This window comes from Salvelinus namaycush, chromosome 22 (assembly GCF_016432855.1).
Source record: "Salvelinus namaycush isolate Seneca chromosome 22, SaNama_1.0, whole genome shotgun sequence".
NCBI classification, from domain to species: domain Eukaryota; kingdom Metazoa; phylum Chordata; class Actinopteri; order Salmoniformes; family Salmonidae; genus Salvelinus; species Salvelinus namaycush.
Genome location: NC_052328.1, coordinates 16,344,677 through 16,488,855, shown reverse-complemented (window position 1 = coordinate 16,488,855; position 144,179 = coordinate 16,344,677). Strand labels below are relative to the sequence as shown.

The following is a 144,179-nucleotide window of genomic DNA, read 5'->3' as shown; positions in this document are numbered from 1 at the left end:
CCTCTCTCTGTTTCCCAATCCATTGCACTATACACACACAATCACACTGAAGGAGCAAGGCTCTGATACTGAACCTTGCCAACAATCATGCTGGCTGTGATCATGATGAATGTTTTATGGCATTACTAGAACTGGTTGTGGTAGTGGCCCTGCTTGCACTTGGCCTTTTCTGTAAACAGTTGCTAGCCCACCCATGATGACCAATATGTCATTGGGGCTGCTGCTGTTAGGTGTTCTGAAAGAGGTTTTGAATGAAGCTACAGATGCATATTATATGATAGGATAGTGGTAAGTGGGATACTGGTGATGAAAGTTCGGGGAAAGATTAGGGGTAGTTTCCCTACCATCTGCCATAGAGCTATACATAGAGTTGAAGTCGGAAGTTTACATAGACCTTAGCCAAATACATTTAAACTCAGTTTTTCACAATTCCTGACATTTAATCCTCATAAAAATTCCCTGTTTTAGGACAGTTAGGATCACCACTTTATTTTAAGAATGTGAAATGTCAGAATAAGAGTAGAGAGAATGATTTATTTCAGCTTTTATTTCTTTCATCACATTCCCAGTGGGTCAGAAGTTTACATACGCTCAATTAGTATTTGGTAGCATTGCCTTTAAATTGTTTAATTTGGGTCAAACGTTTCCGGGAGCCTTCCACAAGCTTCCCACAATAAGTTGGGTGAATTTTGGCCCATTCCTCCTGACAGAGCTGGTGTAACTGAGTCAGGTTTGTAGGCCTCCTTGCTCGCACACGTTTTTTTCAGTTCTGCCCACAAATTTTCTATAGGGTTGATGTCAGGGCTTTGTGATGGCCACTCCAATACCTTGACTTTGTTGTCCTTAAGCCATTTTGCCACAACTTTGCGAGTGTGCTTGGGGTCATTGTCCATTTGGAAGACCCATTTGCGATCAAGCTTTAACTTCCTGACTGATGTCTTGAGATGTTGCTTCAATATATCCACATAATTTTCCTACCTCATGAAACCATCTATTTTGTAAAGTGCACCAGTCCCTCCTGCAGCAAAGCATCCCCACAACATGATGCTGCCACCCCGTGCTTCACAGTTGGGATGGTGGTCTTCGGGCTTGCAAGCCGCCCCCTTTTTCCTCCAAACACAACGATGGTCATTATGGCCAAACAGTTCTATTTTTGTTTCATCAGACAAGAGAACATTTCTCCAAAAAGTACAATCTTTGTCCCCATGTGCAGTTGCAAACTGTAGTCTGGCTTTTTTATGGCTGTTTTGGAGTAGTGGCTTCTTCCTTGCGGCCTTTCAGGTTATGTCAAAATATGGACTTGTTTTACTGTGGATATAGATACTTTTGTACCTGTTTCCGCCAGCATCTTCACACGGTCCTTTCCTGTTGTTCTGGAATTGATTTGCAATGTTTTACACGAAGGTACGTTCATCTCTAGGAGACAGAACGCGTCTCCTTCCTGAGCGGTATGACGGCTACGTGGTCCCATGGTGTTTATACTTGCGTACTATTGTTTGTACAGATGAACGTGGTACCTTCAGGCGTTTGGAAATTGCTCCCAAGGATGAACCAGACTTGTGGAGATCTAAAAAAAAAAATCTGAGGTCTTGGCTGATTTCTTTTGATTTTCCCATGATGTCAAGCAAAGAGGCACTGAGTTTGAAGGTAGGCCTTGAAATACATCCACAGGTACACCTCCAATTGACTCAAGTGATGTCAATTAGCCTATCAGAAGCTTCTAAAGCCATGACATCATTTTCTGGAATTTTCCAAGCTGTTTAAAGGCACAGTCAACTTAGTGTATGTAAACTTCTGACCCACTGGAATTGTGATACAGTTAATTATAAGTGAAATAATCTGTCTGTAAACAATTGTTGTAAACATGACTTGTGTCATGCACAAAGTGGATGTCCTAAACAACTTGCCAAAACAATACTTTGTTAACAAGAAATTTGTGGAGTGGTTGAAAAACGAGTTTTAATGACTCCAACCTAAGTGTATGTAAACTTCCGACTTCAACTGTACATACGTGAATAATGTGTACCACAATGTACTTCTCTTAAAATAAACAAATTCAACCCACACAACTTTGACAATCGTATAACCAATTGCTTCTTACAAACAGAGTAAGTAATTGTAAATCTACAAACGTTTCTCTCCCTTAGTTTTTATCCCACCATAAATTATTTTATCTGTGATTCTTATAAGCGGAAACCACTGTATTTGTAGGAGGATAATGCTAAAGGAGAGTGCTATTTCTGTTGCAAAAGTTACTGTTTCTCAGACTGTTATGTCTCATGCCCATTATTGGGAGTGATGTAACCTTCTTTTTTGGATAGAGTGGAAAATCTGACTAAAGCTGCAGCACCATGGGGTGCAGCGTCTAAGTGTATTCATTTTGCTTTTGCCATCTGATCCGAGGACACACTGCTCTGCCAGGACTGATACTGGGGAAGGCTATGCCCATTTAGTAACCGCAGCACAACCAGTGGCTTACTCTTCATATTGTGCTCAACCAGTCGCACTTTGACCAGTATTAGCATACTCGCTGGTTCTGGTAACAATTTACATAAACTTGCTATTATACTTGTGTAATAACCATGTTAGTACCAGCAATTTAGTTATTGAAATCTGATTGCGTAGTAATGGAGTTCACATGCACCGAATACAACGTGTATAGACTTAACGAAATGCTTGCTTACAAGCCCTTCCCAACAAATCAAAAAATTATAATACAAGGAAAATGAGTAGCACAAGAGGAATAAAATACACAAGAATGGAGCTATATACAGGAAGTACCAGTACCAGATCAATGTGCAGAGGTAGGAAGTATCTGAGGTAGATATGTACATGAAGGCAGGGTAAAGTGACTAGGCATCAGGATAGATAATAAGAGTAAAATAAAGAACAGAGTAGTAGCAGCAAATGATGAGTGTAAAAGTGTGTGTTTGTGTGTGTGTGTATATGTGTGTTTGTGTTGTGTTGGTATGCATGTGTGTGCGTGTGTGTGTGTGTGCTGTGTATGTGTGTTTGTGAATGTGTGTGGGAGTATCAATGTAGTGTGTGTATGAGTGTTGGTACTGTATATAGTGTGTATATATAGTCTTGTGAGTGTGCATAGAGTCAGTGCAAGATAGGGTCGGTGCAGATAGGTAAATAATGATGGTTATCCGGACTATTTAGCACTCTTATGGCTATTTAGCATTCTTATGGCTTGGGGGTAGAAGCTGTCTCGGAGCCTGTTGGTCATGAGAGCCAATGGTCTGGTACCATTTGGTGGACGGTAGCAGAGTAAACAGTCTATGGCTTGGGTGGCTGGAGTCTTTGACAATTCTTTGGGACTTCCTCTGACACGGCCTGATATAGAGGTCCTGGATGGCAGGGAGCTAGGCCCCAGTGATGTACTGGGCCGTCGCACCACCCTCTTTAGCGCTTTACTACCTCTGAGGGAGAGGTTGTTGTCATGGCACCACACTGCCAAGTCTCTGACCTCCTCCCTGTAGGCTGTCTCATCACCGTCGGTGATCTACCAGTCTATCTATCTACTGTCAGCTAACTTGATGATGTGGTTGGAGTCGTGCGTGGCCATGTAGTCGTGGGTGAACAGGGAGTACAGGAGGAGACTAAGCACACACCATTGAGAGGCTCCGTGCTGAGGGTCAGCATGGCGGAGGCGTTGTTGCCTACACTGACCACTTTGGGCCATCCCGTGAGGAAGTCCAGGATCCAGTTACAGAGGGAGGTGTTCAGTCCCAGGGTCCCCAGTGTTGAACGCTGAGCTGTAGTCTATGAACAGCATTCTCACATAGTTATTTCCCCTCTTGTCCAGGAGGGAGTGGGCAGTGTGATGTGCAATTGAGATTGCGTCATCTGTGGATCTGTTGGGGCGGTATGTCAAATGGAGTGGGTCTAGTGTGTCTGTATCTTGACTGTTCCTTATTTCACTAACAAAGAACGCTCAACCCCATAACCATTACAAAGTGATTAACCGCATGTTAATACAATGTTGTTACGTTAGTAATTACAACATTACTACACAGGTACAGAGCTACTGTTACTGCTGTGCTCTTTTACTACCTTGTTTGATGTATGCAAAGCTTTCAAGTGAGCTCATAATTAAAAATGAGAAACACAACAAACACATTGTGATGAAAACATTGGAATTAATTGGAAAACTAGCTGTGAAGCCTGTGAAATAACATGCAAGTAGCTAAGGCAAAAAAATAGAGCATCTAATTTCCCAACAAGCCCACCCATTGATTTTCGAATACTCAAAATGTTGAATGTGCATACTATTTTCCGGTCTTTAACATGGAATTTGCATTTTAACATTATATTCATGCTATTCTGCGGTACTGTCTTTGCAATATTGCTGTAGAACTGGCCATTGAGGACCGGATTTTTCAAGATGAGCCATTGTTGGAACCCGAGAGGCCACAGTGCTGCGTGTACAAGCTGTTTCCCAGGCTGAAGCTCAGCAACACAGCTTGAGAAGCAGAAGTCCCCTTCAGTCGCTTTCTTTTTAGCCCCCTTTTACCTTTATTTAACAATCGCTCCTTCTCCACTCCAACCAGCCACCCCCAAACACTCAGTGAATAAAGTTAGTCCAACATGCGGCCCTTAAACCCACCCCAAGTTTGCTGCCTGGCAGCCACACTCACAGAATTGTTTGTTAATAGTCCAATTAGATAATTGCCATCTTTCACTCCTTTTCCTCTCTGTTTCCCATAAAGGAATGAATGGTGTTCAGGGAGGGGGGCAGCTTGAAGAGGGCTTCTGGCCCCACAAGGTGACGAGAAGGGCCGGAGAATGTTCCTTGCACAAGGCCATTGGTTTGAATTGAGTCATTGTAGCCTAATCAATGGTCTTATTGGATTACTGGCAACTGCTGTTCCCTGAGATATTGTTGCTCTGACAATGAAAATAGCTAAAAGTTGGTGGGTGGGTAGCAGGGTGGAAGGAGAGTGCTGGAGAGGGGGGCCGTTCCAGGGGTGTTAGTGTAGGCACTAATGACAAGTTTTGTCCCATTTTTGTGTTTTTCAGATCGTGCAGGTTAAGATTGTATTAGTGCAACAGACTGCTTCTGTGGTGCATATATATGAATGGTGGGGACGCAGCGTTAATGACAAGGACCTGTGGGCTACTCTTCGTGCTGTTGTTTGTCGTGCTGAGTGACGTGGGTCAACACAGGAAACTTTAACACAGTTCCTGTGAAGCAGAGCGGGGTGAATTTTGTGAATCAGCTGTCGTGGCCAGTACAAATTCCAATTGGGGTGGATTCACTTTTTTCTGTATCCTCTGTCTCTCTGCCTCTCCTTTATTCTCTCTATCTCAGTCTCTCTCGTTCTCTTCGTTCTCTCTTGTTCTCTCTCTCTCTCATCTCGCTCTCACTTTCTCTCTCTATCTCTCTCTCTCTCTATCCCTCTCTCCCTCCCTCTCGCCTGGGATAGCACTATAGCGGTGAGAGCTGTATGTTGCAGAGGGACGATCATTGGCGAAAGACACAGTAAATGCGATTTAAAGTTAGCCATCGTGGCCAGACAACCAACATCGAAGAACGCTGAAAATGGCTGGCCATGTTTCGGGGATCGAAGAATGATGTGCCTGGGAACTTTTCTGGAAGTGTCGTACCCCTGTGATTGTGTCTGTGTGCTCAGGAAGGCTTTTTTGCAAAGTGAGACCAATCATTTCTCTTGATTCCCTGGCTGAGAGCTGGCTGACAGAGAGGGACGGAGCGAGCAAACCCCTCCATTAGGACCTGATATATTTCCCAAACAATTTAGTGTATTCATGAGGCTACGCAAATGTGGAGGCAGCAAAATGACCGTAATCAATTGAAACAGTGAGCGTGCGTCGGTCCATGGCTCTGATTATTTGGAGATCATCTATCAGCCTGATGTGTATGTAACAAGGCTGTTGAGTTTCAGTGATAAGTCCATGATCATTGGGCAAGTGAGTTGGACAACGATAATAGGGCACCTTGGCAGGTGAGGCAAGCGTTCCCCGAACATTAGATAGGTGACTCTCTGGTCTAAAAGGTGCTGTTTTAAAACAAAGCCACACTGTTGAGACAACACAACGTGCAACACTCTCTGTAATCACTGTTTTTTTCACCTGACAAAGGAAAAAAAGAAAGAAACATTGAAGACGATAAGTTAGTATGGAGGTCAGATACAACCAAGAGCCTGAACCAGGGATGGGGCTGAAGAACGGCATAAAGGATGGGAAAGACGGCAAGGATTCCCAGGGAAACCTTTCCAAAACCTTCCTAAAGGATCAGCAGGAGTCCTTTTCGCCATCTGGGACGGTGGAAAGCTGTGAGAAAAACCGGGGGAGCACGGGGGACCCGGACTACTGCCGGAGAATACTTGTCCGAGGTGAGAGGATGTCCACTCATATTTACTTCTGTTGCAGTGTATGGACTCTGTTTGCTCATTGCTTTACTTTATATGTATCCACAGGATGATATAAGATCATTTGCTATGTGAGATATGCTGGATTGCCAGACGGATGTTTTGGATATGGGATTCTGGTATTGGCTTTGTGTAGACTCAAGAAGCATAGAAATAGCTTTTGGTTTCACAGACATACTGCTAAATTGTTCCCAACCAAATGCTCTGTTTTTATACTGTATGTACAATATATTTGAGGTATTGGATCGCTAAAATTTGTCAATCATTAGAATCATTCAATATATTAATTTGACTTTATATATTTGACACAAAGCAGCAAATTTCTCCCGAGTGCTATTTGGTTTATTTGTTGTTTTTATCACTCGTTCATCTTCAGAAAAAGGAAATGAGGCACTATCAGTTAGCAATGCGCTATAGTCCCTTTAGCAGCTTCCGGGGCGTTCTCGGGTGAGAGTGCAACATTATGCCAAAGAAGAAAAAAATCAAAAACACACACCCCCACTCACTCTTATCTGTCTCATGGTAGTTTTAGTCATTGTAAAAGTATTTTGGGCTTTTTTCTTAAACCATTTTGAATTTAAAGTAAATTACAAACATACATTTTTTTTGCACTTTTATAAAAATGTACTATCTGCACATTTTTATGAATTTTAAATGTTATGCATTTTATCCCTGTGATATACTCCTATCAAAATGGTTTGCATTCACAACAATTGTGTTTATTCTGACATTGAATTATACAGCACACTTCTAGAATCATAGAGCACATTTATTTAAGATATTAAGTACTGTACATTTGGTTTTAAAATGAAGGATGAATTTCATGCTACTTTATATAATCTCTCTCCATGAAAATACTATTTCATTTGAAAGCAATATTCACAGAAGTTTCAAAGCATAAGATACCCAGGTTTTCACTATCTTATTCTGATACAGATGATGAATGAGTAATAATAATGTACGTAAAAATGCATTTGCTTACATCATCTTGTTCTAAATAATATAAGGTATTTCATATGCAGTTAATACAAAGAAATTAGTTAATTGTTATGTTGTTTTAGTGCTCTTTCTGAGTGGCGTCTGGCCTCAGGGCTAAATTGTAGCAGAATAAGCGCACAACATTTATTTAATCTGTTTAACACAGTTGGTCAAACATTGAGACTGTTTGAAAACATGAATATATCCTTGCTAATTGTTATGGAAATAATTTAGCAACGAAATGACAACTAAATTCAAACATAAATGTTTATACTTTCAGGTTATATTTTGCTGCTTTTAGATGATGGGAGAAATAATCACAATTTAAAAAGTAATAATTTATTGTAGTTCATTGAGTAAATTCTTAAGAAAAAACATTTTCCTTATTATCTTTCCTCATTTCTCTCTTTTTATTAAGTCATTAAAAGCTCATACAGTTATACAATTAATATCACGTTATCTAAAGGTATATCCTTTAATTATTTTCCGTTTACATGACAATAGTACAACTTTTTAAATTACACATTACATTTTGATTGTAGAAAACTATAGGGAAAACAACTATTTTGAGGTTAGTTTACTATTTAGGAGAGAGTACTGATTGAGATGCTAAAATATGATAATCTAGACTAGAGTATTGATGCAATTAAATGGGTTGACCAAAGGAAATGATCACAATGAAATAAAATAATGTATCATTGTATTTTGTATTTGTTTTATACGTTTGATCAACTTTCTTCTGTAAACGGTGCTTTTTCAAATGAATTAATTGTTTTTTTTGACTGCTTTTAATGTGGTTGAGGTTATCCCCTAGTATGTTTGGAAAGTACACTAGTTGGTTGGGAAAATATCAGTGTATTAATTTAAGTTATGCATATTACTGTGGTTGATGTTGTGCATTTGATGCATTCATATAAATAATGTACCATATTCATGTGCATACCTGGATGGTTAATTTTTCAATTTTGCAAACATGAAATCATCCTCGATATCTCCATATAGCTTTATGCTATGCACTGCAACAAGACCTAAGTCTTTCATTGACGGTAATCGGTCATTTCATGGACAACAGAAGGCCTACACACATTACTAAAAATGATGAATGGTCATTCTGATGTTGTGATAATGATGAGCCAAAAGTGTTTCTACATTTTGAATACAGTTATCATTGACAAATCTTCAATGGTCACTTGTTCTTTTTTGTAGATGCAAAAGGGTCTATCCGAGAGATCATTCTGCCAAAGGGACTGGATTTGGACCGTCCCAAACGAACCCGGACCTCTTTCACTGCAGAGCAACTCTATCGTCTGGAGATGGAGTTCCAGAGGTGCCAGTATGTGGTTGGGAGGGAACGAACAGAACTGGCCCGCCAGCTAAATCTATCTGAAACGCAGGTAAATTCAAGCAACACAATACATGTACCTATTTCACTCTGGCCATGAGTAAATACATACCAAATCCACATTCTGTGTTATCATAGATATGTTATGGGTCATTCCACGAATAGAGTGCCTTTTGGGTAGTGTAATTTTGTAGAAAATAACATATTTTTTTTCACCCCATTTTAACATTCTGTCATAAAGAGCACTTGTTCAACTTCATAAAAAATAGGTTTTCCAATGTCAAGAGGTTAAGTAAAATAAAAAAGACTATAAAAGTGGCAATTAAAGTAATAGGGCTGACCGTAACAGGGTTGACCGTAACAAAATTGACGATTTCATCTTAAATCAGCCATAACTCCCCTTGAGACAGGGGAAATGGAAGCTTGTTGTGTACAACAGGGAGGGGCAATTGAATGCAAGCTTTCCAAAAAATTGAGCTAGCCTATCGATCTAGTGTAACAGGCGTGACATGGTATGCTCGTTGCACTCATTTTTCTACCACAAAACCCCAGAAAATGGCCAAAAGGAGTAGAACCAGCTCACCTGCTTTTACAATATTATTTGACTATAAGATGTTCAATGTTAGATGTTTAATATTAATCACTAAATCACAATGAATAAATAATAATCTTCAGAAGTTACTTTTTCAAAGCAACAAAAGAACTAGGGCTTTACAATGATGGTGAAAACTTGGTGAAATCTTGGGGTTAAGGGGCCTAGTGGTTAGAGCGTTGGACTAGTAACCGAAAGGTTGCCAAATCGAATCCCCGAGCTGACAAGTTAAAAATCTGTCGTTCTGCTCCTGAACAAGGCAGTTAACCCACTGTTCCTAGGCCTTCATTGAAAATAAGAATTTGTTCTTAACTGACTTGCCTAGCTAAATAAAATACAAATAAATTAAGTGGGTTACAATCTTCCTAGAAGTCTGACAAACATGAAAACACTACTATTGGAGTATTTAGTGGTTTATCAAAATGTACACAGATAATCTCACAAGGACATAAAGGGCACTCTATTCGTGGAACGACCCTTATGTATTTCAAAATCTTCTCTCAAATGTGAAAAATAGAGTGTATGATTACACACACTTATCTCACTTACGCAATGCTTTCTATATTGTCATCAGACTTCTGTAAGCATATCCCATTCCAATACAATCTTTATAAGTTTTACTATAACCCTGGCATTTTCTATTTAGCTGACTGATTAGTTAAAGATAATTTAGAAAAAGGAAGACTGCTTCACTGATCATATAGCTCTAGCATAGTATTGTTAAGTTATGATCCTATACATAACTCAAATCAAATCTCTTTCATTGTATTTAGCCTAGTGAACTATGCATCTCATATCACTGCTATCCCAACAAATTCTATAACCTTGTTAGCCTAAATTGTTGCATTAAGGAGGCTCATTTTCAGTGCAGAAACAGTATGTTTCTAGTCCACAGGCCTTAAAAAAATAAAAAAGTGCTTTCACCTCATGCTTAGCAGTGGGGTCAGGGAAAGGTCACACTGCGCCCACTGTGGGTGAACTGTATTTGCACTTGTCTGCTCGTTCTCGACGAGATACCAAGCTTAGTCACCCTCCAATGTATAATTTTCACTTCAGGGAAATCTTGCTCTCTGCTTCAGAGCTTAGTCCCAAATATTTGTAGCACAATTTTATTTCTTAGTTTAGTTGCAAGCTGGCTAATGGCATAGTCAGCCACATTTACCTTATATGTTTATTACGTACCTCATGAATGTTTCAGTGGGCCTAAACAAGCTTGACTTTGGACAGAGGTCAGACTGGAGCATTATGCAAAGTTATCTTCTGAGTCACAGCATAGACACGTGTTTCTGTCATGCATTTCTGATCATTACAAGAAATATTAATATTGACCTCGGGGAATTTCTACTTTAGTGTGTGAGTATATATATATACATATACATATATATACATATATATATATATATATATATATATATATATATATATATATATATATATATATATATATATATATATATACACACATACATACATACATTTTACAATGATAAATAAATGTTTTCCTGACCAATACATTTGATGCTTTTATTTTGTATTCAGCTACAGTATTCATGTAGTTTACCATGTCAGCACACAATGAATTCAGAATTCTTTGGTGGTTTTTAGAATAGAATAATGGTGCTTTAGACTTCACACAGCCCTTAGGTCCCCATTCATAGGGAGGACAATAGGCTTGAATTTCTTAATGTATTTTCACATGCAACATTAAATGTTGCACGCCGCCATGCTCCTTGATTGCATTAAATCTTCAAATGTCTCCTTCATTCGTTGATGAAGTGGTCTCTAATGATGGCATCATGAAATTAACATTTTGTTCCAATGCACTCTTGGGGTGTTACATTAAGAAACGACTGCCATATGCTGAAGTGTACACCCCTAATCATCTTTGTTTGGCTTGCTGGCTTCAGAGCCCCTTGTTGGACCTTGTTGAAAATGTATCCTCTCAGATAAAAGATGTTCACCAATAATTTAGGATATTCTTATAACATGAGGGAATATGGTAATAATGTAATTCCTTACTTCCAGAGTGTAAAATAGATTTGCGATTGACCAACTAACCTTGAGAATTACTGAGTTGTTTATCTACAACAAGTAGATGGAGGAAAACATGCTATTCAGATGTGATTGAAGTAGCTGCAGTTTGAGGTACTGTAGCTGGAGGCTCATTGATTGAGACACATTCACTCTAATTATGGTCCGTATGAAAGCAATCAGGTTTAATTGCCACAGACTTGATAGAGGTGGGGAAATACATGAAGAAAACTGCAAAAAAAAATACAAACTCCTATTATCCTTTTTGGAAAAGGAATAGAATATATAAAATAGAAATATATGAAATGCAAATGGGAAAAGAGAGGTCTATTTTCATTATTGAATGACCATCAAACATGTGCAATCCAAATGCAGTAACATTACTTCTTCAGCGTCAAAATGGCCTCTTCACAAACACGTTATTTCTTTATCCACATGAATAGGAATACAATAGCCATGTTTATCTGTACACTCTGCACACTTTACTTTGTTATACTCATGTCCTTCTAACAGTATACTTCAGCCACACATACATATATACTCATTACTATATGACCCTGCTTTTGTTACTTTCATGTCTTTGAGTTCATTAATTATTTAAAATGTTCATAAAATGTCTAAGGTCATGGAAATACATTTTATTAATTTCTAGCTACTTTACCTTACAGTCTGCATTTCACTAGAAGAAAAATATGTTATAAAGTAATTTATGGCTCCCATTACAGAAAGTTTTGTTCAAGTTTAGACCACAAACAGTACTGTATTGTATATGTGTGACTCTGATAACATCCATTAATGTGACATTGATATGTAAATATTTACAAGGCATTAGGTTTTGATTTAATCCGTATTTCTGTAAATTAGCTACTAAATCTGTCAAGAGGTAGAAGCCGGGCCCCCTGGTCTAAATCCCTGATCGTGCTACCAATGTTATTACTATCACAATTCAATTCATGTGGACATCAAGTGACCTATACTGAGATCACAAGGGAATTAGTAATTATTTACCACAATCCAAATTATTCAGTAATTTTCTGCAAACATTGGTGTTGCAATAAATGCCTACAGATATTAGAAAATAATACATATTAACCAAAGTATGTTAATTTGGCTTTTGCAAATAGACCCTGTTGCTGAAGGTTTCTACTACTTATTTTCTGGCTGATTTTGGAGCGTTTTTTTGTCCTCCCCTCAAGGTTAAAGTTTGGTTCCAGAACCGACGCACAAAGCAGAAGAAGGACCAGGGCAAAGATTCAGAGCTGCGCTCGGTGGTGTCAGAGACGGCGGCCACCTGCAGTGTATTGAGACTTCTGGAGCAGGGCCGGCTCCTCACGCCACCAGGCCTGCCGGGGCTCCTGCAGCACTGTGGCAACGGCACCCTGGGTGCCGCCCTGCGAGGACCCTCCATGGGCATGGTCAGCAACGGAAGCAGCAGCAGCAGCAGTGGTGCCAGCTCAGGGACAGCCGGCGGCAGTCCCCCTCTACCTATAGTGACGAGCTCAGGGACGGTGGCAGGCCTCCAGAACTCCCCATCAGCTCACGGCCTGTTCAGCTTCCCCATGCCCTCTCTGCTTGGCAGCGTGGCCACCCGCATGTCCTCCAACCCGCTCTCCATGGCCGGCTCCCTGGCCGGGAACCTGCAGGAACTGTCTGCCCGCTATCTGAGCTCTTCTGCTTTTGAACCTTACTCACGGACCAATGGGAAGGAGAGTGTGGACAAAAACGTTTTGGAATGATGTTTCTCAAAGGATTTTGATTTGCTTTGTTGTTCTCCTTGTTTTTTATTGTCTTGGTTTAGTTTGTTTGTTTCACCCTCTTCTGTCCTGTTTGTGTTGTGGTTGTTGTTCGTGTAAATCCAACTGAACATCTGATGCCTCTCAGAGGGAGGAAAACAAAAACATACACATGTATACATTTTCATTCTTACTTATGCACTAAATTAAAATTGAATCTCCAAGTTCTAAATTTCAATACAAATGATCAGAGGAACAAATATCCATGAGATTACTAAGGAGCAGAATTTTATTTTTTTGCCACATTTTCTCACATTTATTTATCTGCAATAGTAATCCCCAAAAAAAGCACAGAAAATGAGTCTGTTAATGTTTGGGTAACACATCACAAATGTTTAGCTACTGGAGGTAATTGACACAATACATACAAAGCTTTTGAGTGGTTGGCCAAGGGTGTAACATCATGGTACCGTTTTTGATTTTGTGTTTTCTTATTTGCTTGTTTTGGGTAGACTTGTGTCACAGTGTGTAGACTTAGAGTTATCAAGCACTACAGCTTGTGCAATTCAGGTGACAGACTGTCAGTTCAGGACGGCCTGGTGAACTTGGAGTTAATTCGGCCCTTTGTCAAATATAACATTTCTGTTTACGGAAATATCGCAGGTCTCTTTTTCCATTTGCAGATACTCATGAGGAACACAGGTATTTAACATGCAAATTTCATTTACATATGCAGTTTTCCAATATTAAGCTACAATAACAGTCTTTTATACCAGTTTGTATTTGTTTTTATTTTTGGCCCAAAACAAACTAAAGAAAAATGTTGTCATACCGTATGATAGTTAAATGGTTCTGTGTTAGTTGTTTTCTAAATGGTTCTGTGAGGGTTTTCCCAATATTATTTTTAACACAGTCTAAATTTGTGACTTTCATGTCTTAAAGATGCAGTATTCCACTTTTTCGTCTGTGATTTCAATAATATTAGAGTGGTAGTCCAGATGTACGTGTACAGATAAGAGTTGGAGTAAAGCTTGGAAATGTGAGGTGGGGAAAAGAGCTGATGGAGGAAAGAGTTCTGGGAAAGCTTTTGAACTTCAGAAAGCTGCTTGCATAGTTGGATATACAGAATTGAGCTTGATGCAACATGATTGAAAACAGTGCAGAAGGCTTTGAAATCTTTAAGACAATAACTTTTCTCATCTGAAATGTTTTAAGATCAGTCACCATGGCGGAAGGTTTGGAGGGAAATGAGCATGAGGTGACTGAGTGAAATTACTGTAGTGTAAAAGAAAAGAAAGAAAATGAGAATTGTACCTAAAATTGTTATTTTATTGTAAATTATTCACGTCTGTAATTAATAGATGATTAGTATATCTGCAAAATAATGAATGAATGAATGTAAAAGAGGGAGGTGATAAATCAATCAAAGCTCTTTGGTGCTGTTGTTGTGAAATATCTTGAACTTTGTGAAATGTGTGGTACGAGTGTGGATATATATTATATATATATATGGCTACCAAAAAAGCCATGTGTGTTTTTTCAATTTCTTTCATGGATTCGTCTTGATGATAATCCAGTTATGATAAAAAGGCCATGTTGTACCTTCATTGACAATGGGTTTGAATAGCAGTTTATTTCATATTTTGTTGGTATTCAAATGAGGTGTTATGCCCTATGCAGAGACCTTCTTATGTATTATTTTGGGTTGCAATGCTACTTATTGTAGCCTATTCAGCGTATGGTGAACTCATACAGCACTATAAAGGAAATGCTGACACAAGGGGAAGAACATTTTAGTTATTGAATTAGTCGCCCTAAGCTGGTAACCAGGAGTGTGTTCAACAGTAGCATACGTGTTTTGGGGGAGGGTTTTTGTTTGCTACCTTAACCCTAATCCAAACCCTAACCACTCACTCATGGGAAAATCTACAGTATAGTGAGCTGCAGATGGAATCGCTATAAACAAATCGTGTGAGACAGTTTAATAAATAATGATAGGAGCATAGAAGAATAAATGTTATATGTTGATACATTTTTACCCTTTAATTAATAGAAAAAATAGTGCACTTTGAAAAGTGCAACTCTCTCAAAATGTTGTATTCACAGTGTGTTCTTGAATATTACCACTAAAGTCAAAGGACTTTGAAAAGATGTTCGTAAGTTAACTGGATAAAGATCATTATAACATAGAGGAGAGGAAGTGAGAGTACATCGTCTTAGGGCTCACGAGTGGCGCAGCGGTCTAAGGCCCTGCATCTCAGTGCAAGAGGCGTCACTACAATCCCTGGTTTGAATCCAGGCTGTACCACATCCGGCCGTGATTGGGAGTCCCATAGGGCGGCACACAATTGGCCAAGCGTTGTCCGGGGTAGGCCGTCATTGTAAATAAGAATTTGTTCTTAACTGGCTTGCCTAGTTAAATAAATGTTAAACAAAAAATAAATAAAAAAGATGCATAAATATAACCAATAATTTGCCCAATTGCAAATCACAAATTCAAAAATGTGATTGAGGGAATGAAGGAGGCTAGGGTGAAGTGATATAAAAAATATGGTCTGACCCACTTCAACAAACTTTCGGAACTAGATGGGGTTAGTTGAAAGATTACAATTGTTAAAAGTGTTATAGAACTGTCAAAATGGACACTGAAAAAACGTTGTCTGGAAGCAAAGCAATGCAGCGAAAAGGGCCTTTGCAGTCTCTGTCTTCAAGAACCCTTGGAGGACTTTTCATTAGTACTGTTTTCTATGGAATAGGGAAAAAACACTCCGGCCTCTGAAAAGAATTGAGTTGAACCATTCAAAATACAAAAAAATGTCACACAAGGGGGAATTGTCTCTTTAAAAAGCAGTTGCAGTGGTCTTAAGTTACATTTTAAGACGCAGTTCCATTCTGTCCATCCCTCTCTCTCCTGTGGGTGAATGAAGGGATGCTTCAGTGGCATTGGAAACTGAGGGTCTTTTGTCTATCAGCAGTATGAACGCAGGCAGAGAATCTTACCTTCCCCACTGTGTCTTGGGAATCTCCCTGGAGAAAAGAAAAGAAAAAACATCTCTTAAAAAAGGAGTTGCAGTGGTCAAAACCATGAAAGTCTGGGGACGAATGTGATTATTGTTGTTATCAAGGTAGTATAGGATTTCCAAACAAATAAGCACATAGCCCACCATGTGGCTAAATGGCATAATACCCCTGGAATGGCTACTGCTCTACCATACTACATGTGTACCAAATTGTACGACCATGTGTCAAACTGCTTTCTGTTTGTTTGAGTCAATGATTATTGCATAAAAATATGATTTTTTCAAATGTATTAGTGTTAGCTTATATCAGCCAAGTTCATTAAGTTGTACCTGGTACATTGGCTGTCAATTATTGTCACATATTTAAAAATTCTATAGCCCTCTTTTGCCACAGCAACAATTTAAATATGGACCAGTACAAAGAGCTTGCACACAAAGTACATGGCAAATAAAAAAATTAAAAGGGGAGTAATCCAATATGGCTGAAGTTCTGGTTCCAAGTTGGACATTTATTTCCCTGTGTGCGGATGGAATTTGATAAAAAGGATTCATCTTTTTTTACTTTGATACCTAACTTTGAACTGGTAAAATTAGCATTTTAGTCATGTGTTACTGTGAAATATATGCTGCAAGGAAACCTGATGATACGAGAACAGTCTGTGTCCATTTCAATATTTGAACTCAGAGTGCTGATGCTGCACCTCCTATTACATTTGGGGTACCATGGGAACACAAAACCCTGTTCAGATTTAACATGCCATATACATTTATAAAAATGTTCAGGGCATGTTTGCCTTGGGTCTTAAGTCAAATTTGAAGATGCAGTTCCATTCCATCAATCCCTCTCCCTGCTGTGGGTGAATGAAGGGATGCTTCAGTGGCATTGGAAACTGAGGGTCTTTTGTCTATCAGCAGTATGAACGCAGGCAGAGAATCTTACCTTTCCCACTGTGTCTTGGGAATCTCCCTGGAGAAAAGAACGGTCACATTTATGCCCCCACCCCTACAACCACCCATTATCTCTCTTCTCCTGCAGTCCAATTAGACAGAAGGTCGGGAGAAGTGGGGGGGTCAGGGAGCCGGTGGAGTTGTTGGGGGGAGTGTCATAGCTTGAGACCACCAACACATTTCTCCCATCACATGACCTGTCTTTAAGCTAAGGCCTTGGGAGGAAAGAAAAGCTGCACCCAGTCTGTTTTTGTTATTTTTGTTCACCTCTTTCCTCTTTCTGTTTGTACATATGTATGGGGATTAGAAAGTAAACAGTTCTCATCAAAGCGTCAACTCTCTCATGCCACATAAGACCAGCGAGAACTAGTGACCTCAGTTCCTGAAGTGTGACAAATCTAGAGGATTTCCTAGTCCTTCCCAGAATGTTAAGTGACCCGCCTACCTTGGACAGGCTGGTAACCTCACTGAATAATTAATCCAATTATGCAATCAAAGGATTGAGAAGAGAAAAAAACCCTTAGTGACTAATCTCCTACATGTCTATACTATGAGACTACTTTGAGTAGTGGGCCATTCCAACATTACCGACATTACATTTGCATGCAAAATCACAACTTTAATGTTTCACAGAATGGACAGACAAAATATAAATGACATTTTTTATGCGTGTCTCTAAAAAGCAGACTTCTAAGTATTGGCATGTTGGAGAAATAAAGTAAATAAGAGGCGTCATGGATGTTATATGAAATTGACAAGCTTTTTGCAGAGACTGAACATATTACCAAAAGTCTGTGCGTTTGTAAGTCTTAGGTCAAAACATGCTGTGTTGTGTTTGCTGAACGCAAATATTATCATTTTCAAAATATTGTCATTTCCATTATTACTTTGGAGAGGAACAATTACTATTATGAATGTTACACTTTGCTATTGACGTTATCGAGTCTGATTTCTTGATCAAAATCTATCATAACACATTTGTTGACACCTGGAAAGTTTTTAAAAAGTGAACAGAAGCCGTAATACCTTAGAACTCCATAATTACAGTTAGCTTGAATAGCATACTGTATAGGCTAAAGCCAGGCACCACACCCAAAATAGAGTATTTCTTTCTCTTTATATATATCAAAATAACCATTTCCAGTTGAATATAGACACAAATATGACATTATTTGTATGACACACTTTCTGAAATATTGTATTAAAATATGCAAATGAAGCAAACAAGCCCTGTGAGTCCTTTCCAAAACAACACTGGTAAAATAAAGTATGCATACCAAAATATAGCCTATAGGATAATTAGGAACGTGGTTTCATTTTGAAAAGGCCAAGATTTTTTCTCTGGTTGACGTTCTGTTGGAATTGCCCTAGTAGTACCTTCACAGTTCGTTTATTCGTAAAATCATCTCAAATTTGGACATTAGAGGACCTGCAGTCCAGGTGACCAGCGCACATGGGATTCCATACATGCCTTCAGAAAGTATTCATAACCGCATGACTTATTTAAAAAAGCCTGAATTCAAAACGCTTAAAAAAAAATTGCACCCATCTACACACAATAATGACAAAGTGAAAACATGTTTTTAGAAATGTTTGCAAATGTCATGAAAATAAAAGCAATTACAGCTGTAAGTCTTTATGGTTAAGTCTCAAAGAGCTTTGCACACCTGGATTGTAAAATATTTGCACATTATTATTTTCAAAGCTCTGTCAAGTTGGTTGTTGATCATTGCTAGAGAGACATTTTCAAGTCTTGCCGTTAATTTCCAAGCTGATTTAAGTCAAAACTGTAACTCCAGTGTATATTTGGCCTTCCGTTTTAGGTTATTGTCCTGCTGAAAGGAGAATTAATCTCCCAGTGTCTGATGGAAAGCAGACTGAACCAGGTTTTTCTCTGGGATTTTGACTGTGCTTAGCTCCATTCCATTCATTTTTTATCCTGAAAAACTCCCCAGTCCTTAACAATTACAAGCATGATGCAGCTACCACTATGCTTGAAAATATGGAGAGATGTATTTGTTTTAGGACTTTGTATTAAGGACAACTTTTTAATTTCTTTGCCAAATTATTTGCCTTGTTGCAAACAGGATGCATGTTTTGGAGGCTGGCTTCCTTCTTTTCACTCTGTCAATTTTATTTTATTTAACCTTTATTTTATCAGGGAGTCATACTATTTTACAGATAAGCCCTGAATTACATAAATTACAGTAAATACACACATCAAAATATGAACACAAAAAGCAAGCATTCAATCAGTAATCCTCAATCAGCTTTCTGAATTGCCTTAGATGCATCAAAACATCAAATGTAAGAACATTTTGAAGATCTTTCCACAAATAAGGTGCAAGAAAACTAAACGCTGATTTACCTAACTCAGTAGAGACCAAATTCATTTCCAGAGTTTGCCATCCCTCGTATGTCTAAAGTTAAATAAAGATGTTCGACTTTTTGTAAAAGGGCTTTATAAATGAAAACATAGCAATGTATCAACCTACGTGACATAATATATTGTTTTAACCTTTATTTAACTAGGCAAGTCAGTTTTAAGAACAAATTCTTATTTACACTGACGGCCTACCCAAAGGCAAAAGGCCTCCTGCGGGGATGGGGGCTGGGATTAAAAATAAAAAATGTAATATAGGACAAAACACACATCACGACAAGAGAGACAACACAACACTACATAAAGAGACCTAAGACAACAAAATAGCAAGGGAGCAACACATGACAACACAGCATGGTAGCAACACAACATGGTAGAAGCACAAAACATGGTACAAACATTATTGGGCACAGACAACAGCACAAAGGGCAAGAAGGTAGAGGCAACAATACATCATGCAAAGCAGCCACAACGGTCAGTAAGAGTGTCCATGATTGAGTCTTTGAATGAAGAGATTGAGATAAAACTGTCCAGTTTGAGTGTTTGTTGCAGCTCGTTCCAGTCGTTAGCTGCAGCGAACTGAAAAGACGAGCAACCCAGGGATGTTTGTGCTTTCGGGACCTTTAACAGAATGTGACTGGCAGAACGGCTGTTATATGTGGAGGATGAGGGCTGCAGTAGATATCTCAGATAGGGGATGAGTGAGGTCTAAGAGGGTTTTATAAATAAGCATCAACCAGTGGGTCTTGCAACGGGTATACAGAAATGACCAGTTTACAGAGGAGTATAGAGTGCAGTGATGTGTCCTATAAGGAGCATTGGTGGCAAATCTGATGGCTGAATGGTAAAGAACATCTAGCCACTCGAGAGCACCTTTACCTGCCGATCTATAAATGATGTCTCCGTAATCTAGCATGGGTAGGATGGTCATCTGAATCAGGGTTAGTTTGGCAGCTGGGGTGAAAGAGGAGCGATTACAATAGAAGAAACTAAGTCTAGATTTAACTTTAGCCTGCAGCTTTGATATGTGCTGAGAGAAGGACAGTGTACCGTCTAGCCATACTCCCAAGTACTTGTATGAGGTGAATACCTCAAGCTCTAAACCCTCAGAGGTAGTAATCACACCTGTGAGGAGAGGGGCATTCTTCTTATCAAACCACAGGACTTTTGTTTTGGAGATGTTCAGAACAAGGTTAAGGGTAGAGAAAGCTTGTTGGACACTAAGAAAGCCTTGTTGTAGAGCATTTAACACAAAATCCGGGGAGGGGCCAGCTGAGTATAAGACTGTATAATCTGCATATAAATGGATGAGAGAGCCTCCTACTGCCTGAGTTATGTTGTTGATGTACATTGAGAAGAGCGTGAGGCCTAGGATTGAGCCTTGAGGTACTCCCTTGGTGACAGGCAGTGGCTGAGACAGCAGATTTTCTGACTTTATACACTGCACTCATTGAGAGAGGTAGTTAGCAAACCAGGCCAAAGACCCCTCAGAGACACCAATACTCCTTAGCCTGCCCACAAGAATGGAATGGTCTACAGTATCAAAAGCTTAAACCAAGTCAATAAAAATAGCAGCACAACATTGCTTAGAATCAAGGGCAATGGTGACATAATTGAGGAGCTTTAAGGTTGAAGTGATATATCCATAACCTGAGCAGAAACCAGATTGCATACCAGAGAGAATACTATCGACATCAAGAAAGCCAGTCAGTTGATTATTGACAAGTTTTTCCAACACTTTTGATAAACAGGGCAAAATAGAAATAAGCCTACATTATAACAGTTAGGATCAGCTTGATCATCATCAAAGAGGGCCAATAAACTGTCTGGTAGAGAATGCAATGATGAGTACTAACATTTTAACCCGTAATATAGTGCAGTGCGCTATGATAAACAGCATCTAACGTCTTTAATGAAGTTGCAGCTGCGTTCATATAGATGATGTCGCCATAGTCTAGGACCGATAGGAACATCGACTGAATAATCTGCTTTCGACTATTTAGCGAGAGGTAGGACTTATTTCTATAGAAGAAGTCCATTTTTATTCTCAGCTTCTTAATAAACTCATCAATATGCTTTTTTAAAGACATATTTTCATCTATCCAAATGCACCATCCACAGTACATATGATTAAATCATCAGAGTTATTTTTATCCGCTCTAGAGAACAACATACAGTGTAATTCGTTTTACTGGCATTCAATGCTAATTTCAGGTCAGTAAAGTTTCTGTAATACAATGAAGACAGACTGTAGTTCAGATAGAGCCTGGTCAACTGTGGGGGCAATGGCATACACAACACTATCATCGGCATACAAGTGCAGGTAAAATGTTTTTACGGACAAGTTGATACTGTTAATGTAATCAGTAAAAAGTACAGGACCCAGAATCAACCCCTGTGAGACACCTTTCGTAATATACAGGAAACCTGATTTAAAACCATCCATCAAGTAATTTTTAAACCAGTTACATGCAGTCTGGTCTAGGCCAATTGAGGAAAGCTGTGAGTGATCAACAGTATCGAAAGCCTTTGACAGGTCAATGAAGAGGGCAGTGCAATGTTGCCTTTTATCCATACAGTTAACCACTTAATTTATGACTAGGGATGCAACAGATATAGTGCTATGACCTGGTCTAAAATCCGACTGATGGGTTAGGTTAGTGTTATGGTTAGTTTAATATTGTGGAGTAACTAGTAACACAGCCATTAACTAGTAACACAGCAATTAAACACTGTAACTCTTTTATAGTCACCAATGGCCTCATGGTGAAATCCCTGAGTGGTTTCCATCCTCTCTGGCAACTGAGTTAGGAAAGATGCCTGTATCTTTCTAGTGACTGGCTGTTTGATACACCATCCGTAATTAATAATTTCACCATGCTCAAAGGGATATTGAATGTCTGCTTTTTATTTGTTTTACCCATCTATATCCCTGGTCTTTGTGGCTGTCTGTGTTTGAAATTCACTGCTCAACTGAGGGACCCACTTTACAGATAATTGTATGTGTGGGGTACAGATAAATAAATTGTGTTAAACACTATTATTGCACACAGTCCATGCAATTTATTATGTGACTTGTTAAGCACATTTTCACTCCTGAACTTATTTAGGCTTGCCATAACAAAGGGGTAAATACTTACTGACTCAAGACATTTCAGCTTTTCATTTTAAATGATTTAGTAAAAATGTCTAAAAACATAATTCCACATTGACATTATGGGGTATTGTGTGTAGGCCAGTGACATTTGTTGTGTGTAGATGGGTGAGAACCATTTAATTCAGGCTGCAACACATCAAAATGTGGAAAATGTCAAGGGGTGTGAATACTTTGAAGGCACTGTATATGAAGGCCTCCACTCATAAGCAAGCTAGAACCACTGGGGCGGGCTATCAGCTGATCATACTAAATCCAATCAAATCAGAGTGTAACGGAATTCCTCCGGAGGAGTAGTGATTCGACCAAAATGCAGCGTGGTTATGTGACATAATGATTTATTAAACAAGACGAAGACGAAACGAAATACACTTGATAAACTACAAAACAAATAAACGATGTAGACAGACCTGGACACGAACTTACATATAACGTGAAGAACGCATGAACAGGAAACAGACTACATACAAAACGAACGAACGAACGATACCGAAACAGTCCCGTGTGGCGTAACATACAGACACTGACACAGGAGACAACCACCCACAACAATCAATGTGAAAACACCTACCTTAATATGGCTCTCAATTAGAGGAAATGAAAACCACCTGCCTCTAATTGAGAGCCATATCAGGTCACCCTTTAACCAACATAGAAACACATAACATAGACTACCCACCCAAACTCACGCCCTGACCGTCAAACACATACAAAATAACAGAAAACCGGTCAGGAACGTGACATAACCCCCCCCTCAAGGTGCGTACTCCGAACGCACCACCAAAAGTCTAGGGGAGGGTCTGGGTGGGCGTCTGACCACGGTGGTGGCTCAGGCTCTGGGCGAGGTCCCCACCCCACCATAGTCAATCCCAGCTTACGTCTCCCCCTTAGAATGACCACCCTCATCTTACACCCACTTAATTTAACTGGTAACTTTAAGATAAGGGGCAGCACCGGGACAAGGGGCAGCCCCGGGATAAGGTAGCTCAGGACAGAGATATAGCTCAGGACAGAGAGGTAGGTCAGGATAGAGAGGTAGCTCAGGATAGAGAGGTAGCTCCGGACTGAAGGGCAGCTCCGGACAGAGAGACAGCTCTGGACTGAGGGGCAGTTCTGGATAAATGACCGCTCTGGGCTGAGGGGCAGCTCATGACTGGCTGACGGCTCTGGACGCTCATGGCTAGCTGACGGCTCTGGACGCTCATGGCTGGCTGACGGCTCTGGACGCTCATGGCTGGCTGACGGCTCTGGACGCTCATGGCTGGCTGACGGCTCTGGACGCTCATGGCTGGCTGACGGCTCTGGACGCTCATGGCTGGCTGACGGCTCTGGACGCTCATGGCTGGCTGACGGCTCTGGACGCTCATGGCTAGCTGACGGCTCTGGACGCTCATGGCTGGTTGGCGGCTCTGGCAGATCCTGTCTGGTTGGCGGCTCTGGCAGATCCTGTCTGGTTGGCGGCTCTGGCAGATCCTGTCTGGTTGGCGGCTCTGGCAGATCCTGTCTGGTTGGCGGCTCTGGCAGATCCTGACTGACGAATGGCTCTAGCGGCTCCTGACTGACTAACGGCTCTGACGGCTCGGGACAGACGGGCGGCTCTAATGGCTCGGGACAGACGGATGGCTCAGACGGCACTGGGCAGACGGATGGCTCAGATGGGGAGACGGATGGCTCAGATGGCGCTGGGGAGACGGATGGCTCAGATGGCGCTGGGGAGACGGATGGCTTAGATGGCGCTGGGGAGACGGATGGCTCTGGCCGGATGAGGCGCACTGTAGGCCTGGTGCGTGGTGCCGGAACTGGAGGCACCGGGCTAAGGACACGCACCTTCAGGCTAGTGCGGGGAGCAGGGACAGGGCACACTGACCTCTCGAAGCGCACTATAGGCCTGGTGCGTGGTACCGGCACTGGTGGTACCGGGCTAAGGGCACGCACCTCAGGGCGAGTGCGGGGAGAAGGAACAGTGCGTACAGGGCTCTGGAGACGCACAGGTGGCTTAGTGCGTGGTGCCGGAACTGGAGGCACTGGGCTGGAGACACGCACCATAGGGAGAGTGCGTGGAGAAGGAACAGGGCTCTGGAGACGCACAGGAAGCCTGTTGCGTGGTGTAGGCACTGGTGGTACTGGGCTGGGGCGGGGAGGTGGCGCCGGAAATACCGGACCGTGCAGGCGTACTGGCTCCCTTGAGCATTGAGCCTGCCCAACCTTACCTGGCTGAATGCTCCCCGTCGCCCGACCAGTGCGGGGAGGTGGAATAACCCGCACCGGGCTATGTAGGCGAACCGGGGACACCATGCGTAAGGCTGGTGCCATGTAAGCCGGCCCGGGGAGACGTACTGGTGGCCAGATATGTAGGGCCGGCTTCATGACATCCGGCTCAACGCTCAATCTAGCCCTACCAGTGCGGGGAGGTGGAATAACCCGCACCGGGCTATGCACACGTACAGGAGACACCGTGCGCTCTACTGCGTAACACGGTGTCTGCCCGTACTCCCGCTCTCCACGGTTAGCCTGAGAAGTGGGCGCAGGTCTCCTACCTGCCCTTGACCCACTACCTCTTTGCCCCCCCCCCCCCCCCCCCAAGAAATTTTTGGGGTTTCTTCACGGGCTTCCGTGCTAGCCGCGTACCTTCATAACTCCGGTCTTGAGCTTGATTCTCCGGCTTCCAGCCACGTCTCCTTGCTGCCTCCTCATACCACCGCTCCTGGGCTCTCGCTGCTTCCATCTCCTCACGAGCGCGGCGATATTCCCCAATATGAGCCCAGTGTCCTTTTCCCTCCAATACTTCTTCCCATGTCCAGGATTCCTGTTTCGTAGGCCACTGCTCGAACTCACGCTGCTTGGTTCTGGTTCGGTGGGTGGTTCTGTAACGGTTCTCTAGTTCTTCCTCCTCCTCGGACGAGGAGAGGCGAGACGGATCAGATGACCAATACGCAGCGTGGTAACTTGACATGATATTTATTGAACAAGACAAAAAACGAACTAACTTGAATAACTAACAAAATAACAAAACGGAGTAGACAGACCTGGACACGAACTTACATATAACGTGAAGAACGCATGAACAGGAAACAGACTACATACAAAACGAACGAACGAACGATACCGAAACAGTCCCGTGTGGCGTAACATACAGACACTGACACAGGAGACAACCACCCACAACAATCAATGTGAAAACACCTACCTTAATATGGCTCTCAATTAGAGGAAATGAAAACCACCTGCCTCTAATTGAGAGCCATATCAGGTCACCCTTTAACCAACATAGAAACACATAACATAGACTACCCACCCAAACTCACGCCCTGACCGTCAAACACATACAAAATAACAGAAAACCGGTCAGGAACGTGACACAGAGTTTATTTGTCATGTGCACAGGATACAGCAGGTGTAAACAGTAAAGTGAAATGCTTGCTTTGAGCTCTTCCTCAACGTTGCAGTAATACTAAGTCATATAAAAGAAATACACATGAGAAATACAAAAAATATACACTATATACAAGGTCAACATCAGTACCAATTAACGAAAGGGATACTGGTGAAAGTTGTGTAATCAGGGTTAAAGTTAAAGTGATTGAGCAGCAGGGTAAATATAATAAATAGTAGCAGCAGCGAATAAGGTAATTGTGTGTAGATGTAAGAATACTTTTGGGGTGTTTATATTTGTCCTGTGTTTCTTGCATATCACAACTCTATCTGAGACACCTGCAGGGAGTAGGGTCACAGCCAAGGTCACTATTGTCCAGCACTCCTAGAGCAATTGGGGTTAAGTGCCTTGCTCAAGGGCACAGCAACATATTTTTCACCATGTCAGCTCTGAGATTCGAACCAGCGACCTTTCGGTTACTGGCCCAACGCTTCAACCTCGAGGCTACCTGCCGTGTGGTTGTATGTGTGTAGTGTGTGAGTGAATGTGTGTGTGTATGAGCTTCAGTGTGTGGGTGTGCATGCGTGTGTGTGTGTGTGTATGTGTGGGGGGGTGCGAGAGTGTCATTGTATGTGCCTGTGGATGTGTGGGTAGAATCTATGAGTGTGTATAGCATACAGGAGGCTGCTGAGGGGAGGAAGGCTGAAAGTAATGGCTGGAACGGAGCAAATGGAATGGCATCAAACACATGGAAACCATTAAGATGCCACCAACCTCCTGTGGTATAGCGCATATAAATGAATCAGCTAGTTAGATATGCTGTTGAAACAAGCTACCTAGTCTTTACTTGTTTTAAACTTGTTCTGCTGCTGACATCTGCCTCTTACTAATGAACAGTTGAACTGTCAATGCCCCCCTTCCCTTTCCCTGACCGTGAGCCGACACATGAAACTCCCAAATTAACCTACTATTCAATTTTAGCAACGCTGGTGGTTTTGACATGCACACTAGGTGTTATATCTCATGGGTTTCATAACCACGTCTTTATAGCAATTCAATAATGATGAGACGGGAGACAGGAATTCACTTCAACTATTTATCTAGAACCTGATCATCTCAACACACATAATCCCCTTGATGCTCTGCGGCACAACCCCAATACAAACTCCTCCCCTCCTACACTCAGCAAAAAAAAGAAACGTCCTCTCTCTGTCAACTGCATTTATTTTTAGCAAACTTACCATGTGTAAATATTTGTATGAACATAACAAGATTCAACAACTGAGACATAAACACAAGTTCCACAGACATGTGACTAACAGAAATTGAATAATGTGTCCCTCAACAAAGGGGGGGTCAAAATCAAAAGTAGCAGTCAGTATCTGGTGTGGCCACCAGCTGCATTAAGTACTGCAGTGCATCTCCTCCTCATGGACTGCACCAGATTTGCCAGTTCTTGCTGTGAGATGTTACCCCACTCTTCCACCAAGGCACCTCCAAGTTCCCTGACATTTCTGGGGGGAATGGCCCTAGCCCTCACCCTCCGATCCAACAGGTCCCAGACGTGCTCAATGGGATTGAGATCCGGGCTCTTCGCCGACCATGGCAGAACACTGACATTCCTGTCTTGCAGGTAATCACGCACAGAATGAGCAGTATGTCTGGTGGCATTGTCATGCTGGAGGGTCATGTCAGGATGAGCCTGCAGGAAGGGTACTACATGAGGGAGGAGGATGTCTTCCCTGTAACGCGCAGCGTTGAGATTGCCAGCAATGACAGCAAGCTCAGTCCAATGATGCTGTGACACACCGCTCCAGACCATGATAGACCCGTCACCTCCAAATCAATCCCGCTCCAGAGTACAGGCCTCCGTGTAACGCTCATTCCTTCGACGATAAACGCGAATCCGACCATCACCCCTGGTGAGACAAATCCTCAACTCGTCAGAGAAGAGCACTTTTTGCCAGTCCTGTCTGATCCAGCGACCGTGGGTTTGTGCCCATAGGCGACGTTGTTGCCGGTGATGTCTGGTGAGGAACTGCCTTACAACAGGCCTACAAGCCCTCAGTCCAACCTCAGTCTGAGCACTGATGGAGGGATTGTGCGTTCCCTGGTGTAACTCGGGCATTTGTTGTTGCCATCCTGTACCTGTCCAGCAGGTGTGATGTTCAGATGTACCGATCCTGTGCAGGTGTTGTTACACATGGTCTGCCACTGCGAGGACGATCAGCTGTTCGTCCTGTCTCCCTGTAGCACTGTCTTAGGCGTCTCACAGTACGGACATTGCAATTTATTGCCCTGGCCACATCTCCAGTCCCTCATGCCTCCTTGCAGCATGCCTAAGGCACGTTCACGCAGATGAGCAGGGACCCTGGGCATTTTTCTTTTGGTGTTTTTCAGAGTCAGTAAAAAGGCCTCTTTAGTGTCCTAAGTTTTCATAACTGTGACCTTAATTGCCTACCGTCTGTAAGCTGTTAGTGTCTTAACGACTGCTCCACAGGTGCATGTTCATCAATTGTTTATGGTTCATAGAACAAGCATGGGAAACAGTGTTTAAACCATTTACAATGAAGATCTGTGAAGTTATTTGGATTTTTACGAACTATCTTTGAAAGACAGGGTCCTGAAAAATAATAGTTTTTTTTGTTGCTGAATTTACATTAACTGTTGGGAGGGTCTGTCTACAAGTCTAACCATCTAGGTGCCCACCTATCTCTCGTAGGCGGTCAACGTGACTCTCAACAATGCCTTTATACTGTGGCGTTGACACAGGTGTAGGCATGCGAGTTTCCTGTGTCACAGTCTCGCCACACACCTGTGTTGGTGCGGCTGAGCTGGTGTCCTAAGAAGGTGACTGTGAGCCCCTAGATGATGACCGCTGGGTCAGGGCATCACCCAGCAACAGCTCCAGACCACTCACAACTGGTGGTCTATTGTGCCTTTACTCAACAGTAACTGATCTGTGTGCCTTTTCCAGATGACGTCCTCTGCAGTTTGGACAGTGTAGGACACAGGACCAGTCTGAGCAATGACTGTAGCAGGAACCCACATTGGTCTTTTGAGGTAGTTCCTAGCTAAGACAGTTTATCCAGGATTGAAAGCTCTGTCCTTTGCTCTCAGTTCACAATGTTTGACTTAACTCTCCTGTTGACATCGCACTGTCTCCTTTGCATTCAGATGTTTGAGTAGGTCGAAGCTTGTGCATAGCTCTCTCTTCATGAGTAGCGATGCAGGCAAAGCCTTGGTTGTAGTGTGAGGTATGATCCTGTAGGATAGCAGGAAGCTGTTCAAGCATTGGTGCAGTGTCCCTTGACCCTGAGACGCTTTTAAGGCATGTTTCATGGTCTGTAGAAACCTCTCCACCAGCCTGTTGATAGAAAGAGGATATGGTGCGGACCTGATGTGTTGTACGCCATTCACCTGTAGGAAAGTGACCATTTCTTGGGACACTAGCTGCATTCCGTTGTAGCTAACGAGTTGGAGTGGCGATCCAAACCGACTAAACACTTCTCCAAGCTTCTCTGCAGTAGTACACTTCCTGATGGCAACCTCTGGCCACTTGCTATGAGAATCCACAAGTTCGACAAACCCCTACTTTGTATTCTGCCTGCAGCAAGTGACGGAATCCCAGTATGCTGTCCAAAAATGCTCGTCAGTGGACGATGATCTGTAAGAAGGGGGAACTTACTCCCGTACAGATACTGGTGAAACTTACGTACTCCAGAAACCGAAGCCTAGGTCTTCTCGTTCTATGTGTGCGTAGTTACTTTCTGCTTTGTTTAATGTCCTCGATGTGAAAGTAATAATCTTTTCTTCACCGGAAGGTATGATATGGGACACGACTGCTCCCACACCATATGGACTAGCATCAGAAAAAGCTAGTTGGATGGGCAATGATGGGTTAAAGTGTGTACGTGCCTCAGATTTGAGAAATGTTTCCTTGGTTTTCACGAATGCTTCCTTGCATTGTTCTGTCTATTTCCATGTTTTGTCCTGACAAAGCAACTCATGCAGTAGCTTCAGCTTCGTTGCTAAGCTCGGGATAAAGCGTCCGTAGTAATTCAGTAACCCAGGAAAGAACGTAGTTGGCTGATGTTCTGAAGAGCTGGGACCATCTAAGATAGCCTTGACCTTGGACAGAGCCTTGTGAAGGCCTGTGGCGTCGATGACGTGTCCGAGGTATTCAACCAATGATTGGAAGGATGCACATTTGTCATTACGAACTCGAGTGCATAGTTCTTCAATCTCTTTAAGGTTGCATCCAGGTGCTACTGGGACCTAAAATCGGCCCTTGCATTTCTAACACACCGGCCCATTATTTTCTTCCAGGCCCCCACACTGGCCCATTATATTCCTCCAGGCCCCCACATTGGCCCCCATTATTAGCCAGATAATGATACCTTTGCGAAAAAAAGAAAGTTAGACAGGTGCACTGGGCTAAAAATCAAATGGCCCTCTTCATCTTTTCCAGTAACGAGGATGTCATCCAGGTAGCAATGTACTCCTGGTAATCCATTCAAGATCTGGTCCATCGCCCTCTGGAACAGGGCTGGCACACTTGGGATTCCAAACGGTAGACGACAGTACCTGAAGAGACATTTGTGTGTCACGATGGTCAGGAGCTCCTTTGACTTTTCATCCACGTGCATCTGCAAGTGGGCTTGCAGAGGTTGTTTTTGTGGAACTTTTGACCACTAGGCTAAGCCCGCGAAAAGGTTGTTGATGTGTGGTAGCGGATACTGCTCATGCTGAGCCTCTTTAGCAGCTAGTTTCATGGACACACTGACTTCAATGGCCCTTGCCAAGGTCAGATTACTTTCTGTCAATAGTCTCTTGTGTAGCTTCACTCTGTAGCCTACATTCTAGTCTGTCTCTAATGGTGTCATTTAGTAGCCCCTGGATGCAACCTTAGAACAGTGCTCTGATAGTTTCTTTAATGCAGCAGCAGCAAACATTGACACTGATTCTCCCTCTTCCTGATTCATTCTGTGGAACTTAAACATTTCAGCAATAACTAGTGGTTTTGGTGAAAAGTGTCCTTTAAGTACACTACATGATCAAAAGTATGTGGACACCTGCTTGTCAAAAGTCTCATTCCAAATTCATGGGCATTAATATAGAGTTGGTCCCCCCTTTGCTGCTATATCAGCCTCTACTCTTCTGGTAAGGCTTTCCACTAGATGTTGGAACATTACTGCAGCTATTTGCTTCCATTCAGCCACAAGAGCATTAGTGAGGTCGGGCACTGATGTTGGGCGATTAGGCCTAACTCGCAGTCGGCATTCCAATTCATCCAAAAGGTGTTCGATGGGGTTGAGGTCAGGGCTCTGTGCAAGCCAGTTAAGTTCTTCCACACCAATCTTGACAAACCATTTCTGTATGGACCTCGCTTTGTGCGCGGGGGCATTGTCATGCTGAAACAGGAAAGGGCCTTCCCCAAACTGTTGCTACAAAGTTGAAAGCACAGAATCGTCTAGAATGTCATTATGTGCCATAGCGTTAAGATTTTCCTTCACTGAAACTAAGGAGCCTAGCCCATACCATTATTCCTCCTCAACCAAACTTTACAGTTGGCACTATGCATTTGGGCAGGTAGCGTTCTCCTGGCATCCGCCAAATCCAGATTTGTCCGTCGGACTGCCAGATTGTGAAGCGTGATTCATCACTCCAGAGAACGTATTTCCACTGCTCCAGAGTCCAATGGCAACGAGCTTTACACCAATCCAGCCGACACTTGGCATTGCGCATGGTTATCTTAGGCTTGTGTGCAGCTGCTCGGCCATGGAAACCCATTTCATGAAGCTCCCGAAGAACAGTTATTGTGCTGAAGTTGCTTCCAGAGGTAGTTTGGAACTCGGTAGTGAGTGTTGGAATCGAGGACAGATTTTTACACGCTACGTGCTTCAGCACTCGGCGGTCCCATTCTGTGAGCTTGTGTGGGCTACCACTTCACGGCTTAGCCGCTGTTGCTCCTAGACATTTCCACCACAATGACTGCACTTACAGTTGACCGGGCAGGGCAGCTCTAGCAGAAACTGACTTGTTTGAAAGGTGGCATCCTATGACGGTGACACGGTGTGTTCATCTAGGTCACAACAATAGACAAACACAGTCTGCTTAAATGAATAACACACAAACGATTATACGTTTTCCTGTCTTTATTGAACACACCGTGTAAACATTCACAGTGCAGGGTGGAAAAGTATGTGAACCCTTGGATTTAATAACTGGTTGACCCTCCTTTGGTAGTAATAACCTCAACCAAACATTTTCTGTAGTTGCGGATTAGACCTGTGGTCAGGAAGAATTTTGGACCATTCCTCTTTACACGATTGTTTCAGTTCAGCAATATTCTTGGGATTTCTGGTGTGAACTGCTCTCTTGAGGTCATGCCACAGCATCTCATTCAGGTTGAGTTCAGGACTCCGACTGGGCCACTAACATTCTCCTGCAAAATGTTTTGATAAACTTGGGAATTCATATTTCCTTTGATGATAGCAAGCTGTCCAGGCCCTGAGGCAGCAAAGCAGCCCCAAACCATGATGCTCCCTCCACCATACTTTGTTGGGATGAGTTGGGATGAGGATTTGATGTTGGCGTGCTGTGCCTTTTTTTCTCTACACATAGTGTTGTGTGTTCCTTCCAAAGAACTCAACTGTAGTTTCATCTGTCCACAGAATATTTTGCCAGTAGCACTGTGGAACATCCAGGTGCACTTTTACAAACTTCAGATGTGCAGAAATGTTTTTTTTGGACAGCAGTGGCTTCTTCCGTGGTGTCCTCCCATGAACACCATTCTTGTTTAGTGTATTACGTATCATAGACTCATCAACAGAGATGTTAGCATGTTCCAGAGATTTCTGTAAGTCTTTTGCTGACACTCTAGGATTCTTCTTAACCTCAAAGAGCATTCTGTGCTGTGCTCTTGCAGTCATCTTGTAGGATGGCCACTCCTAGGGAGAGTAGCAACAGTGCTGAACTTTCTCCATTTATAGACAATTTGTCTTACCGTGGACTGATGAACATCAAGGCTTTTAGAGATACTTTTGTAACCCTTTCCAGCTTTATGCAAGTCAACAATTCTTAATCTAAGGTCTTCTGAGATCTCTTTTGTTCGAGGCATGGTTCACATCAGGCAATGCTTCTTGTGAATAGCAAACTCAAATTTTGTGAGTGTTTTTTATAGGGCAAGGCAGCTCTAACCAACATCTCCAATCTCATCTCATTGATTGGACTCCAGGTTAGCTGACTCCTGACTGCAATTAGCTTTTTGAGAAGTCATTAGGCTAGGGGTTCACATACTTTCCCCAACCTACACTGTGAATGTTTAAATGATGTATTCAATATAGACAAGAAAAATACAATAATGTGTGTGTTATTAGTTTAAGCACACTATCTTTGTCTATTGTTGTGACTTAGATGAAGATCAGATCAAATTTGATGACCAATTTATGCAGAAATCCAGGTAATTCCAAAGGGTTCACAACCTTTTTCTTGCCACTTTATTTTTGTATATATATTGTATTTCCACAATATCCCTATACATCTTATTACCTGGCCTGTCTGGGTGTAGCAGGCTGTGTAGTAAATTAAATGTCTTTGGCGCCATTACACTAAAACATGTAGGCACAATTTTGGCCTTATCAATGTCATTTGCAAGAAAAAAATATTAAATGTGTTCTGTACATGAGTTCAACAGCTCAATACTTTCATCACTGTCCAATGTTTCCAACAATTCCAGACATTTTTCATTCATCAATAGGCTAATGACTCACTTCAATATTGTCCTCAACATGGCTATGTTCTGTTCTGCCACAGCAATATTTTCCTCAGTCACATGATCTTCATTCACTTCACTCACTAACGTTTAATCCTCAAATGCGCTAATTAAGCAGTTTTTAATTACAAAGTTAGTCTTCACAGTTCAATAAATGTCCTTTCCTTTACGAACTGTATATTCCTCCCTTTTTAATCACGTTGTTTTCACAGACTAAACCACAGAAAATAACAGTTTTAAACTTTTTGAAACGGACTTCTTCCAGACAGAATAGTTACTGTAGGTTCAGACTTACTTGTAGCCAAACTTTTGTTATGTCTAGTGGGTTTCATAACCACGTCTTTAGAACAATTCAATAATGATGAGACGGGAGACAGGAATTCAGTTCAAACATTTATCTAGAAATGATCATCTCAACACACATAACCCCCATGATTCTCTGCGGCATAATCCCAATACATAACACTAGCGTCGCTAACAATCAGTCCGTGCAAAGCCAGGTGTTAGAGAAAATTTAATTTCAATTTACTCGGTTGTCTGGGTGGTTAGTCTTTATACCGTTGGGAATTTGAGATTAAATATCTTAAATAATGTATTAATAAACAAACTTTCCAAACATGGGTCTGCTGCCTGACAAATCTCTTGTTCACTGCTTCACCTCATGTCAAAGAAAAAGTCCTGCACATGCACCATATGTGCCCAAGTAAGCGATAGCTTGCGGAGGACTTTTATTTCGACATGAGGTAAGCGGAGAGGAAGTGGGTCAGTAGACCCACGTTTGGAAAGTTACAGCAACTGACAACCCAACACCTTAGCCATTAGGCCTCCTGATGAGGTCGCTAGGTGATGGGTTAAGGTTGTTTCAATATAACTAACACCTCACAAGCTTAGTTCAACTGTTTACCCTATCAGAACCCATAATATAAGCTTGTTTTTACTCTGATGTTTGTAAACAATGTAATGGTAAACAAACACTGTATAGCTTCAGAACGGTTTGCTGTTTTTACAATCCCGGATTGCCCCGTTAAGTGGCCTTACTTGAAACAATAACAATTGAATTGCAGTATTTACCATTATATGTACAGACAGTATGTTATTCTTATATAAAGGCATTCTGTAGGCATGATGACTCAACCTCAAGTAATGTGTTTCAAAGGGCTTTTACATTTTTCGAGGATGTGGGAAACAATCTAATTTCGTGTAGGTCAATTGGCCTTGAGATATAAGATTATAGAAATCTTTGTGTAGTTATATCAATACATTTGAGTCAAATTAAATAATACAAATGTAGCCACTAACAGCCTGATAAAACAATAGGCCTTTATTATTTTATCCATTTGTTGGTGGATCTAACATATCAACGAACACCAAATGTTGTTGGACCTAACATATCAACGAACACCAAATGTTGGTGGACCTAACATATCAACGAACACCAAATGTTGTTGGACATAACATATCAACGAACACCAAATGTTGGTGGACCTAACATATCAACTAACACCAAATGTTGGTGGACCTAACATATCAACTAACACCAAATGTTGGTGGATCTAACATATCAACTAACACCAAATGTTGGTGGATCTAACATATCAACTAGCACCAAATGTTGGTGGATCTAACACATCAACTAGCACCAAATGTTGGTGGACCTAACATATCAACTAACACCAAATGTTGGTGGATCTAACACATCAACTAGCACCAAATGTTGGTGGACCTAACATATCAACTAACACCAAATGTTGGTTGATTTAACATATCAACTAACACCAAATGTACAATGGCCTCACCTTTACAGTAACACAATATTCCAAGTAGCTTAGGTAGGTAGTAACAAGGTGTTTGTGCGAAATTATATCCTTTGAACTCATTTGAAAATACTCAGGAAAAAAGCTGATATTTTTTAAATGAGGGCAGTGCTCCTGTGGGCGGGAGCCCTTCAGTAGCATTAATTTGCTATTTTTTGCATGCAGTCTGAAACATTTGGATAGGCTCTCCATGGACTACGGGAATGGGTTGTGTCGTCAGCTTCACCGCTGCAGCGCTTACCCACTTCAATCTGTAGTGCTTTTTCTGCCATCAGAGAGCTGGTGTGTATGTGTGTGTGTCAGTTGGGTAGGGGGCACCAGTTCAAAACCATCTTCAAACATTCGCTTACAACCTATTGTGCTGGACGTGCTGCTTCAAGTGAGACAGGATCAGTGCCGTTTTTTTCCCTGTCACTCAAAATAAGTGATAATGCACTCACCAGGACATTGTGTGAGTGTGAGGCACATGTGATTTCAGCAATCTGGAGCCAGTAGGCTACTACTGTTTCTCAAATGAAGGTCACGATGCACAAGCAGATCACCGATTGTAACAGATCACTATCTCGTACAGTATACCAATGTGCTGTAGGGTAGCAATAAGCTATGTGGAATACAATGTAAGATTTCAGACAAAGCACCTGTCTTTTGCCAGAAATTCCATTCAACTAAATTATTAAGTGAGAAGTCACGATTTTCAGTTATGAGATTCCAGTGGGAATTGCATACTGCTATTCTCTCATAATTTGCTAATAGCGTACCTGAAACCACACAACTTCATGAGTTCAAAAGTTAAAATAAAAAACATTTTCTGCGATAATAGACGCTGAAATAGGTTTTACCGGACCACTGGCAGTGTGCGAAGTCATCCAATTTGAGCCTTTTGTAGCCCTGTTCAGGTATTCTAACTGAAGTAGCCTACTTTCAAGGACCTTTAAAACTGTAGGCCCTCAATATACAAGTACCACTATAACCAAAAGGCGGACATGCTGGGAGAATGTCCATCTCTAGATTAGGCTACCTGAAATGCAATCCCCACATGTGCTTTGAAAGACAACCTAGATAATCACATTTTCATTTGGCATTATGAAATCTATTAAGTGTGTGTGTGAAAATGTTCACCTATTTCCTCCAATTAATCGGTTGAGAGTCGTGTTAATATGATTACATAGCATAGGATCGGTCTTGTAGGCTATCCCATATTCACTGTACACTCAGAAAGATGATTGTGCTGAGGCGTGCGCATCTAATTGATAAACAGCGGCGTGCGCATCCAACTGAAGACCTTGTCTTCCTGTACACTCAAACATCCCGTCGTCACTAATTACCACAGCCACAAAGTCATAAACCCCGTCTATTTATACAATTCATCTTTATAACATCTGGATTTTAAACCTAACGACAATGATAACCCTTATACATAATCCTAACCTTCAATTAAGACCAATAAGCCATTTATTTAATTCATTTTTGCTATAGACAATTTTGACTTTGTGTTTGTAGTAACTAGTGGAAACCCAAACATCCGGATTCCAAAGTCATATGACTAGCCGCCAGCGCAGTGTCATTTAATAGCCTCACAGCTAGCAGCACACTGTAACGTAGCAGGTAACCAGTGAGTTTCGTTAATTTAACCATGGCAACATTGGTGGGAAACAGGACAATGGACATCAACGGACCTGCTGCGGCAAGGACACACACACAGGCTGTGACCAGAAACTACATCTCACAACCAAGGCTGAGTACGTACCTAGCCAGAACAAATGTTGATTTTTCCATAGCTTGGTAACATTAGCGAGAAAACAAAAACGCACAGTGTCTGTGAAATATCCAATATAAAACTTGACCGACTATCACTGTAGGCGACATAAGCAAAATGCGAAAAGGAGTGAAATGACTAGTTAGCAAGCTAACATTAGCTTATGGGCCCAATTGTTAGCATTAGCTCGTTAGCAAACCAGTACAGTACGCGGAGCTGTTTTGCAAAAGTCTAAATCATCTTTGCTTGGATGTTATATGCAATTCTGTAATCAGTGTTTAATAATAGTTACATGCATATGTATAAAGCTATGTACTCTGTTGGACTAAATCAAGCGTTATGCGAACTAGTTTAAGCAAGTTCAACTACCGTCAGATGACTGTTCCTGACTGAATAACCGTGAAACGGTAGCGAAATATATCGTGTCACGCATTCAACGGCTTTAGCTACTTTTTTTTTTTTTATACACTGCAGCCATCGGTTTTGCTACATTTCTTGGAAATTGTAACTATCTAGGTAGCTAGCTAATTGTATTGGGTTGTGGACTTGTGGTGTGGAAATGATTTATAGGAAGACATGAATAGTAACAGATGGGTTGATTATCCTACTCATGTGACGTAATCACGTGAGAGGCTGCAGGAGAGGATGTGTCATGCATTCATTCATTTTTCATCGATTCATTCCCTATCCTTGCTATAATTTACATACATATTTTTAAACATGTTTGACTGACATTGCAAAGAGTAAAACTAATAGCCAGTCGATGCCCCATTCTAAAATATGTGCAGTGCCTTTCATGTCCCCCTTATTTCGTGTAAAATGTGTATTCTAAAAAGATTCAAATACAATTTCAGGTGTCCTTTACCTTAACACAAAAATATGGACCTTGAAAGTGCATTTTATGAACTTTATTTGTTTTCATTGGATGTAAGTGTTTTTTATCCATGTCCAATGATGTTATTCATCAACTTCTACATGAAATAAAAGCCATCAAATAATACAACATTTAAAATCTCTCATCAATTTTTTTTTTTTCATGAATATTGTATTTAACATGTTCTGAGTCCCTGATATCACTTTCCACCCTTTTTAGTTTGTATTAATTCTCATTTTAAGAAAACAGCCGCTTTCCACAATGACATCACATTCAGGAAGTGTCATTGTTTGTTGAGAAAATGATGCTGTTGTTTGTTTCATGTTTCATGATGTAGTCTGTCTCACTCATACATGTCCACCCTCTTAGGCTAAATTATAGAGAAAATTTATCAAATTCATTATGCTATCTTAATCACCCACAGAGCTATGGATAATTTGGGCTCCATATTTCCACCTTGTTAGGTTCCACCATGTTAGGATTATGCAGTGACTGTATGTGATTATGCACCTAACAGGGATTTAACTGCCTGAGTGAGCCAATATGTTTTTCTGAAAGTCAAACATGTCCCTTTTTTTCTGATAGAATACCAAAAAAGAAAAAATATAGAATTTTTCCCTCCCAGAAGTTGAGGTCCAAAAGGCACCGGACTGTAGGAATGAAATTGGCTCCCAAGATGTAGCCTAGCCATCAGCAATTTGGAAAATTTGACTAACGTTAGTATTATCAACGTACTCAGATTAATAATAACAAATTATGACCAGCTTTATCAATTAAACTGGAGCTTGTAATGACTTTTGCTTGTCAGTACAAAATACCTGTCTGCATAGAATTTAGTGTTGCTAAATTTCTAACTAGCGTCCTTAGCTAATAGTCTCTTTTTGCAGCTCAGATTCATACATTTAAAGTAAAAACAATATATTTAAACACTGATGAAATGGGCCTTTGATGTATTCTTCAGCAGCGGCCAAAGTAATTAATACAGGTTTATATGAAAGGGAACATGTAGAGAAATCATATCCCCATGTTATTATTTCAAGGAACAGTTAATTGAGTCACCATCCATCTGTGATATGCCTCCATCTCGGAGGCCTTTTAACAGTGGTGTATTGGGAAGAGGGTGCCTTTCAGCCATCTTCTTCACCAGGGTGTGAAAATAGGCATGGCCAACATCCAGCTGTGGTGTGGAATCGGCTGTCTCTGATTCCAACTAAAGGCAGGACTTTAGAACCATATTGTAGTCTGAATTCAGCCTCTATCTGCTCTTGGTGACATGTGTGGAAGGACATTAGATGTAGGCATATAGGCTTATATTGTATGTTTTGAGTTTGAACATAAAATGGTAGCCCATAGGCCTGCCTGTCAACATAACAAAGGAGTATACCTTTGTACATCTCTGTAAAGGACAAGACGCAACATAATGAGCAAAACGAGTGACCTAAGCGAATGAGTGTTGTATGATTGTCGGTGCCCGGCGCGCTGGATCCAGTATCTTAGAAACGGCCACCCTCCTGGGCTTTTCACACGCAGTGTCTAGAATTTATGAGAATGGTGCGAGGAACAAAAAACATCCATTCAGCGGCAGTCCTGTGAGTGAAAACAGCTCGTTGATAAGAGGTTGAAGGAGAATGGCAAGAATTTTGCCAGCTAACAGGTGGTCCAAAAACAGACAAATAATGGCGCAGAATGACATCTCGGGAACGCACAACTCGTCAATCCTTGTCACAGATGGGCTATTGCAGCAGATGACCACACCGGATTCCATCAGCTGAAAACAAGAAGATGCGGCTCCAGTGGGCACGCGATCAGCAACACTGGATAATTGAGGAGTGGAAAAACATCGCCTTGAACATGACAGCGAGTTCAGTTTACTTGAGTGGCATGAGCAGTTCCCAGACCTCATTTCTATAGAGCATCTTTGGGATGAGATGGAACGGGCTGTTAGCAGCATGAATGTACCGGCGTCCAATCTGCAGCAACTGCATGATGCCATCGTGTCAGCATAGACCAACATCCCTGTGGAACTTTCTGACACTTTGTAGAATGTCACAAATAATTCAGGCTGTTCTGGAGGCAAAGGGGGGTCTGACCCGGTACTAGATGGGTGTACCTAATAAACTGGCTAGTGAGTGTACATGTAGGTTAGTTTATAATGGAAAGCGGCAATTGTTCATGATCCATTTTAAGTGGCACTTTTCAGGGTGGGAAATGAACACCTTGTGCCATTCTTGTGATGTTGCTATTCATTGTAAATGTCTGTAGGCCTATGTAGCCAAATTGTATCTATGATCGTATGCTATCCATTTGTGTTTTATATGTTCTATTTATATCTGTAAATTAACCAATGTTATCAAGCCACACCCGGCCAGGATTACAGACACCTGTGTGTCCTTTGACACTATATATACTAGTGACCCGCAGTGTTTGTTATACCCTGATGAAGACAGCTTGTCTGTCAAAACGTTGGTCATTCAAATATTGCGTGTGGCTCCTTTTCTTTTTCAAGGGAAATGAACACCTGCCAAATGCAGGTAGATTTTGGCATTGGCAGGTAAGAATGTCCTTTTCACCAGTCACGTTGGCAGGTGGTCAAACAGAATTCGGGAACAGTTAAAAAAATTTTTTTTTTTAATCCAAAGCCCAAATGTAGAAGTTGGTCGAATTGACCTGAAAGACCTATTAACTGTCCTTGTGCTTCTTGGCTATTTGCATCGTTTTGTTCACATGCTAGGTTGTTTTACAATATTAGTTAGAGTTTTCTACAACAGAGATTCCAGCCTCTGAAAGACACTGAGTGCCATTACCACGGAAAAGGCCCTCCCCTTAAAGGGGCAGCTGAAAATGTCTCACCTGATTGACTCATATTTTTGTGAGTACATTGTGCTTGATTGACCATGGAACACTCCAAAAACCTTTTATTCATGAACTTTTGGTCATTTCTTATCATTAAAAACGGAAATAATTTAATTGTGCTCATAAATGTACCTTTAAGCTGCAAGTAATAGCCCAGGCATGTATTTGCTTAAATCACTGAACAAAAGGCGCTTAGAAGACAGGCTTCCATTTGAGCCAGGTGTCTATTTCCTTAATGCACACAGCTTTTGCTCATTTTTATAGTTAATTGTTTAATTCCTGCATTCACTACCAGCATTTTAATGTCTTTATTTCCTGCACTGTGTGATCATTTACACACTGTCATGTTTCTTTTGTCTTAGTTTGCCTCTATTCAAAATAAAAAAATAAAGCTTTTTGACAGTTAACTAGAAGTTCTCAGTGGCCAATTTTTTTTTTACCAGTTATTACTGAATTATTTAATGTAAATAAACCTTGTAAACATTCATGGTAACCTCGTAAGCAATTCATTTAGACCCGATGTTTATTTAAAACTGGCGTTTATTTGCTGAAATGTGTGCTGTTGCCTGGCTATTAAAGGGACAGGCAGCTATTTGAGATTCAGCGTTTAATTTTATGGTATTTGTGCGCTCCTAAATATCAACTTATGTACTCCTTGTAAAAAATGTCAGCATTAGAGCTGTGAACTAATAATAATAAATAAGCTGTATCACAGCATTTTGTGGCAGGGCAGGTACTTGATTCTTGATGTTCAGTTTATCTGTTTTTGCTATTGTCTAAATTATATCTTTTAGCATATTGGTTAAAAGATTTGGGTCACAAAAATGAAATTGAATTGAGCAATATACAACATTTACTTTTTACTAGTAATATTTTTTATCTTAAACAAACATGCTCATCTGGTACTTGTGATTTTTGGTGTAATTATGGCAAAAATATTTTGGCTCGTCAAATCTACCAGCCACTCAGATTAGATTTTTTTCCATCTAACAACAGTGGCTGGTGGACCAAAAAGTTAATGTCCCACCCTGGGCATCTTATGATAATCACAAAGTTTTAGCCTTTGTGATGGTTTATAATTTCTTCATTGGAATCTTGCCCTCATTGGCTGTTGGGGAAATTACTGTTTCTTACTACCATTTTTCATCAGTTTTCCACTACCTGAAGCCTGCCTCACCCTTTGTTCATCCTAAACTTGTTTCTTGGAAAATTTGGTCTTGCTTCCCCTAGCCTTGATTAACTGAAATACATTGAAGAGGTGTATTTAAGACCACAAAGGAAAGTAGGCAGGGAGGGAGTCTTACTTGAGGAGAGGACTATGATCACGACAACGAACTAGGCCTTAGTTGATATTTCTGATCTAAATCAATGAAGAACCTTTCTTGAAGATGTATTTAAATATGTATGTTTCTTGTACAGACAGGTTTTCAGGACATACTTTAAGGTCTTACAACGTACACAATATTCCTGCTGTAGAAAATAGCTGGAAATACGTTTTCAATATGAGATTTTTTATTTTATTTTTTATTTAATTTTAATAAATTTTTTTATCCCCTTTCTCCCCAATTTTTCGTGGTATCCAATCGCTAGTAATTACTATCTTGTCTCATCGCTACAACTCCCGTACGGGCTCGGGAGAGACGAAGGTCGAAAGCCATGCGTCCTCCGAAGCACAACCCAACCAAGCCGCACTGCTTCTTAACACAGCGCGCCTCCAACCCGGAAGCCAGCCGCACCAATGTGTCGGAGTAAACACCGTGTACCTGGCCCCCTTGGTTAGCGCGCACTGCGCCCGGCCCGCCACAGGAGTCGCTGGAGCGCGATGAGACAAGGATATCCCTACCGGCCAAACCCTCCCTAACCCGGACGACGCTATGCCAATTGTGCGTCGCCCCACGGACCTCCCGGTCGCGGCCGGCTGCGACAGAGCCTGGGCGCGAACCCAGAGACTCTGGTGGCGCAGCTAGCACTGCGATGCAGTGCCCTAGACCACTGCGCCACCCGGGAGGCCTCAATATGAGATTTTGACTAAACGTCTTTAGCCTAAAGACTAAGAAGATTCCATGTGCTGGTCCGACACTATATTTAGGTTACAATAATAAGCTCTGATTTGATATTTACCTTTGCATAGGAAATACAGGTAACTAACAAAATAAAGTAAACACCAACATGCGTGTCTTAATAGCCAGAACAGCTTCAATGCATCTTGGCATAGATTTTACAAGTGTCTGGAACTCTATTGGAGGGATGACACACCATTCTTCCACGAGAAATTCCATAATTTGGTGTTTTGTTGATGGTGGTGGAAAATGCTCTCGCAGGCGCCAATCCAGAATCACCCGTAAGTGTTCAACCGGGTTGAGATCTGGTGACTGACACACTTTTTAAACACCCTATGCTCCTTTGAGACCCCTCTTTCAAACTCACGGAGATCTCTTCTTCCAGCCATGGTAGCCAAAATAATGGGCAACTGGGCATTTTTATACATTACCTTTTTAAAGCATGATGGGGTGTTAATTGCTTAATTAACTCAGAACCACACCTGTGTGGAAGAACCTGCTTTCAATATACTTTGTGTCCCTGATTTACTGAAGTGTTTCCTTTATTTTGGCAGTTACCTGTAGATGGTACCTCACATTGCCTCTTTGTCTATATCTCACTGATGTTCTTCACTGTCCCTCATATATTTACACCTCAAACATGTCCGATCATAGAGCTAGCCAGGTGGTATTTTTCCTTGAGTATCAGAGGAAAGCATGGACTAAAAGCCTCTTAGCAAACTGGAAGGAAATTACTTAATGGAGCGGAGGCCATCTGAAATCTAAGGCGAAGATGCTGCTTTGCGTTATAACCCTATTTCCCTCCCATCCTACTTTTCAAATGTCCCCTCTAATGTAGGCATGCCAGATTGAACCATTTTTCATTCTCATCAAACATCATACTGAACAGCCACCATTCAATGCGTGCTTATAGTCCGGGCAGCAATTTGAACAAATCATTTTTTAGAAAGCAGTTTAGCCTTCTCTCTGTTATTTTAGTGGTGCATGAGCTGGCACATGTTTTTCATAAGAAGGCGTCCTGTTTTTCTTCTTTAATTTTTTTTTGAAACTGGTATGAAAATAATGACAAACACCCTTTTCATAAATAATTTAAGATGGAACGCAAGATGTTCATTGCCTACTATCATGGTAATGAGTTGGCATCCTTGCAGTACCATGCGTGCCATAGATCCAACTTTATTGGGAGAGGTTGGTGGGTAGCCTATAACCTGTACTTTCAGAGACTTGGTTCAAAGAAACCATTTCCCTGGGGTAGCTATATGAATGCAACCTAGGCTATAGGATCACAATGTTCCAATGCTTTGCGGTACATCAGTGAATCAACAGGCGTCTGAGCGAGGCAATGAAAATATTCAATGAAATGGAGGAGAAATCAACAGAGGTGTACAGCAAGTCTTTGACTTTAATTGTATAAAGGTCCTTTGTTGAAATTGACTTGAGACAAAGGTAATTAACCCAGTGGATGGCTTCCCATTGTTTTAGTTGGGCACAGTCAGTGTTATAAAGACATTGCACAAGGCAGACTATTTCTTTGTAATGATGTAGTAGGCTAATGATAAGCAAATGCCTCCAGATGGTACGTAGAAATCATTTTCAATGTACAAAACCCATCCTAAACGTATTTCTTTGAACAATTCTATAGTGTTAATTATTTGTCTCTGCAAGTATTTAAGCAACTGGCTTGTCAGAGAAATATATACTTTCTGTGGACGTTTGTCTTAACATGAAAGAAAATGAACATGCCACATTTATTTTTGCATTTGTATGAGGAGAAATCCATCCGAGTTGAGACATTTCCTCAGCTTGGTGTTTTTCACATTTCTTCACATGCCTTCCTTAGACTGTAGTGAGCCTTTATGGAGAAGTGAGAGGCCAGTTTATTTTCCATGTCAAGAAATCTCCTCTGTTGCTCCATTGATCACTTCCTCCAAGATCAGAATAGTGATTTCCCCTTTTCAGATACAACATACAGTAAGTGGCTACCCTTTTAAATTACCCAGTGAATTTGTTAGAATTGAAAGTACTATAATCTACTTAGTAAATATTCAGTGCATTTCATGACTGAAATTGAATTGAATTCAACCTTCCTTTGCTCCTGCTGACAATGAGGGACCCAAACTGAGCCATCTCTAGACAGGTTAGGCTACCAAGAGAATGACGAAAGGCTTCTTGCCCCTGCAAATGGCTCTAAACTATTGCTGTGGCATCCTTATTGTTTCAATCTGGGCTCTGGGGTTAACCAGCTGCCTCTCTGTCCCCCATCAGTATGCTCCCCACCAGCAAAACTACCCCACAGATTAGTGTTCCCACCCTGCTAGCCAATTCTCCCCTGGTCTGAGCCTGATTACGTGCTTCCCAATCAATGCAGTCAGGTGGGGAGTCCTCTTTCCATATTGGGGCCATCTACCTGCAAGGTTAAAAGCATGCCCATTTGATGGGGTTGTCATCACTACGAGCAGCATTGTTAGAAGAGCTGTATGTTAGAAACAGTGGTGAGTAGAAGGTACTGGCAAATTGGACAGCATCCCAATTTTTTGTCAATGCCCCTGTAAATAACTTGTATCAATGTAACATATTCATACTAATTGATACCTGTCTTTTAATCATGTGCATGCTTACCTTTATGTAATATTTCAACAGACATGCATTTCTTCCCCCCTCTATACATGTGTCATTCTATTTGGTTTTAAATTTGGCTTCTCAGAAGTGACACTTTTTAAAAATATATATATATTGAGTTTCTGCCATTTCAACAAATTATTTACAAAGTCTGTAACATACCAATGCCTGTATGCAGGCTTTTATAGCCTTAACAGTGTTTTCAGGAAGCAGGCTGATTAGGCTATTCAATTCCATATTCATCAAAAATAATCCTATTCAGCTGTCCTTGTACCATAGAATATACACTATTGTTCAAAAGTTTGTGGTCACTTAGAAATGTCCTTGTTTTTGAAAGAAAAGCAACAAAAAAAGTGTCCATTTAAAATAACATCAAATTGATCAGAAATAAAGTGTAGACATTGTTAATGTTTTAAATGACTATTGTAGCTGGAAACTGCAGATTTTTAATGGAATATCTACATAGGCGTACAGAGGCCCATTATCAGAAACCATCACTCCAGTGTTCCAATGGCACGTTGTGTTAGCTAATCCAAAATGGTTTTCTAATTGATCATTAGAAAACCCTTTTGCAATTGTTAGCATAGCTGAAAACTGTTTTGATTTAAAGAAGCAATAAAACTGGTTCTCATTTAAAGAAGCAATAAAACTGGTATTCTTTAGACTAGTTGAGTATCTGGAGCATCAGCATTTGTGGGTTCGATGACAGGCTCAAAATGTCCAGAAACAATTAACTTTCTTCTGAAACTCGTCAGTCTATTCTTGTTCTGAGACATGAAGGCCATTCCATGCGAGAAATTGCCAAGAAACTGCAGATCTCTTACAATTCTGTGTAGTACTCCCTTCACAGAACAGCGCAAACTGTCTCTAACCAGAATAGAAAGAGGAGTGGGAGGCCCCAGTGCACAACTGAGCAAGAGGACAAGTACATTAGACTGTATAGTTTGAGAAACAGACATCTCACAAGTCCTCAAATGGCAGCTTCATTAAATAGTACCCGCAAAACACCAGTCTCAACATCAACAGTGAAGAGGCGACTCCGGGATGCTGGCCTTCTAGGCAGAGTTCCTCTGTCCAGTGTGTGTTCTTTTGCCCATCTTAATCTTTTCTTTTTATTGGCCAGTCTGAGATATGGCTTTTTCTTTGCAACTCTGCCTAGAAGGCCAGCATCCCGGAGTTGCCTCTTCACTGTTGACGTTGAGACTGGTGTTTTGCGGGTACTATTTAATGAAGCTGTCAGTTAAGGACATGTGAGGCATCTATTATTCAAAGTAGACACTCTAATGTACTTGTCCTATTGCGCAGTTGTTCACCGGGGCCTCCCACTCTGGTTAAAGCCAGTTTTCACTCTTCTGTGAAGGGAGAAGTACACAGCGTTGTACGAAATCTTCAGTTTCATGGTAATTTCTCGCATGGAATATCCTTAATTTCTCAGAACAAGAATAGACAGACGAGTTTCAGAAGAAAGTTAATTGTTTCTGGACATTTTGAGCCTGTAATCAAACCCACAAATGCTGATGATCCAGATACTCAAGTAGTCTAAAGAAGGCCAGTTTTATTGCTTCTTTAATCATGACTGCAGTTTTCAGCTGTGCTAACATAATTGCAAAAGGGTTTTCTAATGATCAATTAGCCTTTTTAAAATGATAAACTTGGATTAGCCAACACAACGTGCCATTGGAGCACTGGAGTGATGGTTGCTGATAATGGGCCTCTGTACGCCTATGTAGATATCCCATTAAAAATAATCCGTTTCCAGCTACATTAGTCATTTACAACATTAACAATGTCTACACTGTATTTCTGATCAATTTGATGTTATTTTAATGGACAAAAAATGTGCTTTTCTTTCAACAAGGACATTTTCTAAGTGACCCCAAACTTTTGAACGGTAGTGTATTTTTACAAATTGGTTTCCATTTGTGATCTCTCTTACACTGGTTTTAGAAGCAATTGAGGTTTTATCTGAAGGTTGCTTTAATTCAGTTTGGCATTGTCCGTCTTATTTTATTTGCGCTGTGGTAGAAATAGGCTTATTTTCTACCACCATCCTGACGGTTTGAATTGTTAAACAATTAGGCCAACATCTTGTCAAAATGGCACCATTAAAAACAGTTAGCCTAATGAGGATAGTTAAGTTATTTTGACATCAGTATGTTAATGCCTGTCTACAGTAGTAGGCTAATCTTTGGAACTGTCATATTTGAACACCACCATCATGATCCTTGTATAACTTATTCACCCCTACTATCCAGAGAACCAGCAGTATTCTGTTCTACCTGATAACTAATTGTATCCACCTGGTGTCACAGGCTTAAAGTAGCTGTTTCCAGATTTCTGTGAAATATGATCTAGAATGAATTACTATCGTTTTCCTTCTGAATTTATTTTTTATAAAGTACAGTTGAAGTGAGAAGTGTACATACACCTTAGCCAAATACATTTCAACTCAGTTTTTCACAATTCCTGACATTTAATCCTCGTAAAAATTCCCTGTTTTAGGTCAGTTAGGATCACCACTTTATTTTAAGAATGTGAAATGTCAGAATAATAGTAGAGAGAATTATTTATTTCAGCTTTTATTTCTTTCATCACATTCCCAGTGGGTCAGAAGTTTACATACACTCAATTAGTATTTGGTAGCATTGCCTTTAAATTGTTTAACTTGGGTCAAACATTTCGGGTAGCCTTCCACTAGCTCCCCACAATAAGTTGGGTGAATTTTGGCCCATTCCTCCTGACAGAGCTAGTGTAACTGAGTCAGGTTTGTAGGCCTCCTTGTTCGCACACGCTTTTTCAGTTCTGACCACACATTTTCTATGGGATTGAGGTCAGGGCTTTGTGATGGCCACTCCAATACCTTGACTTTGTTGTCCTTAAGCCATTTTGCCACAACTTTGGAAGTTTGCTTGGGGTCATTGTCCATTTGGAAGACCCATTTGCGACCAAGCTTTAACTTCCTGACTGATGTCTTGAGATGAGCTTCAATATATCCACATAATTTCCCTGCCTCATGATTCTATCTATTTTGTGAAGTGCACCAGTCCCTCCTGCAGCAAAGCACCCCCACAACATGATGCTGCCACCCCCGTGCTTCACGGTTGGGATGGTGTTCTTCGGCTTGCAAGCCTCCCCCTTTTTCCTCCGAACATAACGATGGTCATTATGGCCAAACAGTTCTATTCTTGTTTCATCAGACCAGAGGACATTTCTCCAAAAAGTACGATCTTTGTCACCAGGTGCAGTTGCAAACCATAGTCTGGCCTTTTTATGGCGGTTTTGAAGCAGTGGCTTCTTCTTTGCTGAGCAGCCTTTCAGGTTATGTCGATATAGGACTAGTTTTACTGTGAATATAGATATTTTTGTACCTGTTTCCTCCAGCATCGTCACAAGGTCCTTTGCTGTTGTTCTGGGATTGATTTGCACTTTTCGCACCAAAGTTCGTTCATTCTAGGAGACAGAACGCGTCTCCTTCCTGAGCGGTATGACGGCTGTGTGGTCCCATGGTGTTTATACTTGCGTACTATTGTTTGTACAGATGAACGTGGTACTTTCAGGCGTTTTGAAATTGCTCCCAAGGATGAACCAGACTTGTGGAGGTCTACAATTATTTTCTGAAGTCTTGGCTGATTTCTTTTGATTTTCCCACGATGTTATGCAACGATACACAGAGTTTGAAGGTAGGCCTTGAAATACATCCACAGGTACACCTCCAATTGACTCAAATGATGTCAATTAGCCTATCAGAAGCTTCTAAAGCCATGACATAATTTTCTGGAATTTTCCAAGCTGTTTAAAGGCACAGGCAACTTAGTGTATTAACTTCTGACCCACTGGAATTGTGATACAGTGAAATAATCTGTCTGTAAACAATTGTTTGAAAATTGACTTGTGTCATGCACAAAGTAGATGTCATAACGGACTTGCCAAAACTATAGTTTGTTAACAAGAAACTTGTGGAGTGTTTGAAAAACAAGTTTTAGTGACTCCAACCTAAGTGTATGTTAACTTCCGACTTCAACTGTGATAAAAAGCAGATTTTCTGTGTTTTTTTGAATGGTGTGGGCGTACCCAACAAGAAAATGGTGTGGGCATAGCTGTCAATAAAAGATATTAATGACAAGTAAATAGCTGGTTTGCTAGCTCAGCCAATGAAACATCCTGGCCAAAAACATGACGTCATCCTCTGAGGAAATAGCAAGGATTATTGAAATGGTCTGTTTGAGATGGGGTTTTTAAGTGTTTTTGTTGTTGTGTGTTTATACAAGATTTATGCTTTGGCCACAAATGCAAGTATAGAATGAGTCAATAACATTATTTGGGTATGAGGTAGCAGATTATGAGCTTTTAAAAGTGAGATTTTCACTGGACAGTTACTTAAGCAATAAGGCATGAGAACTCCGGGACTATCGGTGGATAACTCTGGGCTGTTCTTAGGCCCAAGGCGGGAGTTATCGCACAATAATTCCCGGGGTTGAGGGCCTTTATGGCTTTTATAAAATGGTTGCCAACGTGTATTAAAAAAATAAAATAAACACATTTTTTAAACTTATTTCATCCTTCCACCAGATGATGTAGTCTAGCCAAAAGACAATTAGTTCTGAAGTTGCAAACCAAACAGGCTGGTCTTTAATTCTATTTTCATGTTTTGACCCAGTCGTTCATTCTATTCATTCCACGTTGCTATGCTAAACAAATCATTGGCATGTAAGTAGCTAGCAGAGGTCCAATGATGACTAGAGACCACTTCAATAAATCATTATTTAATAAATAATGTCTAAATGGTCAACAACGAGCTGATTGTCGACTAAATAATATAGTTCTGGAGGATAGCTAGGCTAACGTTACTTCACCTTTGCTAGCCAACTAAACCTAACACACTCGCATCAAGCAGCTGAAAAAACAACAAACTATGCTTTTTAGTTTGTTTTACCTTTGTTTCTATTGCCAATTCTTCGCATTTATCCATTATAATGATCCTGGATAGCACAAAAAGGAACATCCCTACCCTAAACCTTTACCCAGTGCTTGCGTTAATGCAGATTTATGCAAAGAAAAGAAGAAAAAAAAGAAAAAGCATAAACGCACATCTAAAATGCTTCTTATTGTAATTTCTGCTAGCCTCAGACTAATTTTGTGCTTGAGTTGCACTTCTCCTCCACTCGGATCAGAATTCACAAAGGGGCTTTCTATCAGCAGACAGCGCTCTGACTGATGTGTAGCTCCTTTTCTCTAGTACTTTTCTCTGGTTATATGCATGATTAACTTGATGCAAAACATTAGGAAATGTAGCTGGCTACATTCTTTCTATGATAAACATAAGAAATATGATGGCCATAGTTTTTGTAAAGAAGACCTTGCTTTTTAATTGTAAGCACTGTGTATATATTTTTAAGGGTAACTGTAAATGCGCGCCCATGATCACTCTATTGAAGCAAAAAACAAGACTGACTTTCAATATACATTCAGGTCAAATGGTTTAAAATGCAGATTTCTGAACTGTAACGCAACCCTTGCCTTATCTACCATTACCTAACCCTTACTCAACCCTAACACCAATCGTTTTAAATTTCAACTTCAATGGGGTGACGTCAGAGTTGGGATATCCCATGGAACCTGTTTAGACTTTTAATTTTTTTGGGTGGAGTGGGTTTGTTGGATGTTTTAGTATGAGGAGGTTCCCTGGTTTCAGGCCCTGGGCCAATTAGCATTCCCATCTCCTGGCAGCCTGTGAGAAGCCCCCTGTCCATGCTTGTGGTCGGGTAGAATGTGTGATTGTGAGCCGCACATCACTGTTACCACTGCTTTGTACCATTTATTCAGCATTCAAATGATGATGCACCCCATCTCCATCCCAGCACCCCCCAGATCCCCCTCTTTCAGCAGGGGAATTGTGTTGGAATGCTCTGTGCCTCTTTTCTCTGGTACTTGAATGGACCCTTTAGTATTTCACACCAAGGTGTTCTTCAGGGTGCGAGGTCAGGCTACCAAAACAGCTTCTAGTGGCGGATTAGGACCAATTAACATCTTTGTACACAAAGGGCTCTGGCAGCTGAACAGGCCGGAGGGTGACCCACACTGCCGTTGCATGCCGAGCCAGGGGACCGCTGCACTTGAGCTCAAGTAGCAAAAGAGAGGTGGAGAAAGTTTTTCAAACCTAATGGGAAATGTTGCTACTTCACACCATATGAATGTATAGCCCATTGATTAATCGTTATCTTGTGTAATAAGTGGCCTACTATATATATTTTTTTGTAGTGTGCAACTGTCCCAGAGGATGTCTTTGAATTGTTTTTCATTATTACAAGTTCTGGTGGGCCTTGTCTAAACCATAATTGCAACAATGCGTTTTATTTGTTTTGTTGGAAGGACTTTTTGGGGGGTATTTTAGGAGGGCACCATCCACCAGATGCTGCAAGAATCATTTTCTTTCTCACAATAAATGTGTAGATGAAGTCTCTGAAAATAGGCCCATCTTGAAATTGCGCTTACGTTCACATTTGTTTTCATATATTTTCCATTAGAGCTTTGTGGACTTGTGAAAAGATTTTAAGAGGTTCATGTACAATTATACAGCTGCAATTTTCTTGCATCATAATTATAACCCTTCAGTAAATAGCCATATGAATCTCCTTTTTAGACATATGGACAATTTGTAGGGTAAGTGTAGCTATTAACTCCATAATAGGTCTAAACACGACCAGCCAATGTACATTCTGCAATTTGTCTGAGGGGGAAAAGGGGTGAACAAATTTCTTTTTTTTTTTTTTTTTTTTTACTAAAGGGGATATCCAAGATTTGTTCGAGGCGAAAGCATAATCCTGTCAGTCATGAGGTTAATCTTTTATTTAGTGCAGCCATGATTGCAAAGACTGAGCTTGTGGGCCAATAGAAGTGACATATTTTTGCTGGCCTGCACTACACTCATTGTTGGGATATTTGCAGTGCTTCTGCATATTTCTGCATTCATATTATTGTATTTTTAGTTTTGGGAACCATTTTGAGTGGAAACTCGAGGGCTTTAGGCTATGAGAGGAAGTTGAATTTGGCCAGATTTTAGATGCGAGGTCAATTACAAGGTTTAAATATAAGGTTTTCATTTGAGGATATGTCATCAGTGACCCCTAACCTAAATATGTACATTCTAATTAAAGATGGGCATATATTGTTTATCAACAGGGTAGAATGGAAACTCAAATGCTAGGCTATATTATGATGCACCATAGTTAATAATTTAGGCTAATATCTCGAGTCAAGATATCAAGGCTAGCCTAAATCATGATTATCGCCACCGCATGCTTATATTTAATTCATATAGGCCTACTTGCAGATTTAGTAGTGACACGTTATGAAATAGAGAGAACCAGGATTCATAGCTAATTAGGGGATCATTTCATTAAGTGTTGAGGCAATCTTGGGCTCGCACTGAGGCTTAACACAGTGTTAATTAATGCTAGACGACTCATTAGCCTACATTCAAGGCCTGTGCCATAGGGTAGAGGGAGGCAAAACAGGGAATCAATCAGTGACTTTGAAATTGCCTTTTTATGGGTAGGCTCTGTCTCTATCTATCTGGTTCAGATGAGGTGCTGCAGAATTGCATTGTGGAATTTAGAATCTTAAATAATCTATTTTTGACTCTACAAATGTCTTTACTCCTAGTGCAGGGGGTTGATAGTCAGAGCAGAGGCAGTTTATTTGGAGAATGAAGGGCAACTAGCACCCCTCTGTTGTGGTGGTTCTTTTTATCACACTTGAGCGCGCCATCTGTCTCTCACACTCTTTCTCGCCCCCCTCTCTCTTACGCTGGGTAATAGGGGTTGAAATGTGTGTGTGTGTGTGTGTGTGTGTGTGTGTGTGTGTGTGTGAGAAATGGCTATAGCGCATTGACAGGTTATTTGTTGGCCGCTGCCTAATTAGTGGCATAGTGGATGCACCCCGCCAGGCTTTAGTGCTCAGTGTTAGAACCAGTCTGCTCTAATTTCCTTGCAGCTTTGATATTGGCCAAGAGATTGACGGTCCACACAAAAAAAGAAACGAGGGCATGATGGAAGACCTGGTGGAAACAATGCGCCCCCCCCCTCCCATACGGCCCTTCTTCTCGCCTTCACATGCTACAGATGTGCGAGGAGAAGCAGGCAGAGGCGCACGTTTTTACATACACTGACAAATTGGCTCCAATGTCAGCAGAGCTAATGTTTTCCCAAAGAAAGTAAGAGGACAAAGTTTGGACCACAGTCATGCTCTTCTGTTTGTCTCTACTTGGGCCTTTAATGACAGCCTCCAGGCCCGCCTCCACCTATTCATCCACCTGTATATTTCCCATGACACTGACAGCTTGGGCTCCTCAATGCACAGTGTGGTGAGTTTGGCTAGTTAACCCTATCAGTCCCGAGACCCCAGCAAAAATCTGCTTTTCATTTATCTGACTTAAATTTATCTGCATGTCCAGCCCTTATATTTAGCCTCAGTGAAGTGTTTTACCATTTTATTTTCAGGACAACCAGGGCTACAAGTAGAACACAAACCAATTTGACATAAAAAGTTGCATTCATGAGTTTTATTGACAACTGTCATTATTATTATTATTATTATTGTCAGCTAAAGCAAAAACCTTAATTAAATGTATATGAATGCTGTAGGTACAGAAAGTCTTTGCTCAGTGGGAAAACCAACTAGTCAGTGACAACTGTTTGGAGTTTGACCACAACTGTTAGTTTATTACAGTAATATAGACACTATGTCCAAGGATTTCCTATTGTCTTCTAAGTAGAAGAACCGCTTACCTTCTAACCAGTCTTGTGTCGCTTGTGAGTGTCATATATGTGCGTGCTCGTGAGGGTGTCGGCTTTTAATAGTTTGTAGCTCAAACCATTCGGACTCTACAGACATTTTAGTAAAAAGGCCGTGATCCACCCTTGTCTCACAAACATCACTCTAGCTCAGCACCCGTTAATCACATTGACTAATGGTTGGTATCTACGGATGCAGATGAACACGCAATGTTTAAAAGTGGTTTAGAAGTCCAAAACGCACAGGCATTACGGTGAGGCTCATTGGGTTAAAAGTCCTTGTTCAGATTTAAAGATCCACCAAAACATTTTTTTTGTTTTCTTGGGTTTTTGTTAAAACATGCTTGATCGCCTAGTTTGCCTTGCCTTGTTTTGTGATCATTTTCATGGGATGTGCCGGTATGTGTGCGTTTTGGAAGCAGGAAATGTGCCCATGCACCTATGCTGTAGTAGAAAGTCAGTTTGGGAGGGCTTTGAGCACTGTGGTCGTGTAGAGCTCCTGGCCCTTAGGTGCCACATCCCTCCCTGAGGCGGTTAGTGTTCTAATATGTGTATTTACAATGTGGTTTAGGGTCTTGGAACCAAGTGAACTCAAAAGAGTGCTGAATCCTTGATCCACCTAAACTGATGTTTTGGAGATGGGTGAAAGTAATTTTAAGGAATTAATAATTAGGCTAATTGCTTATTGCACAGACAAAAGAGATGGTTGGAGCCACAAAACCTAACAAGCTTGCAAAAGTGGAGACACTGGGGTGAATGTGAGTACAGAGAATGAATTAATGAATGGATTGTGCTAAGTTATAATTCTACGAAATTCACTAATTTCCATAACAATCACCTTTGCATGTCTGTCCTATTGTTTAAGAAATTGTAGACTTTGGTCTAGGTAAATAACATTTTCCCCTTATGTTCAAAGTGCGTATATTTCATGTATTTTCCTTTCCATTTGCCTGGCCTTGACATTTGGCCATGAAATGCATGAAAGCCATTTAAACCCCTTTACGAAAGGTCACTTTGTAATTACTAACATAGGTATCCTTAAAAAACACTAGCCTACTTATTACCATATGATTGTTGGCTTTCATGCAAAAAAAGCCATGCCCCTTTCTTAACCTCCATCACTATTGCTTTTAACATTTTGGTTCAAAGGTGTCGCATCTCTTGTCTAACATTAAGCCCACTCTTGGGTCTGGTGGACATGTTTTTCATGTTTTTTACCCCCTATACTGAAGGTCATGGTTTTGATCTACTTGGAAGCAAAACAATTTTGCCTATATAGCTAGGTTTCCATTCAATTAGTGACAGATTTTCATGTGAATATTCAGAATCTGAATTTAAAAAATATTGCATTTTCCCACCAGTGGTGTGTTTCCACCAAACTGATTTGTTGCGGTTAAGAATCAGTGCGTGATAACACAATGTACTTTTTCGCTGAAGTTTTCTTGTACCCAATCAAAAGTTCAATGCGTTTCCACTGCATTTTCAACTTTACCCGATTTAGTTTTGTCACAAACTGTTGCGTTAAATAGCAAATGTACCTACTCTGGCATGTGCTCTAGCCATCAGCTTACAGATGCTGTGCTGGAAGGCTAGTCTACATGAGATTATTACGCATAAGAGCGAGAATATTTGTCAAACGACAGTCAAGCATCGACCATGTCACCAGAATAAGACCTTGACATTTATTTGAAAGGTGCATCAAGCTCATCACTGTCCGCTTTCACGCTGTGAAGTTCATCATAATTGATTTAATCTGTAGCCTAATAAACTGCATGGTTTCCCTAGTGGGTGGACCACACACCATATTATTGTGACTTCAAGTTTACTTCGATGTGATGGTTATTGTATCAATATTTGCGCATAAAGGAGTTTCATCTGACATTTCTTGCATAATTAATTTTAGACACAGAAAGATCCCACCATGTCAAACAAACAAATGATCTGTCGGCATATAAAGTTGTACCGAAACTTCCTGTTTCCATCACAGCTGTCGTGATTTCTCCATACGGTACAACTCGACTTGCATAAAAACTGTGGATTAAAATGTGGTTGGTGATGCAAAACAAATGGACTGTTCTTCTCTATTTCAGCTTATTCTACTGTGTCTGGAGTGAATGGCCCCCTGGTGATTCTGGATAATGTGAAGGTGACTGAAGACGTAACATTACTTCTCTATTAATCTCTCGTGGACAGACGCACGTAACATATCTGGTATCGTAACGTCTGTCAACAGGCTGTGGCATGTGACTGATAATGAGGAACTTTGTTCCGGTATGCAGATTGTTCGTCACTGATCATTTGGACCAATCACGATATCTCAATGCTCACATCATTTGAATTTCGGAAGGGGAGGGGACATTTGACCCATAGACTTGCCTGAAACTTGCAGAGAGTTTCCGTTAAGGGGGGGTGGAGACTTCGCAAATTGCGTTTATCTTCCTTTTAACGTCGCCACCCCCCAGAACTTAATCGAGCATCTGATGCAATTATGCCAGATTTTTGGGAGGGTTTCCGAGATTACTGCTCTATAATAATTTGTGTCCTGGCTTGTTTATTCTTATTCTCTGCAGGGTTAGCCTTATTGATGGCTGTGTATGTTTCCTGTTTTGAAAGACCGTAAGAAACATGTTTGTTAAATTATGTTTTTCCATCTTATGTGGCAGTTTCCCAGGTATGCTGAGATTGTGCATCTGACTTTACCTGATGGCACCAGGAGGAGTGGCCAGGTGCTGGAGGTGATTGGCACCAAGGCCGTCGTACAGGTGAGCCCCACCCCGCACACACACAAACGCGCGTACACACCACAAACAACTGAAAGTTCCTGTTTTAATGTCATTTTCAGGTGTTTGAGGGGACATCTGGTATTGATGCCAAGAAGACGGCCTGTGAGTTCACCGGTGACATCTTGCGCACACCTGTGTCTGAGGACATGCTGGGTAAGATGAGCCCTCCAACAAGCTGAGTGGCATCCCGTGGGTGCTAGGCAGGAGGAAGCATGAAATCCACTACTGAATAAGACTTAATTAGGCTGCTCTACATCTGTTTTCATCAATCTGTATAACTGTTTCCTCCTCCCCCTTTCTCACACAAAGAAGAACATACCCTGTAAGCTTTACTGTCTTAGTGTGCTTAATACAATTGTTCTGCTCCATTTTTACCTCACCTCTGTTAATTCCTCAATTTGAGTCCTGCATTGAGTCTTCCCCACACGTGACTTAGGGGAACAAAACATTGAAGAAAATCTAAGGCTTGTATGACCTTTTGTAAATATCAAACCACATCATTGGGACTCAAGGTCAGGTGTATTTGATTAGTAGAGAGTGAACCATTTGTTGCTAGAGTATTCTGAGTAATGGGCCTAAAATGAATGAAAATGTTAGATAAAGTATCTCCACTATTGGCTGAAACCTGAAATAACTGCTCATATTTATTAAGGAATCAGAGGCAGAGAGAATTATGTTGATGGCAATCCATGTACTATGAAATGAAACCAATAGAGAATGTCTTACGCTTTTTCATTTCAGGACGTGTTTTCAATGGCTCAGGCAAGCCAATTGACCGTGGCCCCACTGTGCTGGCTGAAGACTACCTGGATATCATGGGTAGGACGGAGCTATAGTTCAGTTCATTCACCAAGTGAAAAATATTCCTAGATAACATTGTCTGTGGTGAAATTAAATTGACCCTGACCTGATAAAAAAAAAATAGAACCATGGTACCTTGACGATAATCATAATATACTGAGCTCACAACGGATAAGCGTCCATCTCTACTCTGCTAGTGGATCTAGATGTGAAGCTATATTGTAGCTTGTATAGTGGGATTTCAGTCTTTAGTTGTATCTCACTGCCACAAGGCCAAACTCTGTCTCTTTTATTGACTGTTGATCCCATCCCCGAGTCCCTTTTCACGTGTAGCGTGCCATCGTGTAGGCATGGCATCTCAATGAATAGATGACCTGAAGAGGGTCATGAGTCTGCCATCTTAAAGGCAACAATGTGTTTGACCCTGACTTCCGTTCTGACCTTTTGTTCCATCTTCTGACCATGTATTGATGTGAAACCTTTTGGGGATTTCATACATCTCCCACACGTGTACTTCTTTCATTTTATTTTCTAAACCCTAGTTTACTTGTGTGCAACGACACATAGTTTAAATAGCTGAATTGAAACTATTATGAGGCCAACTCTACCATTTATATCCATTACAGTGCCCTCCACTAGTATTGGCACCCGTGGTTGGATCTCCAGCAGGACAATGAGCCAAAGCACACCTCAAAATCAACACAAAAATGGTTCACTGACCACAGAATCAAGGTTTTGCCATGGTCATCCCAGTCCTTTGACCTAAACCCCATAGAAAACCTGTGGGATGAGTTGAAGAGGAGAGCACATATTCTCGGGTCTTTCCCATAGTGATGGATGACTATGGGAACTTGGCCTGTGTGTCACCTCATATTTATACCCCAGTGAAACAGGAAGTCATGGCTTACCACACTTAAGTGTTCCTAATCACTCAGGTGTACTTAAATGTAAAATATGAATGGGAATATACTTCAGTTAGATTTTACTCATAAGAATTTCTTGGGTGTGCCAATAGTTGTGGCACACGTTTCGGAGATTTTTTTTTTTTTACATGTATTTATTTTAATCATTTTACTTCAATTAAAGATTCGATTTTTGTGAATATTTTGAATGAAAGACCAGGAAGATAAACAGCAAAGGCATTTTTCACAGCCCGTTTTGCTCATAATTATCAAGGGTGCCAATATTAATGGAGGGCACTGTATATTACTTCTACCTGGCCAATACCTGGGTTGGAAGTGGCTTACCCTCTGGTTTGTGTTTCTGAACCTCTGCTTGTGACCTGTCCCAGGCCAACCCATCAACCCTCAGTGCCGTATCTACCCTGAGGAGATGATCCAGACTGGTATTTCTGCCATCGATGGGATGAACAGCATTGCTCGAGGTCAGAAGATCCCCATCTTTTCTGCCGCTGGCCTCCCCCACAACGAGGTACGATGGAGACGCTAGCTCTGACAAGGCTAGGCCACACAAACAAATAAGCTATATGTGCCTTAAGCTGCATTTTGCCATTTTATAGCCTCAGTCAATAGCATTGGAGAGGACTTTCAAACACTAACAGAACAATGTGATCTGTAACATGAGGCAGTTCATTCTGTTGGACACCTCAGCAATTTGCATTATCGTAGCCAGGGGATTCTAATTTAGTGTCATCCGTTTTGGTTTGTAGTAATCTATTCTTCTGTGCTTTATTTTTTCTGTCAAACACCCCTTGTGGAGTGTGCCCGCACTTAAGTGTGCAAGTGAATGCATGTATGTGTGCGCGTGTGTTTAAATGAATAGTGCTAATGGGCTGAGAAGATTTTATTGTTTTGGCCCTGTGGTGCAGGAACTGGCAGAAACGGCGAAGTGGGTCAGGAGGACATCTCAGAAATCCACTTTGACATTTTACTGCCTGTGGAGGGCATTTTCTTATTTCACACAGAGCCTTGCCTCACCCTGTCTCCATCTCCACACACAGGACTCCAGAATGCCAAACACATTTAATAATTTTACTGCCTACATATTGGACTACTTGGAGTCAATTGAGAGCATAGGTCTTGTGGCTCAGCTGGTAGAGCATGGTGCTTGCAGTGCCAAGAGGTGTAGGTTTGATTCCTGCTGAGGCCACCCATACATAAAAATGTATGCACTGCTAAATGGCATACATGTCGTTTTCACACAATCATGTGCCTGTCACATTGGATAGTCTGTGTATCAGACACACTGTTAACTAGATGCTTGTTCTCCATTTAATTGTAGGCTTATATTAACAGGCTGTTTAGTCAATGGTATGAACACATTAAACCTACTAAAGAGAAACCTGAAGGGGGCATAACACCATATTCTAAGGCACTGCTTAAAATCTTTTGAATATGTCAGATTTAGTTTTAAGTAGATGTTATTGTGTCATGAAAGCGTGACTCAGAGCCATGCCTCTGTGTCAGTGTGTTAGTTATCGGCACATGGCAGCCATCTGGACTTCCGAATCTCAGTCTAAAAATAGAATTGACCAACCAAACCCCCCCAGAGTTCTTCTGGTGCCTTGAAGTATTTAATTAGGATTTGGACAAATGAGAGTTGAAATGATTTGCTAATCTGATTCATTGGAATAGTTATCTTATTGTGGTAAAGTGACAGTTAGCCTACTTTGAGTGAACTCAAATGAATAGGACATTTAGCAACTCGTAGAGGACAGTGGAAGTTGATAAATGCTTATTTATTGTTAAAACTAATGTATTTTAGCCTTCATCAGGGTTTTACCTTTGACTGAACCTGAAAAGAGAGGAATGAAAAAGATCTGTTGGTCATTGCCAGCTTGACTTTTGTTCATCTAACTCAATCTTGTGACTTATGGCACAACATAGGGGCAAGGTGCTGGGCAGTGTCAAGGAAGTCCAAATCTTTCTCCATTCCAACATGTTCTTATTACAAGCCTTGTTCGGTGTTAGTTTGATCATTCTCTACTAACCTCTCCACTAAATCTCAGGGACAAGATGAGAAATATCAGTGTTAAAGGACTTACCCAAAAAGTTCAGACTACCAAACTATTGCACATTTGATTTGGAAACGAGATTAATAGTTTCGATATGACAATATGAACTATCAGACAGTGGCCATGGTTTTCCATGACTGAAGGGAGGCTATTTCTAAGGCCTTGGAGAGAGAGCTGATGCCCCCTGGTTGAACTGGGAAACGAATTAAACCAATAAGACAATGATGGCGAGAGGGGATTTGGCGATCGTGTGAAGGGCACTGATTAATATAGGATCGGTAGCTCAGCCATGAGGCCCTTAACGCTTGAGGTGGCTGTCCTCTCACCAGCCATCAGTCTGCAAACAGCCTCATTATGACCTTCAGGCCAGACAATGGAGGCCCAACACTTGAGTTTTTTCTGTGTTCACAGAAAGCCGTGTTGTTGGTCAGGGCAGACTGCCAAACTGAAACATGCGCGATCAGATTCTGGCGGAGGGGGAGCCTCAGTCAAATGCATAGAATCCCACTGAAGCAACAGGATGACACTGATTTTGGGTGGTGTGTATACATTTTATTTTTTTATTTTTTAAAAATCCAGTCCCTTGATTAGCAACAGTTTTGAATGGGAATAAAATAATTATCCTCCAATCTGGAAGTGCATGATCAAAAGAGGGAAGTTGGATAGAGAGCCCACTGTAGTGTCCCACTGTACTAAAAACAGTGAACAGGGTACGCCTTGTCTGACTAATGATGCTGGTCGACTTCTCGCGTCACTGGAATGCTATAAAGCGCTTCTCGTTTCATTAAACAGATGTCATGGGGTCATTTTTGCCGTGGTTCTCTGGGCCAGGTGTCTCAGCTCAGGGTGCAATGAGAGGTCAGCCCAGATCAACAGGTGGCAACCATTACATTAAGCGTGAAATTCCTCCCCTCTCGATTCCTAATCACAGAGTTGTTCTTCAACTATGCACACCCAAACACCCCACAAACATGCATACTCATGTGCACAAACACACGCACCGCTCCTGTAGCTAGCTGGACGGGGCGCTCGCTGATGTCCAGTCATTTTTAATAGACTGGCTGTTTTATCAACGTGAATGTTTCAAGACGTCATTTTTAATCCTGTGTATGTTTTGATTCTCAGATTGCTGCCCAGATTTGTCGTCAGGCTGGCCTGGTGAAGAAATCCAAGGATGTGATGGACTACAGCGATGATAACTTTGCCATTGTCTTTGCTGCCATGGGGGTGAGTTGAGCGGCACTAGATGGACAAAATATTTCTCTCTTTATCTGATCTCTAGTGTTAGGCTAATCCCTTTTAACCCCACCGTGACAATCCCCCTCTTCTCGCTCTCATTCACCAGGTGACTTAGCGTTTAAGTCCCCTGTTACTTCTGCTCCTCTGAGCAGATTCTGGCCATTCCGGTTATTATTCAGCAGTCTTGAACACATTTAGCTAGCCAGTATCAAATTCTCTCCAGTTCAGCTGCTCTGCGCTTGACTATTTAACACTGTGTGGGGAGTCTTCTGTGACCTGTGGCAGAGATGTTAGTGACCCCCACCTCTGCTCCTCTGGCCTCCCTTATCCTCTCCCTGCTGATGGTTAATTCACACACCATTGAGGGCTTTGTAACATAAGCACTAACTCTCTGAAAGGGTAGTGGAAATGCAATGCGTACTGGCAGATGGGTATGAAAAGGGATTAAGACATTTTAAATCGTATGTATTCATTGAGAAGAAGATTCCAATTTAGGAAAAGGACACAGTGTAAAGAACAGTGTATTAAGCCTCTTTAAACAACAGATTTTTCAAATTTATTTAACCTTTATTTAACTAGGCAAGTCAGTTAAGAACAAATTCTTATTTACAATGACGGCCTACTGGGCAACAGTGGGTTAACTGCCTTGCTTAGGGGCAGAACGACAGATTTTTACCTTGTCAGCTCGGGGTTTTGATCCAGCAACCTTTCAGGCACTGGCCCAATGCTCTAAAAACTAGGCTACCTGCTGCCCCTTTAATATTTAAAGTCCCTGTCTCTCAAACTATTGCATTTTTCCCCATACGAATTCCGGAGAAAACGGATTTCCAATTTTGATGCACAAAACCATTCACACCAAGTCCGATGCGTTTTCCCCCACACTCTTTGGAAATATTCACACAACGTCACATACGTCAACATCGATGACAGTTTGGAAACTGGTAATATACACTGAACAAAAATATAAACGCAACATGTAAAGTGTTGGTTTCATGAGCTGAAATAAAAGATAAGACTAAGATCCATGTGCACAAAAATCTTATTTCTCTCAGATTTTGTGCACAAATACATTTACGTTCCTGTTAGGGAGCATTTCTACTTTGCCAAGATATGCCACACCTGTTAGGTGGATGGATTATCAAGAAGCTGATTAAACAGCATGATCATTACACTGGTGCACCTTGTGCTGGGGACAATAAAAGGCCACTCTAAATTGTGCAGTTTTGTGACATGGCACAATGTCTCAAGTTGAGGGAGCATGCAATTGGCATGCTGACTGCAGGAATGTCCACCAGAGCTGTTGCCAGAGAATTGAACGTTCATTTCTCTACCATAAGCCGCCGCCGATTTAGAGAATTTGGCAGTACGTCCAACCGGCCTCACAACCGCAGACCATGTGTATGGCTTCATGTGGGCGAGCGGTTTCCTGATTTCAACATTGAACAGAGTGGCGGTGGGGTTGGGTATGGGCAGACATAAGTTATGGAAAATGAACACAATTGCATTTTATTGATGGTAATTCGAATGCACATATACCGTAACGAGATCCTGAGGCCCATTGTCGTGCCAGTTATCCGTCGCCATCACGTTTCAGCCTGATAGTGCACAGTCCCATGTTGCAAGGATCTGTACACAATTCCCGGAAGCTGAAAATGTTCCAGTTCTTCCATGGACTGCATACTCACCAGACATGTCACCCATTGAGCATGTTTGGGATTTTTTGGATCGACAGCGTGTTCCAGTTCCCGCCAATATCCAGTAACTTCTCACAGCCATTGAAGAGGAGTGGGACAACATTCCACAGGCCACAATCAGCAACCTGATCAACGCTATGTGAAGGAGATGTGTCGTACTGCATGAGGCAAATGGTGGTCACCAGATACTGACTGGTTTTCTGATGCACGCCCCTACTTTTATTTTTTAAAAGGTATTTCTGATCTGATGCGTATCTGTATTCCCAGTCAAGTGAAATCCATATATTAGGGCCTAATTTATTTGAAATGACTGATTTCCTTATGAACTGTAACTCAGTAAAATCTTAGAGATTGTTGCATTTCATATTTTTGTTCACTATTTATTATTTTCAAATAATGAGAAGTCTATGACCTGAATAGCCTTCCATATTTTTGTTATATTTTTTTGTCCAAGTTTTTTAGCCTTCGGTAGTTTTGCGTTTCCTCTCTTTGAGCAACATTGCCGCTGAGAATGACCGCAGCAAAAGCGTTTGTATGGAAGGCCGTTCAGGTTGTAGTCGTCTCGTTATTTTACGTGTCAAATAATACTAGTTAAAATTTCCTAAAGGCCTAGTTTGTCTGGACTCCATCTCTTTAATCAGACAGAAGGAACAACTATATTGTCGTTCCACAAAGTGCCTTTTGCATCTCTTTTTTACAATGTAAGTAGAAATTGTTTGCATACAGTATATTAGATAGTGTAAAAGCAGGTGAGCTGATTCTATTATTTTTGGCCATTTTTTGCTGTTTTGTGGTGAAACTAGGTTGCGCATAATGAGTCACGTTGAAATTGTCGCTCCCTGCACCCAACACTTTTTAATAGGCACCTACTATAGTCGTTTTATTTATTTAACCTCTTGAGATGTGAAAATGTTAAACATGCTCTTTGTGAATGAAGGTAAAAATTTTGTTAAATCAAATTATCAAGGTACATTTCTCAAAAGGCAACAAATCTATTACTGAAATGAGCATAACAAAAATGTAGTCAAGTGTCATGAGGATCAACCTGTGCGAGGAGTAATTACCTGTGACAGTTTTACGGTTCCTCTCTATTTCAATGTGATGGAACTGAAGCAAACGTAGCCAACCTCCTTTCATGAGCTAATCATGTTATAATATTTTCAGTAGCTTAGCCAGTATACTGTAGTGCTACAATATTATTGCTCTCTCATTACAGCGTCCTCTCTAGCCACTTTGAACAACATATTGCCACTGAGAATGACTGCAACAGTAGTTGGCAATGAGCTGGCAGCAAAGTTTTAATGGCGAGAGTGTATGGCTCTGGTGTGATCGCATTGGCTGGTGGTGCTAGATTGATGGAATTGTTGCGCTGATGCATTGCAAACGTACAAAACAGGCAGAGAAATGTATTAAATGATGAATTCACACAACCAACCTGTCAGTGGCCGTGCGCAACCTGTCAGTGGCAGAACGCGTATCCCGGAGAACACTTTCTTTTGTTCAACAGTCTATTTTCACATTTGTGAGAACTCGGCAATCAAACCTGTTCCGAGTAGGGTTGGGCAGGTATGATTCACTTGAGTATTTGGCATTGATGATATATCGTGATATGCAAGACTTTACTCTATTTGAACTTTAAATCTAAACTATGCAGTTTTATCAGTTAAGGCTGTATCAATATGTTGAAAATGAAGTCTAAATGAATTAACTAAGCCTTATTATTTTGCCATTAGTGAGAATGAGACTATAATAGCATAAATAAGCACATAAATGGCACAGGCTGGAATTATTCAGTAATTAACGCCGCAAAACGATTCTATAGAATTTCGCAATATTTGGAGTAGGAGCTGGTAGAAGAGGTCTCCCCAAATATTGGTCATCCCTAGTTCCGACTAAATAATTGACGGGTTGCAGCAGGACGATATTTCACGTGAAAGGCATCAAACAAGATGTGCTCATATTTCAGGGATTCTTGAAGGTTGGGACAATCCTTGTCTGGCAGGGAAACTTTTTGTATTAAAAAAAAAAAAAATGTATTTTGTTTAATTATTTGATCTTAAAATTACTTTTAGGGGAACTTTATAAGGGAAAATATGTTTTTGTTTTCTAAATATTAGTTTGTATTATTCAGTTCAATGTCGGCTCTGTGCCAGGAAATGTCCATGTCCGGAGCAAAGTTGATCACCATTTCAAACTCCCAAAAAGTTTGAAAAATTCTGTATTAACTGACAAAGGATCCCATGACTTTAAGGAGTATTTATCTCTGGAATTTCGGTCAACTCTGTCAGTTTTGTCAAATCCTCAATGAATAAAAAATGAGCAGGGTCAGCTATACTATGGGAACACCTTCATCTCCTGATTACGTGGAGCGCAACAAGACCCCTCACGGTCTGAATAGTTCTCTAGTTCACCTGTTAACTCTATCTCCCATATAGAAAAAAATAGAGTATTAATTTTGGTTAAAATATGTTCATTTTAATTACGATTTAGTCAAAGCAACTGAGGAAAACCAAAATTGCTACGAAGTTTACTGTAGCACTTGAATAAAGAAGACAAATATGCAATTTGTTCATGAAATGAAATTCCAACAGTTACTGTAGTTTAAATTTTTTATTTTTTTTAAGTGTTTATTCCTGAGTCATATGTCGGACAGCACAATCAGGAATAACACGATGAATTCTTAAATTACTCATCAACAACACTAAAATAAAGTGACATGTGTAAAATCAATATGTAAACATGGCTCAGACATTGTATAAGCCACTGTTTCCCAAATTGGAGGCCGTGACCCCATTTGGGCTTGTCTGATTTAAACCTGGAGTCATGAGAGAAACTCTGGCGAGAAATCGCGCTTGATTCATAGAACCGGGGTTACGTCAGTAATAAACGGTTGTAATAAACAAAGCGTTTTCTTCCAACAAATGTGGCTCTGTAGTATCTTTTGAACTGTTTTTAAGCTACAAAATATCCCTGAAAGATTAATGTCAGGAACACTGTCTACAATGCCCACAAGCTGCACAGAACTCATTAGAACAGTGGACAAGATCAGGCACATAATCAGACTGGGGGGGGAAAGCACACTGTCATTTGTTATTTTCTACACAGAAGATCATACCAAATGATTACCTTTGATGTAAAATGGGGTTACGGGCCAAAAGTTTGGGAACCCCTGGTATAGGCCTATGGTATAATGTTTTCTTACAAAGAGAAATGTATGCACGCTTGTGTGACTCATAAAGAGGGCATGTCTGTAGCACGGTACTTCACTGTTAAGTAGCTCTCTGTAGCCCTGGAGGTCCATCCATCTGTAGTATTTTAGCGTTTTATTAGGATGCCCAATTAGCTGCTGCCAACACAGCGGTTACTCTTCCTTGGGTCGTAACAGAAGACAAAACATATAATAAATAGAATACATAATATACCGAACACAACATAATACAATACATCATGGGTAGGCAACCCTGGTCCTGGAGTGCCGCAGGCACTTCATGTTTTTGATTTAACAGACCTGGAAGACCAGATGTTGAATGGAGACAATCATTGAACTGATCAATTAGCTCAGTTGGTCAGGTGTGGTGCCTCGTTGGATCAAAATCCTACAGTACCTGCAGCACTTCAGGAAGGGGTAGCCTACCCCTGCAATACATAATACAAAATATATATAAAAATGTCTCATCACAGTCCTCGTCGTGCTGTACGTTTTTACTTAATTTATCTGTTGTTTTTTTGCTCACTTGAGTTACCTGGGGTGGCAGAGTGCTATGTAGTCATGGCTCTATTTTAATACTGTGCATTTCCCAGCCTCTGTTCTGTACCTTGGGACTGTGAAGAGACCTCTGGTTGCATGTTTTGTGTGATACCGATGAGTGTACGAACTTGAACAGACAGTTCAGTACCTTCAACACCTCGCACAAAGGCCAATAGTGATGTAGTCAGCCTCTCCTCAACTTTGAGCCAGGAGAGATTGACATGCATGTTATTGACATTCTCCCTCCTTGTCCAGAACAGAGCAGCAAGTACTGCACCAACTCCAATTTTCCTAGGTCTTTTTTTCTCTGCACGTGATCACACAATTGGGCAGTAGTCCAGGTGGGTCAAAACTAGGGCCTGTAGGACTTGCCTGGTTGATTGAGATGTCAAGAAAGCAGAGCAATGCCTTATCACGGACAGACCTCTTCCCTTTTTAGCAACCATTGAGTCTGTATGTTTTGATGATGACAGCTTACTATCTAGGATTACACCCAGCAGCTTAGTTGTCTGAACTTGCTCAATCGCCACATTATTCAATAATAGATCAAGATGAGGTTTAGCGTTCAGCAAGTGATTTGTCCCAAAATGATGCTTTGATATATTTAGCACCAGCCTATTGCTAGTCACCCATTCTAAAACTGACTGGAGCGCTATGTTAAAGGTGTCAGTTATTTTACTGTCGAAGCCGACATGTATACTGTTGAGTCGTCAGCTTACATCGACACAGGCTTTATTGAAGGTCAGTGGAAGGTCATTAGTAAAAACAGAAAAAAATAATGGCCCAAGACCTCCGGTACACCACACTCAACCAAATTGGCATTGGAGTCTTCCGTTATAGAAAACCCTCTAAGTTGCACTCAATCCATAAGGCAGAGGATGTAAATCCATAACACCTACATTTTTTCATCAATGATATCAAAAGCTGCACTGAAGTCTAACAAAACAGCTCCCACAATCGTATTATCAATTTCTTTCAGCCAATCATCGGTCATTTGTGTCGCTGCAGAGCATGTTGAGTGCCCTACCCTATAAGTATGCTGAACGTCCGTTGCCAATTTTGTTTTCTGTAAAATAACATTGTATTTGGTCAAACACCATTTTTTTCCTTAAAGTTTGCTAAGCACTGGTAAGACTGAGCGGTCGGCTGTTTGAACCATTAAAGGGTGCTCTGCTATTCTTTGGCAGTGGAATGGCAAAGCACAACACGGGATGCATTGGCCAATTAAGTGACAACTTCAGCTTTAGCTTGCTTAAATAGAGCGGGTACTACCTGTTTACTGAAATGGATGCGAATGGGTGAAGTTCGTTACGTGGCTCGAGCACTTTCACAAGGTAATTCTTCTCAACCACCGAGAATGGGCGCATATCTGCAGTTATAAACAAACCGGTCAGAATCGGCTGCGACCGGCTGCTTGAATGTTGCATTTCCCGTCTTGCTCCGATGGTAGGAATACTGGGGTGATGTCGGTGTTATCTACTCGGAAGCCAAATTTAAGATTTTAATTTTGGTTACAAAGCGCGAGTAGGCTCTAGTTGTTTTCATGGAATAGCCTGACATCTTTTTAATCAGATTTACTCAAGTGGTGTCTGGAGTTGCCATAAATCCAGTTACGTGCATTTCATGAAATAAGGTTTTAATTAGGCGGGTGTTCCTTTACATTGTGTGATAGCTCATACTTTGGTCTATAAAAAAATATATCCTCAATATTATTATTTTGAAAAAATGTTATCCCATCTTTCAAGAATCCCAGATGTATTTTATTCGCGAAGGGAGATCAATCGGACTTGGTGAGAAAGTGCCTTAACACTTAACCATGTTTTCACATACGATCAGAACATGTCAAATTACCCTGAGTAGAAAGCAACTGATCCAGTAAGCTGCAACATTATTTGCAGTACATTGCTCTTTGTGTACTGTTTAGGAAGAATTTGCCTTCATTTCTTGTGATAATTGCAGACTGACACTCATTTTTCTGATATAGGCGTGTGTTTTTTTTTCTTGTCCGTGGGCGACTCTTATACAGTATATTCCTGCTTTTGTTGAAGAATGTTCAAGGCCTTCTACTATCAACTTGGTATGTAATCACGAACCTACCCTTTTCACCCTAACCTATCTTTTCAGGTGAACATGGAAACTGCTCGCTTCTTCAAGTCGGACTTTGAGGAGAATGGATCCATGGACAATGTTTGCCTGTTCTTGAACCTAGCCAACGACCCCACGTGAGTTTGTGCATTAGCTCTGTGCGCTAGCTCCCTCCTATAAGTAATGCTTTCATGGTACATCTAAGGAATCAGGAATTCAAGGCAATAAGGTGTCTAAAATATTGCTGTATAAAGGCAAGCCTGTCATTTTCACCTTTTCAACAGAGTATTATTAGTCTATTTTGTCTTTCCCTACCTTTTTTATGTTAATGGTGGAAACCTTTTAATTCCTTCCTTTGTCTTTCCTTTCTCAGTATTGAGCGCATCATAACCCCTCGCCTGGCTCTGACCTCAGCTGAGTACCTGGCCTACCAGTGTGAGAAGCATGTCCTGGTCATCCTGACTGACATGAGCTCCTACGCCGAAGCTCTGAGAGAGGTGGGCAACCAAAGTAACTCAAGGAAGTGTGCTGTTTACTCCTGAAAAAACCCTCATACTTTTTAGTGTCAGACTTGCACCTTAAATCTGTATACACTTGAGAGCCATAACTTTTCTTTTGATTTTGGGTCGCAAATTCAATGTGCCAGTTAGTGTAGTCAGTACGGCCTACATGGATGTGGTATTGAACACCTCCACATCCCACAAAAGCTGACCTTGACACAGTAAATGAGGTGAGGAATAATCTCAGAGGTGGGACATGTGCTTTCCACACCAAGGAAACACATTGGGGGGGGGGGGGGGGGGGGGGAAATGACACCTAGGTATCTGCATCAAGGTTTTCAACCTGAAAGATGTTACATGGCCTCATTTGTATGACCAAACAGTATTGTTAATAGTCCTATGCAGGTTGTTAACAGATGGGTACATTCTGTAAAGATTATGGTCCTCCATATAGTGTCCACACTACCACCTTCCAAATCTTCAGTGCTGCCTTCTATTATATTGGTCCTCAATAGTGGAAAAATAACCTTCCTTAAGCAATACCTCCTATTATAATTCGTACAGTCAACTAGAGTATTCTTCGTAGAACTATTTTGATAGAATGTGTTCCATTTGAACCACACACCCCAATTCCTGATTGTGCGTACATGCGTGTGGAATTTTCTAATAAAATGCATCAGTTCTTGGTATGTCAGTCAAGGACATCTTAAATATAATAATTCCTAATAATTATTGATTTAACTTGTAATCTGAAAACACATAAAAAAACAAAACTAACTATTTAAATTGAGATGGTAGAGATGGAGATTGAATGTCTATATTTGGCTTCGGATGAGTTGAGGCAGTTTGGATTGGAAAGGCAGCGAAGCTTTAGCGGAGGGGGCGTCGATGGTACAGTCAGAGAAACAAAGACAGTCTGTCAAACAGGCCCGGAATGCTTGATTAGTGTACCACATCTGCTTCTCCGATGGCCAGTTCCTCCATAGGACCCGCTCTTCCATAGGTACTGGTCCTCCATTGCCGAACATGAGGCACCCACCTGGGTGATGCCACGGCTGCTGAAAAGCGTTCGAAAAGCCACCATTTTGGCAATGGTTAATAACAGTCCTTGAGCCTCTGCTATCTCTGGACACAGCATGCAGTACTTGTTGTAATTCTTTCCAACAGATAAAACCATAAAGCCTGGGCTGCATAATTTGAATATGAACAGACAGCCTGCTAGCTAGCTATAAGTAAAAAAAAATATATAGAATTGTCATCCCAATTCTGCAACCATGAGATTTGTAAGTGATCAACCCCCAGACCAGTCAAACCCCAAAAGAGAATTAATTAGGCTATGGAGATGACATAGCCGAATACAGACAGAAGCATGTCTGTTCTACGAAATATATTCCCAAATAAATGCCATGTAATTTAAAACAAAACCAGACAACTCCACAATAGTTTACCAAGTTTTGTGTTCTATGCGGGATAAAGAATTTTTAACATTTATTTATATACAGTGGGGCAAAAAAGTATTTAGTCAGCCACCAATTGTGCAAGTTCTCCCACTTAAAAAGATGAGAGAGGCCTGTAATTTTCATCATAGGTACACTTCAACTATGACAGACAAAATGAGGGAAAAACATCCAGAAAATCACATTGTAGGATTTTTAATGAATTTATTTGCAAATTATGGTGGAAAATAAGTATTTGGTCACCTACAAACAAGCAAGATTTCTGGCTCTCACAGACCTGTAACATCTTCTTTGAGGCTCCTCTGTCCTCCACTCGTTACCTGTATTAATGGCACCTGTTTGAACTTGTTATCAGTATAAAAGACACCTGTCCACAACCTCAAACAGTCACACTCCAAACTCCACTATGGCCAAGACCAAAGAGCTGTCAAAGGACACCAGAAACAAAATTGTAGACCTGCACCAGGCTGGGAAGACTGAATCTGCAATAGGTAAGCAGCTTGGTTTGAAGAAATCAACTGTGGGAGCAATTATTAGGAAATGGAAGACATACAAGACCACTGATAATCTCCCTCGATCTGGGGCTCCACGCAAGATCTCACCCCGTGGGGTCAAAATGATCACAAGAACGGTGAGCAAAAATCCCAGAACCACACGGGGGGACCTAGTGAATGACCTGCAGAGAGCTGGGACCAAAGTAACAAAGCCTACCATCAGTAACACACTACGCCGCCAGGGACTCAAATCCTGCAGTGCCAGACGTGTCCCCCTGCTTAAGCCAGTACATGTCCAGGCCCGTCTGAAGTTTGCTAGAGAGCATTTGGATGATCCAGAAGAAGATTGGGAGAATGTCATATGGTCAGATGAAACCAAAATATAACTTTTTGGTAAAAACTCAACTCGTCGTGTTTGGAGGACAAAGAATGCTGAGTTGCATCCAAAGAACACCATACCTACTGTGAAGCATGGGGGTGGAAACATCATGCTTTGGGGCTGTTTTTCTGCAAAGGGACCAGGACGACTGATCCGTGTAAAGGAAAGAATGAATGGGGCCATGTATTGTGAGATTTTGAGTGAAAACCTCCTTCCATCAGCAAGGGCATTGAAGATGAAACGTGGCTGGGTCTTTCAGCATGACAATGATCCCAAACACACCGCCCGGGCAACGAAGGAGTGGCTTCGTAAGAAGCATTTCAAGGTCCTGGAGTGGCCTAGCCAGTCTCCAGATCTCAACCCCATAGAAAATCTTTGGAGGGAGTTGAAAGTCCGTGTTGCCCAGCAACAGCCCCAAAACATCACTGCTCTAGAGGAGATCTGCATGGAGGAATGGGCCAAAATACCAGCAACAGTGTATGAAAACCTACAGAAAACGTTTGACCTCTGTCATTGCCAACAAAGGGTATATAACAAAGTATTGAGGAACTTTTTTGTTATTGACCAAATACTTATTTTCCACCATAATTTGCAAATAAATTCATAAAAAATCCTACAATGTGATTTTCTGGATTTTTTTTCTCATTTTGTCTGTCATAGTTGAAGTGTACCTATGATGAAAATTACAGGCCTCATCTTTTTAAGTGGGAAAACTTGCACAATTGGTGGCTGACTAAATACTTTTTTGCCCCACTGTATATATTTGTTTTAACCTTTATTGAACTAGGCATGTCAGTTAAGAGCAAATTCTTATTTACAATGACAGCCTAGGAACAGTGGGTTAACTGCGTTGTTCAGGGGCAGAGCGACAGATTTTTACCTTGTCAGCTCGGGGATTTGATCTAGCAACCTTTCGGTTATTGGCCCAACGCTCTAACCACTAGGCTACCTGAGGGAAATGTATTTTGACAAGCAGTCAATGCACAACAATTCTTAATGCATTTGTGGGAAAACACTTTTGAAAGCAGTTTTGGCAAATGTATTTTGAAAGCAGTTTTGGATCCCAGTTTTACATTGCTACCATGTTTATTTCTCTACTCTTTTTTTAATTGCACATGACATCGTTTTACAAATGCAGTTTTACGAGTTTGAAGCATGGTTTAGGACCCCCTAAGCAAGGGGACTGGAATTGGTCAAACTTTGTTTAATACATGTACAAAATTATCCTCGATCTGTAAAATAATGATGATCATAACTTTCTTACATGAAAGGGGAGGTTAACTTGGCCGCAGACAATCGATCTGAGATAGACTTAAGTTTCAGTCATGTGATTTTTTTGTTGTTGCTTTAAAATGTTGATAACTAGCACAGAATCCCCCAGCAATAGTAACACTATTTCAAGAGGAAGTAGTTTGGACTACCAAACATCTCAGGAGGTGTTGGCCAATTGATGATCTCTCTAATGTCCCCTTGTGTTCTCAGTGAAAGGCAGGATAATGTGGCCTTCTGGAACTGCCTTGACTTAATTCTTAGAAGCTTAGTGTGAAGCTTTCTGTGGTGAGACAGACCTTCTCATCTCTTTTATGCCTGTAATATTCCTTATGTAGCAGAACATATTTTGATGTTTCAATATTCCAGCCGCATGAGAGTTTGAAATGTTTTATGTTCATCTGGAAACATGGCTCCCTTCCCTCGTTGTCTGCCTGTAACCTTGGGCACACGTGCTGTTTCAGTAAAGCCTCGGCTAAGACTCTGGCTTGTAGGGTATTTAACCACTTACAAAGACTGACAAGGGGCATTAACATTTAACTTATTTTCCCATTCACCCGCTCGAAGGTCGAGTTTTGAATTTAATCCACAGTTCACAAGTGTTGGCTATCTCCGTCCTCTGGAGCTCAGGATGAATGCAAGTGCCTTTCTGCTCTGAATTCAACTAACTGAACAATTTGAACAGTGCTTTGGCCTGGGTTCCGAGTCATTTATTTTATACTATGTCTGCTGAGAAAATGTCAGTGCTTGACCTCCTCTTGGTGATTTGAATAACACTTCACAACAGGTGATTTAAATGAGAATATAGTACAGTGTTATTAGTGAAATCCAATTCCTATTATTTTGTCCTCCTTTTAGAGTGTGTGTGTGTAAATTCAGCAAAAAAAGAGATTTTCAGTAAACGTAATATGTGTAAATATTTGAATGAACATAACATGATTCAACACTGCGACATAAACTGAACAAGTTCCACAGACATGTGACTAACAGAAATTGAATAATGTGTCCCTGAATAAAGGAGGGGTCAAAATCAAAAGTAAGTCAGTGTGGCCACCAGCTGCATTAACTACTGCAGTGCATCTCCTCCTCATGGACTGCACCAGATTTGCCAGTTCTTGCTGTGAGATGTTACCCCACCGCCCCAGACCATGACGGCCCCTCCACCTCCAAATTGATCCCGCTGCAGAGTACAGGCCTCGGTGTAACGCTCATTCCTTGGACGATAAACGCGAATCTGACCATTTATTATTTTTTATTTAACCAGGTAGGCCAGTTGAGAACAAGTTCTCATTTACAACTGCGACCTGGCCAAGATAATGCAAAGCAGTGTTTTACGCAGGAGTTTTACACATGGGATAAACAAATGTACAGTCAATAACACAATAGAAAAATCTGTATACAGTGTGTGCAAATGAAGTAAGGAGGTAAGGCAATAAATAGACCAGAGTGATCGATGTGCAGATGAGGATGTGCAAGTAGAAATACTGGTGTGCAAAAGAGCAGAAAAAAACATGGGGATAAGGTAGGTAGTTGGTTGGATGGGCTATTTACAGATGGGCTGTGTAAAGCTACAGCGATCGGTAAGCTGCTCTGACAGCAGATGCTTGAAGTTAGTGAGGGAGATATAAGTCTCTAACTTCAGTGATTTTTGCAATTCGTTCCATTCATTGGCAGCAGAGAACTGGAAGGAAAGGCGGCCAAATGAGGTGTTGGCTTTGGGGATGACCAGTGAAATATACCTGCTGGAGTGCGTGCTACGGGTGGGTGCTGCTATGGTGACCAGTGAGCTGAGATAAGGCGGAGCTTTACCTAGCAAAGACTTATAGATGACCTGGAGCCAGTGGGTTTGGCGACGAATATGTAGCGAGGACCAGCCAACGAGAGCATATAGGTCGCAATGGTGGGTAGTATATGGGGCTTTGGTGACAAAACGGATGGCACTGTGATAGACTGCATCCAATTTGCTGAGTAGAGTGTTGGAGGCTATTTTGTAAATGACATCGCCGAAGTCAAGGATCGGCAGGATAGTCAGTATTACGAAGGTATGTTTGGCAGCATGAGTGAAGGAGGCTTTGTTGCGAAATAGAAAGCCGATTCTAGATTTAATTTTGGATTGGAGATGCTTAAAATGAGTCTGGAAGGAGAGTTTACAGTCTAGCCAGACACCTAGGTATTTATAGTTGTCCACATTCTAAGTCAGAAGCGTCCAGAGTAGTGATGCTAGGCGGGCGGGTGCGGGCAGCAATCGGTTGAAGAGCATGCATTTAGTTTTACCAGTGTTTTTAAGAGCAGTTGGAGGCCACGGAAGGAGTCTTGTATGGCATTGAAGCTCGTTTTAGAGGTTTGTTAAGTGTCCAAAGAAGGGCCAGATGTATACAGAATGGTGTTGTCACCCCTGGTGAGACAAAACCGCGACTCGTCAGTGCAGAGCACTTTTTGCCTGTCCTGTCTGGTCTAGCGACGGTGGGTTTGTGCCCATAGGCGACGTTGTTGCCAGTGATGTCTAGTGAGGACCTGCCTTACAACAGGCTTACAAGCCCTCAATCCAGCCTCTCTCCGCCTATTGCGGACAGTCTGAGCACTGATGGAGGGATTGTGGGTTCCTGGTGTAACTCGGGCAGTTGTGTTTGCCATCCTGCAGGTGTGATGTTTGGATGTACCAATCCTGTGCTGGTGTTGTTACAAGTGGTCTGCCACTGCGAGGACGATCAGCTGTCCGTCCTGTCTCCCTGTAGCGCTGTCTTAGGCGTCTCACAGTACGGACATTGCAATTTATTGCCCTGGTCACATCTGCAGTCCTCATGCCTCCTTGCAGCATGCCTAAGGCACATTCACGCAGATGAGCAGTGACCCTGGGCATCTTTCGTTTGGTGTTTTTCAGAGTCAATAGAAAGGCCTCTTTAGTGTCCTAAGTTTTCATAACTGTGACCTTAATTGCCTACCGTCTGTAAGCTGTTAGTGTCTTAACTACCATTCCACAGGTGCATGTTCATTAATTGTTTATGGTTCATTGAACAAACATGGGAAACAGTTTTTAAACACTTTAAATTAAATCAAATTTTATTTGTCACATACACATGGTTAACAGATGTTAATGCAAGGGTAGCGAAATGCTTGTGCTTCTAGTTCCGCCCATGCAGTAATATCTAACAAGTAATCTAACCTAACAATTTCACAACAACTACCTTATACACACAAATGTAAAGGAATGAATAAGAATATGTACATAAAAATATATGAATGAGTGATGGCCGAACGGCATAGGCAAGATGCAGTAGATGGTATAGACTACAGTATATACATATGAGATGAGTAATGTAGCGTATGTAAACATTATATAAAGTGGCATTGTTTAAAGTGGCTAGTGATACATTTATTACATCAATTCTTCCATTATTAAAGTGGCTAGAGTTGAGTCAGTATGTTGGCAGCAGCCACTCAATGTTAGTGATGGCTGTTTAACAGTTTGATGGCCTTGAGATAGAATCTGTTTTTCAGTCTCTCGGTCCCCGCTTTGATGCACCTGTACTGACCTCGCCTTCTGGATGATAGCGGGGTGAATAGGCAGTGGCTTGGGTGGTTGTTGTCCTTGATGATCTTTTTGGCCTTCCTGTGACATCGGGTGCAGTAGGTGTCCTGGAAGGCAGGTAGTTTGCCGCCAGTGATGCGTTGTGCAGACCTCACTACCCTCTGGAGAGCCTTACGGTTGTGGGCAGAGCAGTTGCCGTACCAGGCGGTGATACAGCCTGACAGGATGCTCTCGATTGTGCATCTGTAAAAGTTTGTGAGTGCTTTTGGTGACAAGCCAAATTTCTTCAGCCTCCTGAGGTTGAAGAGGCGCTGATGCGCCTTCTTCACCATGCTGTCTGTGTGGGTGGACCATTTCAGTTTGTCCGTGATGTGTACGCCGAGGAACTTAACTTTCCACCTTCTCCACTACTGTCCCGTCGATGTGGATAGGGGGCTGCTCCCTCTGCTGTTTCCTGAAGTCCACAATCATCTCCTTTGTTTTGTTGACATTGAGTGTGAGGTTATTTTCCTGACACCACACTCCGAGGGCCCTCACCTCCTCCCTGAAGGCCGTCTGTGGTTGTTGGTAATCAAGCCTACCACTGTAGTGTTGTCCGCAAACTTGATGATTGAGTTGGAGGCGTGCATGGCCACACAGTCATGGGAGTACAGGAGAGGTCTGAGAACACACCCTTGTGGGGCCCCAGTGTTGAGGATCAGCGGGGTGGAGATGTTGTTACCTACCCTCACCACCTGGGGGCGACCCATCAGGAAGTCCAGTACCCAGTTGCACAGGGTGGGGTCGAGACCCAGGATCTCGAGCTTAATGACAAGTTTGCATGGTACTATGGTGTTAAATGCTGAGCTGTAGTCGATGAACAGCATTCTTACATAGGTATTCCTCTTGTCCAGATGGGTTAGGGCAGTGTGATTGCGATTGCGTCTGTGGACCTATTGGGGCGGTAAGCAAACGGGGCTGGTTTTTCTTTTGTCGTCCGTGATTGACTGTAGACCCTGCCACATACCTCGCGTGTCTGAGCCATTGAATTGCGACTCTACTTTGTCTCTATACTGACGCTTAGCTTCACACAGCTTTACAATGAAGATCTGTGAATTTATTTGGATTTTTACGAATTATCTTTGAAAGACAGGGTCCTGAAAAAGGGATGTTTCTTTCTTTTATTTGCTGAGTTTAGAATGCCAAGAGTCTGCAAAGCTGTCATCAAGGCAAAGGGTGGCTACTTTTATGTAGCCACCCTATATGTAAAATATAATTGGATTTTTATAACACTTTTTTGCATACTACATGATTCCCTATGTTATTTCATCGTTTTGATGTCTTCGCTATTATTGTACAATGTAAAAAAAAATATATACAAAATCTGAAAAACCCTTGAATGAGTAGGTGTCCAAACTTTTGACTGGTACTGTATGTGTCTCTCTCCTCGCGACTCCCAAGGGGTGCATGTTTTGGTTTTTGCCTTAACACTACACAGCTGATTCAAATGATCAAAGCTTGATGATTAGTTGACTGTTTGTGAATCAGCTCTGTAGTGCTAGGGCAAAAACCAAAACGTGCACCCCTTGGGGTTCCGAGGACTGAGTCTGGGAAACCTTGCTATAAATGAATGAGTTCATGCTCATTGATTCAATCATATGCTGTTAGAATTAAATGTTCAGAAGTGGAGTAGTTTGTGTTCTGGGTCCCATCTCTTATATCCTGGTTCCACTTATGGCTCACTTGTATGTGCCATGTCTCCCCAGGTGTCAGCTGCCAGAGAGGAAGTCCCTGGCCGTCGTGGTTTTCCCGGTTACATGTACACGGATCTGGCTACCATCTACGAGCGTGCCGGCAGAGTGGAGGGCAGGAACGGCTCCATCACTCAGATACCCATCCTCACCATGCCCAACGATGGTAAGACATGCCATCTCCGAGGAAAAACAACCTCGATTTTTTTTATTTTTTATATATATTTTTATTTATTAACTTTTTACATGAGCAATTCCATTGAATCCCCTGTTTTCATCTGGGTTTGACGAGCACAAAAAGTGATATTTCTTTATGCTTGCTGTTACTATAGCAACTTCTGTGATGGGCCTCCAGTCTGTTTTCGAATGGGAGTCGCCCCTTTTTAACATCAGACAACATTTGTGCCAGCATATTTTAGAGCATTAAAATTGGGGATGTAGATAAAAACACTTATTTTAATGTCCTTAAACTGTAAGTTGTAGTCATTTAAAGTGTATGCCTAGTTCCTGACTTTACTTTTGGGCAAAGTGATCCAGGACTGTGCTCCGTGCATGTGTTTGGATGTGGGCGTGTATCGGTTTGATAAAGGCCACTTGATTTAGCGTGACTTGAACCTTGGATATTACCTCTTGACTTCCATGTAAACTGTTTTCCAGATATCACCCATCCCATTCCTGATCTCACTGGGTACATCACTGAGGGACAGGTCTATGTGGACCGACAGCTGCACAACAGACAGGTATTCCCATTCTCGCTTATACGTCTCCAAACAACCCCTTGTGACCTCGCTATTAAATAGTGTCTCTAGCTATTGAGTACTGTCATTCTCTCTCCTGACAATTGTCCAATGATAATTTGTTTACTATTTCTTTGTTGAATATTGACTTCTCTTATTTCATGCTTTCCCTTCAGATCTACCCACCCATCAATGTGCTGCCCTCTCTGTCTCGATTGATGAAGTCTGCCATCGGTGAAGGAATGACCCGTAAAGACCATGCTGATGTCTCCAACCAGCTGGTAGTTATTGTCACTCTGCACAGTGCCAAAATATCCTTTATAACCAAGCCTAATTTCTATTGAACCACAATACACATGAATCGTTTGTTGCATAGAACTACTTCAACTTTCTGACCTCCCCCACTCTTCTCTCTCTCTCCATCCCCATGCCTCTGTCCCTCTCAGTATGCCTGCTATGCCATTGGTAAGGACGTGCAGGCCATGAAAGCCGTGGTCGGAGAGGAGGCCCTCACCTCCGATGATCTGCTCTACCTGGAGTTCCTGCAGAAGTTTGAGAAGAACTTCATCGCTCAGGGTAAGACACTGAAAAAACGGATGAGCCTCGACCTATGACAGTAGCACCACATGCAGAGCACATGGCTATTGAAACTATTTTAAAATTTGAACCTTTATTGAACCAGGTAAGTCATTGAAAATACACTTCTCTTTTACAATAACAACCTGACATTCTGGTTGTATGAAATCAAAAGGTGAAAACAGGAGCACAGCAACCGCACTGTATGTGACATTCCCCCGGTGTCAGGTATTTGGTAACAGAATAAATGGGAGTGTTGGCAGTCTTTTCACACCGTTAAGTGGGAGGCATTAGGCTGCACTCGGCCAGGTCATTGACACTCGCATGCTCTGAGATCTTGTCTGGTGATTTTATTTACTTGTCTAAATAATGTTACATTAAATATGAGATATTATACCTTTGCCACCTTGGCTTCTCCTGTATCTTATGTTTATGCTACTTTCATTCCACTCATTCCTTGAAATCGTGACCCATTTTGTGTTGCCCTAGGTCTCTGACTGTATTATACCTTATTACCAGAAATCCACCCTGCATAGCGCTGTCATTCAAGTGTGATATTAAAATGGAGATTGATTTTGCCCAATAAAATAATAAAAATTGTATTATTGGATTAATAATCTTATTGAATATTATAAAATGTTGCATAGCTTGATTTTGAAAGGTATTTTACTGCGATTTGACAGATCTTAGCTCTAACAAAGGACAAGATATGTCCTATTAGTTAAAGTTATTTTAACTCAAAGTTATTTTCAATGCCTTCAGGCATGATTATTTTTCATCAGCAAAACCAATGGCAAACTTCATGTCAGATACATACTGTAGGTCTTTTTCAACACCTTGGTGTCAGATGCAAAAAGTAATTCAGCGACGTGTGTCTTCAAAGCATTATGCCGTACTTATTCTCACACTTGTCCTTGGAGTGATGAGATTGCTAAAGCAAGGATTTGTGAGCTTTTCCATCCAGCCTTGTGTATAGTGAGCCTGAATATCCTTGAGTCAAAGCCTAATGCGATCCATTAAAATTAGAATCTCATTAGAATTGATGAGTCTACTGAATTAAATTAAAATACCGTGAAATGCAAGTGTCATGTCAGACTTTTGCATATCTTGTCTCTGTTGAAACCGAGACAAATGGAGCCATCTTTTCGGCAAAGAACAAGAGCCTGCTGTTCAGTCGTCTTGTCCTTCAGATGATTTACAAGCATTTCGCTACACCCGCAATAACATCTGCTAAATATGTTTATGCGACCAATAAAATGTGATTTGATAAGATTGAAAAGTAGGGATTGCACTATTGTAGGCTATGCATCACAGGGATATACTGCATGTAAACCTGTTGTGACACCATATGATTGACTTAATATCTAGTCTATCAATAATATCTTTCCCGACAGAGTAAGCTGTGAGGTAGGGTGGGGTGCATTTTAGACATGTTAGCGCCATGACCTGACGTTGACTTCAGTCGACTACAACAAGTGTTATGAAAAAGATCTCAATCGCTGGGGGATATTGTTGTATTTATGCTCCTATTTAAACCACTGAATGAGTCAATTGTCAACTAGTCGTCATAGGGAATATTATCAAATGTCGCAGCATTCGAGACCTAAAATGCTGTCACCTCACCCCTCAGGCCCCTATGACAACAGGACCGTCTATGAGACCCTGGACATTGGCTGGCAGCTGCTCCGAATCTTCCCCAAAGAGATGCTGAAGAGGATTCCCCAGAGCACCTTGGCCGAGTTCTACCCGAGGGAGTCTGCCGCTCGTCACTGAGCACCATCAGCTGCTCTGACTCCTCCCCCCCCCCCCCAAATCCTCTCACCCCCTTAGACAAGTGTTGACCCCCCCGACCACTCAGAGAACAGAGCAATGATCTCAGCTCCCTCTAGATGTATTCTACTGTATCTGTTTCCAGAAACTCGTATGGGTAGTGTCTGTGATTGTATCTGTACATTTTGTTCAGAGATGTGAACTTGCCCTTAAATCAAAGAATGATCCTGTTATTTATTGGGGTATTTTACTGCTAGGTTTTGTTTATTGAATGTTGTCCCCACCTAAACTAAATTCAACCTTCCAAAAATCTAAAAACATCCTATACATTAGAGCTTGACAGGAATTGTTATGTTCTCTTTTACATTTCAATGGTTTGAATTTGTCCAATATGTTTGTCACCCTGAAGATAGCACTTCATTCGCTTATTTTAGATAGGGGTAAGTTACTTCTTAACCATATCTGAAATTGTAGCACTTCACCAAACACCTGGGAGGTCAAAGTGTCATGACGTACTTTAATGTATTAGACCGAACATCATTGGTACTTAAATGTTTACTTTTATAGGCATGAGGTAAGGGTTTCGATATTTGACAAACTTTTGGGCCACTTGAAATTCTCTATTGTAGATATAGACCTTTGTGTGAACTGTGATTGCTTATTTCTTTTTGGCCTCTGTTGCTTGGTGTAATTACTATCGAAAGAAAATGATGTTTACATTGTTTGCTGTATGTGCTGTTCAAAGAAAAATAATACTAAACATTCCCCTGTTGCATTGCTAATTCTTTGTTTGCAGAAATCGGATCTGTGTGTTTATTGATTCCTGTGTTTTCCTGTCCATAAATAAATGTATTTTAGAATTATGAAGGGTGACATGTTTGTAATCTCACCAGACAATGCACACACCCAATATTGAGGTTGGTAGTTTCTCACACACAGCCTACATTATTTGTAATATTAATTGCCCAAGACATCGACCATATTTACAGTGCATTCGGAAAGTATCCAAACCCCTTGACTTTTTCCACATTTTGTTACGTTACAGCCTTATTCTAAAATGTATTCAATGTTTTTCCCCTCATCAATCTACACACAATACCCCATAATGATAAAGCAAAAACTTTAGAAATTGTTGCGAATGTGTGTTATATAAAAATGTAAACAGTATTCAGACCCTTTGCTATGAGACTTGAAATTGAGTTAAGGTGAATCCTGTTTCCATTGATCATCTTGATGTTTCTAGGATAATCAATGGAAACGGGTCAATTCAATTGATTGGACATGATTTAGAAAGACACACACCTGTCTATATAAGGTCCCACAGCTGACAGTGCATATCATAGCAAAAACCAAGCCATGAGGTCGACGGAATTGTCCGTAGATCTCCGAGACAAGATTGTGTCGAGGCACAGACTTGGGGAAGTGTACCAAAACATTTCTGCAGCATTGAAGGTCCCCAAGAATACTGTGGCCTCCATTCTTAAATGGATGAAATTTGGGACCACCAAAACTTCCTAGAGCTGGCCGCCCGGCCAAACTGAGCAATCGTGGGAGAAGGGCCTTGGTCAGTGAGGTGACCAAGAACCCAATGGCCACTGGCAGAGCTCTGGAGTTTCTCTGTGGAGATGGGAGAATCTTCCAGAAGGACAACCATCTCTGCAGCACTCCACTAATCAGGCCTTTATGGCTGTGGCTAGATGGAAGCTACTCTTCAGTAAAAGGCACATGACAGCCCGCTTGGAGTTTGCCAAAAAGTACCTAAAGGACTCCGAGACCATGATTAACAAGATTCTCTGGTCTGATGAAACCAAGATTGAAGTCTTTGGCATGAATGCCAAGCGTCACGTCTGGAGGAAATCTGGCACCATCCCTAAGGTGAAGCATGGTGGTGGCAGCATCATGCTGTTGGGTTGTTTTTCAGCGGCAGGGACTGGGAGACAAGTCAGGATCGAGGGAAAGCTGAACGTAGCAAAGTACAAAGAGATCCTTGATTAAAAACCTGCACCGGAGCGCCCAGGACCTCAGACTGGGGTGAAAGTTCACCTTCCAACTGGACAAAGCAGGAGTGGCTTCGGGACAAGTCTCAATATTCTAGAGTGGCCCAGCCAGAGCCCGGACTTGAACCTGATTGAACAAGAGAGAGAGAGAGAGCTGAAAATAGCTGTGCAGCGACGCTCCCCATCCAACCTAACAAGAGCCTCAGAGGATCTGCACAGAAGATTGGGAGAAACTCCCTTAATACAGATGTTCCAAGCTTGTAGCATCATACCCAAGAAGACTCCAATTTGTACAAATTTCTAAAAACTAGTTTTTGCTTTGTCATTATGGGTATTGTGTGTAGATTGATGAGGGGGAAAACAATTTAATACATTTTAGAACAAGGCTGTAGCATAACAAAATTTGGAAAAAGCCAACGGGTCTGAATACTTCTCGAATGCACTGTAGTTCTAAGTCAACAGAAACCGTTGATCAAGGGAAAAAAACAAGCATTCGAAGCCTAGATCAGATTTAACAATGGCCAAAGGTGAGATTTGTGCACAGGTGTGTCAAGGTATCAAGGTAGTTCCTGTTGCACGTAATGTGTAACCACCTTGATGTGTACTGTAAATATACTTTCTCACAATGGCGGCCCAAGAGGAACTATTTCAAATGAAACTCATTACAGAGCTGTCCAATCAAGGTAAGAGTTATTCTTAGTCGCATGGCTAGGTTAGAGTGAAGGCTGTAGCTTTATGTTCGAAATATTCGTTATGTATTTGCAGTTCGATGACTCCAGCTCTTTCATAGCCTGCCCTGACGTTAACCGTTGACGTTAAACATGGATACGTAGCCAATTCTTTTCGGTGGTTTGAGGCATGTAAATAACACGTCTTCAACTCGAATGTAACCTAACTTGAATTAAACGTATGACTTTTTCTGTCTTCATTTGTGTCTGTACAGTTTAGTACTCATTAGTTAGAGCGCTCTTGTTGCGTTCAGGGCAAGGGGAAATTATGTAAGGAATAATGTAGCCTAGCTTTATCTGAGGGGTCTTATCTATGTTTTCGATGGATTTTTGTTTATTTTGCACACATTTTTAATTTGCCCTTGCTGAAGAAAGACCTTGCCATATCTATTGACTAACAATAGTAGACTTCTGAGGAAGTTCTCAGGCGTCATTCTGGGTTTTTAGCCATATATATATAGAACTTCCTCAGAAGTTCTAGGCTTATTTCTCTCACCACAAAACAGACATGAATTCACAACGGATGGTCATCACACTTGATTTAAACTGTCTTTCTGTTCCTCATATTTCTTTATTCAATAAATGTTTCCAGACACATCGTAAGGGGGAATAACAAAAGGTGCATACGAGGTCAGTGTAGTCTGAGGTGCCCTCTGAATCACCTGCATATTATTTGGAACACCATATGAATAAACATTGAGTGTGCAACTCCAGCAAAAATGAATCACTACATTCAGAGTGAGGAGGCGTTGGGGGTAGGGGTGCGGTTAGCCAGCATGATGTGGTGTTAGAGCAGCCGTGTTGAATATTCACGTGACCTGAATGTTGTACCCTAAAGGAAATAGTACTTGACCAGGTTTTCAGATTTAAATATGAATGCGCAGTGCCTCACGGTAGGGTATCTACTAAGCAACCAATGCTGATTATGTTACATATACACTGAACAGAAATAGAAAACGCAACATGTAAAGTGTTGGTCACATGTTTCATGAGCTGGAAAAAAGATTCCAGAAATTGTTCATATGCACAAAAAGCTTATTTCTCTCAAATTTGGTGCACAAATTTGTTTACATCCCTGTTAGTGAGCATTTCTCCTTCGCCATTATATTCCATCCACCTGACAGGTGTGGCATATCAAGAAGCTGATTAAACAGCATGATCATTAAACTGGTGCACCTTATGATGGGGACAATAAAAGGCCAATGTAAAATGTGCAGTTTTATCACACAATGCCACAGATGTCTCAACTTTTAAAGGAGCGTGCAATTGGCATGCTGACTGAATGTTCACCAGAGCTGTTGCCAGGGACTTGAATGTGAATTTCTCAACCATAAACCGCCTCCAACGTCGTTTTAGAGAATTTGGCAGTACGACCAATCGGCCTCACAACCACAGACCACGTGTAATCACGCCAGCCCAGGACCTCCACATCTGGCTTCTTCACCTGCAGGATTGTCTGAGACCAGCCACCCAGACAGCTGATGAAACTTTGGTTTTGCACAACCGAAGAATTTCTGCACAAACTGTCAGAAACTGTCTCAGGGAAGCTCATCTGCGTGCTCATTGTCCTCAACCGAGGTCTTGACCTGACTGCAGTTTGGCGTCGTAACCGACTTCAGTGGGCAAATGCTCACCTTCGATGGCCACTGGCACGCTGGAGAAGTGTGCTCTTCACGGATGAATCACAGTTTCAACTGTACCGGGCAGATGGCAGTATGGCGTTGTGTGGGTGAGCAGTTTGCTGATGTCAACGTTGTGAACAGAGTGCCTCGTGATGGTGGGGTTATGGTACGGGTAGGCCTAAGCTACGGACAACAAACACAATTGCATTTTATCGATGGCAATTTGAATGCACAGAGATACCGTGACGAGATCCTGAGGCCCATTGTCATGCCATTCAATCGCCGCCATCACCTCATGTTTCAGTATGATAATGCACAGCCACATGTCGCAAGGATCTGTACACAATTCCTGGAAGCTGAAAATGTCCCAGTTCTTCCATGCCCTGCATACTCACCAGACATGTCACCCTTTGAGCATGTTTGGGATGCTATGGATCAACGTGTACGACATCGTGTTCCAGTTCCTGCCAATATCCAGTAACTTCGCACAGCCATTAAAGAGGAGTGGGACATCATTCCACAGGCCACAATCAACAGCCTGATCATCTCTATACGAAGGAGATGTGCCGTGCTGCATAAGGCAAATTGTGGTCACACCAGATACTGACTGGTTTTCTGATCCACGCCCCTTATTTAAAGGTATCTGTGACCAACAGATGCATATCTGTATTCCCAGTCATGTGATATCCATATATTAGGGCCTCATTTATTTGAATTGACTGATTTCCTCATGTGAACTGTAACTCAGTAAAATCTCAGAAATTGTTGCATGTTCCGTTTATATTTTTGTTCAGTGTAAGTCAGTTATCCTCAGCTGTAGTAGTTAAGGTACAGTAGTAGACTTTTATCATACCACTGTGTAGGAATCTATTATTGTTATGCCTCCTGAGAATGAAACATAATGGCCTAAGGGAGAGCTTCAACATCAATGATGATCAAAATAATGTGTGTTTTGTTGACGTTTTCGATCTCCTTTCACAGTGGCTATACATTCCAACATCCAGTTCTTTGTAAAGATCCAGGCATTCATAGATACAGCTTTATGGAGCGAACTATACATAAGCCTGCCCAGACCTTGTAAAAAAGCTTGCTCATGAGGCACTGATGATCTTGGCAAACAGCTGGGTTTGGAACAGCCTTTATTCCATGTCTTTCTATATTGATAAACATTATTTCGTGTGGTTTTAATCTAAACTAACTCAAGTATATGTAGCAGAGCATTGAGATAATTGTTAAGGTTTATGTGAGTAATAGTCATGTTTCACTTAGCATGTGAGGCAGTCATTGGGTTGGAATTAATAGATATGTTTCCACATGGTTGTTCTGTTTTAAGAAACCCAATAAGAGTTCAAGTATGTTTCCTCTTGTGGGATGATGAACAGTTGAAGATGACTGACTGGAATCCTTTGATCCCTACAGCTGTCCATGAGTATGAGGGTCTTCAGAGGGAGCATGAGAGAGCCACCATGGAGGTCAGTGTTGTATAAGGCTTGTTATAACTGTTCAGTTAATGTGTATAGGTATCCATGCAACAGGTCTTGGGGAGGTGTGCGTTATTTCAACTGTGTTTGCACTTAATGATTGATAGTGATTAATGATGAAAGAAAATTAAGGTTTGCTTATTTTTTTCAATGATTGTACGTGTGAAAGAGAGACTGTGTGTATGGGACTGTGTGTGCGTATATATGTGTGTGTGTGTGTGAGAGAGAGAGAGAGAGAGAGAGAGAGAGAGAGAGAGAGAGAGAGAGATGCTTTATTGTGGTGCTATAGCAGGGCTTAGAATCATGGCAGACATGTCTTGGAAAACCTGGAGGCAAATTCAATCAGTGCCATTTCCCTACAATTCTCCAGATAGTGGTTATTTTAGCATGGCAGACAAAACAAACGAACATAAACTGCCCTGTACATATTATACTACTCAGGACTCTTTGAACTAGCCAGTACTTTCACTGCAATGCTTTCAAGAGAGAAAAGAGCTCATTAATTGTATTATATCAGATTTACATGCTGTTGTGATAAACGTTCAATCTCATATCATATGTATTGTATGCATTGTGCCTCGGAGATATCAATGTAGTCTGAATTTTGGAGGATTTTGCTTTCATCATTTCACTTTCAGCTATGTGGTGGTGGTTTATATAGCACTTGTTAAGGTTCATATTGGGAAGCCTTTTTACAGAGTCCATCATCTTCATGACCTCAGCTGTTCTCCCACTGAAATGTCGCTCTCAGATTGAGTTCAAGTGGAGTATGATCTTGCAAAGACTGGCTCAATGAAGGTAGGACACCAATGTAAATAAATACAATTGTTCTCTTTTGTGCTTTGGTCATATAAGTGTCAACGGATGCAGGCAGAGAGAGACGAAGCAGTCAAAAGGCTTGAAGAGTTTCAAAAAGGTGAGAACATTTAAAAAAAAAATATATATATGTTTTAGTCAAATCAATCTCTCGTCAAAGATGATTGATCTAATATTGATCTGATATTCTTACATATCAGGTTGCTATTGTTTTCCTCCTGGTAACATATGCATCATTGGCAACGAGTCAGGGATTGTACAGGAGGGACTGTAAACACCTACAGTTCTGTTATGTAATGTTTACCATAGCATTCTTTTCATGCTATCAACCACACTATCTCTGCTGCTGTGACCTTTGAACCCTGGACTCACTATGAACAATGTGTGTTTGTCATTTACCTTGGGTAAAAGGCACACCCTTTAGGCGGTAACACGGCTTTGTTTACTCTTTTACTTGCCACTTCTGTCAATGCAAATTGATTAACCTTTAGTTATATCAGAGAAACGTACAGTCATATGATTTTATTTTGTAAATACTAGTCTTCCGTATGCAAAATGACACTTAAAGCGTCTTCTCTGCTTCTTCTCCACTATTTCTGTTTCCTTCCACACATACAAATGTGCTTGAAATACAATGCATTTCTGTGTATTTCCGCAGGGAATTTTTTTCTTAAAACCAAAATGCGTCACACAAACCACTAAAGCCAGTAATTTGATCTCTGGAATTTTAGAAGGTATAAATATTGTCAGAGATGGTTGAAATAGTTGTTCTTTGTAATCACGTCAGTCGAGGGATTTTCATCTGAATAAATGTGGCTTCTGCTCCTACATCTACTATTTCTCCAGCCCAAAAACACATATTTTGTTTGACTTCCAATTTAATAGAGGCTGCCTTGCTATGCCAAGCAGCTGCATATTAGGACCTATTACGTGATTTCATAGCTCTGAGAAAATTGCTCCTATTCACAAAGAAACGACGGGACGAAGAGGGAGAGAAAAAAGCCCCCAACACACAATCACGTCTTTTCAATTGACGATGGCAAGGTTGATGACAACATGACCATTGTGTTATAATGATAAGACCACAAAGGCATCTGCCCCCTCATCAAGGCTTCAGTACGGCTGCAGATACAATTTAATTCACTGCTCTGTCTGCTCGCTGATACCATTATACCGCACGTCAGCACAGGGGTAATCACTGTCTTCCCCGACAGGAGGGAAAAAGAGGGGAGAAAAAGATGGAGCGATGATGGTGAGGCCGAAACGTACAATTAAGACTGCCAATTCTGACATGTCAGAACCCCAGTCGCCCCGCACTTGTACACTTTCCACTTCCAGGCCTGTTTATTTACCATGCCTACCAGTAATTACAATTAACGTGTAATTTATTTCAAGGCGTCCTTTGCTGGTGTTGAGTGTGTTGGGCATTATGGAGTCTGTGAAAGAGCGGAGCCACAGAGATGCTGGGATGAAACTGTCAGCTAAGTGCTATTGAATGACTTATGTGGAGAGGGTGCAGGAGGAACTTTGATATCGCAGGCACAGACGTTCATCAAGTTTCAATTAGGTGTCATTGGGAAGGGATAGGCCTGTGTTAACGGCATTAATTCCTATTTTTCCCCTTCGACCACAATGTTTAATTAGTTAAGTGGCAGTAAGCCTGTTCTCTTTTATTGGGGTTTGTGATTACGCCTGCAAATGAAGTCAACGTTTAGAGCATTAAGTGTGTCTCTGAAAGTTTTTTTTTGGCTAAAGGGAGCTTTTATACTTCACAGTTTAAAAAGTCTTACATCAAATGGTCGCAAAATTTTAATATTTTATCCTACAGTCAATCTCATGCCCTTTTGAGTTTCCATCAGCAATTTCCATCAATAAACACTAACTAACCACTCTGGTGAAATGATCCATCATGGTTCTATAATCTTTTGTCATGTCTGACCATGAACACAAAATGACATTAATTAAATTGTAATAAAATGCACCCATTGTTGCAGGGAGGTTGTTTTCTTTGACCTTCCTATAGTGGTTTTACATAGTCTCAAATGTGTTTTCATAGTTCCACTGATTTTTCCGGAAAGCAGAATCAATAAGACATCAGTGGCATTAGTCATATTATTTAACTTATTTTTAAATTGAAAAGAGAATAAATGTGGTTCATGGCAAATGTCTGACACAAAAGAAACCACAAACATACATACATACACTACCGTTCAAAAGTTTGGGGTCACTTAGAAATGTCCTTGTTTTTGAAAGAAAAGCGCATTTTTTGTCCATTAAAAAAACAGCAAATTGATCATAAATACAGTGTAGACATTGTTAATGTTGTAAATGACTATTGTAGCTGGAAATGGCAGATTTTTTATGGAATATCTACATAGGTGTACAGAGGCCCATTATCAGCAACCATCACTCCTGTGTTCCAATGGCACGTTGTGTTAGCTAATCCAAAAGGGTTTTCTAATTGATCATTAGAAAACCCTTTTGCAGTTATGTTAGCACAGCTGAAAACTGTTGTTCTGATTAAAGAAGCAATACAACTGGTATTCTTTAGACTAGTTGAGTATCTGGAGCATCAGCATTTGTGGGTTCGATGACAGGCTCAAAATGTCCCGAAACAAATAACTTTCTTCTGAAACTCGTCAGTCTATTCTTGATCTGAGACATGAAGGCTATTCCATGCGAGAAATTGCCAAGAAACTGCAGATCTCGTACAACGCTGTGTAGTACTCCCTTCACAGAACAGCGTAAACTGTCTAACCAGAAGAGAAAGAGGAGTGGGAGGGCCTGGTGCACAACTGAGCAAGAGGACAAGTACATTAGAGTGTCTAGTTTGAGAAACAGACAGCTCACAAGTCCTCAAATGACAGCTTCATTAAATAGTACCCTCAAAACACCAGTCTCAACGTCAACAGTGAAGAGGCGACTCCGGGATGCTGGCATTCTAGGCAGAGTTCCTCTGTCCAGTGTCTGTGTTCTTTTGCCCATCTTAATCTTTTATTTTTATTGGCCAGCAACTCTGCCTAGAAGGCCAGCATCCCGGAGTCACTTCTTCACTGTTGACGTTGAGACTTGTGTTTTGCGGGTACTATCAGCCGTTTCCAGCAACAATAGTCATTTACAACATTTACAACATTAACAATGTCTACACTGTATTCCTGATCCATTTGATGTTATTTTAAAGAACAAAAAATGCGCTTTTCTTTCAAAAACAAGGACATTTCAAAGTGACCCCAAACTTTTGAACAGTAGTGTATATTGTCAAGTGTTGTGACCTTGTGTTGACATGAGTATATTTCTTAGTAAATGTAGAAAAAGTATCAGATTCCACAGTAAGTGTGTCAACAGAAATGTACATTTTTATCTTGCTTAGCTTGTTTTGTAAAAAGTGCATAAGATGTGCACAATTCCCTAATCGTCTCATCCTTGAGGTGTAACGTTACCTCTAACCTTGGGATGTAAGGCTAATTGTAAAAGCAACTAAATATTTCCAACCAAAGACATGTAAAAAAATCTTTATGATATTCAAGACTGAAACATAAAACAACATAAAGATATGAGCTCCAATAGAGTTCCACAGTATGAGTCATAATACCCATAAAACCTAGAGGTCAATCTTGGTTCCAGTCTTTTTTCCACCATTCATTTTTTCCCATAGGGGTTTTTACAAACACTTAAAATAAGGGCTGTGTTTTGTGTACGCTTACCCTGGTGTGACGTTTTGATAACCGTGTAAACTTCTCTAGTAGAAGGTGACTTTTATAAATATATTCACCTGTATTTACCCCCCAAAAATGAAATGTGAATTAGCTGCTAATGTGGCTATCATAAAGAACTACAAATACCATGATGATCTGGACGAGACTGCCGAATCGAGGCAAAGGTAAGAATCTCTGAATTCTAATGTTAGCTAAATGTAGAAATGAATAAATTGTCAACATTTATTTAAATGGACAATTCTGTAAACTGTCATGTGTAAGTTTTAAATTGACACAATACCTGCTAGCAAAGGTGTCAGCTAGAGATGACATGCAGGAGCTTGCAGGGATTTGTAGCTTTGCATGATGTCTACTTTAATGCTAATTAGCTTTTTCGAATCTGGGTGTAAATAGAACCGAATATATTGGTAAAAGTAATCTTGTCCGAGAGAGATTTACACGGTTATCAAAATGTCACGCCAGGGTAAGCCTGCACGAAATACAGAACTTATTTTAAGTGTTTTTAAAATCCCCTATGGGAAAAATGATTGGAACCATTTCCCTGTTTGACTGCTAGGTTTTATGGGTATTATGACACCTCCACTGTGGGGCTCTATAAGGTGAACCTTAGAATCAGATCACATGGCAAACATGTTGCCTACAGTATGCCAACAAGAAATATAGTTTAGGCTTAAAGTTTTGGGCTCCCGAGTGGCACAGCTGTCTAAGGCACTGCATCACAGTGCTAGAGGCGTCACTACAGACCCTGGTTTGATTCCAGGCTATATTACAATCCCATAGAGTCCCATAGGGCGGTGCACAATTAGCCCAGCGTCGGCCCGGGTTTGGCCCGGGGTAAGCCTTCATTGTAAATAAGAATTGCTCTTAACTAACTTGCCTAGTTAAATAAAGGTTCAATAAAAATTAAAAATAAACTCTGCTATTGATAAAAATAGATAAATGACTTAGACCCCAATTCAATCAATCGCAGATAAAGGAAAAAAAAGTACTGCACAATGTTTACGCTGGATTGGAGGTGTTCAACAGTGTTGTTTCTGTCACTCTCCTACAGTGTCCCACATGGTCATTGAAGAGGTCAACAGCATTCAGGATAACCTGGACATAGAGAGGACATGCAGACAGAGTGTGGAAGCCCTGGCCTCCAAGGTGGGTCAGCCTAACGAGCAATGAAGGACTTTGCCCTTTGTATGCTCCCAATTCTTCCCTTGAAACAAATATTGCACCTAATTTCTCTGTAGACACCATCATTCTTGGTGCAAAAAACTTTACTAACATTTTCTGTACAAAAATTGGTCCTGTAATCCAGTGTACAGTTATTTTGTGAAATGCTTGCCAAATGTCTAGGTCTGATTCAGAGTGGGCAGAGTGATTTCTCAGCCCGCTGAAGCTGGACTCATCACTCTAATCATTACCCACACAATTCTTTGGACAGAAGCCCTCTGCTTCCACCTGGCAGTTCTGCCATGGGTGGAGGAGAGTTTCTGTACAATACCTCCTCCTCCCAACAATCCAGTCCCAGCCAGGCATGGTTGGCCACATGCAGCTGTGCTTTCTACACATATGAATGTTTTTGCTATAACGTTTATCTCTTCTTTTTAAAAATGATGTTCTGGGGAGAACTCTGATGGTGCTCTTTCAATAAGGATTATTTGATGTTATTACAGTTGCTATTGGGCATCTATATGGCCATCTATGTATTTGCATATTTTGTCATGTTTGAAATGCTATTCGATTACAGTTTTATTTTATTGCTTTGGTGCAATTTTCACAAGTACAGTATGTGGTACATTTTCACAAGTACAGTATGTGGTACATTTTCACAAGTACAGTATGTGGTACATTTTCACAAGTACAGTATGTGGTACATTTTCACAACTCTTACTACAGTTGTTTCAAAATTCTAAGTACATTTTCAATTGACTAAGTACAACACACAAACTCATACAGTCACTTTTTCACCAAACTTAATCAGTGTTTCATCTAGAAATAATAATGTTTCACATTGCAATGCATGTTCATATAAAGTAAATGCCTTTCACAATGCAATGCTCACATTACTTTTGATATAATGATCTTGTCTTTTGTTAAAATACATTTTACTATTACTTAATCCGACTGTTCTTAAACGTTTGGTAAACCTGTAGATTTGCCATGTAAACTGGTTTGTCTACTACAGATTTTGAGAACTACATAATGAAAATGTATATCTGTAAAGTAGAAACATAAAAAGTATGATACACTACATTACCAAAAGTATGTGGACACCTGCTCGTTGAACATCTTATTCCAAAACCATGGGCATTAATATGGAGTTGGTCCTCTCTTTGCTGCTATAACATCCTCCACTCTTCTGGGAAGGCTTTCCACTAGATGTTGGAACATTGCTGCGGGGGTTTGCTTCTATTCAGCCACAAGAGCATTTGTGAGGTCGGGCACTGATTTTGGGCAATTAGGCCTGGCTCGCAGTCGGCGTTCCAATTCATCCCAAAGGGGTTCGATGGGGTTGAGGTTAGGGCTCCATGCAGGCCATTCAAGTTCTTCCACACTGATCTCGACAAACCGTTTCTGTATGGACATCGCTTTGTGAACGAGGCATTGTCATGCTGAAACAGGAAAGGGCCTTCCCCAAACTGTTGCCACAAAGGTGGAAGCACAGAATCGTCTAGAATGTAATTGTGTGCTGTAGCGATAACATTTCCCTTCACTGGAACTAAGGGGCCTAGCCCAAACTATAGAAATAGCCCCAGACCATTATTCCTCCTCCACCAAACTTTACAGTTGGCACAATGCGTTCGAGCAGGTAGCGTTCTCCTGACATCCGCCAAATCTAGATTAATCTGTCGGTCTGCCAGGTGGTGAAGCGTGATTCATCACTCCAGAGAACACGTTTCCACTGCTCCAGAATCCAATGGCGGCAAGCTTTATACCACTCCAGCCTATGCTTGGCATTGCGCATGGTGATCTTAGGCTTGTGTGTGGCTCGCCCACGAACAGTTCTTGTGCTGACGTTACTTCCTGTCAGCAACAGGTGTATAAATTTGAAGGGATTATTTTATTTTTTATTTTATTTTCACCTTTATTTAACCAGGTAGGCTAGTTGAAAACAAGTTCTCATTTACAACTGCATCCTGGCCAAGATAAAGCAAAGCAGTGCGACACAAACAACAACACAAGAGTTACACATGGAATAAACAAGTGTACAGTCAATAACACAATAGGAAAAAAATTAAGTCTATATACAGTGTGTGCAAATGGCGTGAGGAGGTAAGGCAAGAAATAGGCCATAGTAGCAAGTAATAACAATTTATCAAGTTAACACTGGAGTGATAGATGTGCAGATGATGATGTGCAAGTAGAATACTTGTCACGTCCTGGCCATAGAGAGGGTTTTTAGTCTCTATTTTGGTTAAGCCAGGGTGTGATTTGGGTGGGCATTCTATGTGTTATATTTCTTTGTTTTTGGCCAAGTGTGGTTCCCAATCAGAGGCAGCTGTCTATCGTTGTCTCTGATTGGGAATCATACTTAAGCAGCCTTTTCCCACCTGTGTTTTGTGGGTAGTTGTTTTCTGTTTAGTTTCTGCACCTTACAGAACTGTTTCGTTTCTCACTTTGTTATTTTGCTTGAGTGTTTTTGGTGAATAAATTATCATGAAGACGTACCACGCTGCGCTTTGGTCCACTTCTTCAGACGAGCGTTACAATACTGGTGTGCAAAAGAGCAGAACAATAAATAAAAACAATGTGGGGATGAGGTAGGTAGATTGGATGGGCTATTTACAGATGGGCTATATACAGCTGCAGCGATCGGTTAGCTGCTCGGATAGCTGATGTTTACAGTTAGTGATGGAAATATAAGTCTCCAGCTTCAGCGATTTTTGCAATTCGTTCCAGTCATTGGCAGCAGAGAACGGGAAGGAAAGGCGGCCAAAGGAGGTGTTGGCTTTGGGGCTGACCAGTGAGATATACCTGCTGGAGCGTGTGCTACGGTTGGGGGTTGTTATCGTGACCAGGGAGCTGAGATAAGGCGGAGCTTTACCTAGCAAAGACTTATAGATGACCTGGAGCCAGTGGGTCTGGCGACAAATATGTAGCGAGGGCCAGCCGATTAGAGCATACAGGTTGCAGTGGTGGGTGGTATATGGGGCTTTGGTGACAAAACGGATGGCGCTGTGATAGATTGCATCCAGTTTGCTGAGTAGAGTGTTGGAGGCTATTTTGTAAATGACATCGCCGAAGTCAAGGATCAGTAGGATAGTCAGTTTTGCTAGGGTATGTTTGGCGGCGTGAGTGAAGGAGGCTTTGTTGCGGAATAGAAAGCCGATTCTAGATTTAATTTTGGATTGGAGATGTTTAATCTGAGTCTGGAAGGAGAGTTTACAGTCTAGCCAGACACCTAGGTATTTGTAGTTTTGTACTGTACATACTTTTGTACTCTGCATTCGGAAAGTTTTCAGACCCATTGACTTTTTCCACATTTTGTTAAATTACAGCCTTATTCTAAAATTGATTTAATTGGCTGCAATTTCTGAGGCTGGTAACTAATGAACTTATCCTCTGCATCAGTGGTAAGTCTGAGTCTACCTTTCCTGTGGAGGTCCTAATGAGAGCCAGATTCATCATACTGCTTGATGGTTTTTGAGACTGCACTTGAAGAAACTTTATAAGTTCTTGAAATGTTCCAGATTGACTGACCATGTCTTAAAGTAATGATGTACTGTCATTTCTCTTTGCTTATTTGAGCTGTTCTTGCCATAATATGGACTTGGTCTTTTACCAAATAGGGCTATCTTCTGTATACCACCCTTACCTTGTCACAACACAACTGATTGTCTCAAACGCATTAAGAAGGAAATAAATTCCACACCAGTTAATTGAAATGCATTCCAGGTGACTACCTCATGAAGCTGGTAGAGAGAATGCAAAGAGTGTGCAAAGCTCTCATCAAGGCAAAGGGTGGAATCTCAAATATAAAATATAAAACACTTTTTTGGTTACTACGTGATTCCATATGTGTTATTTCATAGTTTTGATGTAGAAAATAGTAAAAAATAAAGAAAAACCCTTGAATGAGTAGGTGTGTCCAAACTTTTGACTAGTATTGTAAATATTCACACAATACAGGTTAGAATCACCTTTGGCAGTGATTACAACTGTGAGTCTTTCTGGGTAATTCTCTTAAGAGGTTTGCACACCTGGATTGTACAATATTTACCCATTATTCTTTTCAAAATTCTTCAAGCTCTGTCAAATTGTTTGTTGCTCATTGCTAGACAACCGTTTTCAAGTCTTGTCATAGATTTTCAGTCTGATTTGTGTCAAAACTGTAACTTGGCTACTCAGGAACATTCACTGTCCTCTTGGTAAGCAACTCCAGTGTAGATTTGGCCTTGTGTTTTAGGTTATTGTCCTGCTGAAAGGACATCTCCCAGTGTCTGGTAGAAAGCTACCAGCTTTCCTCTAGGATTTTTCCTGTGCTTAGCTCCATTCTATATATTTTTTTTTTATCCTGAAAAACTGCCCAGTCCTTAACGATTACAAGCATACCCATAACATGATACATTCAAAACTATGCTTGAAAATATGGAGAGGGGTACTAAATTTACATTTTAGTCATTTAGCAGTGCAGTTATTTAAATCCAGACCTATGTCAGGCTTGGATTCGCAATGGCAAAAGGTTTTTCCCCAGGTGCATGAACAATGAGGATATTTACTGCGATTTCAATGAGAACCTATGGCCAAATGCTCAAGGCATGCTTGATGCAAACTAGTGCCTGCTAAACATTGTTAAACATGATCACATCTTTGATCACACATGGGATAGAAACGATGGTAACTTGATTTTCAGTCAATTTTAATAGGTAGTGCAAATGTATTGCCTAATGTGAAAAAAGTGTAATATACTGTAATTTACAGTACTCATAATTTACATTCAAAAGGCAATTTTGAAAAATGTATCTTAAATATTTTGCTATTGGTTTTTGCTGGTTGTTAAAATAACTAAATTGAGAAGATATCAATATGTTGGGTTTTGGTGATTTAAACCAGTATTTCACAGTAAACTTATATTTTGGATCAATGATTGTATAGTGAAAGATGTCTACAAACAAAATGAATTCACAATGAAAGATTACAATTTAAGACTTGGTGCATTGCAAGTGTTACCAGTTTGGAGTTTTGTACTAAGAGTTTTGAAAATTCACCACATGTGTGAAAATAGTAAAGAATGTAGAACACATGATACAAATGAATTGTTGTCGACAACAACCACTTGGAAATATTGTACTGTTGTCCAGGGGAAAAAGTGTAAATGTCAAATGATGGGGCTTCCCTTTTTCTTGTATTTGCGCATTACTTTCGTGAAGTAACTAGAGCACATTGTAAAACTTTTCCCTCTAAATGTACAGCATTATACTGATAGTATAGTTGCCAGCTAAATACTGTAATTTTGCTTCACACAGGGATGCTGTAAAATGTTTTACAGTAAGAAACACAGTGCTGTATTATACAATACATCATAAAACTGTAAATGAATGAGCCTACTGTAATCATTACACCAACACAGCTGTATTATATAATTACAGTCATTTACTGGCAACTCCTCTGCCAGTATAATGCTATAAATTTACAGTACAGCATGTTACCGTAATCCGTTTTACTGTAATATTTCTTCAGTAATTGTAATGAATGGATGAATGAATAAATAAATACAATTAATTGAATAGGTTTGTATTTTACTGTAATTGAATGGGATTGGTGCAAGCATATTACAGCATATCAAATATATACACTACTGGTCAAAAGTTTTAGAACACCTACTCATTCAAGGATTTTTCTTTATTTTTACTATTTCCTACATTGTAGAATAATAGTGAAGACATCAAAACTATGAAATACAGTGCCTTGCAAAAGTATTCATCCCGTATGATGTTTTTCTTATTTTGTTGCATTACAACCCGTAATTTAAATTGATTTTTATTTGGATTTCAGGGAATGGACATACACAAAATAGTCGAAATCGGTGAAGTGAAATGAAAAACAATAACTTCTTTCAAAAAATTCAAAAAAAATATTTATGGAAAAGTGATGCGTGTATATGTATTCACCTCCTTTGCTTTGAAGCCCCTAAATAAGATCTGGTGCAACCAATTACCTTCAGAAGTCACATAATTAGTTAGATTGCACACAGGTGGACTTTATTTAAGTGTCACATGATCTGTCACATGATCTTAGTATATATACACATGTTCTGAAAGGCCCCAGACTCTGCAACACCACTAAGCAAGCGGCAGCATGAGGACCAAGGTGCTCTCCAAACAGGTCAGGGACAAAGTTGTGGAGAAGTACAGATCAGGGTTGGGTTATAAAAAAATATCCACAATTTTGAACATCCCACGAAGCACCATTTAAATCCATTATTAAAAAATGGAAAGAATATGGCACCACAACAAACCTGCCAAGAGACGGCCGGCCCACCAAAACTCACGGCCCAGGCAAGGAGGGCATTAATCAGAGAGGCAACAAAGAAACCAAAGATAACCCTGAAGGAAATGCAAAGCTTCACAGCGGAGATTGGAGTATCGGTCCATAGGACCACTTTAAGCCATACACTCCACAGAGCTGGGCTTTACGGAAGTGTGGCCAGAAAAAGACATGCTTAAAGAAAAAAAGAAGCAAACACGTTTGGTGTTCGCCAAAAGGCATGTGGGAGACTCCGCAAACATATGGAAGAAGGTACTCTGGTCAGATGAGACTAAAATTGAGCTTTTTGGCCATCAAGGAATAAGCTATGTCTGGCGCAAACCCAACACCTCTCATCACTCCGAGAACACTATCCCCACAGTGAAGCATGGTGGTGGCAGCATCATGCTGTGGGGATGTTTGAAGGAATGATGGATGGCGCTAAATACAGGGAAATTCTTGAGGGAAACCTGTTTCAGTCTTCCAGAGATTTGAGACTGGGACGGAGGTTCACCTTCCAGCAGGGCAAAAACGCTAAGCATACTGCTAAAGCAACACTCAAGTGGTTTAAGGGGAAACATTTAAATGTCTTGGAATGGCCTAGTCAAAGCCCAGACCTCAATCCAATTGAGAATCTGTGGTATGACTTAAAGATTGCTCTACACCAGCGGAACCCATCTAACTTGAAGGAGCTGGAGCAGTTTTGCCTTGAAGAATGGGCAAAATCCCAGTGGCTAGATGTACCAAGCTTATAGAGACATACCCCAAGAGACTTGCAGCTGTAATTGCTGCAAAAGGTGGCTCTACAAATTATTGAGTTTGCAGCGGTGAATAGTTATGCACGCTCAAGTTTTCTGTTTTTTTGTCTTATTTCTTGTATGTTTCACAATAAAAAATATTTTGCATCTTCAAAATGGTAGGCATGTTGTGTAAATCAAATGATACAAACCCTCCAATAATCCTTTTTAATTCCAGGTTGTAAGGCAAAAAAATAGGAAAAATGCCAAGGGGGGTGAATACTTTCGCAAGCCACTGTAACACATATGGAATCATGTATTAACTAAAATATATTTTGTATTTGAGATTATTCAAATAGCCACACTTTGCCTTGATGACAGCTTTGCATACTCTTGGCATTCTCTCAACCAGCTTCAAGAGTTAGTCACCTGGAATGCCTTTCAATTAACAGGTGTGCCTTCTTAAAAGTTCATTTGAGGAATTTCTTTCCTTCTTAATGCGTTTGAGCCAATCAGTTGTGTTGTGACAAGGTAGGGCTGGTATTCAGAAGATAGCCCTATTTTGTAAAAGACCAAGTCCATATTATGGCAAGAACAGCTCAAATAAGCAAAGAGAAATGACAGTCCAGGCTATCTCTGCCGCCCCATGAGCTAATCAATTGTGTTGTGACAAGGTAGGGGCGGTATACAGAAGATAGCCCTATTTTGTAAAAGACCAAGTGCATATTATGGCAAGAACAGCTCAAATAAGCAAAGAGAAATGCCAGTCCATCATTACTTTAAGACATGAAGGTCAGTTAATATGTAACATTTCAAGAACTTATAAAGTTTCTTCAAGTGCATTCGAAAAAACCATCAAGCGCTATGATGAAACTGGCTCTCATGAGTACCACCACAGGAAAGGAAGACCCAGAGTTACCTCTGCTGCAGAGGATACATTCATTAGAGTTACCAGCCTCAGAAATTGCAGCCCAAATTAATTCTTCACAGAGTTCAAGTTACAGACACATCTCAACATCAACTGTTCAGAGGAGAGGAATTGCTGCAAAGAAACCACTAATAAAAGATACCAATAAGAAGAAGAGACTTGCTTGGGCCGAGAAACACGAGCAATGTACATTAGACTGGTCGAAATTTGTCCTTTGGTCTGGAGTCCAAATTGGAGATTTTTGGTTCCAAACGCTGTGTCTTTGTGAGACGCGGTGTGGGTGAATGGATGATCTCCTCATGTGTATTTCCCACCGTAAGGCATGGAGGAGGAGGTGTTATGGTGTGGGGATGCTTTACTGGTGACACTGTCTGTGATTTCTTTAGAATTCAAGGCACACTTAATAAGCATGGCTACCACAGCATTCTGCAGCGATACGCCATCCCATCTGGTTTTGGCTTAGTGGGACTATCATTTGTTTTTCATCAGGACAATGACCCAACACACCACCTAGCTGTGTAAGGGCTAGAAGGAGAGTGATGAAGTGCCACATCAGATGACCTAGCCTCCACAATTCCCCGAACTGAACCAAATTGAGATGGTTTGGGATGAATCGTACAGCAGAGTGAAGGAAAAGCAGCCAACAAGTGGTCAGCATATGTGGGAACTCCTTCAAGACTGTTGGAAAAGCATTCCAAGTGAAGCTGGTTGAGAGAATGCCAAGAGTGTGCAAAGCTGTCATCAAGACAAAGGGTGGCTATTTGAAGAATCTCAAATATAAAATATATTTTGATTTGTTTAACACTATTTTGGTTACTACATGATTCCATATCTGTTATTTCATGGTTTTGAAGTCTTCACTATTATTCTACAATGTAGAAAATAGTAAAGATAAAGAAAAACCCTTGAATGAGTAGGTGTTCTAAAAGTTTTGACCGGTAGTGTATAAATATTTGGTCTTTAATATCACTTGCACTTCTTGAGGCCATAACAAAGGCTTCCAAACTTGTAGTGGCTTCAGTGAAAAACAGACCAAGGATATAGCAAATACTCAACCATTAAAGGTTTGAGGCTTGCTGCAACTCCAATATCTCCCCTATACACATTTAATTGTTGTGGCACTACTACCACATATCAGTTCAATTGGTACAGCATTGTCACTCACGGGTGCAACAAATGTAGCCTCTTACAAGGCACTCCACAAAATATGCTAATGAACCAGAAACAACAATACCATTCACCCACTAGTGCTAAAAAGTTTTTGGGCACTCCAAAAATACAGTAGGGTACTGTATTCTGTGGGGTGGAATTACAGTACCATTCTAAATACAGTACTTCTTTAGAGTAATGTATTTTTAAACCAAAGTTTCATTTATCATTTACCAGTTATACCTAAAATCACCAAGAATGCATTGCGATTTACGGCTATTTACTGTAACTAAATAATATGGTACATTGCTGTTTTATTGTATAATTCTGGAAAAACAACAGGATATATTAGCTGCTAAAAATATTCCACTTCACTGCCGCTTCAAGAAGATATTTACTAAAATAGTCTGAGCTTCATGCATCTCACCCAACAGCATGAGGTTGGTGCCTGAAACTGAACATTGTAGTCTACAGTAAGCATAAGTTATTATTGTAAAGAAATACAGTATGTTAGAGTAATTTTTACAGGAGGCTTCAAACTACAGTTTATAACAGTATTTTTCAGCATTTTGCAGATAATGCAGTGCCATCTACAGAATTTATTATGTGAAAGACATTGAAGGTATTTTACTGTTCATTCTACAGTGTTTTACTGTTTACAGAAAAGTCTTACAGTGCAGTGCTTCTCAAACCTCTACTCAGGGACTCCCAGATGTTTCACAATGTTGTTGTAGCCCTGAACTAGCTCACCTGATTCACTAATCAAGGGCTTGATGATTAAATCAGGTGTGGTAGCTCTGGAATAGATCTCCCTAAGGCACCTCCTACCTTCTATGGTTTTGTGATATGACACCACTTTAGTCTAATGACCAGATCAGAATGAAGTTGTAGACTTGACTTAGACCAGGGGTCTTTAAAAAAATGTGCCCAGGGACCCCTTCCCAGGAAAACCTGTGACCCAGGGACCCCCATCATATGTTAGCGAAAAATATGTATTTTCACGTCTTGTCTTATCATCAGGTGAATTAAGAAATAATCAACATTTATAAATTAATAGATTTGGTTGATTGTTTTTCATTATTTTGACCTCCCAACATGACGTGGAAACAACATTGATTCAACCAGTGTGTTCCCAGTGGGTTAACTGTGATTAATATGCTTGATCCCAATCCCATTTTGCAGGCACCTGATCATGAACTTGTTTTCCTACTGACTCATCACTTAGACACTAATATAATGCTTCACAGGTGTTTCCCAATAAGTAAACAATGGAATCAGGCCATTGCCCTAATATCAGTCAAGGTGGCTGTATCATTGGAAGAGGAAGTGTACACTCTAACTTAAGCCTATTAACTAGAAAGGTAGCTTCAAACACATTTTTGCTACTACAAGATTCCATATGTGTTATTTCATAGTTTTGATGTCTTCACTATATTCTCTTCACTATTATTCTACAATGTAGAAAATAGTAAAAAATAAAGAAAAACCGTTGAATGAGTAGGTGTTCTAAAAATTTTGACCGGTAGTGTATTTTGGTAGGTTTCAAGTAAAAAAACAGCTTTATTGACCCTCGTGAAAATGTATTTAATTTTCTTGAGCCCAGTGCTGCTAATTTTGCCTGCCAACAGCACACAAGGAAAGCCAGAGAGAAAAAAAGTTCAAGAAAAATCGTAAACGCTCCAACATTTTGAATTAAAAAGCAATAATAGCGTGAGCCTGCTATTTGTCGCCAGTCAAATCAGATGTTTTGTGTTGATGTTTGCTCAAGGAAGATGAGGGGGCTGTGACTTTGTAATCGTGACTTCTGAAGCGCCGCGGATAGCCTTCCTGCGAGCATGCCTGAGTATGTAATTTCATACATTCGCTCTCATCAATAGTAGATTATTATCAAAGACTATGATTCTGTGTTATGTATTGTTGATTGCATTTTTTAAATATGCGCTTTAAAGGGCATCATCAGAAGATGGAATTGCTGCATTCTGCACTGACTAGGATGTCATTAATACATGCCTCTTTTATAGCTCTGCTTCCTTTTTCTCCTCACACTTTCTGTCCCAAATCACATCAACAAATGTGCGTCATTTTCATCCATCGTCTTGCCTTAGGCTTCATTATTCTTTACTTAGTAGTAGTATGCCTAAATTGGCACAAGGGACGTCTTGATGATAGAACCAAAAAATGTGAACGTTTCATACTGCCAGTTCAATATGGATGGCTTAGGCTGAACTGATCAAATTTGGAATTTGTAAAGAAAAGGGATACAAAGTCCAGCATGCCATAGGAATGAGGGATGTACTGTAAATAGATGTGTTTCATAAAATACTGTGAATGTGTCTAAAAGCAGACATACATTGTCATCAGGCCTTTCCCCTGGCTCTTTGTATTGAGATGGCTGATTATTGCTTGTGCATCCTTCCCCGATGCCACTTACAGGCACAGTGTGATTGACGGGACGATGAATGAAGAAATCGGACCAACATTTTATCTGACATATCTTGCGCCACATTTCCTATTATCTGTGCATGACACTTTACTATAATACAACTATAATGGTTTGACTGTAATTACAGCAGGTTGATGTTTATTGGGATAAGTCTTGTCCTTGAGGCAGAAGTGAGTGATTTCCGCTAGATGGGTCAGCTGCAAAATCAAAATTGGCTATAATGTAGAAATGAATGGAAACAAACTGCTTTTTTGGTCTTAAAGGGGCAATCTGCAGCTTGAACAATAACGAACTCCACCAGTAATTTGGTAAACAGATGAGGGATGTGGCTGGAAGAATGTAACTAAACTCATGGACAGAGCTATGGATACAGGGATTGACCATCCATGGTATCAAAATTATAGTTTGAACCATGTTTTGAGGCTGTACATAGTTTTTTAAACATTTACATTGTTTACAAACAAAGGAGTAGAATTAGCTTATATTTGGGTTTCTAATGGGGTACATCTAAGGTCAATGTGTGTGTGTGTGTGTGTGTGTGTGTGTGTGTGTGTGTGTGTGTGTGTGTGTGTGTGTGTGTGTGTGTGTGTGTGTGTATACAGTGGGGAGAACAAGTATTTGATACACTGCCGATTTTGCAGGTTTTCCTACTTACAAAGCATGTAGGTACACTTCAACTGTGAGAGACGGAATCTAAAACAAAAATCCAGAAAATCACATTGTATGATTTTTAAGTAATTGATTTGCATTTTATTGCATGACACAAGTATTTGATCATCTACCAACCAGTAAGAATTCCGGCTCTCACAGACCTGTTAGTATTTCTTTAAGAAGCCCTCCTGTTCTCCACTCATTACCTGTATTAACTGCACCTGTTTGAACTCGTTACCTGTATAAAAGACACCTGTCCACACACTCAATCAAACAGACTCCAACCTCTCCACAATGGCCAAGACCAGAGAGCTGTGTAAGGACATCAGGGATAAAATTGTAGACATGCACAAGGCTGGGATGGGCTACAGGACAATAGGCAAGCAGCTTGGTGAGAAGGCAACAACTGTTGGCGCAATTATTAGAAAATGGAAGAAGTTCAAGATGACGGTCAATCACCCTCGGTCTGGGGCTCCATGCAAGATCTCACCTCGTGGGGCATCAATGATCATGAGGAAGGTGAGGGATCAGCCCAGAACTACACGGCAGGACCTGGTCAATGACCTGAAGAGAGCTGGGACCACAGTCTCAAAGAAAACCATTAGTAACACACTACGCCGTCATGGATTAAAATGCTGCAGCGCACGCAAGGTCCCCCTGCTCAAGCCAGCGCATGTCCAGGCCCGTCTGAAGTTTGCCGATGATCCAGAGGAGGAATGGGAGAAGGTCATGTGGTCTGATGAGACAAAATAGAGCTTTTTGGTCTAAACTCCACTCGCTGTGTTTGGAGGAAGAAGAAGGATGAGTACAACCCCAAGAACACCATCCCAACCGTGAAGCATGGAGGTGGGAACATCATTCTTTGGGGATGCTTTTCTGCAAAGGGGACAGGACGACTGCACCGTATTGAGGGGAGGATGGATGGGGCCATGTATCGCGAGATCTTGGCCAACAACCTCCTTCTCTCGGTATGAGCATTGAAGATGGGTCGTGGCTGGGTCTTCCAGCATGACAACGACCCGAAACACACAGCCAGGGCAACTAATGAGTGGCTCCGTAAGAAGCATCTCAAGGTCCTGGAGTGGCCTAGCCAGTCATCAGACCTGAACCCAATAGAAAATCTTTGGAGGGAGCTGAAAGTCCGTATTGCCCAGCAACAGCCCCGAAACCTGAAGAATCTGGAGAAGGTCTGTATGGAGGAGTGGGCCAAAATCCCTGCTGCAGTGTGTGTAAACCTGGTCAAGAACTACAGGAAACGTATGATCTCTGTAATTGCAAACAAAGGTTTCTGTACCAAATATTAAGTTCTGCTTTTCTGATGTATCAAATTCTTATGTGCTGCAATAAAATGCAAATTAATTACTTAAAAATCATACAATGTGATTTTCTGGATTTTTGTTTTAGATTCCGTCTCTCACAGTTGAAGTGTACCTATGATAAAAAATTACAGACCTCTACATGCTTTGTAAGTAGGAAAACCTGCAAAATCGGCAGTGTATCAAATACTGGTTCTCCCCACTGTATATATATATATAATTGTTTGGCCATAATGACCATTGTTATGTTTGGAGGAAAAAGGGGGAGGCTTGCAAGCCGAAGAACAACATCCCAACCGTGAAGCATGGGGGTGGCAGCATCATGTTGTGGGGGTGATTTGCTGCAGGAGGGACTGGTGCACTTTACAAAATAGATGGCATCATGAGGTAGGGAAATGATGTGGATATATTGAAGCAACATCTCAAGACATCAGTCAGGAAGTTATAGCTTGGTCGCAAATGGGTCTTTCAAATGGACAATGACCCCAAGCATACTTCCAAAGTTGTGGCAAAATTGCTGAAGGACAACAAAGTCAAGGTATTGGAGTGGTCATCACAAAGCCCTGATCTCAACCTATAGAAAATTTGTGGGCAGAACTGAAAAAGCATGTGCGAGCAAGGAGGCCTAGAAACCAGACTCCATTACACCAGCTCTGTCAGGAGGAATGGGCCAATATTCACCCAACTTATTGTGGGAAGCTTGTGGAAGGCTACCCGTAACATTTGACCCAAGTTAAACAATTTAAAGGCAATGCTACCAAATACTAATTGAGTGTATGTAAACTTCTGACCCACTGGGAATGTGATGAAAGAAATAAAAGCTGAAATAAATAATTCTCTCTACTATTATTCTGACATTTCACATTCTTAAAATAAAGTGGTGATCCTAACTGACCTAAGACAGGGAATTTTTACTTGGATTAAATGTCAGGAATTGTGAAAAACTGAGTTTAAATGTATTTGGCTAAGATGTATGTAAACTTCTGACGTCAACTGTATGTGTGTATATGTGTATATATATATATATATAATTTAAAATACTAATATATATATATAATTTAAAATACTAAAATTGGAAGAAGGAACTGCAGATTGCCACTCTAATTTAAGGTTAGGGTTAGGCATTAGGGTTAGCAGTGTGGTTGAGGTTAGGGTTGAGGTTACGGTTAAGGTTAGGTTTAAAATCAGATTTCATGACTTTGCGGTTGCACCAGCTAGTAACCACTCTGCAGATCTATCTCCAGAACAAGATTCATGATGATAGCGCTAACCTGCATAATTGCATGCTAATGACAAAAGAGGAAAAAGGCCAATTATATTAAATCCAATGCACCAGGTTCTCTCTATGTGAAAGCTCTGAAAGAGTTCAGTCAGCTTCTTCTGCATCTGTTTTTCATATGGTTATAAGGTGATCTGTTTCTCTCCCTCTCTCTCTTTCTTCCTCCAGTTGAACCGGCAGAACTGCTCCTTGAAGAGGAAGAGTATGTTGTACCTGGCCCACCTGGGGCCGGAGACCATTGCTGAGATCGGCCTGGAGGATGAAGAAGAGGAGGAGGAGAGTGGGGAGACCCAGGTAGAAAAAGAGTGCTTATCAGCCCACTGCCAGAGCACCATCACAGGTACTGGATGTCACCCTGCTGTCGCCTTTCCCACATATCCACAGCAGCTGTTCCAAATATTGTCCATACCGCTTTGGCTCATACACTGATACATTGATATTACACACAGATTTCAGATCTATCAGAGGTTGTCTTAGATGGCATTCCTGATGAATGGAAGAGATCTCTTTTGTTGTTACTTATTTGACCGATAGACCTGGCCCTATTGGAATTCTTTACGCTCTAGTACATACAACATAATTGATCATTGATTGCAAGATTGAGTGTACTTATTTCAAATTTTCATGGGCCAGAACTGAAGAAAAAAATTGAGTTGACACTGGAGGAGAAAAAGCAAGCCACCATTGATCATGAGGCTACAAGAGACGAGCTAAGGGACATCAGAGAAGAAGTAAGTCTGAATATAGATTTGGGAGTTGTTTAAAAATACTTTTTGTTGCTATTAGTTTCAAAGAAAAGCTGCACACTACTCTTGCTTGTATCACTTATTTTATTTAAGCTTACATGTCAGCCTCTTGGCCTTTGTCAGAGCTTTTTTTTGTTGCTTTTTTTTCAAAATCCGTGTTGATCCTCTCAGTGAAACAGATGAATCATGTGCAATGTCCTTATTATGTTATCATAGTGTAGGCCTATGCACATTCATACAATTAGGACAAAGAATACATTGAAACCTAGAATGATTTCCATCTACAGTATTCTAACAGTAGTGTCGCAATTCAGTTATTTGAGAAATCAATTAACAGCACAATCAAATCAACTCTCTTCTGTCTTGTTCTCTTCCTCTCTTCACTGTAGTTGCTGAAGGAAAAACATGATAATATGGTTTTGATTGCTGAGACAGTCCGACAAAAGAAGATCTTGGCAAAATACAACAGAGGTCAGAGAGTCTTCTCCACTGCAATATTTTGACTCCAAAGAGACTAGTGTAACATCCGTGTCCACCTTTCTGCAAGGAAATTAAGGTGTCCTACTCTCTGTGGCTTTTTGTGCAGCGTAACCTTGAGTGGGGTTACATTTGACAGAAAGAAGAGTCAAGTGAAGCCTGTACCCCCTCACTATGCCGTGAATGCTGGGTGATCCTTAGTGACTGGAGGCATATTTCTTACAGAAAATGATCAAAAAGCAAAATCACTATTCATTTGGTCCTGGTTTGCTGGCTTGCTTTTCAGGGAGCATGTTGGTTGTGAAAGTGAATTCCCCCTCCCCCTTGAGTTTCAAGGTTTTCCATAATGTTTTATACTGCCTGCTAATTACAGAATGTAAGAGTTTTAATTTATATTTTAGGTTACCAGTTTGCAGATTAAGGTTAGGGATTAAGACTAAAGTTAGGGTTGGGATTAAGGTTAAGGTCAGTGTTAAGATTAGGGCCAACTGACCAGATAAAAGGGATATAGGGAAATATGCAAGAAAGCTTGAACTACACATGAAATATGCAGGTGAAACAGGTGCGCTGTCAGTAGATTTTTTTGTGCCGTTTTACTTGTTCTGATTAGATATTTAATGCTTCCAGTGTCGCTGTTTGCCGTGGAGGAGTACGAGGCCCTGCAGGAAAACCTGGATCTGGAGAAGGAGCTGAGGGCAGAGGCAGAGAAATTTGCACGAGAGGTGAGCTCTCTCGAGGCACCCATAATAGGCTTAGCAGCTTTGGATGGGTATTTCTGTCAGCTCGACATGTCTCCTTCCCACTGGGCACAGATGTCAATTCAACTTCTATTCCACGTTGGTTCAGTGTAGTTTCATTGAAATTACGTGGAAACAATGTTGATTCAACCAGTGTGGTCCCAGTGGGTTAACCGTGATTAATATGCTTGTTCCCAATCCCATTTTGCAGTCACCTGATCATTAACTTGTTTTTCTACTGACTCATCACTTAGACTCTAATACGATGCATCATGGCTGTTTCCCAACAAGTAAATGATGGAATCAGGCCATTGCCTTAATATCAGACAAGGTGGCTGTGTTAATCTGCTAAGGGGTTGTTTCTGACTTAGGAAATTTGTTGGTGTTTCTCTGTAGTTGGTGTTTAGACTTACCTTACACAGGTGCATAATGGGCTTTGCAGGCATGGTGCGTGCGCTGAATACATTTAATTAAACCGCTGAAAACCCTCCCAGTTGCTGCCCAACAGATTTTCTTGTGGAGTTTTCATTCAATAGGATTTTCAGTACATTTATCTTAAGACATCCGTTTAAATACGGTGTATCTTTAATTAGAATTTTGTAGACAGAATACATAGAGAGAACGGGTTCAGAATATAGGGATCAATGAAAGAAAGCCATCTAAATATATGCATATTCATCTCCAATTCAGCACCAACTGGTAGATTTTTTAAATTATTTAGGCAAATTTGGGGGTTAGGAAAGTATGTATGAATCATTATTTTTTTAAAGTTTGGAGAGCCTTTATGCACGGTTGCACAGTGGTTTGATTAATCCTGAAAGTTGCCCTATTGTTCAATCCATGAAATATTGAAGGTTAGTAAAGTGTACAATAGGGGTTGAACAGTAGTCCTATAAATCTACCCTAATAATCCTCACTAATCATGGAACAGTGTTTTTGTCATGAACTGTGCTCCAGGTTTAAACTGCTACGTATGGTCTGAGTCCCATAATGATTCAAATAGGCTTCATGTCCCAAATGATTGCACAACATTACCCTAATATGATCCACTAATGCTAGCGACCCCAGGGACAACTATACAGACGGGACAGAGGAAAGCAGGGACAACTATACAGACGTGACAGAGGAAAGCAGGGACAACCACACAGACGTCAGAGGAAAGCAGGGACAACTATACAGAATTGACAGAGGAAAGCAGGGACAACTATACAGATGTCAGAGGAAAGCAGGGACAACTACAGAGACGTGACAGAGGAAAGCAGGGACAACTATACAGACGTGACAGAGGAAAGCAGGGACAACTATACAGAATTGACAGAGGAAAGCAGGGACAACCACACAGACGTCAGAGGAAAGCAGGGACAACTACAGAGACGTGACAGAGGAAACCAGGGACAACTATACAGATGTCAGAGGAAAGCAGGGACAACCACACAGACGTCAGAGGAAAGCAGGGACAACTACACAGACGTCAGAGGAAAGCAGGGACAACTACACAGACGTGACAGAGGAAAGCAGGGACAACTACACAGACGTGACAGAGGAAAGCAGGGACAACTATACAGACGTGACAGAGGAAAGCGGGGACAACTACAGAGACGTGACAGAGGAAAGCAGGGACAACTACACAGACGTGACAGAGGAAAGCGGGGACAACTATACAGACGTGACAGAGGAAAGCGGGGACAACTACACAGACGTGACAGAGGAAAGCAGGGACAACTATACAGACGTGACAGAGGAAAGCAGGGACAACTATACAGACGTGACAGAGGAAAGGGAGGACAACTACACAGACGTGACAGAGGAAAGCGGGGACAACTACACAGACGTGACAGAGGAAAGCAGGGACAACTACACAGACGTGACAGAGGAAAGGGAGGACAACTACACAGATGTGACAGAGGAAAGCTGGGACAACTACACAGACGTGACAGAGGAAAGGGAGGACAACTACACAGACGTGACAGAGGAAAGCGGGGACAACTACACAGACGTGACAGAGGAAAGCAGGGACAACTACACAGACGTGACAGAGGAAAGCGGGGACAACTACACAGACGTGACAGAGGAAAGCAGGGACAACTATACAGACGTGACAGAGGAAAGCAGGGACAACTACAGAGACGTGACAGAGGAAACCAGGGACAACTATACAGATGTCAGAGGAAAGCAGGGACAACCACACAGACGTCAGAGGAAAGCAGGGACAACTACACAGACGTCACAGAGGAAAGCAGGGACAACTATACAGATGTCAGAGGAAAGCAGGGACAACTACACAGACGTGACAGAGGAAAGCAGGGACAACTACACAGACGTCAGAGGAAAGCAGGGACAACTACACAGACGTGACAGAGGAAAGCAGGGACAACTACACAGACGTGACAGAGGAAAGCAGGGACAACTATACAGACGTGACAGAGGAAAGCGGGGACAACTACAGAGACGTGACAGAGGAAAGCAGGGACAACTACACAGACGTGACAGAGGAAAGCAGGGACAACTATACAGACGTGACAGAGGAAAGCGGGGACAACTACACAGACGTGACAGAGGAAAGCAGGGACAACTATACAGACGTGACAGAGGAAAGCAGGGACAACTATACAGACGTGACAGAGGAAAGGGAGGACAACTACACAGACGTGACAGAGGAAAGCGGGGACAACTACACAGACGTGACAGGGAAAAGCAGGGACAACTACACAGACGTGACAGAGGAAAGCAGGGACAACTACACAGACGTGACAGAGGAAAGGGAGGACAACTACACAGACGTGACAGAGGAAAGCGGGGACAACTACACAGACGTGACAGAGGAAAGCAGGGACAACTATACAGACGTGACAGAGGAAAGCAGGGACAACTATACAGACGTGACAGAGGAAAGGGAGGACAACTACACAGACGTGACAGAGGAAAGCGGGGACAACTACACAGACGTGACAGAGGAAAGCAGGGACAACTACACAGACGTGACAGAGGAAAGGGAGGACAACTACACAGATGTGACAGAGGAAAGCTGGGACAACTACACAGACGTGACAGAGGAAAGGGAGGACAACTACACAGACGTGACAGAGGAAAGCGGGGACAACTACACAGACGTGACAGAGGAAAGCAGGGACAACTACACAGACGTGACAGAGGAAAGCGGGGACAACTACACAGACGTGACAGAGGAAAGCAGGGACAACTATACAGACGTGACAGAGGAAAGCAGGGACAACTACAGAGACGTGACAGAGGAAACCAGGGACAACTATACAGATGTCAGAGGAAAGCAGGGACAACCACACAGACGTCAGAGGAAAGCAGGGACAACTACACAGACGTCACAGAGGAAAGCAGGGACAACTATACAGATGTCAGAGGAAAGCAGGGACAACTACACAGACGTGACAGAGGAAAGCAGGGACAACTACACAGACGTCAGAGGAAAGCAGGGACAACTACACAGACGTGACAGAGGAAAGCAGGGACAACTACACAGACGTGACAGAGGAAAGCAGGGACAACTATACAGACGTGACAGAGGAAAGCGGGGACAACTACAGAGACGTGACAGAGGAAAGCAGGGACAACTACACAGACGTGACAGAGGAAAGCAGGGACAACTATACAGACGTGACAGAGGAAAGCGGGGACAACTATACAGACGTGACAGAGGAAAGCAGGGACAACTATACAGACGTGACAGAGGAAAGCAGGGACAACTATACAGACGTGACAGAGGAAAGGGAGGACAACTACACAGACGTGACAGAGGAAAGCGGGGACAACTACACAGACGTGACAGGGAAAAGCAGGGACAACTACACAGACGTGACAGAGGAAAGCAGGGACAACTACACAGACGTGACAGAGGAAAGGGAGGACAACTACACAGACGTGACAGAGGAAAGCGGGGACAACTACACAGACGTGACAGAGGAAAGCGGGGACAACTACACAGACGTGACAGAGGAAAGCAGGGACAACTACACAGACGTGACAGAGGAAAGGGAGGACAACTACACAGACGTGACAGAGGAAAGCGGGGACAACTACACAGACGTGACAGAGGAAAGGGAGGACAACTACACAGACGTGACAGAGGAAAGCGGGGACAACTACACAGACGTGACAGAGGAAAGCAGGGACAACTACACAGACGTGACAGAGGAAAGCGGGGACAACTACACAGACGTGACAGAGGAAAGCAGGGACAACTACACAGACGTGACAGAGGAAAGAAAGGTATACGAAATGGAATGGAATGATGCAAAATGTAAGCTACAAATTGAAGAACACTAACACTAAAGTGACAGTTATAATTATGTGGGTATAATTTACGGTGGCTCCCGATAGTGGCTAATATTTAATATGATACAAATTGTAAAATATAACTGAGAAAGGGTCGGGCATATAATTAAAACAATCTAAAGCACATACAGAACATCAACTCCACAGGTATAGCCTTACAGTAGCCTCAAAAGTTTACCCACAAATTATGAGGGCACAAAATTATTTCAGCAAATTAGGAGGTTACACAATTACAATTCTGAATAGCCTACTTCACTGTGGAAAATGGGGCGCGATACATGTCATGTGATATGATTTTCAGTTTGCTTCCATATGACTGGTTTCAGATAATCTCCAGGGATTATAAGGAAAGGTCATCTAAAACAATTGCTGTGTGTATTTACAATCCCTTCTCCAAACTGATTACTCATTTACCTAGCTCTTATTAATAGCTTATCGCTTTATAAATTACAGTGCATGGAGAATGCTGTTATTTCCATCATGAAAAGAAAGTAGAGGTTTGCGAGACCTTATTCATGGTTTCCTCGCACGTAAAATTGGTGGAATTATGATGGAATTAAGCCAAACTCAGAATGCGACGTATCTGTAGACACCCCTCAGCCTCACCTTCATTTATTCCATCTCCACCCCAAACGAATAGCGGTTGAATAGCATGCTATTCTCATGCTTAAATTCAAGGTCAGAATACGCATAGAGAGAAAAGTGCATGAAAAGGGAATTACGTTCCATTTACGCGCGCTTAACTCGGGTCAGAATCGTTCCCCATATGAATTATGAATTTGAGCTGTAGCATTGGACACCAGTATCCAATGGTATACTGTTTTTAGAATATGTGATGCCGCTGTGTTTAAGATGTGGCATGAATATCTTAGAAGTGCCACATGATTGTATGACATGTATGTTCTATATGGTGTCCAGATTAGTACTCTTCCCCCTTGCAATCTAATCAGTATTCAGGCACACTCTATTCATTATGTGTTATCACCAGAGATCATTTTTGAGAACATATGTAGCTAAATGAATGACCACCCTATGCATGCTGCATAATGAGACCTCAATATACCCCCTCTCTGCAAACACACATTTTGAATAGCCTCACTGGTTTCTATACATGCTCAGGTACTTTTATCGGTATACTCAAATATTTGTTTATTACACTAAAACTACAGGTATGGTTAATTTACTGCTAAAACAGGCTGGATTATACTTATTTTCCCTTGAGGTGTTACAAATTTCACATGCAGTAATGTATCAACACTGTTAACACTTATTGACAGCTTCTGTCCCTTGTGTAAATCCTCCTCCCATGCAGATGCTGGTTGAGCAGAAGAAGCTGAACAGACAGAGTCAGATTCTCCTAAAGAGCTCATCACCCAGTGAGGCCCTGCAGGCAGCCCTCACTGATGTCACCAGGCTCACCCAGGCCCTGGAGAGCCAGAGGCTGGAGCACCAACAACAGGTCACACATCAACATTAACACCACATCACCAACAACACAATACGTCTTTAGCGTGGTGAAAATTGTGTCTAGAATCTAATGTCAGCCAAGATATTTTTTCCCTCATAGTCAAATATTGAATTTTTTTAAATTACAAAATATGACCTCATCTGGAAAAAATCTACTCCAGTTTTGCATGTGGAAAAAATATGAATGTGTATCTGAAAAAGACTTAAAGTCGATTAGCTCATCAATTAAACTGTGAGATGACCTTTTGAATGACAATGGTCACATGGAGCACTTTGGACAGCGACTTTCTCTGTCCATACTGATAAGGAGTATCAGAGACACCATTCACTCTTAGCAGGATTTGGATGGGTGAAAACAATTAGGAAAGAGTGGGATCACTGATCTCTCCTGGTCTAGGGCGGAGGTGAGCCATACCCTCCATTTAAAGAACAATTAACACATTATTTGAGGAGCAGAGAATTTTTTTGGGACTGGCACCTATCCAAAGCTACTTATCAGCAATTATCACCACAGGAGCTGTTTGTGGTGCAGGCTCTGAGCAGCTTACATTTTGTTCCGTTGTGTGTCCGTTGTGTGTGTGTGTGTGTGTGTGTGTGTGTGTGTGTGTGTGTGTGTGTGTGTGTGTGTGTGTGTGTGTGTGTGTGTGTGTGTGTGTGTGTGTGTGTGTGTGTTTTAAAGCAGCACCACTTATCACTATTTTTGCCTCAACATTTTTCTGTCTGTAGTGAAGAACCATTGTTTGCCTTGTAAAATCATACTCTTTATTTCCTAACGTTCACTTCAAGTTTAGTAAGAATGTCCCCGGTACACAGCATATCTTGTAGGATTGTGAGTGAATGGGTAATGTTTGGCGGTAACAGATGAAGGGGATTGAGGAGCAGCTCAGGGGTTCAGAGCTACATAAGGAGGTGCTGGCGTTACAACGTAAGCTAGAGCTCCTGGCAGAGGAGAAGAGGGAGCACGAGGAGAGATGTTCCAAGGCTAAGGTGGAGGCCAAGGATCTCAAGTTTACTGGTGAGTGGCACAGCAGAATTGGAGGACTGCACACAGTAGCTGTACATGATCCCAGCAGGGAATGAGTGGGCTTTGTCAAAAGGTTAATGTTATTCTCATGGTTTGACAATGGGATTTCTACATGTATTCAACTGAAGCCAACCTTGGGTTTTAACTGTAGAGAAATGCACAGAACACCCTTCATTTGTTAGCAAAAGCAATGGACTGCAAAGAAACATTTTAATTAGAGCACTTTATAATGCATTTGTAGGTTAATCATCTCAACCTGCAGTTCTCTAACCATTTTCTGAGCCATTTCCATTCATTTCAAGTGTTTGTAATGTTGAGCCTTTCCTAAATGGATGATGATGTACATCAGAACATTCTTCAGTTGTTAACAAAAGCAATGGACTAAAAACAGTGTTTCATGGAGCAGTTCAGAATACATTTTTGGGTTAATATTCTCCATTTCCATTCAGTTCGTAATATAATGTATTTTACACCTCCCTTAATGAATGGATGCTGATGCTACTCGTCCATTTGTCCTATTGAGCAGTTGAGGAACTGCAGAAGAAGCTCCAGGCCCTTTCTAACCCTCCGCCTGCTCCAGCCCCTCCACCTCCGCCCCCGCCACCCCCTCCTCCACCACCAGCCCCACTCACCAACCCTCTCGGGTGAGATATGAACAAATGGGAATCATTTACAATGTACATTTTACATGAACTACATCTGCTTGAAGTAGTCATACTGGGGACCAGGCTTACTTCCTGGTCAGGACACATGGTTAGGAAAAACTCCCTATAGGGCCCTATATATGGTCCAAGGTCAACTCACTCTTTTCTGTTTCTTTACAGTTCACTGCTATTGATGATTCGCAAAAAGAAAAATATCAGTAGGGATATTCCATTAGTGGTTCAAGACTCAGCAAAGGAGCCAGGTACAGTAAACATAAAAAAATCCTAAAATCTATATTTTAAGAGCTTTTAACAAAATGCTCTTATAACCTCTCTTTGGTATGTCGTCGGTTGTAGCGTTTAACTGCAAGCACTGTATGACCTTATACTATTTATTTTATTGTGCTGAACATTTGGACAGTAGTTCAAGGGTGTCGTTGTACAGCTCCCCCTTTCATGTAAACTATAGTGCATTCAGAAAGTATTTAGACCCTTTGATTTATTCCACATTTTGTTACGTTACAGCCATATTCTAAAATTGATTAAATCGCTTTTTTCCTTCATCAATTTACACACTATAACCCATAATGACAAACCATAAACAGTTATTTTGAATTTTTATTTTGCAAATTTGGAGGGGGAAAAAACAACTGAACTATTACATTTGCATAAGTATTCAGACCCGTTACTTAGTACTTTGTTGAAGCACCTTTGGCAGCGATTACAGCCTCGAGTCTTCTTAGGTATGACGCTATAAGCTTGGCACACCTTATTTGGGGAGTTTCTCCCATTCTTCTCTGCAGATCCTCTCAAGCTCTGTCAGGTTAGATGGGGAACATTGCTGCACAGCTATTTTCAGGTCTCTCCAGAGATGTTTGATCGGGTTCAAGTCTGGGCTCTGGCTGGGCCACTCAAGGACATTCAGAGACTTGTCCCGAAGCCACTCCTCCGTTGTCTTGGCTGTGTGCTTAGGGTCGTTGTCCTGTTGGAGGGTGAACCTTCGCCCCAGTCTGAGGTCCTGAGCGCTCTGGAGCAGTTTTTCATCAAGGATCTCACTGTACTTTGCACCGTTCATCTTTCCCTCGATCCTGACTAGTCTCCCAGTCCCTGCCACTGAAAAACATCCCCACAGCATGATGCTGCCACCACCATGCTTCACCGTAGGGATGGTGCCAGGTTTACTCCAGATGTGACGCTTGGCATTCGGGCCAAAGAGTTCAATCTTTGTTTCATCAGACCAGAAAATCTTGTTTATCATGGTCTGAGAGTCCTTTAGGTGCCTTTTGGCAAGCTCCAAGGGAGCTGTCATGTGCCTTTTATTGAGTAGTGGCTTCCGTCTGCCCCCTCTACCATAAAGTACTGATTGGTGGAGTGCTGCAGAGATGATTGTCCTTCTGGAAGGTTCTCCCATCTCCACAGAGGAACTCTGGAGTTCTGTCAGAGTGACCATCGGGTTCTTGGTCACCTCCCATCTCTCACGATTGCTCAGTTTGGCCAGGCAGCCAGCTCTAGGAAGAGTCTTGATGGTTCCAAACTTTTTCCATTTAAGAATGATGGAGGCCACTGTGTTCTTGGATACCTTCAATGCTGCAGACATTTTTTGATCTGTGCCTCGACACAATCCTGTCTCGGAGTTCTATGGACAATTCCTTCGACCTCATGACTTTGTTTTTACTCTGACATGCACTGTCAACTGTGGGACCTTATATAGACAGGTGTGAGCCTTTCCAAATCATGTCCAATCAATTGAATTTACCACAGGTGGACTCCAATCAATTTGTAGAAACATCTTAAGAATGATCAATGAAAACAGGATGGACCTGAGCTCAATTTCGAGTCTCATAGAAAAGGGTCTGAATACTTATGTAAATACGGTATTGATGTTTTTTCTTTCTTTTTTTGCAAAAAAATCTAAAAACCTGTTTTCGTTTTGTCATCATGGGGTATTGTGTGTAGATTGATAAGGGGGGGGAATGATTTAATACATTTTTTAAGAAGGCTGTAACGTAACAAAATGTGGAAAAGTTGAAGGGGTCTGAATACTTACCGAATGCACTATATGTAGCTAAGATGTACCGTCTGGAAGACTTGAATCTGTGACCCAATTGCTTCAGAGCCTATCACTATCGCAGAAGCTCTGATCTTTGGGTTGCACTTGATTTGGCTGGTGCCTATTATGTTTTAAACTAACATGGCTCTTATTGATACAGTACCCAGACGTCCACATTCAGACTTTGTACAACCTGTCCCATCCACAATCTCATCTGTTTCTCAGTCCATCCACATAGTTTGACTGTTTATAGCTTCCACTCTCTCTTATTTCAGGTTTCACTCAGGTAGAATCACCTTGTCACAGTCTAATCTTGAATTTTGTTGACTACCATGTGCTCTGACCTTGGTTTTCTTGCAGTATCCATAATTGAAATTCAAATGTTTTATTGTTTTCTCATTTAAAACTGCGTACAATACATTTTTCTTTCACAAATGTTCCCCTCCTCGATGCAATGTGTAGAAATTCCTCAGTGGAATTGAATGGCAGCTCGACTTAATTGAGGGCCATTATTTAACCCAAAATTAAGGTTGCTCTCAAAGTAATTTCTATTTTCCAGAATCACTATGGGTCAGTTGGGTCACTTTTGTATGAGGAATGTAGACATTAATAATTGAGTAGTTGAAGGACACCAGTCTGTGCTTTATGAGCATTTATTGGGGATGCATTGGGCATTGACGGGCCATGTTAGTTAAAGGCCCAGTACAGTCAAAAAGTCGATTTTTATGTGTATTATATATATTTCCACACTATGAGGTTGGAATAATATTGTGAATTTGTGAAAATTATGATAATGTCCTTTTAGTGTAAAAACTGTTTGAAAAGACCGCCTGAAATTTCAACCTTTTTTGATGGGATGGAGTTTTTGTGCCTGCCTAGCGACATTACCAGGCAGTATAAGTTAATAGACCAATAACAAAGACAGTTTTTAACCTCTCTGCCGATAGCTAGTTTTCAGGTTACATATCCCTCCCATTAGGCTCGTCCAATTAGGCCCCTCACTCAGACCGTTCCCAGACAGTCCTAGCAAAATGCTTGCTTGAGAAATTGCTCTTTGAAAGAAGCAATTTTTGTTTCTTTTTGACCATTTTAATTGAAAACAGTCACAGTAAAGTACTTAATTGTTACCCAGAAATGATTTGATATTGAGATAAAAATGGATGCATTGGACCTTTAATAAAGTTGCATTCTTCCGTTTGCATGAACAAAAAAACAAACCTTGAATAGTTAAAGTGGGTGATACATTTGTATGTATTTTCTGAACATTTTGTTACCAGTCCTTCATTTGTGATTTTCTGTTATTGGGCACTCACTAATGTACCTGGTTGCCCCTAGAGGTAGAAGAGAACGGCTTGAATACCATCATCAATGATATTTTTCATTTTAATTACAACGTTTGAATAAAATAATAAAATTCTTTAATACTTTGAATATTTTTTGGAATACTTTGGAGGACAACATTTTCATAACAATGTGAGTTATGTGCCAGCTAACAATGGCTTTATTGTATAATCTTAATTGAAGGTTACAAGGTGATTAGGTTTACCCACTCAATTGTTCGGAGCATAGTGGGTGCAACGTTCTTACATTTCATTCTACAAGCTGTTAAATTAAATATCTCCCAACTTTTGTCAGCTGCATATAACTTGTATTTTCTTGCAGAATTTGCTAAACTTTTCTTGTTGAACTGAATAAAAACATAATGGTTGTTGAAGGAGTACCGAAGCCATTTGTAAAGACCACTGTATGAACTGTTGTCCGTAATGTTTGCCTGCAATACTCACCTTCATGGAACGTGTAGACAGCAATAGAGGAGGATGGAGGTAATGTTTTTTATTAAATCTCCAAATAAAGTTGTACTCAAAATCCAATAAATAACCTGTGTGCTCTTTTTGTGTTGACTCCTAGAGATGGATATCAGGCAACAAGCTGTGGATGAGATGATGCAGAGAATCAAAAGGGGGGTTCACCTCCGACCCGTGGGCCAGGCCCCCAACAAAACCAAGCCCGTCCAGGTACATGCAGGATATACCTCACAAAGGGTCACCAACATTGTACCACTTCAGCTCAGAGAAAAGCTGAGTTTCTACATAAATGCACTCTTTTTCCTTGTTACAGGTGAAATGGCTATATGACCTGTACAATCATGTTCATGGACCTGTGTCCTAAGAATAGTGTATGTGGTACTGAAGTGAGCTTGTTTTTGTACATTGTAAGACTTCTAAGCCATGTCGACATGGAGCTCTGTACATTATGTTTACCTTAGAGAAAAGCTGTGTTTCAACGGGAACACAGTGAAAGGCTTAATGACCTGTCGAAATCATGTTCACGGGCCTGTATGTTTCTAAGTAGCATAGCGTCGCTGACGGAAGAAAACCTTGTATCTCCATAATTGAAACTTCAGGAAATTGAAAAACTGCTCTATTTTACAAATAAGGTCCATACGACTATGTAAACTTCAGAAGCTATTTTGAACACATTGTCACATTCCAACAGGGATGACAGTGTGCTGTATGTGATTACCGCATGAGCTTGTTCTTATGAGATCTCTAAGACATGTCAACATGTAGCACTTAGCACTCTGCCCACAGTTCTCTCAAAATTGGAGACCATTAGGACCTATACTTTACCCAAATTATTTTATAATGCGTAAATTGTCTGTTTGCATGCGAAATTAAATAATTATACACTATGTGGACATCTTTTTATTTTATGACCCTGTTTTAACCTGTATTCTGGTCTCTGTGGTACGAAGAGTGGTCTAGAAATACACTACAATGCTAACAGGTTCTGTAGGCTGAAACAGTGATTGGGATAAATGTGTCAAATATGTGCTGCTTATTTACCAAACCCATCTTTCCATCTGTCCTCATCCTCTTACCAGCGAGAAAGGGTACCCTCTAATTCTGCCATTCAGGAACTTAAAGGAATTCTGGTAATGGAACCTTTTAATAATAGCAGTAGTCCTTTTTGAGGTACTTTTCTTTTCCAAAATGTTGTTATTTGTTGTTAGTGATAAAACCATGATTTGTTAGACACTACAGTATACAAGCTACCAGAACAAACAATATTTTATAATACATAGCTACTTTAAGTTGTTAGAGGTTATTCTCAAAACCATACCAGAATCTGTATCCCTTTTTGTTCCAACTGTACAGGACACTTTCAAAAGGCCCTCCCCCCACCTTAAAGTTGGATCTCCATCAACAAACACTGAGTCTGAGCTGGAGAGAGTTCTACAGAGACGACGGGGCGCATTCAAGACCTCACAGGAAAGTTGTGAGTTTTGTCTCCTTTAAAATATATACAACTGAAGAATGACAAGCCCGTACTTACTCTGGAGGGGGTTTCAGTGGCCGTAAAGATGACGAACAATATTGTTTCAATATTTGTCTATTTAGACAAAGGCAGTCTTATGTCCTGCTAATAGTTTCAGTACGAATAGCTAAAGGATGGGATCATGGAGCGAGTCTTGTGTAACAAGGAATAGGTAAGATGCCATCCGTAGTAGAGTATCATAACGGAACGTTTCTCTATTTGTTTTTGCTGTATTGTTATTATTAAATTTAACAAGTGATATTACATTTAGGAGAGAGACTATATATATGAGGCAAATTAATTTCCAGTAATTAATGCAAGAACAAGGTTATTGCCTTACTCCCTCCCCCTTTTGTAAATGTTATATAAATATCAATCATTTGCAAACACATGTTCTAATTATTTAATAATTATTTAGTGAAACAACATATTGCAAATCTCAAAATATGACATCTCATCTTCCAAACAGCCCACCCATGTTTTGTAATATGGACACCACTTTCTGCTTTGCTGAGGAGGTGGTTCCTGGTAGTTGATTTAGTTAAATGTTAAATTATTTTACACTCCTCTGCAATGAATGAAACATATAAGAAGTTGTGCCGTGTTGCAAACATACCTACAGAATAATATCAGTTCTCTGTCACTGCAGATCAATCAGACAAATAGGTGAACATACTGTAGGCCTATAGTAGCAATTTCCAACTGTTGAATGTAGAAATACTGTGGATCTATATGTGATTGTGTTTGTGTCTGTCTCTGTCAAGGTTTGGCGTCCTCACCTCGTCCCTTCCCCAGCAGTGTTCTGGATGTCACCAGGGTGAGAGGGGACCATCCCCAGACCAAGCAGAACTCCCAGGACTCTGTCCCGCTCTAGGCCCACTCAGCTGACCTGAGTCCTTGCCACTAGCACCCCAGGGCCCTGGGTAAGTACGCCTCACAGGATGTCTCAACACCTGGAATCACTGCATGATTTACAATGAAGTTTAAGTCCCAAGACCCAACTGATCGAAAATGAGAAACCTACTTCTTTCTGTAAGATAAATCTCCTTTAGAGTAAGAACCAGTCTGGCCCTAGTTGTTTCTGATGATTACAGGAATAATTAGAGCCGCTCTTGAGATCCAGTGCACCGTGGCTTCATGTTGTATTAAGCTGTGATGTTTTCACACTGCTGCTTGTTTTGTTTTGGGGAGGGAGTGCACTACTGTATGAAGGATTACCATGGGGCGATTGATTTAGGTGAAATGAAATACTTTGTTCCCACAACCGGAGGCTTTGTTAAAATTTCTTTAATGGTGAAGGTGAAGCCCACATTTTTGACACAGTCTTTGTTTGCACTGAGAGGATCCGTCAGCCGGCTTTTGTAGCCTTGAACATTTGCCAAAGCAAGTATGTCTTTAAATTGGTCTGTCTAGACCAGTATTAACCTTGTAGCCTCCCAGTGAGCAATTACAGGGCACTGTGGCAGATTTTGTTTCCACTACTCCCCTCGCTCGATACTCCCCCAGTCTTTCATGGACCAAGATCATTTTTTTGTGCAGGTGTTATTTGAAGGCATTATTGTAAAGATTTTTTATAGCAGAATCTATTTCAAGACTAAAGAATTTCAAGCATGTAAATGCACATATAGCATCGTAACTGGTAGTACTGGAGCTTTAGATTTTAGTCAAATGCTTGGCATGTCAACTACAGGTTAAGCTGTTCTGCTAGGTGTTTGTTACGGAACAATTGGATTGGGATCAACTTGCTCTCAGAACGCCACAATGACCATCACGGTTAGTTGACCATGAGGATGGGCTTTTTTCACTCACCTGCACAAATTCATTGGACTATTTCTGAAGTGAGGGGGAAATGTGAGAGCCAGAAACAGGAGTGTGACGTCCCGTAGCCATTGTGTGGGGCACTAATTGAGGATTTGGGTCTCATTTGTCACTAAGGCACAATTTCCACTTGGAGCACAGTTGAAAGAAAGGGTCAAATCCCCCAAGATTGTGGAGGAAATTCAATTTGAGTGACTTTTCTTTCTGCCATCTTGTTTACATGTATACTATTTACCCCCCAAATCCTGTTTGAGGATAAAGTGTCTTGTGTTAGATTTATCTTCCAGGCGCCTCAAGGGGCTCAGACTTCATCTTAAGACCTATTGGCTCTGCACATTCATTCATCAGTGGACTGCCACAAAAATACAGACAGGGCTACAACATTGTTGGAAGAGGAAGTCACTTTGTCGTTTTATTTAACAGCAGAATTCCCCTCGACAATGGCCTTGCAGACAGAGGGATCAGTGGACAAGGGGATGTTGCTTGCACCAAGGACTCGGAAATGACTAATTGTGCAGACTGACATGTTTTTCTTATGACCCTCCATTTTCTCATGTTGAAGGAAGAGGAGGTTAACTAAGACTAAACTTAGATAACGTCCAAGGAGATGAGAGTGTCATTGAGCATCAGACATTGCTTGAGTAAGCCACTCTACGTGCTGGACAGACAGAAAGCGAGACAAAGAGAGAGCAAGAGAGGGAGAATACCTTAGTAATAATGGAAGTTATAGCAGGAAATGGTGCCACAGGCTGGGATTCAAACACAAACAACCTTCGCGCTGCGATCCTGATTCATAAATGTAAAATATTGCCTTGATTCCAACTGTGTTAACTGTCAAAATGCCAATAGAACTGGTACATCATTTAATTCAAACAGAAAATTAAGCATGCTTCAAGGGAGAAAACATTTTCATTGATTTGATGGCAGTTACTGCGGTTCCACCAAGTGCAGTGCGATGTCAGTAATCTGCGTTTCTTTGAATCCTGGCCTCAGTCTCTCCTCAACCTCTTTGAAATGATTGCACTTTAAAAAAGTATGTCATTGTAGGTCTTCAGTATTTCGTACGGAATCTGATTCTAGAAGTCACAAACAGTATCACCGACTACGGCCAGCTGATGCGTGCTCTCCTTGGAGCTGTTGTTTTCAGTCCATGGACAGCTCAACGTCGAAACAGAGTCCATGACCTGGCCTTTCCCTGCTTCCTCTTTAGCGATCTGCCGTCTGACATTGATTGACAAGCAGTAAAGATTCTGTCGATCAGGGCGACAATGTAATTACCCGGAGGCATGCTGTGTCCCTTTTTATTTTGGTGAGAGCCATCTTTACCGCTCTCTATTTCTGTCGCCATCAGCCAATACAATGCAACGTTTTGTTGTTTTTTTCCCCCCAGAGGGATTGGCAATTAGGAAGCCTCTTTTTAGTGTGTCTGGGAAACACTTAATTTAGCCTATTTTGTTAGTCATTCCGTTTATTTTCCAAACAGAGTAATTGCCTGGTGGGGAACCGTGGCTGCTCAGGGCCAATTCACACGGCTGCTTTCTCTCTGCCCGCTACGTCTGGCTATCCACACTCATTGATTAGAGGATGTCTGTAGATCCAGTGAACTCCCTAGCTCTCTCTCTCTTTCTCTTCTTCCTTGGCTTGTTTGGATGTTAAGTAGATGGTTATATGAACACAGAATATTCTCTCATCTTTATCAACAATTGTGTATTATATACCATAGTAGTTGAGGCAATGCCGAGCTAAGCACTTTAAAACCAAGTGAAATCCAGTCTATTACGATGCTTACAATCTTTAGTAAGTTGATATTCCAATTAAAATGCAAGTTTACTCATCCTAAAATGTTGTAACTACACAGGTATTCTTGATAACAGGAGTAATTGTGCTTTGTGCCATGTTCAGCTTTTACTCAGATAGAATGATATGCCTACGTAAGTTACGATAAAGATAAGCCAAGTTAAATAAGTATGGAAAAACTATCCTTAAATCATAAATCAAGTATATTGATAGGTTAAATACAGTAATTAATGGATAAATCAATGTTGCATTTTCAGTTGAAAAGAACATGAATGAAGAACTCCTTTGACAGGCCCATTGAGGCAGGCCGTAAGTGCTCCAACACAGCTGTGTGGTGGCTCTCCCTGTCTGTTGGTGCACAAAGCACCTCTGAACCGTCTACTTCCCACTGGAACAACTGCCCCCTCTGTTACATTGACGCAGGGCATGCCGCAACTGTTAAGACCGCTGGTTTTGTCTTTAAAAAGGGCTACATAATCATTTCCTCTAGGAACTGTGTTTTGGAGTCGGATGAGGATATGACAAATTATGAAGGGGCCCTTTCTCAGTGTGTTGGCTTTAATCGGTGGTCAGCATAGAGTCGCTGTATGCTTTAGCCTTCTTTTGTGTCGGCTCTTTCAGATCCATCCGTCATCCTGTCAACATTGCTTAAAAATAGGATGTTTCCTAAACAATAACTTATATCGGCACTAACATGTTACACGAAGATATTGATTAATAGTGAGTTCCACTGATTGAGTAATAGTGAGTGCCACTAATATCAAATATTTTTCTGTCAGTATCAAACTATTCCAGTACTTCGGTGGATTTCTAATCAAGGTCGATTTTAAAATTGCTTTACACTCAAAACGCTTGTTAAGATGGATGTGTATAAATTGTTGGTCTTGCTCAGTGTTTCTCATCTATGTTCCTTTTCATCTATTTCTCTTTAGACAAGAGACCTGCACCTGTCAATGCTGCAGTCAGCTCTCTGGTGAAGGAAAGAAGACCTCAGAGTACAAAGCCTGTCTGGTGTCCCCACTGCACTACACAGGGTTTGGGAGTAATGAACTACATTTGGTCCAACTAGTAATTGAATTACATTTTGCAGTAGGTTGGTGGTAGTTGAACTAAATTCAAACCTAAGTAGTGTTTTCAGTAGTTAATACATTTTTTGCCATGTAGCGGTGTAGCTAACTCCTGGAACTACACACTACTTTTTTTCCGAAAAGATAATATGGGTGAAGTAGGCAATATTTTCCTTTCTTTTTCAGCATCAGACCTGCCTAATTCTCACTTGAAACACAGTTGTTGTGTTTAATAGGCTAAATTACACATTCAGATGTACATATGATAATTTTTCACTAAGTAGTTTGGATGTAGTGAACTACTTTTTCAAAGTAACTTCAGTTAATTAAACTATATTTTTCTTAAGGCTAGCTTTAGTTTAGCTTAAATTCTTCCAGTGTGAAGTAATTGGTAGCTTGGTAAACTATATTTTCAGAGAGCTACCCCAACACTGGCATTATAACAAAAATGGAAAAGTTGTCATAAACCACATAAAAATAATGGTTATTAAATGGGCAGGTTTATTAAAAATAATCGTGACCACAGTTTCTTACATAATCTTTTTTGTATGTGTGTGTATTTTTTATTCTTTGGAATTTGCAAATATATGTGTAAATATCATTTTCTGTTCATTCCAGAATATGTGATGCCAAATTATTGTGATTCCTTTGTGGTCATTTTGATCAATTCAGTTTTGTTTCCAAGGAAAAATACAGATCAGCGCTGCATTTGGTTAGCGTGAAACCTTTTTGCACTAAGTGACGACTGAAAATTCATTCATTTTAATATGGGAAGAAATGTAATGGTGTATCATTTAAATAGATTGTATGAGCGATTCATTTTAAGACTTGTAATTACATTAGATTGACGTAAACATAAATCGAAAATGTCATTTTGGAATAAAACACTATGGTATTCATTTAATCCTTGTCCTCAAGAATATTATGTAAATAACTGCTCCTCCGTTTCTCCAACAAAGAGCGAGGATGTGTCTTTTCTTAAATCTGCAGACAGAAAACAAGTGAAATAAGTTGAATGGACAACAAAGGCTTTAAAAAGGCCAAAGCGAAACTAGCCAATGCATGACAGTCTATTGAACATGTTCTGTAGAGGTCTGTGCACATTGAACATGTCCCTCCTCGCTCCAGGCCCCTCTATTCTAGGTCTGTGATGATTTCTACTGCTTTGACAGCACTAAAAATATATATATTCCACATAGCCAGAGCCAAACGATATACAAGAGTCCTGTATATGCAATTGGTGCAGAAGTTAATTCTTTATTTTATACAAAGATGAACTCGCTTTTCAGTAATTGCCCAATATCCCTGTCCCTTTTTTGGGAGGCGTAATTAGGTGGCCAATTAACAGAACCAAGGTAGGGTTTTTTCGCCAGCTCCTTTTCCCCCTCTTCATGATTCCTGACACACAGTTTCCTTTCACGTCCAGGGAGAAATGTATTCTCACCAGCCCAGCCATTACTGCCTCTCCTACCCATAGCTTTGTCTAGCCCCCTCTTTCTACTGGCTGAAAAGGCGAGAGGAAAAAGCCATACCCAGTATTCCCTGCTGGGCCAATTCTTCCTCTATAGAAATCAGACGGTTGTATTTAGTCAGCCGCTCTCCACGACTCAGACCTCCCAGTTTGACATACCCAACTCCCAGGCCTACGACCTGAGGGAGAGAGAGAAACGCACAATGACAAGAGTTTACGGGCGCCGAGTGCCAACGTGCGACGACTGCTCATCGCCAAGGGACGGAGAAGACGCCGTCACTTGGCTTTGTTTTGGTGTGAGTACACAATGACAGGAAAACTGTTTATTATATCACTTCAATAGAGGTTCTTGGGCCTTGTAAATACAGACATTTGTATTATAAACTTGTACAGAGCAGAATACATACATAAGTGATGCAATGGATTGTCAGACTGAAATTTGCAGATTTTCAGTCCAACACATTACTAGATAAAGACAGACAGCGAGAGAGACATGTAAACATATAGATCTAAAGAGAATGACTAAGCCTCACCACATCTGAGAGTGAGTTGTCACTGCAGGGCTCACCACACGTCGTTCCAATTATTACCTCACCTGACATACAAAAAGACACACACACACACACACACACACACATAAAAGTAACCTGTATTACCAGGTCAATGAATCAACTCTTTACACCAGGGATGGGCAACTTTTGAAGGGCCTCGGATCAACCCCCCCTCTTAACTATTTTTATGTCAGTCCCTGATAGTCAGTCAATTAGCCCATGTCAGCTAAAAAAAATTGATTGTAAAGTTAGTTTAGCAGCCAGCTATCTAAACTTGTCAAATTACTGGCCGGGGGGCCCCCATTGATTTTATTAGTCAGTTTCACTCAGATATCATATTGAAAACTGCAAACATTTCTCCCACCCTGTGGCAAAATGAGTAGAATTGCAGCAAACGTGCTTCAAAACTGCAACATTTTCTCTACAGCCCATGGGAAAATGTGTAGAATTGCACAAAATTAACTCTAAAACGTTTATTTTGTATTTTCTTTTAGCTCTGCTGTCAAGACGGGGGCTCGCAATGCTTTAAAAAATAATAATAATTATGTGACCCCCACCCTATCAAAGTTGCCCATCCCTGCTTTACACTATCTGTCATTACAGGGGTTCCTCTGAAAAACAGTGCATTCCCCAAAATAAGCATGAACAAACTAACAAACCATAGTTTCATATAGAAGAACATTCATTTGAGTGAGATCTTAAGAACAAAGGTAATCTCAGACACCCAGAACTAAAATCTTGCGTAATTGCGTCAGATGCTCAGTTGAGTTCAGGGGGAGACGGGTTAGAAAATATACTAACGAAACTAGCGAAGTCTCCACCCCTCTAATCGTAAACTCTCTGACAGTTCAAGCAAGTCTATGGGCCAAATGTCCCCTCCCATTCAGAAATTCAAAAGATGCGAGCACCTGCGGAATCATCATTTGCCCAAATGATGAGTGGCGAAGAATCTGCATACCGGAAACAAAGTTCCTCGTTAGTCGTCGCATCCCACAGTCTGTAGACAGATAATACTACCATTTATGCTACATGCATCTGTCCATGAGAGATTAGGACAAAGGTAAACTGACTGAACATCATTTTGGGTCCCATGACCTTTAACAGTAGAAGTATCATCGGGTTGCATCATTCGATCGATACATGGCCCATGCAGACATTAATTTGGCTCCCTGTGATAAAATGTTCGATTCGGCAGGACTCAAATGGGAAAATCTTCATTTGAGGAACCATGTAAGTTGGCGTGTCTCACACATCACCTATTTATTCCAAAATATTTATACTGTCATGTTCATACTACTGTTTCTATTCACAGTATTGATGTTGAGATGGCAATTATTATAGGTCAATCTGGCCAATATGATGGCTTATTCCCCTAGCATGGATTTGACCTCCAATTTTTCTTGACATTCCATCAATAAAATGTTGCACACTGTACATTTGACCTACATTAGGACAATGAGTCATGTATTAGTAAACAAAAGCTCTATGTAAAACTCCATCAGTGGCTCCCTTTGTGCTCTGTGGTGACGTGGGTCAGGTCGGTGACTTTATTGGTCTGATTCAGGATGTACCCCTGGAAGAGATGGGGCGTCTTCCTGTGAGCCGTGACACTGGGGCTTAGAGGAGAGAGCAGGCTGCAGGAGGCTCCAGCCACACTGCTCAGTCTCTCCTACTGCTCCTTACACATCGGGTCACACACACACCATGAGTTTCTATAAGCACACCAACACATGTCTTTCATTTACTGTGGATGTGTGTTCGGAGGGGTGTTCACATCTTACCTCTTTTCGCAGAGGATTGATCAGGGCTACGACTGCTGGGTATTTACTAATTAAAGCCTCATCCACTAGTTCATCTGGAGATTTGGGGGTTCCTGTAATAACTTCATACTTTCCTTTTGGCTGTAGAGGAGCAAAGAGAGAGAAAATAAAATCTAACTTCAAAGTAATCTTTTTCCAGCTTATATTTTGTTTTGAATAACTACAGTATGTCAACATCAAATTCTAATTTTAACTAACAAAATCATTATTGAAGGTTAAACATTGGTTTCAATGGGAAATCAAATCAAATGTTATTTGTCACATGCTTACTTGAGGGCCCTTCCCAACAATGCAGAGAGAAATAAATAATAATATAATAATAAGTAATGATAACTTGGCTATATATACAAGGGGTACCAGTACTGAGTCGATGTGCAGGGGTACGAGGTAATTGAGGTAGATAGCTACATATTCTGTAACTAAGAATAAAGTGCCTAGGCAACAGGATAGATAATAAACAGTAGCAGCAGCGTATGTGGTGAGTCAAAAAAGTTAGTGCAAAAAGGGTCATTGCAGATAGTCTAGGTTGCTATTGGTTAACTATTTAGCAGTCTTATGGCTTGGGGGTAGAAGCTGTTCAGGGTTTTGTTGATTCCAGACTTGGTGCATCGATACCACTTGCTGTACCCGCATATAGAGTTGTACGCAAGGGCACACTGTGCGTGTTTTAACGTTCTGTTTACATACATAGTCCATTATGTTGTGAGCAGCACAGTTTACTGCCAATGGACCTCCTTTCCAAGTGCCAATCCAAGATTGTTAGACGCTTCCGTAATTAGATCTAGAGGCTGCTTAGGACTCAACAAATAAGGCTCCAGAGTCAGACACTGTTGGCAGTACAGGCTGGAAAGAGAAGGAATGTCTAGTCAGCCATCATAAATGTACACAGTGTCATCGTTAATAATATGCATATATCTGGGGAAAGAAGTGCTGGATCATACTGTATGTGAGAGATTCTACATTTCCTCCTGCAAAGTTACTGGGCATGTAGGCTTTTGCTCCAGCCCTGCTCTAACACACCAGATTCAGCTCACCCAGTAATTCTCCAGGAGGAGGGGTTGCCACTTCTAATGAACGTTAATGATATTTCAAATTCATGTACTTTAATTAGGTTAGCGGGTATGAATAGGATTTAGACGTTCCTGTTTCCAAAGCTTTTGAAGGTATTACATGGGATATATTTAACCCACCATCAATAATATTGTTAATCCTATAAATGTAGGCCTCGAGCTGTTATCGTCTCATCTTGTGATGTCCATCACATAATAAAATAGGGAAAGCGATTTCCTATCGACAACCTTTAATCTATTCCCAGTTAGATAGTGCTTCTAGTGCTAAACACAGGACGTTGCTGAGGGGAGGACGGCTCATAATAATGTCTGGAATGGAGTTAATGGAATGGTATCAATCCCATGGAAACCATGTGTTTGAGGAGTCCGATGTCATTCTAATAATTCCGTTCCGTCCATTACTATCAGCCCATCCTCCCCAGTTAAGGTGCCACCAACCTCCTGTGGCACTGCTAAACCATAGACAGACGGCATTGAATTGATTCTAACTTTGAAGAACGTAACTACAACGTTGAAATTGTGATATACTCAGAGAGTTGTCATGTAATGTATATATTCAGTCTTAAAAATAAATCATAAGCTCCCTATACTGTACAGTAGATCCACTATACCAGGCTCTGCCGCAATGTTCCTTACCCCTGTTTTTGAAGCAATGTTCATTATTTGAATCATCTCCTTTTGAAGCTCGAGGACCATTGTGATGATCTGTTGGGGGAGTTCACGGATCGTTTTAGGTAAATGTTTCTTTATACTATGTACAGTGCCGTGCAAAATTATTTGCCCTCTTTCTGATTTTCGATTTTTTGTGCATTTTTGTGCATATTTTTGATACTGAATGTTATCAGATCTTCAACCAAAACCTATTATTAGATAAAGGGAACCTGAGTTTACAAATAAAACAAATTGATACTTATTTAATTTAATGAACAGTTATGCAACACACAATGCCCCTGTGTGAAAAGGTAATTGCCCCCTTACACTCAATAACTGGTTGTGCCACCTTTAGCTGCAATGACTGTAACCAAACACTTCCTGTAGGTGTTGATCAGTCTCTCACATTGCTGTGGAGGAATTTTGACCCACTCTTGCATGCAGAACTGCTTTAACTCAGCGACATTTGTGGGTTTTAAAGCATGAACTGCTCGTTTCAGGTCCTGACACAATATCTCAATCGGGTTTAGATATGGACTTTGCCTAGGCCATTACAAAATTTCAGATTTGTTGCTTTTTAACCATTTTCATGTAGACTTGATTGTGTGTTTTGGATCATTGTCTTGCTGAATGACCCAGTTGCGCTTCAGCTTCAGCTCGCAGACAGATGGCCTGACATTCTCCTGTAGAATTCTCTGATACAGAACAGAATCCATGGTTCCTTCTATTAAGGCAAGTCGTCCAGGTCCTGAGGCAGCAAAGCACCCCCAAACCATCACACTACCACCACCATGCTCGACCGTTGGTATGAGGTTCTTACTGTGGATTGCAGTGTTTGGGTTTTCACCAGACATAATGGGACCCATCTCATCCAAAAAGTTGACTCAAGTTTGCCAAAAAAGCCCTTGGAAGCACCTGGGTGGTCGTCAAGACTCCTCGAAGAATGTTCTATGGACAGATGAGTCAGAAGTAGAACTTTTTGGACGACATGCGTTCCATTATGCCTGGCGAAAACCAAACACTGCATTTCACAGTAAGAACCTTCTACCAATGGTCAAGCATGGTGGGTGTAGTGTGATGGTTTGGGGATACCCATATCACCTCCCTGATCAAGGCCCTTTTCCCCTGATTGCTCAGTTTGGCTGGGTGGCCAGCTCTAGGAAGAGTCTTGGTGGTTACAAACTTCTTCCATTTAAGAATGATGGAGGCCACTGTGTTCTTGGGGACCTTCAATGCTGCAGACATTTTTTGGTACCCTTCCCCAGATCTGTGCCTCGACACAATCATGTCTCAGAGCTCTACGGACAATTCCTTCGACCTCATGGCTTGGTTTTTGCTCTGACATGCGCTGTCAATTGTGGGACCTTATATAGACAGGTGTGAGCCTTTCCAAATCCTGTCCTATCAATTGAATTTACCACAGGTGGACACCAGTCAAGTTGTAAAAACATCTCAAGGATGATCAATGGAAACAGGATGCACCTGAGCTCAATTTCGAGTCTCACAGCAAAGGGTCTGAATACTTATGTAAATAAGGTATTTTTTAAATATTTTTTTTTATACATTTGCTGAAATTTCTAAACCAGTTTTTGCTTTGTCATGAGGGAAACAAATTATTTAATACATTTTAGAATAAGGCTGTAATGTAACAAAATGTGGGAAAAGGGAAGGGGTCTGAATACTTTCTGATGCAGTGTAGATGCTTCTACATCTGCATTGCTTACTCTGGGGTTTTAGACTGGGTTTCTGTTCTTTATTTTTATTTATAAAAATAAAAAAAATCCTTTATTTAACTAGGCAAGTCAGTTAAGAACATTAAGAACAAATTCTTATTTACAATGACTGCCTACCAAAAGGCCTCCTGCGGGGACAGGGGCTGGGATTAAACATTTTAATAAATTCAATAAAAATATAGGATAAAACACACCACGACAAAAGAGACAACACAACACTACAAAAAGAGAGACCTAAGACAACAACACAACATGGCAGCAGCACAACATGGTAGCAGGACAAAACAGGGTACAAACATTATTGGGCACAGACAACAGCACAAAGGGCAAGAAGGTAGAGACAACAATACATCACGCAAAGCAGCCACAACGGTCAGTAAGAGTGTCCATGATTGAGTCTTTGAATGAAGAGATTTAGATAAAACTGTCCAGTTTGAGTGTTTGTTGCAGCTCGTTCCAGTCGTTAGCTGCAGCGAACTGAAAAGAGGAGCGACCCAGGCATGTGTTTGGGGACTTTTAACAGAAAGTGACTGGCAGAACGGGTGTTGTATGTGGTGGATTGATTGAAGATGGTCAATATTATTATTAAACACTTTTTCTTTACTACACGCTGCATGTATAATATGACAACTAGATGAAATAGCCTCCCTTAACACCCACACATATATCTGCCATTGCCTTCAAGTCTATCATTCCTGATCAATGACCTACATCACATTGCATAACATAGCATGGTGTGTGTCAGTGTGTGTGTGCGTGCTCAAAGGGGAGCTCACTGACCTGTTTGTTCCTCAGAACTGTGATGTACTTGTACAGGGGCATGTCTTGCAGTAGAGCCCCAATCTTGGCCACAGCCATGGACACTGAACCGATGGCCATGCTGCCAGGCAGGACCAGCTCTGGAGGCGGGATGGGCTTCTCTGTCCTGCTTCTTTTCTGCCTGGAATACCAGAAATAAACCTAATCTTCCACAATGTTGTTACACAACTTGAGAGGAAGAACAATTTCCAAAAGTGACTGTCTGAGAGGCCAGCCCTCCCACAGGGACTCTCTTACAAGACAAGGCTTTATCTGTCACTAGAGAGTGGGGAAGAGGAGGAGATGATTTACCTCAGGGGACCACTAGGGAAATAAGCCAGAGACATGAGTGCATTGGACCAGAGGCTTCAACCGAGATTCTCTGTGGAGCTGGGAGCTAATACTTGCAGAGCTAGCTCTTCAAATAACACCTAAAATAACACCTCTCAATGTGTCTCCAAGGTGTAAACTTCAGCGGCACACTTAACCTGCACATGACCTCTTTACGCATACTTAAAACACATGGTCCCTCTGAGGTATTTTATTGAGAACAAGCTAATGTTTTGAAAGGAAAGCATCCATTGGTAATGTGATGTGATGTCAGAAATCTGTCAGGCTGGCCCAGGGGAGAGGTTGTTACCTTTCTCTTCACCCTTCTTGTCAGCATGCATGAATGACACTATGGGGTTGATAAGGACAATGGTTTCTTCTACCCTTGGATGAGCCATTGTATAATTGGAGAACTTGGACATCGTCAGATATCGACCAAAGAGGTACTGATGGAGAATGGAACATAGTCCTTATGTCTAAATTACTATCGGCCCGTAGCACTCACATCTGTAGCTTTGAAATGCTTTGAAAGGCTGGTCATGGATCACATCAACACCATCATCCCAGACACCCTTGACCCACTCTAATTTGCATACCACCCCAACAGATCCACAGATGATGCAATCTCCATTGCACTCCACAATGCCCTCTCCCACCTGGACAAGAGGAACACCTATGTGAGAATGCTGTTCATTGACTACAGCTCAACGTTCAACACTATAGTGCCTTCCAAGCTCATCACTAAGCGCAAGACCCTGGGACTGAACACGTCCCTCTGCAACTGGATCCTGGACTTCCTGACGGACCACCCCTAGGTGGTGAGAGTAGGCAACAACACATCCGCCACGCTGACCCTCAACATGTGGGCCCATCAGGGATGCATGCTTAGTCCCCTCCTGTACTCCCTGTTCACCCACGACTGCGTGGCCGCGAACGTCATCATTAAGTTTTCTGACGACATGACAGAGTAGGCCTGATCACCGACGATGATGAGACAGCCTATAGGGAGGAGGTCAGTGACCTGGCAGTGTGATGCCAGGACAACAACCTTTCCCTTAACATCAACAAGACAAAGGAGCTGATCATTGGCTACAGGAAACGGAGGGCTGAGCATGCCCCCATCCACAGGGCTGTAGTGGAGAGCTTCAAGTTCCTCGGTGTCCACATCACTAAAGAATTAACATGGTCCACACTGTCACGACTTCCGCCGAAGTCGGCCCCTCTCCTTGTTCGAGCGGTGTTCGGCGGTCGAAGTCACCGATCTTCTAGCCATCACTGATCCATTTTTCATTTTCCATTGGTTTTGTCTTGTCTTCCATCACACCTGGTTCCAATCCCATCAATTACATGTTGTGTATTTAACCCTCTGTTTTCCCCTCATGTCCTTGTCGGTGATTGTTTGATTGTATGTTTGTGCAAGTTATGTGTTGGTGCGCGACGGGTTTTGTACCCACTTTGATTATTTTATATATTTTGGTTTTTGGAGTTTTGTTAACTTTTATTAAACGACTCCGTTTATACCAAGTTCGTTCTCCTGCGCCTGACTTCCCTGCCACCAACACTCACCCATTACACACACACACACCAAAACAACAATGCCTCTTCCCCCTCACGAGGCTGAAAATATTTGGCATGGGCCCTTATATCGTCAAAAAGTTTTACTGCTGCCCCATGGTGAGCATCTTGACTGGTTGCATCACCACTTGGTATGGCAACTGCTTGGCATCCGAACGCAAGGCGCTACAGAAGGTAGTGCATACGGCCCAGTACATCACTGGGGCTGTGCTGCCTGCCATCCAGGACCTCTATTCTGGGCGGTGTCAGAGGAAGGCCCTAAAGATTGTCAAAGACTGCAGCCACCCAAGTGGCATTACATAATCACCGACCCTTCTATGGAGTCAGCAGGAGAAGGTACCCCGGCCATAGAGGTGGAGGAGCGCGTCCAGGAGAATGCAGTAATACTTTACCATCTTGGTGCCGCCATGGACCGCGTTGTCCAGACAATAGACCGCTGGGAGGGACAGGGAGTTCTTCCAGCGCCTCCACCAGCACAACCGGGGTCTCCCTTGAGCGCCCCTTTCCCGCCTGAACCCAGTGGGATCCGTCTCTCCTTGCCACAGGAGTACGACGGGAGTGCTGCCAACTGTCAGGGGTTCCTCTTTCAATTAAACCTCTATCTGGCCACGGTCCACCCAGCTCCATCGGACCGTGAGAGGGTGTCCGCTCTCGTCTCGTGCCTCACCGGGAAAGCCCTGGAGTGGGCCAACGCCGTATGGAGAGAGGGAGATGCTGGACCAGTCTGAGGAGTTCACCCGCCGTTTCCGGGCAGTCTTCGACCACCCACCCGAGGGTAGAGCGGCGGGTGAGCGCCTCTACCATCTGAGGCAGGAGACGAGGAGCGCCCAGGATTTCGCCCTGGAGTTTAGGACCCTGGCTGCCGGCGTGGGATGGAACAACAGGGCCCTGATCGATCATTACCGCTGCAGTCTACGCGAGGACGTCCGACTGGAGCTGGCCTGCAGAGACACCACCCTCTCGTTTGACCAGCTGGTGGACCTGTCCATCCGGCTGGACAACCTGTTGGCTACTCGCAGACTTTCAGATCGGGGTCTGGTGGTTCCATCCTCCCGCACCCCCTCTCCGATACCCATGGAGCTGGGAGGGGCGGTGCGCAGGGAGACCCGAGGGGGTTCCCGCTCGTGCACTATCTGTGGCCGCAGAGGTCACACTGCCGGTCGGTGCCGGGTGGGTTCCTCTGGGAATCGAGGCAGCAGGCAGGGCGCTCTGGCGTCACCCCAGGTGAGCTGGCACCATCCTCACCCAGAGTCCTCTGTTGCACATATGTTTGTCTGTCACTTTTCCTGAGTTTTCCCCCGCATTCCCAGCATAAGGCGCTCGTTGATTCAGGCGCGGCTGGGAATTTCATTGATAAAGCTTTAGCCCATAGTTTAGGGATCCCCATTTTTCCCGTGGATGTGCCTTTCCCCGTTCACGCCTTAGATAGTCGACCATTAGCGTCAGGGTTGATTAGGGAGGTCACCGCTCCTTTGGACATGGTGACGCGGGGGGGGGGTCATACGGAGAAAATTAGTCTCTTCCTTATTGACTCTCCTGCGTTTCCCGTGGTGCTGGGCCTACCCTGGTTAGCTTGTCATAACCCCACTGTTTCTTGGCCACAGAGGGCTCTCACGGGGTGGTCGCGAGAGTGCTCAGGTAGGTTTTTAGGGGTTTCCGTTGGTGCTACTACGGTGGAGAGTCCAGGCCAGGTCTCCACCGTGCGCATTCCCCCTGAATATGCCGATTTGGCTCTCGCCTTCTCTAAAAAGAAGGCGACTCAATTACCACCTCATCGATGGGGCGATTGTGCGATAGAACTCCTGGTAGACGCTGCACTTCCCAGGAGTCACGTGTATCCCCTCTCACAGGTGGCGACGGAGGCTATGGAAACATATGTCTCCGAATCCCTGCGTCATGGGTACATTCGGTCCTCCACTTCACCCGTCTCCTCAAGTTTCTTTTTTGTGAAGAAGAAGAAGGGAGGTCTGCGTCCGTGTATTGACTACCGGGGTCTAAATCAGATCACGGTGAGGTATAGTTACCCGCTCCCGCTCATAGCCACAGTGATAGAGTCAATGCACGGGGCGCGCTTCTTCACCAAACTAGATCTCAGGAGCGCTTACAACCTGGTGCGTATCCGAGAGGGAGACGAGTGGAAGACGGTTTTCAGTACCACCTCTGGGCACTATGAGTACCTCGTCATGCCGTACGGGTCGATGAATGCGCCATCAGTCTTCCAAGCTTTTGTAGACGAGGTTTTCAGGGACCTGCACGGGCAGGGTGTGGTGGTGTATATTGATGACATTTTGATATACTCCGCTACACGCGCCGAGCATGTGTCCCTGGTGCGCAGAGTGCTTGGTCGCCTGTTGGAGCATGACCCGTACGCCAAGGCTGAGAAATGCCTGTTCTTCCAACAGTCCGTCTCCTTCCTAGGGTATCCCATTTCCATGTCAGGGGTGGAGATGGAGAGTGACCGCATTGCAGCCGTGCGTAATTGGCCGACTCCCACCACGGTAAAGGAGGTGCCGCGATTCTTAGGGTTTGCCAACTACTACCGGAGGTTTATCCGGGGTTTTGGTCAGGTAGCGGCTCCCATTACTTCACTGCTGAAGGGGGGCCCTGTGCGCTTGCAGTGGACAGCTGAGGCGGACAGGGCTTTTAGTCACCTGAGGGCTTTGTTTACCTCGGCTCCCGTGCTGGCCAATCCGGATCCCTCTTTGGCGTTCATAGTGGAGGTGGACACGTCCGAGGCTGGGATAGGAGCTGTGCTCTCTCAGCGCTCGGGTACGCCACCGAAGCTCCGCCCTTGTGCCTTCTTCTCGAAGAAGCTCAGCCCGGCGGAGCGAAACTATGACGTGGGGGACCGGGAGTTGTTGGCTGTCGTCAAGGCCTTGAAGGCGTGGAGACATTGGCTTGAGGGGGCTAGACTCCCTTTTCTCCTCTGGACTGACCACCGCAATCTGGAGTACATCCGGGCGGCGAGGAGACTGAACCCTCGCCAGGCAAGGTGGGCCATGTTTTTCACCCGTTTTGTGTTTACCCTTTCTTACAGACCAGGCTCCCAGAACATTAAGGCAGACGCATTGTCCCGGCTGTATGACACAGAGGAGCGGCCCATCCCAATCCCATACTCCCCGCCTCTTGCTTGGTGGCGCCGGTAGTGTGGGAGCTGAACGCGGACATTGAGTGGGCGTCACGTGCAGAGCCTGCTCCCCCTCAGTGTCCAGCTGGGCGTCTGTACGTTCCGTCTGCTGTCCGCGACCGGCTGATCTATTGGGCCCACAAGTCACCCTCCTCTGGTCATCCTGGGATCGGCCGGACGGTGCGCTGTCTTAGTGGGAAGTACTGGTGGCCCACTTTGGCTAAGGATGTGAGGGTTTATGTTTCCTCCTGCTCGGTGTGCGCCCAGTGTAAGGCTCCTAGGCACCTGCCCAGAGGTAAGCTACAACCCTTACCCGTTCCACAACGGCCGTGGTCGCACCTGTCGGTGGATTTCATAACCGATCTTCCGCCTTCACGATCCTGGTCGTTGTGGATCGTTTTTCTAACGCCTGTCGTCTCCTCCCTTTGCCCGGTCTCCCTACGGCCCTACAGACTGCGGAAGCCCTGTTTACTCACGTCTTCCGGCACTACGGGGTGCCTGAGGATATAGTGTCTGATCGGGGTCCCCAGTTCACGTCGAGGGTCTGGAGGGCGTTCATGGAACGTCTGGGGATCTCGGTCAGCCTTACCTCAGGTTTTCACCCCGAGAGTAACGGGCAGGTGGAGAGAGTTAACCAGGATGTGGGTAGGTTTCTGAGGTCTTATTGCCAGGACCGGCCGGGAGAGTGGGCAGTATTCGTGCCCTGGGCAGAGATGGCCCAGAACTCGCTCCGCCACTCCTCAACTAACCTCTCTCCCTTCCAGTGTGTATTGGGGTATCAGCCGGTTCTGGCTCCTTGGCTTCAGAGTCAGACCGAGGCTCCTGCGGTGGATGACTGGTTCCGGCGCACGGAGGAGACATGGGACGCCGCCCATGTCCACCTTCAGCGCGCCGTGCTGCGCCAGAAAGTTGGCGCAGACCGTCACGGCAGTGAGGCCCCGGTGTTCACCCCGGGGGACCGGGTCAGGCTCTCGACCCGAAACCTGCCCCTCCGCCTGCCCTGTCGGAAGCTGGGTCCACGGTTTGTAGGGCCATTTAAAGTCCTGAGGAGAGTGAACGGGGTATGTTATAGATTACAGCTTCCCCCCGATTACCGCATTAACCCCTCGTTCCATGTGTCTCGCCGGTGGTGGCTGGCCCGCTCCAGGAGTCTGAGGTGCGGGAGGTTCCTCCGCCCCCTCTGGACATCGAGGGGGCCCCGGCGTACTCTGTTCGTTCCATACTGGATTCGAGACGTCGGGCAAGGGGCCTTCAGTACCTCGTGGACTGGGAGGGGTATGTTGGATCCTTCTATGCTGCGAGAGTTCCACCATCTCCATCCGGATCGCCCTGCACCTCGCCCTCCGGGTCTTCCCCGAGGTCGGTGTCGACGCGCGGCTGGAGCCGCGCGTCAGGGGGGGGGGGTACTGTCACGACTTCCGCCGAAGTCGGCCCCTCTCCTTGTTTGAGCGGTGTTCGGCGGTTGACGTCACCGATCTTCTAGCCATCACTGATCCATTTTTCATTTTCCATTGGTTTTGTCTTGTCTTCCATCACACCTGGTTCCAATCCCATCAATTACATGTTGTGTATTTAACCCTCTGTTTCCCCTCATGTCCTTGTCGGTGATTGTATTGTGCAAGTTATGTGTTGGTGCGCGACGGGTTTTGTACCCACTTTGATTATTTTATATATTTTGGTTTTTGGAGTTTTGTTAACTTTTATTAAACGACTCCGTTTATACCAAGTTCGTTCTCCTGCGCCTGACTTCCCTGCCACCAACACTCACCCATTACACACACACACACCAAAACAACAATGCCTCTTCCCCCTCACAAGGCTGAAAATATTTGGCATGGGCCCTTATATCGTCAAAAAGTTCTACTGCTGCCCCATGGTGAGCATCTTGACTGGTTGCATCACCACTTGGTATGGCAACTGCTTGGCATCCGAACGCAAGGCGCTACAGAAGGTAGTGCATACGGCCCAGTACATCACTGGGGCTGTGCTGCCTGCCATCCAGGACCTCTATTCTGGGCGGTGTCGGAGGAAGGCCCTAAAGATTGTCAAAGACTGCAGCCACCCAAGTCATGGACTGTTCTCTCTGCAACCGCACGGCAAGCAGTACCGTTGCACCAATCTGGAACCAACAGGACTCTGAACAGCTTCTACCCTCAAGCCATAAGACTGCTAAATAGTTAACCAAATAACTGCCCGGACTATCTGCATTGAACTCTTTTGACTCATCACATACACTGCCTCTACTGTTTATTATCTATCCTGTTGCCTAGTCACTTTACCCCGACCTATATGTACATCGACTCGGTACTGGTACCCAGTGTATATAGCCAAGTTATCGTTACTCATTGTGTATTTATTCCTCGTGTTATTTTATTTTTCTATTATCTTTCTATTTTTCTCTCTGCATTGTTGGGAAGGGCCTGTAAGTAAGCATTTCACTTCTAGTCTACACCTGTTGTTTACAAAGTGTCACGTAGAGTAGGCCAGAAGGCTAAACTGGAAAACCTAACCTCTATTTTTTTTAAAGATGGCGGAGCCGCAAAAGTTCTTCTGTGCAAAGGTGTTTATTTACAAGGTGATTCCGGAACAAGAACAACAGTACTGCCATCAAACGTCTACCTTATGGGACAGCTTAAACCAATGCTGCCCCATCCACAGCTTGATCCAAATATGCCTCTCTATGAACTGAAAGAGAGGCTCCTTTTGTAGGGCTAGCCCCTCCCCTCAGAACAATTACTACCCTAATTAATTAAGCAATTACCTAGTCAAACCTACATTTTCCATTAACTAAACATACTAAAGGATATACATTGCAACACGTTTTTAAACAATATCACAACATAACATTTACAACATTACATCACTACTGACAGTATCTTTCAATATGCCCATATGCCCATTTACATTAATGAGCAATTTGGGACAGGCACTATAAAGTCAGCCCAATTCCCTTAGCTCGGGTCTTTTTCCAGCATACCCGGAAGCTACCGAGATGGAGAGAGAGAGAGAGAAACAGAACA

At 41.8% G+C, this 144,179-nt stretch overlaps 3 protein-coding genes across 5 annotated transcripts; all 3 read left to right on the top strand.

The window, feature by feature from the left end:
* The first annotated feature begins 6,142 nt into the window (after window positions 1-6,142).
* vax1 (ventral anterior homeobox 1) lies at window positions 6,143-13,074 on the top strand. The gene is made up of 3 exons (XM_038960714.1): window positions 6,143-6,359; window positions 8,580-8,767; window positions 12,535-13,074. The coding sequence occupies exons 1-3, from the start codon at window positions 6,143-6,145 to the stop codon at window positions 13,072-13,074; spliced, it is 945 nt and encodes a 314-aa protein (XP_038816642.1).
* Window positions 13,075-37,068: 23,994 nt separating this feature from the next.
* atp6v1ba (ATPase, H+ transporting, lysosomal, V1 subunit B, member a) lies at window positions 37,069-83,126 on the top strand. Its single transcript, XM_038960498.1, has 14 exons — window positions 37,069-37,279; window positions 56,585-56,640; window positions 57,158-57,256; window positions 57,337-57,430; window positions 58,019-58,096; window positions 59,370-59,509; window positions 62,178-62,279; window positions 69,858-69,955; window positions 70,192-70,315; window positions 79,192-79,342; window positions 79,834-79,916; window positions 80,090-80,194; window positions 80,360-80,489; window positions 82,120-83,126. The coding sequence occupies exons 1-14, from the start codon at window positions 37,174-37,176 to the stop codon at window positions 82,260-82,262; spliced, it is 1,509 nt and encodes a 502-aa protein (XP_038816426.1). The 5' UTR covers window positions 37,069-37,173; the 3' UTR covers window positions 82,263-83,126.
* A 1,650-nt stretch (window positions 83,127-84,776) lies between these two features.
* Window positions 84,777-128,145, top strand: shtn1 (shootin 1). Of its 3 annotated transcripts, XM_038960495.1 has the most exons (17): window positions 84,778-84,939; window positions 88,026-88,078; window positions 88,943-89,003; window positions 93,671-93,765; window positions 108,749-108,920; window positions 109,214-109,311; window positions 109,716-109,797; window positions 110,431-110,525; window positions 116,161-116,307; window positions 117,177-117,330; window positions 117,866-117,983; window positions 118,164-118,246; window positions 121,942-122,048; window positions 122,918-122,968; window positions 123,192-123,312; window positions 124,116-124,274; window positions 127,899-128,145. In XM_038960495.1, the coding sequence occupies exons 1-16, from the start codon at window positions 84,882-84,884 to the stop codon at window positions 124,223-124,225; spliced, it is 1,605 nt and encodes a 534-aa protein (XP_038816423.1). In that variant the 5' UTR covers window positions 84,778-84,881; the 3' UTR covers window positions 124,226-124,274; window positions 127,899-128,145. The 3 variants fall into 3 exon arrangements, with proteins under 3 accessions (XP_038816424.1, XP_038816423.1, XP_038816425.1); XM_038960496.1 differs by lacking the exon at window positions 122,918-122,968 and having other exon boundaries at window positions 84,777-84,939; XM_038960497.1 differs by lacking the exons at window positions 117,866-117,983; window positions 118,164-118,246.
* Window positions 128,146-144,179: the final 16,034 nt, after the last annotated feature.

Bases quoted from the DNA above. Each gene is read 5' to 3' on its own strand.
- shtn1 (XM_038960495.1), top strand. From the start codon at position 84,882: ATGGCGGCCCAAGAGGAACTATTTCAAATGAAACTCATTACAGAGCTG. The intron at 108,921-109,213 runs GTACTGGATGTC...TTCATGGGCCAG, and splicing joins CTGCCAGAGCACCATCACAG to AACTGAAGAAAAAAATTGAG. The intron at 116,308-117,176 runs GTCACACATCAA...TGGCGGTAACAG, and splicing joins GGCTGGAGCACCAACAACAG to ATGAAGGGGATTGAGGAGCA.
- vax1 (XM_038960714.1), top strand. From the start codon at position 6,143: ATGGAGGTCAGATACAACCAAGAGCCTGAACCAGGGATGGGGCTGAAG. The intron at 6,360-8,579 runs GTGAGAGGATGT...TCTTTTTTGTAG, and splicing joins CCGGAGAATACTTGTCCGAG to ATGCAAAAGGGTCTATCCGA. The intron at 8,768-12,534 runs GTAAATTCAAGC...CCTCCCCTCAAG, and splicing joins TAAATCTATCTGAAACGCAG to GTTAAAGTTTGGTTCCAGAA.
- atp6v1ba (XM_038960498.1), top strand. From the start codon at position 37,174: ATGGCAACATTGGTGGGAAACAGGACAATGGACATCAACGGACCTGCT. The intron at 56,641-57,157 runs GTGACTGAAGAC...CTTATGTGGCAG, and splicing joins TGATTCTGGATAATGTGAAG to TTTCCCAGGTATGCTGAGAT. The intron at 70,316-79,191 runs GTGGGCAACCAA...ATGTCTCCCCAG, and splicing joins ACGCCGAAGCTCTGAGAGAG to GTGTCAGCTGCCAGAGAGGA.